Source organism: Labrus mixtus, chromosome 23 (assembly GCF_963584025.1).
Source record: "Labrus mixtus chromosome 23, fLabMix1.1, whole genome shotgun sequence".
In the NCBI taxonomy this organism is placed as follows: Eukaryota; Metazoa; Chordata; class Actinopteri; order Labriformes; family Labridae; genus Labrus; species Labrus mixtus.
In genome coordinates, this window is record NC_083634.1 from 8,140,741 (window position 1) to 8,284,919 (window position 144,179).

Here is a 144,179-nt window from a genome sequence, read left to right on the forward strand (position 1 = left end):
CAAAACATAAAGGAAGAGGTAAATATTTTGAGACGTGTGCTCTGAAGCTATAGCAAATTTGCTAACACTCTTAATGTACATTTTATGTGAATTTATTTCACTCAGGAATTTCCTTTGTTTTTTTTGTGGGTGGGGGAGAGGGAAACAAGGCAATGGTGTTTCAGCCCTTCTCAGAACTTGTTTTAATTTTGTGCTCTCAGTCGTCCCGTGGGCGTATGAGTCACTCTTTCTTTTTTTTTTGAAACATCTCGTTTTCAAAACACCTCGTTTTTCCCCTGATTAGGTCTTTGAAACGCGGTCGAGAGCTTTTTTTTTTTCCTGGCATCGTTTTAGACCACTCATCCACTCGAGAGCCAGATCGATGCTACACACATCTATGATAATCATTTTCAGTGATGATTTTTGAGCCTTGATCTCGAAAAATGACGATAGTAAACATCGTCTCCAAATCCTCTACGAGCTCCATTCCTCATCACGTGTGGTTTCTTCCCTGGGACATGGAGTTATTCATGTTATTTTCTTGTGAGCCTTGATTCATACAATAGATTTCAAACTGGCTGGTGCATATGAGGCAGTTTTGAGTTTTTTATACTGAATCTAGGTTGGATGAGATTGATATTTCCAATATCAAATTGACTGTGTATCATAGAAGTGGTCAAACATATACACTCTAAAAAATCACTGGGTCAAAGTCACCTCATTCAACTCTATATCAACACTTTGTTTTACTTGGTACTCACCAAATATTTGGATGGATGGAGGATATTTTGACTGTTTCTTACTATTTGGGTTGCTGACCCAAAACAACTTTAGTTAAAAGTCATCTTTGCAGACTGTACTCTAGCTGAAACACACAAAATCTGTGACTGTAGTAGGATTAACATTTAAGCTTCTTTTGTCAAGTATTCAAGTCCGAATCACACATTTCAGTGGAGACAAATAATCCAACAGTGACATAAAAGATAACTCTGACTCAGGGTCGACACCATCAGTGATTTTTCTCTGTGCAAATTACAACCCTGTTTCTCATGAATCATCACATATGTGATAATGGTTATTATTTGAGATATTTTCTTTATTCTAAGGATATTCTTTTCACTTAAAGACTAATTTCCTGAGATGAAAACATTGCTTTTTTTGTTATTGTTATAATCACAACTCGCACCACACACATTCACATAGATCTGAGAAATACTCGACCTTAATATATTCAATGTATACAGTAAATATCATCTTTAAATGTGCAAGAATACGTGAAACTTAAAGATGAAGCTTCTTCAACTGGCCACAGTATATGTATACGTTCTCCCTCTTTGTGCTGTGCTCCTGTAAAAAGCCTTTTGAGAGGGTTTGATTTGAATTTGACGATAGAGGGCGCTAGTAAGCAAGGATAAAGCCACTGCTGGAATTCAGACAGCCGTCTGAGAAAGCTGCAGCTGCTGAGACTGGCTGCTTCTTTTCCTCTCTCCCCCTCCCTCCCTCCCTCCCTCCCTCTCCCCAACTCCGTCTCTCACTCCTTCACTCACTCATTACACTCGTTCACTGTATAATCTCAGACACAGCGCCGCACTGTCCCTATATTAAAAAACAAGGAGAGCCATCCACATTTCCATGAGAGAGAGGAGGGTGTCCTCACGCACGCGCGTTAAAAAAATCATATAAAACACAGAGTTGCTTCTTTTTCTCTTACACAGCAAATGCACATACTTGACGTTGTATCAGAATCCGTGCAACAACAAAAAAAGGAACGGAAAGGTGCAGATTTGCTTTTTGACGCGCGCCCTCAGGAGAATTTACGCATGACTCTTGCCAGAATGACCGCCGGCATCACATGAAGGTTCAACATTTTTCTCCCATCACAAGTACATGCAGGCAGCTGTGGGGACACACACGCACTCTGCACACTAATCTCTCACAGACATGGAGTTGGGTTTGCGCAGTGGCCGACTAAGTCTAAGACACCCTTTTTTCTTTTTTAGATCATTATTGCTCTTTACGCAAATGAATTCATAACAACAGTTGTCAGATTCCTCAATGCTGAGTGGACTGATCAGCGCTGCACAGACAGGCGAAAGACACCGAGCACGCTGCGCGCGGAGAGCACAGCCACTGGCGACCACACGCATTCATATTAGTAACCACAGGGAAACCACAGCACTGCGCACACAGCCAAGCACCGTCCCGCCTCGCCTCGCCTGTCCTGTACTGCTGGACTCAGATTGTCGACTATTTCATGTTCTGAAATATTATAACTTAACCTAAGAGTGCGCAAAAGTTATGCTTGGATTTGCTTCTTTTTTTTTTTTTTTTTGTCACATAAGGGATTTCTTGCGGCAATGCCATCACCCCTGCACCCACTCCATCCAATTATAATGCAATAACGTCATATAGCATACAATCTCTACAAAACTGTAAATACGCGAAAATATTTTTTGAATCGCATATCTTGCCGTGTCGCCCAAAGACAGGAGCATAAGTATGGAAAAAAGAAGAAGAAGGGTTCATTTGCTCAGAAAGTGTAAAATGCCATCTCAGGAAAAACGCCGATTAAAAAACGACAACATTATAAAGCTTCTTCCTCCACTGTCCTCCTTTCCGTCAAATATTGACGGTGTCTGAACCCGACGCTCAAGACAAAGTCCGACCCTGTTTACGTGCGCTGCCGAGGGGGGGGGGGGGAGAGCAAACCGGAGGGGGTGGAGAACGAGGGAAGGAGAGAGAGAGAGAGGGGGGGAGAGAGAGAGAGAGGGAGAGAGAGGGAGACTGCAATATCATTTGAGAATCCCTCTCACAGTGCTGCAGATAGGGGCTGCCAACACATGCGGCGCGTCTGCAGGTGAGGGAACAGGCTCGAATGTGCTGGACACACTGAGGAATTCAACCAGCGCTTCCTGAAACTATAACGAAGGATTTACATTTTTCATTTTTCTCCATTGCTTTTTTCTTCTTTTTTTTTGAAGCACAGACTTGATTTTTTTTTTTTTTTTAGAATACGGTGGAGTTGTCTCGCAAAAAAAAAAAAAGGAAAGAACTATTCTGTCTGCTTGCTGACTTGGAAGGAAGAGAGCAAGAGTAGGCAAATCCGGACAGGTAATATACCTCATTTTAAGATCCTCACGAACGGAGAGTTGACAGACTCCGCGCTCACCGTGTGATGAGTTTGGAAAACTGCGCGGGCATTTAAATAATCATCTGTGGACATATCACCGGAAAGAGGAATATCGCAGCCTCGCCAAAAAAAAAAAGAGAGGAAATTCTACCCGCAAACTGTGAGTAAAAAACCACGGGATATGGACTGAATTCACTTCCCGGGTGTGATTTGATGATGCTCGGACTGTAACATTTTTGGCTTTTACGCGCATGAAATTCAAATATTTGTGGCACCGCCCGGAGTGCAGGGAGACTCTCTGGTGTGCTTCATGATATCACCGCGGCTCTTTTTTGCATTGCTAAAGCAAGGAAAAAGCAAGTAACATCCAGTGTCGGTGTTAAGAGAAGCAAGAGAAGAGACGTAAAGCCCCCTTCACTTGCTGCTTCACACTGCAGCAGGAGCGATGTAGGAAGTCGTCCGGAGGATGAAGTCTCACGCATCCCGCTCCAGAGGGCTTAGCTCTGAATGAAAACGATATTTCTTCATCAGATTCGGACTCTGCTGTAGTGATTAATTTTTGTTTTTTTTTATACATTTTTCTTTTTTTATTGTAAGTGGACATTTTTACAGGGAGAACAATGAGGACTACTGGTGCAGTGGACTATTTGTACTATTGCATGCTCATCTTGCAGTTTGTGCATCAGCCCGCTGCAAAGCAGGTGCTCCGGTACCGTTTGGCTGAGGAGGGACCCGCCGATGTCAGAGTGGGGAACGTAGCCGGCGACTTGGGCATCCTTTCCGGTTCCGGCGACGTGACATTCACGCTTGAATCAGGCTCTGATTTTTTCAAAATAGACAACATCACAGGTGAGCTCACCACCAATGAGAGGCGCATAGACCGCGAAAAACTACAGCAGTGCCAAATGATATTCGATGAAAACGAGTGTTTCATAGATTTCGAAGTGTCTGTCATTGGACCGGCTCAGAGCTGGGTTGACCTCTTTGAGGGAAAAGTCATCATATTAGACATAAATGACAACACTCCGTCTTTTCCCTCCCCGGTCCTGACACTGTCTGTGGAGGAAAACAGACCCATTGGAACCCTTTATCTGCTTCCCACAGCCACAGACAGAGATTTTGGAAGAAATGGAATAGAGAGATATGAGCTTATCCAGGACAATGGGGAAAACTCAAGGCGCCTGGGCTCTTCTGGGGATTCGTTCTCCGGGAAGAGGAGGTTTGAGGAAGGCGCGAGCAGGAGCAGTGTCTTTGAGCTGCAAGTTGCTGACACGACTGATGGAGAGAAGCAGCCTCAACTCATCATTAAAGGGGCCCTCGATAGGGAACAGAGAGACTCGTATGAGCTTACGCTGCGCGTGAGGGATGGAGGTGATCCCCCTCGCTCTTCCCAGGCCATTCTTAGGGTAATGATCACTGATGTGAACGACAACAGCCCTCGGTTTGAGAAAAGCGTGTATGAGGCTGACCTACCGGAAAACAGCTCCCCCGGTGCCCCCATACTTCAGCTGAAAGCGGCTGATGCAGACGTGGGGGTTAATGGTCAAATAGAGTATGTGTTCGGGGCAGCCACAGAGTCAGTAAGGCGGCTCCTGAGGTTGGATGAGAGCACAGGGTGGCTGAGTGTCTTGCACCGCATTGACCGTGAAGAAGTGAGCCAACTGAGGTTCACAGTAATGGCCCGTGACCGAGGCCAGCCACCGAAAATGGACAAGGCCACTGTGGTGTTGAACATCAAGGACGAGAATGACAACGTTCCTGCTATAGAGATCAGGAAAATTGGACGCATATTCCTGAAAGACGGGATCGCAAACGTGGCCGAGGATGTGGTGGTGGACACGCCCATTGCCTTGGTTCAGGTGTCGGACAGGGACCAGGGGGAGAACGGTATCGTCACCTGCACCGTGGTGGGGGACGTTCCCTTTCAGCTCAAACCGGCCAGCGAAATGGAGGGGGAGCAGAACAAAAAGAAGTATTTCCTCCACACGTCTGCGCCGCTGGATTATGAGGCCACACAGGAGTACAACGTGGTCATCGTGGCTGTGGACTCCGGGAGCCCGAGTCTGGCAAGTAACAACTCTCTCATCGTCAAGGTGGGCGACACTAATGACAACCCTCCCATCTTCAGCCAGAATGTGGTGGAAGTGTCGTTTCTAGAAAACAATCCCCCTGGCGAGAGAGTGACGACAGTGGCAGCCATAGATGCAGATAGTGGGAAGAACGCTGAAATAGCCTATTCTCTGGACTCGTCGGTAAACGGGCTTTTCTCTATCGACGCGGACAGCGGTGACATCCGGGTAAACACCATTCTGGATAGGGAGCAGACTGAGCGCTACGAATTCAAAGTGATAGCCAAAGATAAGGGCATAAACACCCTTCAGGGCTCCGCAACAGTGGTCGTCCTTGTGGCCGATAAGAATGACAACGCGCCGAAGTTCATGCAGGACGTGTTCACCTTCTATGTCAAAGAAAACCTTGAGCCAAACAGCCCAGTTGGCATGGTTACAGTCATCGACGCAGATAAAGGCCAAAATGCTGAGATGAGTCTTTTCATCGAGGAGGAGGAGGACTTTTCAATCGAGAACGACACTGGGACTATTTTTTCCACGCTGTCTTTCGACCGAGAGATGAGAACTACGTACACCTTCTGTGTCAAGGCCGTGGACGGCGGTGACCCTCAGAAATCCGCCACCGCCACAGTGTCACTCTTTGTCATGGACGAAAACGACAACGCACCAACTGTCACTTTCCCACCAAACAACTCTTACACCCTCCTTCCTCCCTCGAGTAACATCAGAACTGTAGTCAGGACTGTCCTGGCCACTGATACCGACACCGGCCCCAATGCAGACTTGAGCTACAGCATCATTGGGGGAAACCCTTTTAGGCTGTTTGAGATAGATGGGGGCACTGGGGTCATCTCAGTGGTGGGGAAGCTGGAGCAAAAGCACTATGGCCTCCACAGACTAGTAATCCAGGTGAATGACAGTGGCCAGCCTTCCCAGAGCACCACCGCATTAGTTCATGTGTACGTCAACGAGACTCTTTCCAATTCCACAGTGGTGGAGGCCCAGGTGGCTCGGAGCCTGAGCACTTCCCTGAACACAAACATTGCTGGCGACCCCAACTACGACCTCAGCAAGCAGCGGTTGAGCATCGTCATCGGCGTAGTCTCCGGCATCATGACAGTGATCCTCATCATTCTTGTTGTCGTCATGGCCCGTTACTGCCGCCCCAAGAATAAGAATGGCTACGAGGCCGGGAAGAAGGACCACGAGGACTTCTTCACGCCCCAGCAGCACGACAAGTCCAAAAAGCCCAAGAAAGACAAGAAGAAACAGAAGTCTAAACAGCCCCTCTACAGCAGTATTGTCACCGTGGAGGCCTCCAAACCAAACGGGCAGCGGTACGACAGCGTCAACGAGAAGCTGTCGGACAGTCCCGGCATGGGTCGATACCGCTCGGTCAACGGAGGGCCGGGGAGCCCGGACCTGGCCCGGCACTACAAGTCCAGTTCACCACTTCCTACTGTGCAGCTTCACCCGCAGTCGCCGACAGCTGGCAAAAAGCACCAGGCCGTTCAGGACCTGCCCCCTGCCAATACCTTTGTTGGCACCGGAGATAACATTTCCCTTGGATCTGACCACTGCTCTGAATACAGCAGTCAAACGATCAACAAGTACAACAAACAGGTAAGAAGACACATCTCCATGTTGTTTTCTACCCCCTCTTTCCACCACTCTTAAATGTCTTCTGTTTCTTCCTCTTAGTGTTCTCTCCACCATAATGCTTTCTGACAGGGCTAGTCTCAGTAGTCTTGTTGCCTTTATGGTGCTAATGTGTGTCAAGTTAGCGGTATTGATCTGTTTTGGTTTGGAGTGCCATTCACATGTAATATTGAAAGGAAAGAGAAAGGTTCAGCTCAGCTTAGGGGGGGTGGGGGGGGGGAGTAACTGTTACCACTCGACCAAACACGGAAAACTTTTTTTTTTTTTTTTCGCTTTTATCACACCGTGTGTTGAGACTGCCTTTTCCATCGTGGGTGTCAAAACTACTAACCTTGGCAAATATGTGTCGAAGTGCTGTAGACAGCTGACATGCGGGTTTGGTTTGCAGATATTCGATCCCCGAGGGGAGTGAAGCAGGGGCCGGCTACACTCCCCGCCCTTTAGCCATGTCAAAAACCCTGCCCTGCCCTTTTTTTTTTTTCCTGTGACAAGGCCGCCTTGTCTTCTTGTGAAAGCATAGGGGGAAAAAACAAAACAAAAGAGAGAAAGGTAGATGTGGAGTGAGTGCCGCACAAATATGGCTTTGTTAAGTTTGTGAGTCAGTCCTACCGTCTGGGTTTTAGTAGGAACATCTGGCCAGGAGGGTCATATTAACATTCTTTTGCACTTCAGCGTCTGCATCAATTCACTGACCCAGCAGTGGAATTGGACATTTTTGACACCGCCTCCCTCTTTTAACCCTTCCTCATATATTATTTTTCTGCCACCTTCTTACCTTGCTTATCGTCTCATCCGTCCCCCTAGCTATTCTTACCTTACCTCTTTTAGCTTCTTCAGTGCTGGAAACAGTGTAGGTGGCGTGATGTGATATTCAAATTCCAGGAAATGTGTGTGCTTTCATCACTTTGGGTTTTGTGTTTTTTTTTTTTTGCTTTTTTTTTGTCGTTGCAAGAAACAAAGTAAATGCATAATGAATTTGGCTGATTTGCGTTTCCAGGAGAAAGAACACTATTGTTTTATGTGTTTTCTATGGTAGTCTAATGAATTATTGATCTTTCTTTTTTACCTGGTGTCAGCTTTACTCCTTAAGAATTCTTGGGGGGAGGGGGGGGGGGGGGGCTGTTTTCTCTCAGAACAGAGCTTCTTTTTTCATTTTTGTTGTCCTCTTTCCTTCACCTTATTTTCTATTCTATGCCCAGCGTAAACCTTTCTACCCCCAAACTCTTCTCTGCCCCTGTGCTGTGTACTTTATCCTTGCTTTGCCTTACACCCACCCCTTCTGCCTCTTTTTTCTTTTCTCTCTCTTCATTTTCCGGCCCTCCACAACATCATACTCCTTACAGTGCTGCTCTCTCGCTCTCTCTCCTTACCTTTTTTCTTTTTCTTCCAGTGGTTTCTTTTTAAATCTCCACTCTCATCTCTCTATGTCCCTCTCCCTCTTTTGCTACTTCTCCTCTCAAATCATTTCACCCCCCCCCCCCCCCTCCCATTTTTACTTCTATCCCCTCTCTTCTCCTGGCTCTGTCTCTAACAGCTTCTAATATGGTGTATTCACTGAGCTGCTTCCCAGAGTGTGAGGAGTGCTGTTGCTTTCGGATGTCTCCTGCATAATTAAAAGGGCACTCTATTTGCTGCTGCGGCAGCAGCATGTATTGTGTGTCACTACGCTCCACTTATATAATTATTTATTTACTCTCTGCATTAATGCTGCGGTAACTTTTATGAACTGTGCTTTTGTTAGAACACGCCGACAAAACTATAGCGCACAAAGAGCATTTCCTTGTGATTCTTTGGGCACTTAACCTCTATTAGAATAGTAAAGAAAGTGTTGAGTGGTCCACTGGGTAATATCACCCAATGTTTATTGTGCAGTTTAGCCTGTTTTGAATTAAATAAACAAAAGCTAGCAGGTAATCAAAATGCCTTTTGTATCCCATGGGCTCGGTAAACCACTCACTCTTGATAAATTCAGTTGCGGTAGATACAGAGTGTATTTTAATGGCAGCACAAGAGAGCTAATTGAGGAGAAGGTGTGCGTTCATGTGCTCAAATTACGGCGTTAAACATGCACCTCTATATTAGATTAAGTAGCGAAGCGGTCACGCTCTTGATTTTTAGGAACGCTGCATCTAAAAATATTCCTTTTTTTGGCACCAAGAGCCACTGGAGCTAAAGACATAATAAAACACTCAGGGATACTTATGCGCCTCGGAACGATGTGCGCACGTTTTTAGAGTAGAGGTTGAAAAATAATGGACAGAATTAACTTTGTTGTAAGATTTGTCTGAGACAGAGAGGTGCTATTTTTCTTTTATCTGAGAGCTTTAATTGTTTTTTTCGTTTCAGCTATTATCACGTTTGGCTGCGACTCAGTAGAACCTGTTAAAGCTGTAAATGGTTATGATTTATCACAAGTGATGACAAGCGACACACACAACAACATGCACACACACGCCCTCCCACAGAAACCCTCGTCTTTCACCACTCCCTCTCTCTCTCTCTCTCTCTCTCTCTCTCTCTCTCTCTCTCTCTCTCCTTTTTTTTGTCATTCAGTGGGAAGAGATAGAGACGGGCACAAGAAAGACGGCCCTGTTTGCGGCTCGGAGAAAGGCCTCCACTGTTTCACAGGGGACGAGGGAAGAGAGAAAGAGAGAGAGAAAGAGAGAGAGAGAGGGAGGGACTAGTGCTGACCGTTTGTCTGTAATCTCGGAGGTATCAGGTTCCGTCTCTTTCTTTCCTCGCCAAGCTAATCTTACAATAAGTGCAAAGGCAACCTGCACGGGCAGGTAACCAGGCAACTGGGAGGAGTGTATCAGTGAGGGAGGCTTTCTTTTTAGTCCATCGGACATTTAAACAGTCATTAAGCTGAGCTAAACTGGGAGGGAGAAGCTAGGAGGGGGAAAATACATCTCTCCCTTTAACCCCATTGATTAAGTTATTCATGTTCCCGCCATATGTGTGGCTGTACTCCTAAAATAACCTGTGTCCAATCCTTACATCTGGAAGCTGATGAGTAGTGGTGTGCACTTAACAGAACACTTAACTTTATTACTTCTGGCAGCAGCTCCTGCTCCAGCCAGTGCCAGAAAATAACGCTGTCCAACCGTAATGTAGCGAAGAATGAATTCACTTAGCCATCGAATTAGCACAAGCCATCAGCTTTTGTTTTATCATTGCACTTCAAAGCGGCACTCTTGCCCAGGTGGATCACTTTTAATCAGGGGTGAGCCACAGCAGCTTGAATGCAACGCTCAGCTAGTGTAGCCCCTCAGGGCAAAGGGAGAAAAAAAAAAAAAAAAAACAGTTGAGGAATTTATACCCGGTTATCATCCTGCCTCAGGGCTGATGCAGCTAGCATAACTGGACATTGCCCTTAACCCAGCCAAGAGGGTTCACCTCCCACGCTCTGGCCAGCTGTTCCTCCCGCGCCTCCTCATCGCTGCAGCCTCTCCAGCACAAGAGACGCTCCCGATTTGCATAGGGCAGAAACCCCTCCCAGGCGCACTTGCATAGGACAAACAATATCATGCAAATGGAGGTCACATGAATGGTGTTTGTAGCCAAAGCATAGGATGTGATTGCCCTTCAGGCTCCATGCAAAACAGGAAACCAATATGGAAATGCAGCACTTTGCCTCTGGCCTCATTTGTTTTCCGAGCAGCAAAATGTAACGTCCTTAAACACCTGCAGGAAGCCACATCTGACCTTAATGAAACCTGCGGTGATTAAACACTTTTGTATGAACGCATAAGGATTAAGCAATCACGCTACCAATCGTCCAAACCTTTTCTGTGTGTGTTTTTTTTTTTTTTACCTCCGGGAGTCATCAGGGTTCCAAACTCCCCTGATGGCTCTGGCATGATTTTATCTGTGAATCTGTTGTGGCAGTCAGTCCCCTCATTGAGCTCAATGAGGTAATTACTTGATAAGAGGTTCCACAGGAGCTTAAACATGTTTGGTCATCCCTCCCTCCCTCCCTCCCTCCCTTCCCCTCCCCTCCCCTCTCTGATTGCTGATACAGGTCAGCCTATTTTCAGACCAAGCAGACGAGGTAGAAAACAGCTCATTATCACATAAGAAGAACAAAATATGAAAAGTCTGCCTCTGAAATGAGGGGCCAAAGGTGACGAAAAAGAGGTGAAGGAAAAGCAATCTGGAAATTTTCTATTAAAGTGAAGAAATGAGATTACGTGCAATGAGCTGGTTTGTTTATTGCCAAATTATTATTAGCGTCCTCGTCCTTTGTGGGGTGCTGCGTACCGCCGACTGTGGCTAATTTTATCAAAATTGTTTTGGATCTATTACGGCTTAATTCAATCTATGGCTGCTCCTCGGCGCTTTTGTTGTTTATGTTCCGAGAGGGAAAATGGGAGAGTAAAGAGTGCCCGGTAATACTCATGAAATTGCAGCGGGCAGCGTTTTCTGCTATAATTTGGTTTGGTGATTTGAATGCAGTCGCTCTAAGGCAATTACTAATCTGAGGATTAGACGTACCTGATACGCCGGCAGAAATGGAGGGAGGCGGGGGGGGGGGGGGGGGGGGGGGTCAGAGGGAGATTTCTATAGCTGGTTGCTACAGTTTCTGCTGTGTGACTCTGCAAGGGCTTTTCTATACCTGCTGTATAGGGGGAAACCGTAAATGTGTTGGTGCACATCTTTCTTTTCCTTTCCTTTTTGATCTCCTTTGTTTTTCTACATACAACCAAATAAATACTTGTGATTGTCAGCATATGATGCCAAGATATTAAGAAAGATGAAAGGAAAGGGGTGGGGGGGGCAAAACAGTGAAGAAATTTAAGCCGCATGCCACCTTGATTGCTTTCCACGCTGCTGATTGTAAGTGGCAGTGTCAGGGATGCCACCTCGTTCTCGCCGTTTCGTCTTTCAATTTGATGTCGTCGAGAATGGAATTTCATTTCATACTCGGCAGCGATCGCATTAGATAGGGCTCACCAGGATAAAGCCGATTCATTTTCGCAGATTTGCCTTTCCTGTGGCACTATCAATCACGGCACCCCCTCGCCCATATTGCAGACTTTGTTTTTTTCACGGGCGATTGTTAAAGAGGGGAGTCTGTACAGTAAATTGACTTTTACAAGGCTCCCAAGTTCCCTGTGATATGCCACGCTAAAGCCTCGTTGTTTTCTCACATAGCTGTCCCCCTGTATCGACTTGTAGGAGCTCCATGGAACTGAACTAAATGAGAACATCAGTTAGCTCAAGTGCTGCGCAATCCCCTTCAGGAATAGTTCTGTGGATCAGAAACACAGAATCAGAAGTGAGGCTTGCCTGTTTGGGAGACTAACATGCTGAACAATTGTGTTTTGTTTAGTCTAAACACTGCAGCTCATCAAGTTCCAACCATGTCTGGCAGTCATTACTGTAAGTGTGTGTTCTCTTTGTGGTTGCTGTGCAGGAAAAAAGTTGTTGGCCTTTGACTGACCTTTCCTCTTGATGCAGATTGAAACAGGTGATCCAGGGATCTTTGAGCTGATCCAATCAATTGATTATATTGGACGTACAGTATTTAGCGCAAAGAGTTAGCAATAGAATGTACATATATGTCAGTGAATCTTAGAGCTGCTCAACTTGTCCAACATGAGTCTGGTTTCGCTCAAGGTTTCTGCCTCTTAAAGGACGTTCAAACTCAGAGGTCAAACTTCAAAGGTCTTTATCTCAGTAGAATGCCAAATGGAGTAGCAAGACATTCAGCCAGTGTCACAGATTACTGAAGTAGATCCTGAAGTATGGACTATTTCAAAAATAGACGTTGAATCATGAGTAGAGAATCGTTTTGAATCGAAAATAGATTCTGAATACAATCGTGACCCCAAGAATCAAAATCGTGAGACACCCAAAGATTACCAGGTCAAATTGGCGCTATACAAATAAAGATTGGTTCATTGACGTATAGTCCCACACTTTTGTAATATTTTTTAAGGAGACCCAACAATGATCCATCAAGGAGCGAGCGCTCGGGAATAGTGCCAAAGAAAAACTTGTTTTTAACGGGCAGAAACCATTGAGCAGAACCAGCCTGATTGGTGGACAGCCATCTACTGCAATCACAACAAAACATCTGTAACCACACATAGACTTAGTCTAGGTCGCATTTTTTGTCATATAATTAACCCAACAATCATCCACCAATGGCAAGCAGTTGGCAACAATGTCATCAGAAACCTCCCTATGAACAGGCAGAAAGCTCAGGCAGAACCAGACTAATTGGTAGACAGTCATATGGGATAACTTATAGGGTCTGTTCAGGTTCTTCAGTTTCATTTAGTTTGTATGCGGTTTCCATTATATGAAATTTTAAGGCCAATAAAGCTAATAAAACCAGAGATTAAATTGTAGGTTTACACATGTTTTACCTCCCTGTTTTTGGCTCCCCCGCCACTGTGGAGGGAACGTCATGATGAATCACCTGCTGTCAGTCTCGCTCACACAGGTCTAAGGTGTCAAGGGAACTGCCAGCAAGGGTCCGTGGCTCGCCCCTTAAGCCCGGACGGCGATTTAAACCCCATCCAGCATCGGTAGCGTTGTCACACACACACGGCCTTCATGAGCCATGAAAACCAGACATGTTGATCCATAATTTAGCCCTAAGTGCAACCTTTTGCTCCGGCAAGCCAGCTGTAAGGCCCGGCAGTGTGAAGTGAACTTGTTTATTAACCGGGGCTGACAGGTGAAGAAAAAGACGATGTGACTGACATGTCTTGCCGAGGGGGGGGGGTGGGGGGGGAACAGAGGGTGAGACGGTGGACTTTGTAAGGACGGCGTTCAGGCAGGTGGTGTCTTTGTGCCCCTACACAGGTGTTGACAGGAGGGGGGGGGGGGGGGGGGGATTTAACAAGTTCAGCAGTGTAATCGAAGCGTAACTAATAGGTACAACCTTCACCCGGGGTTCAGGTGCACATTGATTTTTTTTTTTTTAAGACTCTGACGGACATGCACCTGTTCAACCCTCTCCCCATCCTCTTCTGGCGCTGACCTTACTTTTTGTATTAAGAAACGTATGAAATATTAAGACGCGCTGAGATCCCCCGACTGCATAAGACACATTAAGAATCGTCCTGGATAAATAATGCATCTGAAACCTTCGTGTTTCTTTTGTTCAAAGGATATGGCTTTTTCATTAACAGGCTTAGAGTCATACATATTTGCTAAGCAGCAGATCTAATGGATCTGACTTGACTCGGGGAAGGGGAAGGGATAGGACAGCTTGACTGCTTCTATTAGCCCTGTTTTGGTGCGGCTCCCACCATGTGGCCCCCAAATGAGATTATATGTGTATGAAACAGGAGGTAGAGCACTCACCGACCATCCATCAAAGCCTGGGGGGACCGGTGTGAAAGTTTGTGCATGTGTACTCAGTGGGTACACACACTGTGTGGATGTGTAAGGGTGTGATAAACTGTGTGGGTGTACAGTAAGAATGTGTGTGTGTGTGTGTGTGTGTGTGTGTGTGTGTCCTGTGAGGGCTGGTGAGGAGAGCAAACGCGGGCCTCCGCAGTTCACCCTCTCCATCACCGAGGACACGCGCGGCGACATGCCTGAGAGGGTTTCAATATCCTGTGTGTGCGTGTTCATGAGTGTGTGTTGCTGTGTTTACCCAGTTCATTATAATTGTATGTGTGTCTGGTTATTACATACACACTGCACATACGGCGGCAGATGGAGCCTGAAGGCTGGAGCAATACTTTATCTTCAACGGTTAAAAAAAACCCCACAACAAACTCCAGTAGTCTACGTGTATGATGCCACACTCTTTTTTTTGCCTTTTTTTTTAAGTGCCTGTAAGCAAGGCACCAGGAGCCCCAATACAACTCTTTTGGATTTAACTTTAACCCTACTCTGCCCCATGGTCAAATATTTTCCCATCCCCTGCAAGTATGGGAAAAGAACTTGCTGAGGCAAGAGGAGCTTTCATATCGATGAGGCTATACCTGGCAGGGAGCAGGCTATTTATTAGCAAGTGTGATAACTCTCACACCAGAGAATCCGCCTGCCCGCTGGAGGACGAAGGTCACGCGGCAGCTGGAGTTACGAGCAGCCTTGCTAAGGCAGCTGGTATCAAATAAACTGAAATGTGAAAGTATGCCCTTTTTCAAAAGTGCACTTTTCTTGAACTTGATTCTGCTCTCTCTTTTGGCGTGCTACATAAAGAGATGGAGGATTCAATTAATACAAGAATACGGTGGGATCCTTGACATAGTTTGTGATAGCCATGAGGTAGATGATGACAAATTGGCACCTCTTATTCACTCACTTTCTATGTATTATTTCTTCTTCTCAATTTAAAAATGTAGCAAAGGACATTGAGCCATTCCATCATGAATGGTAGGGCGCAAGTAGCTTTTACAATTCAGTCATTTATCAAGCAGAAATGGCAACTATTAGCTTGTCTTAGCTAGCCCGGAGACCAAGACTTACATTCAAATTCGTGTTTTTAAGATTATTATCCAGACTGATTTGGGCGAATCCAATCGCTAACGTTTAGCGGGTTTATTAAACTGTCTGGCAGTAGTGAGAAGCAGCATTTAAAAATGGCTGCCATATTTCTTCTTGTGTTACAGGAATATTCAAATACAACATTAATAAGTCACCATTTGCAACAATTTGAAATGACAGCTGGTGCTGATACAGGTTGACAAACGTGACTCCTAAGGCGGCAACTTTTTGAACGTTTACTTTTTCATCATGTACTGAAGAGGTTTTGTGAAGAGTTTTAAATGGCTGCCATTGATGTGGAACTTTTAAATCAGAATGAAACACACTGGATGGTAGCCATGTTATGTGAAAATGGTAAATGCTGGCTTAAAAGTTAAAGTGAAGCCCAACACCAGTGCATTGAGCAGAAATGTGAGCCATATGAATGTATGAATTTAATGTTGGAACTAGCTTCCTATCCTCATAAGCAATCCTAACGTCCCGGGTTTTGTTGCACTACCAATTTAGTCTGAATCCATTGGGGCCACTTCTGGGCTCCTTACATAGTTAGATCTTTGATTTCAGCAGTATAGCTTAGGATTTTGAAGGCTGAAAAGGCTGTTTTGTTTATCCTACTCTTATTTTTTTATCATGTATACATTATCTCACTTCTGTTGACTATATTAATCAATCATTCAAATGGTGATTAGTTTCAAACATGAGTACCAACAAGGCAGATACCTGCTTGATTAAATACGAGTGGCAGAAATGACCCCTTCAGAGACAAAAAAAAAACACAAAACAGTAGATAAAAAAACTCAAAGCATCAAATGTTTTGTTCCATAGCAACAGAGCTCTGTACAATTTTGTCAGGATAAACTGTACACAGTCTGATCCTCGTATGCTGCATAGTCCCATAGGCCAGTCCTGTTGCCAACAAAATGTCGGACAAATTCTGCGGTGGATTGAGGAGCTTCAGACATTTAATATGGTTTCAGGTATTGATTTGCGGCACCTTGCCCTATAGCCTGTTTATTATCTAGCTTTGGTTTCACCTTTTACTCCTTTTTTTTTCTCTGCAGTTTCTCAGGAGATAGAGTCCTCCTCGCTCTCTCTTCCGAGCAACAATGTTCCGGGTAGCTACAACAAATATTCCATCAAACTGGCCACTGGCAAAGAATAGCCATTTTGTGCTTGTGAACGAGAGGGGTCAACTCAGGTGCCTGAATAATAGCAGGTTCTGAGCTGGGGCCTTTTTTGCTGAGTCTGGTGGCGTTATTGAGGGGGAGAGGAACACGAGGGATGTAATCAAGACTGAAAGACTGGTCTTTGACATGGTTCATTTACTCCAAGCTGGTCCAATGCAACACTTGGGACACAACAGCCAATTGTAAGTTACAGAGTGAATTCAGTGGCGAGAAGTGCCTTGAGGGGGAGCTAGCCCACAGAGGCGAGGAAAATGGGGAATGTTGTTGCTCTTTTTCTAGGTTGATGAGGTCTGGGATTGGGGGAAGGCAAAGGGTATCAATCAATTTGACATTCCTGGAGGCGGTAAAATGATTAGAATAACGGTAAACAAAGGCGCTTAAACACGAGCAGGTTTTTTTTTCATCTTTTTACTTCAACTTTATTTCAAACCCAGCCTCGGCTTAATAAGTTTCACTCAACGTCAGACACATCACATTTAATCCGTTCCATGATGATATATTAATAACAGACTTCTGCAGGAGAAGGCAAACTGCTGGGAACATAAGTGCACAAAAGGAAGCCGATCACACGGCAAGGCGCACTTATATGAACTGGTGACATGAGGGGAGCTCATAGCGACTTTGACAAGAAAGCTAAGTGCCTACATGGGTGACATTTACGAGAGGGGGTCGTGGAGATCCCCAGCCAGACTTAGCCCGGGAAAAGACTCTTACTTTCTGTTTAATCGCCATCAAGATTCTGCTGGCGCTGCGGGCAAATGTTTGAGGAGCGCAGATTACCGTCCCCTGTGAAGACCGTCGCGGGGCAATCGTTTGATGTCAACGCAAAAGTGCTTAACATACAAAACTATTCTTGCTTTCCCTTTCCGCCCCCCCTTTCCAAGGCGCATTTGAACGATTTATGTCAGGGTGTGTGCCTGCTCCCTTGAATGTCTTTGAATAAGCTTTTCTTTGCAGAGGCAGCCCTCTTCTCGCAGTGAATTGGGGACATGACATGACAATCGAAGGGCCTTGTAATTTATGTTTAAAATGCCGGCGCTATCTGTGCCAGCGTGAATCTGTTTGAACAAGCCGGCGCTCTGGCGAGGGTCCTCCGTCGCTGTTCAAACCGTATGCCTGTGTTTGCTCAGGAATCCTTGGTGGGCTATCCATTGTTACTATGGCAATATACCTCCGCAGTGCCCCCCACCACCACCACCACCTACTGCAACTTCCCATGGCCATATGCCTGGAGTTTTTTTAAAAGGTTCTCTCTGCTCTCTCATCTTGCTTGTACCCGGTAATTCAGACGCATCACTGCCAAAAGTTGAGCTCGGGGGGGGGGGGGGGGGGGGGATGTGCCCCCTCAGAGAAGAAGTCAGCATTCTAGCAGCATTGGCCTGAAGTTGGATGAGGCGTGGGAACGCCATGTTCCACTAAACTCTTTTGATAAAGCCACCTGGGCAAGCAGGGAGTATTTCAAAGATGAAGGTCCCTGAACACTAAATTGGCAGCAGTTGCTTCGGCACAATGGGCTCATCTCTTCCCTGTGTCACGGCTCCTCAGGGACCCCTAATTTACAGCCCATCCCACTTTTGAGGTCTTGATTCACGAGATCAAATTAGACGGAGAGGGAACATCAGTGGCTGCCGAACACTTTGCTCTTTAACTCAAGGCTAGGGTTTTTCCGCCGACTTTTTCCCCTCGCGCTCGCCATTGTGAAAACCAGCCCGTTGAGATTTGAAATGAAATACTCGCGGCGCATTTCTCGAACAAGGGGAGAAGAATGAGCTTGATGTGGCTAAACAAAAAGCATTTAATAAGATCTGAGTCACTCATTCAGCCCTTTCGAGCAAAGGAACGGGCGCGCAAGGTCAAGTCTATTATTGACGCGATGCACCGCGCTGGAATCTAGTGCTTTCAAACATTCCAGAGTATCAAATAGCCATGAATCTTAAAGACGGATGAAACAAGTCCTCTATATTTCATCCCATATCTGAGGCGCAACGAAGGCTGAATAGCAATGAATTCATTCAGACAGATTAAAGGGAACTAGTGTCAAGGATCAAACAGGAGGAATGTTAAATACTGTATGTATTCCCATGCACACTTTTTGCATTCAGATGCATACGTGTGTGTAGATTGGAAGGCAGTGAAATGTAAAGGAAGAAAAATCGTGTCGTCTGAGGAATTCAGGCGACTCGTCAGCTTCAAAGCTTGAATGACAGGAATGAACTCCGAGATGTGTGTGTTTGTGTGTGTGTGTGTGTGTGCGCAAATCAAACTAGGAGTGCGACTCCTCACTATAATCACTCTTGGCACACATGTAGCCCAATGAAGTGCGACTACGTCTACGCGTCTGATTGTAACCTATTGCAGGATTGCCCCCCCCCCCCCCCCGAGTCCGCCTGCGGGTGTTTTTAACACGTTTTGCTGTGTGCATTTACACACCTCGAACAATAAACACTCCCTTTTCTTTTTCGTTTTCCTTTTGTAACCCTTGCACTGTCACGACTCTCTCAGGTGAGTGGGAACAGGTGGGGTTTAAGTGTCACTCTCAGGGATATAAATCGTTCAAATGCAAATTCAAGTCAAACAGGAAATATTCGGCTTCCATATTTGACGCCGTGAAGCACAGGTAGAATCATCTACCGCACCGACCGGCAGCCTTTAGGAACACACCGTGACTCATGTTTGATTGCAAGCCTCGGCGTCTCTTTAGACTCTGTGTCAAAGCTCACAATGAACACTGTGGGCAGTGAAGGGTGTGTGTGTTTTTTTTTTTTTTTTTTGGCGCAAAGGAAGGGAAGCGGTGTCAGCGCAATGTGTGTGACTTTTATTTTCAAAGACGTCGACACTTTGCTCCCGACTTGTTTCACCTGCCCGCCTGCCTGTAGTGGCCTGCTCTGTTTTCACGACGTGTGAGGTCTTGCCGGTTTCTTTTATTTACAGCCAGAAAGGTGTGAAAAGGTTAAGACTGAGTCAGAGGAAAAGGAAAGGGGGGGGGGGGGGGAACAAAAATGATGCAGCTGGCAACCCCCTCAAACTCCACTTTTGAACTGACAAGGTGACGGTGCACAATCTCAACATCCATCTCGTTGTGTGTCGCCTGAGCCACCGTCGCATCTTCAGGCGTTCATGTGATTTTTCAACACAGGCCGAGATATGCCACATGGATATTGCGAGGTGTCGGCAAGGATGAGAAAAAAAACACCAGTCCCTCCCACAGTTGTGTGTTAGTTTCCCACACTGTGTGATGCATTATGGGGGGGGGGGGAGAAGAAAATGGACGACACTTGCCTCACGTGTTTACATCGCGTCGGCACGATGACAACAACAATCGCACAGGCAGGCTCGAGCGGGAGGTTTTTTTTTTTTTGTGCTCGCGCCGCAAAAAGGGAGTGACAGGTTTGAAAAATTGGCAAACAGTGTTTTGCTGGAAGGCTTCCTCAGGGCTCGGGTACCTTTGGAATCATGTGCGAATGCAGAGGAGTGTGAATGAAAAATAGCTGTGTGATCCTGCCATGTTGCTTCTGTCAAGAATGCGTGATTTTTTATTTTTTTTTTCTCTTCCACACTCCCCTCCCCTCCCCTCCCCTCGCCTCCCCTCCTCGCTTGTCATCCTCATCATCTGCCCCTCAAAGCTCGCGCTCCTCTCTTTCTGCTTCTCATCATCTCTGTTTTAACACTCCATCCTCTCACCAACAAGACCCTCCTTCCTCTCTTTCGCTTTCTCATTCTCTCACTCCCATCCATTCCCCCCCCCCCCCCCCCCCCTTCTCTGTTCTTTCCAGCTTAGCCGATGTGGTTATTTAAGGCTTAGAATCCATAAAACCCGCCTTAGGTGTGTTTGCTTTTGTTACTTTCCCAAAATGCTGCATTCACTGCCACATTGTCGGCTGTTGATCCTCGTTCAGCCCCTGCCCGTCAGAAGAGAGTTTCATGTGGTTTGGGGGGGGGGTGGCGGCGATTTAAGCCATAGGTGGGGCCGTGTGATCCCATCAGCAGGTTTTAAGTAGTAGAGCTACCACTTAGCAGGGAAGTCGAGCAGACATTCTCGGAATACCTGTCCCTGATTTCCTCTCGGCCCACCAGAAGGAGAACTGTCAGGAAAACCCAAGCCTGCAGGGCTGCGGGGCTCGAGCTCTTTTCACAGCAAAACGTGCACCTCCTGCAAGCGAAAACAAGGAAAAGTGTCACACTCTGGCGCAGGTTTTTTTAATGCGTTTGCGTTCTGTTTTGAACACAGTCGACGTAAGCTACTTAACAACACAACAAGCTTGCGACTGAGCGCATGTAAGAAGTGAGAGTTTCTGAAACAATTAGCTATTCCTGTCGCTTTAAAACAGCAAGATCATTTCCCCTCTTTGGTGTTACTGCGACACAAAACCAGGAGCAGTCACGCAGCGTGATCCCTCCCGCACAACATCTGTCCCAGATTGCTCTATCCTTCCTAATTAAACCTTGTTTACCTCAGCATTCTTAAAGCAGACTACTGACTAATTATAAGGTACAATTATAAGGCTCCTCACAGCCCTGTTTGAATCTCGCACACTGATGAGAGCGCCGCTCCAAGGGCCCCGGCGCGCGGAACGAGACAGGGAACCCTAACAAAGAGTCTTTGCCCTTCAGCGTCCCCTCTTTGTGTCCGTGTTGCCGCCGCCGTCGTGATGCCGCGTCTTCACCAGAACAATCTGTGGTGTTTCTGTAGGAAAAAAAAAAACCTCTTAATTAATGACTGGGAAGGCTCTGAACAATGCTTTCACGTTGTTTTCAGAAGGCGGAAATAAAAAGGAGAAGAAAGAAGGGGGGGGGGGGAGGAGGATCTAGAACTTGGGGCAATTTCCAATCATACATTTTTAATGTTTATTCCGCTGTTTCTTAATTAAATCCATGCATCTGAATAGAGTTAAAAAGCCGAGTGTCAGAAGTGGGTTGCAGGGTGGGGAGTAGACACATTTATAATGCATCATTTCCCAGGGAATGTCCATGAGGGAATTTAATGGAGACTTTTCTGGAAGAGTCGCGCGACTTTTTAGCACAGTTATATATTCGCCCTCTGAGTTTTATTGCAGCATAAGGCCCGGTGGTTATGTGTGTGCGTGTGTGTGTGTGTGTGTGTGCGCACAATGCATTCCCCCAATCCCTTCACGTGTGAAATATATTGGATGGTTATCTGAAGCGAGGGTCAGCTCCGAAAAGACACATTTTAACGATTTTTAAACCAGGTTTAACAGACTCCCTGCCCACCCACACTCACACACACACACACACACACACACACACAAACACACTCGCACACACAGGAACGGAATTATCCTGGGCAGCAGCCTGATTCAATTAGTAGGAGGTGAGGAGCAGAGAGATGAGGGTCACACTTGCCATTCCAGTCCAAATGGAGATGCTTCCTGGGAGACTCGGCTTGTCTCTAAATTTGGTCGGCTCCTGGGTCATTGTTTCATCACAGCCCCAGAATGGCTCCGGGGGCTCACCGTGTGCACTCTATAACTCAGGATATCTATACATCTATAATGAAGATTACCATTTTTTAAGCTCCTGTGCCCTCGTCAATGCTGTTGGTTTTTTTTTTAAGCGTCGCATCGCTGCAGTCACAGCCCGTGGATCCCCTGCAGCTACTCAGCGAATGTGTTGATTTCTTTGCAGAAGCATATTAGTGAGGCTGGATTTTTTTTGAAAATACAGAGCGACTTGTGCGCTTGCATATTACAACCCTGACATATTGTTTGCATCAGAAGATGAAGACGTAAGGAATAACGTCTGCCACCCACGCTGCTCCCGCTCCTGTTACTGAACTTTTACAATGAGCATGCGTAATAAGAAGAGCATTACTTATGGATTTCCTGTAATGGTTGTGACTGACAATGGCCGCTCCTCCTCATCGAGGTGTGATGGACAGAGGGGATCATTGATGGAGAAACAGCAGGCCTTTGGTTTTTGAGTTGATTCAAACATGTGCCAGGTCCGTTCTCTAATAGTGTTCATAAAGACCACCTGGTTCTACAGCAGCCCGCCTTACCCCCCTCCCTGTCTAGCCGGGTGTTCTTGTTTCATCAACCTCACTTGCTAATCATGGAAAAACTCTCTCTCTCTGCATCAGGTCTTGATAAACAAAACACTTGACTATTAATTTAGATATGGGCAAGTGTCTGATAAAGTAAAGGCTGCTAGAGTACTTCATGTCATATCAGTCTCAGGTGGAACTCAGGGTCCTGAGGGGTTTTATTGAATGAGTCCTTCTTGGGTGTAACAACCTGCCCAGTGCACATTATACCACTTAATGCACAGCTTCTTACCGAGCACATTTAACAACACAGTCTCTAGAGCCCTGTTTCCACTAAGTGGTCTGGTTCAGTTCGGTTCCACCGTCAAAAGTTGGGCAATGGTACCAAAATAAGAGATCCGTACCGTCCTACTTTTTTGGTCCCCTTCTGTTCTTGTTGTTCTTCTTGAACGTTTTTAACTTAATTAATAGCTGGCTACACTGTGCTATGATGTCCCACTATTACATAGCTGGCACGGCTATCTCCATCTGACTTACACTCCGCTTACCAAATAAGTTCAGGGTTTACCGTACCAAACTGTACCAAACTGTACTGAACCAAACCAGACTTCTTGGTGGAAACGGGGCTTTAACCTCTCAAAAGTTGGGAATGGTACCAAAATAACTCATTCGTCCCGACCTACTTTTTTGGTACCCTTCTGGTGCCAAGCGTACACTAAGGTTTGGAGCAGCGGTAATAAAGGACAAACAGAAAACGTGCCATGTTTAAATATCCTGTGGATTTGGAGAGAGTCATTTCAAGGCTGTTTCTGTTTTTTTTGCGACTATTGTCACCCCGTAGCTCCGCCCCATTGACAACCTTTAAGAGACAACCTTTCTAGGAACCATTCGGTTTTGTTTACTGTGTCACATTCTTCTTATTTGTTGAATTTATCGGCTGTGGAAATGAAAGAAATCAGGATTTACCGTACCAAATTGTACTTAACCAAACCAGACCGCTTGGTGGAAATGGGGCTTAAATGCCTTGCAAAGGATTCTATTGATCTGTGAAGCATCTCTTCTGCCAAACAAGTACGTAGTCCCTTTTTGAGGTTCTATGGTTGTATGGTGTGTATGTGACATCGGTAAACTCTGTAGCCTTATTCAAATATTTTAAATGGCGAAGTATCGCAGCACTTTTTCTGACTGAAAACTGTCAAAGTCTTGCAACATTTATTTGTTTGTTTGCATTTGCATTCGCCCATATTTTTTGCCTTTACACCATCTTGCTTTTTCTCCTGTGTACTTCTTTTTCCTCGTTATGTCACACTAAATTGATGGTTGTTACATCACCAAGACTTCTTTCTGCAGATTGATGTGAATACAGCTAGACCTTCAGAATCTGTCACCAAAACAGAAACTGTCTTTTATCAATAACAACAGCCAGTTACATAGAAATAATAGACTGAAAAAAAAGCCACAGTTGACCAATGAGTGTTGAGTATTTAACAACAGCCATGTAAAAAAAAGTTGCTAAGTGCCCTATTATTGAACTGTACCTTTAAGAGCTTTTTTCTTTTCCTAACACTTTGTTCGCAGTGAAACATTCCTGACCTTTTAGAACACCAACCGTCCAAAAAACAAGCTTCTACTTTTTTTTTCTTTTTCTTTTCTTTTTTTTTGTAGCGCAGCTTTCATGTTTTCTGAGTGAATCTGGCTTTAATAAACATCAACTCGGGCCAGCAGCAACTCCAGGAGGGCCGGCTGTCTGCGTTAACAGTAGTTTAGCTCAACTCTTACAAGACGAGAAAAAGTGGGAAAGATCAGCCGGAGACAGCGAAGACGCACCAGCAAGAAAGAGCAGCAGAGGCAGCAGCGGTGGGGTGCCTCTATTGTACGCGGTGATGGACAAGTGTAGAGGAAAGGGCTTGTGAAACATTTGAAAAGCTTTGTCGCCTGTTCAGAACTCTATATTTAGATTTCAGATTTTTGGACAAAAATCTTTTTTTAAACAGTTTTTTCCCCGTTGCTTCATTTGAAAATATTTATGGTACAAACCCCCTAACCCTAACCCTACCATATTCAAGCTCTGTGTACTTTCAAGAGCCCAGCCCTCCACTGCTGTCATATCAAAGAGCTGACACAAAAACCTTTTGAACACCTAAGGTAGCTTGCATTGGTCTTTTCTGCTAAGGATTTAGAGGAAACAAAGACATCAACAAAACCCTTAGGAGTTTTATGACTCATCCTTTCCACGGCCTCATTTGCTTTTTTTTCCCTTTTTTTTTTTTTGTGAAATAGCAAAAAACCTCGCAGTTTGAAACATTTGCGGATATATGGGCGAGAGTCTCCCAGAGTTAACATTGTCTGAAGTCAGAACAGGTTCTTTTTTTTTGTTGTTACGGCAACTCGTCTCTGAATCAAATTGCGTGTGAGGTGTCTTCCCCTCAGGGGAGAAAGAAAGAGAGAGAGAGAGAGAGAGAGAGAGAGAGAGAAGCAGGGAGCTAAACAAAAACAAGTCCTTCTCATTTTTTTTATTCCTCTCAGTGATCGCTAATTACAGACTGACAAGGCTCTTGTTGAAAAAGTACAAAAGGAGGGGAGAAGAAACAGAAAAAAACATTAAATACTCAGTAATTACATTTATTGTGATAACTTGAAACAATCACACTCCTCTCTCTCGCCCTCCAGGGACTTTAGTGTGTGTGTGTGTGTGTGTGTGTGTGTGTGTGGACATAAATTAATCTCTTTTATTGTGTTAAATAAACAAGGATATCTGAGTAATATGCGTCAGGTCTTTGAAATCATAAAATCATGTAAGAAGTAAGAGCGTCGAGCCGCTGATGGGAGTTCGGAGTGATTTCTCTTGAACGTACATTAACATTTTGTGGAAAGACGTGCGATTAAGTGTGACGCGTTGTAAACTCGGAGGCTTTCATGTTGACAGGAGGTGGTTGCTAACGAGGGCAATGTGCACACCAACTAGGCCAAAGTTGTTGCCAAGGTTGAAGCGTGCTCCTCCACTTTGCTCCAACAATAAAAAAAAGAAATTAAAAAAAAAAAAGATCCACTCCCAGTTCGCACGCTTCAGCATACTTAGCTAAACCAGAAAAAGGAAAACCGGATGACTCAAAATCTTTTGTCTTTATTTCCTCTGCGGCTCAGCGCAGATTATTGTTGGAATCAATCTTGGAACCGTTCGGATTAAAATGTAATGATTGAGTGAAGGAAGCGCGGCTGAGAAATATGCTGGCATGGAGATAAAAAACATTGCGAGGTATCTTCACAGGAAATCAATTCTTTAGGAGATGAAAAGAGAAAACAGAGTGCACCTGCTTGCTACTGTTTGTGTAGTTTTGTTTTGTTTGAGAGGGTGTGTCCGCCCTGTTTGTGTGTGACTGCTTTAAGCTGTCAAAGAGGAATTTCACAGTGACTTCTGTTCCTGTCGTGTGGTGAGAAAGTATGTAGCCTACTAGCCAAGAACAATAACAAGTTCTCCCTCTTCTACAAAAGTGGTAAAGGAAATGTAAACATTTCTAAAAAGCAGTGTACCACTAACCCTGGAAAGATGTGATACGTTTGCTATCATTGTTATGTGGTGTTGTATAGTATAGCTAAAGGAATCCTAATGTAAAATCAAACAGAGCACCTTGAAACAAGCTTGTTAGCGCTAGCTTATTGCGGCCCCTTGTAGCATCATGTTGTGTCTCCGGGAAACACTGTTTTTTCTCTGTATTTATTTGTTTCTTTGCCTAAAAACAACAACCTCAAAATATTTGATGGATGATGAAAGCACTGGTTTCTGATGCTTTGCTAGCTTTTGCTAATGTGACATTCTTAGCTAACAACACATCATGTTTTGCTAGCTACGAAAATACTAATACTCTTAAATAGTAGTTACCTGTGTTAGACACTACATATATTTTCTGTTAAGGCTGTTGTCTATTTGAAGAAGAAGAAAAACATTATTTTCCTAGAAGCAAAAAAAAAATTAGGTCAGCAGATATGTTCGTCGACTGACATGCTCCAAGAAACCCCAAAACCACATCTGAGGCTGTATTGGGAACAACTCAATATGCACACAGTTAGCATCGACATCTTCCCTCATATCACCTCCCTCAACCTAGCTCCTGGCAAAAAGGTAGTGTGTGTGTGTGTGTGTGTGTGTGTGTGTGTGTGTGTGTGTGTGTGTGTGTGTGTGTGTGTGTGTGTGTCCTACGTCTATGGCATGCAACTCTAAGAGCGCTCCTTTCATGAGTGCAACAAAGTCACAGCACTCTGCAAAGTTATTCCACTTCAGAGCCACGGTATACTTCTTGTGACTAGAATCAGAGTTGAAAGCTGAGGAGACGGAGCAGGCAAGGCTGCTCATATCACAGTGTTTTTTTTTTTTAAATTCCAGCCTTAGCCTTTATAATGGGTGCTTCAAAAAAAAAAAAAAGTACAGTCATAGAAGAAGTATGAGTCACTGGTAATAAATAAAGCTTCTAAATTGAGACTCCCAATATCCTTGAAATAATCTTTAAACCTATAAAATCATAAAACACAACTTCATGTCTGATTTGAAGGCATTTATTAAAAAAAGAAACGCTTCAGATAATTCCATAAAATACTCTATCTGACTCCTAAGATACATCTAGAATAAGAATAACCTTGCATTTATTGCCAGTTTATTGCCTTCCCACATAAATCTTGCTGACACCGACACTGGAAAGAAAAACTGGCTTTTATGAACTCATGCTGAACCCCTCCACAGCAGACGGATCCTGTCTACGTTTACCTTAAACATCTATGAGGCCACCATGACACCAGACTACCTGTTTTTTTTTTCTTCTTCTTCTTCTTCGTCGATTTATGTGATTCTACGAGGAGATTTTGGCTTCTGTATACAGCAATAATTCAGCTCATGTCTGGGGCTCAGAGGAGCACTGTGTTGCTCACGTTCTTAGACCCCTGGATCATTAAAATGCCTCTGGCAATGCACTCCTCATGTAAGCTGTTTCTTGTCTTGCACTTAGCTCCAACATCTCATTTTGGCAGGGCACGGTTGGATCACCTCAGAAAAAGTCCAAATAAGGTGTTCCCCCCCCACAAAAACCTTTTTTTTTTTTCTCCCTCCGCTCGCTTTTTCCTGCCTCGCATTTTTCTAAATCTGAATGCTCTATTAAAAACAAAGCCAAACAAGGAGCTGTAAGCAGGGAAACAAACTTAGGAAATTCATTAGTCAGGGCGTTGTTTTCACAAATTAAACATTAACTTTCTTTTCTTCTTGTTGTTTTTTTTTTTCTTTCTCCCCCCTCTGCGCCTCGCATGAGGCACGCTTGCTCGGGTGTTGTTTGTAGCGGTTTCATTCGCCTGGGATAATGAGAAAATTCTGCATATCAATATTAGCCGAAGAAATCTCGTATTCATACGAGGGTGAGGTTGGTTAATTTCAAAATTCTACCACAGGGGTTTACAGTCTCTCTATCAAATAACAGCAAAAGAGAAGAAAGAAATTGAGGTTTTGGTTGCTTTCTTTTTTGCTTTCTTTCTTGGTAAATAAATTGAAATAAGATTGTTGTAGATTTTCAGAGGGCAGGTAGTGTCTTACCTTTGGACACAAGTAGCTACAGTACAAATTGGTGTTTGTTATCTTCAAAAGAGGTCATTGGACTAAAATGTAAGGTTGGTGTATTATACATTTTAAAGCTCTTTCTTCACTCCACAATCGTAAAAAATGGCAGTTTGGAAATTGGCTCCTGGCATAGAAAATATGACGCTGTATTTACCTCTCGAGTGGAATTTATGGATGCTTTTGTGGTGGCATTAAAAGTTGTGGAATCCACTGAAAAAGTTAGCAATGGAGCACCTGTTGCTATATATAACGTCCCATGTACAGGCTGTTCTGGGTTCAAGTCCAAACCTCAGTATTGCATACAAGTCTGCCCCACTATTTGCTGCCTCTCCGTCCAATCAACAAAGGCACAACATGGACAATAAAATAATTTTTACCATTTTTTATTTCCAAGTGAACCTTGATAGTGTGGTAGGATTTCAAATCTAATTCTCCCATTAAAGAAGGCTGACATGGGACCAATTAGATCCAGAGCACATACAGATGTGTGTACTCACTTACTTGTGTACCTGTTTTGTAAGCGCCAATCTGAACCATTTATAAAACAAGAACATGTTGCACTTAGAGGTTGCTGATACATCTAACAACCTTGAATGATTAATGGAACATGCAGTACTACCAGATCATACTGTGATGTTCTACTATTATCGTGTTAAAAGGGGGAGGGGGAGTATTGATGTTCACTGGGCTGCCACTCATCACCTGAGGAGTGGTTTGGGTTGCCTTGTGGACAAACATAGCACGGGTTATTGATCGCATTCATATATCTTTAAGCATCAATATAGATCCTGCTTGGATGTTGGATTTGAAAGTTCAAAGGATGATCAGCTGCACTGGAAAGGTGGTGGTTTCCCTGTAGAATACGCTTAAACAAACACACATGAAACCACTTCTGTTTGCATGTCCTCAAACCTCGCTCTGGTACCATTAGCGGCCGAGCCACCAGCACCGGCCATCTCGTGCAAAACACATAAATTGGAGCCCATCGGTCAGCACTCATTTTCACTTCATTACTGGAGGTAACAGAATACATTAAGTTACCTCTGCATGCGGAAAATGTGTTCGCCTCAGCATTTTAATCCGAAGAAGGCCCCCTTTTTTTTTTTTTTTTAATGAGAGGGATTTTATACTACGGTGCATTATTCAATTAGGAGGCGGAGGAAAGAAAAGGTCTGCTGTAAAAAAAAGACCCTGTGGAGGGAATGCTCGCCAGATGGATGCAGGATCAGAGAAGGTTGAAAAAAAGAAAGGGAGAAAAAGGAAAGGGAAAAAAGGAGAATGGTAGAGATGGCATAGTGGAGGAAGAAAAAAAAGAGAAACAGAGGGATAGAAAGGAGAGAATGAGCAACGCAATACATGAGGCAGGTTGCATGAATACATTCAGTCCTCGGCTGGCTTAATAATGTGAGCCCACCTACACACACACACACACACACACACACACACTACAGACACAGCCTTAGCCTTGCCAGTGGCGGCAGCACCAACCTGCATACGAAAGCAGAATGAGGATATAATATTTTGGCTGGATTGGCATAGCATGCATTACCACTGATGACAGTCGTTGAATTGCAAATGTCCTCAACAGCATGTTCTTGCTTCGGTGGATTATTAGCCCAGTTATTTAGCATTTTACTCAATTTCACTGTGCAAATATTGAAAACTAGCATATTTTCTCGGTTTTGTTTTTGTTGTCACAGACAAATATTTAGCGCCTGAACGATGGAGGAAATTGAATCATTGAACACAAGAGATGTTGTTTTATTTTTCTGTGCACAGAAGTATTTGTACAAAGTGTGAGGAGCAGCATGTTAAAAAATAAATAAATAAATAAATAAAACAGGCAGGTGCACAAACAAACTGTTGCTGGTTTCTTCTCTTTCTGACACCATGTGAGGCAATGAGCTCAGTTTCTCAGGGTCCCCGAACAAATGAGCACTGATTGGGCCTGATGTTTTTCAAAATGCTTCAGTGCTTTCTCTCTCCCTCTGCAACACACAAAAGGAGGTACACACATACAGCTAGAGTTCTGTGAGATTACCGGATTGACCCTGACCTCACGCAGTCGGAGTGGGCAAAAAATAAATAAAAAAAATAGCTGAAATGAGCCATATTTAACTCAAAATAAGAGCTGCCAGTTGGTGTCTGCTGCTCGGCGAGATTCGGTGGTGATTTTGCTTTTCCAAACAATAACCTGGAATCAGAGAGGAAAAAAGGCTGGGACACAAGCTCTTTGTAATATAGCAATAAGTAAGGTTCTTTTACCTGCTCTTTTGTAACATAACAAAGAGTATGGTCTTTTTACCTGCTCTTTTGTAAAGTTTCTAGAGATAACCCTTGTGATGAGTTGACGCTATACAAATAAAAATTGATTGATTGATTGATGATTGATTGAATCTCGCTGGGCGGCCAAAGCGGGATAAAAAAAAAAAAAAATACAAATGCCAATTTATATGTTGGAGAGAAAGCGAGGGGAAAAAAAACAGGCTGGGATTGCACACAAAGTCGTTGAAAATCCTCGGAGGCTGCTAGGGGCCGTCATGTGCCGAGCGGCAAATTGATCATGACATAGCACCGTGGAAAAAAAAGAACCCAGAACGTACAAGCGTGTCAAAGGCACAAAAGATGAGGCAGCGGATGCAGGGCCCAGGAGAAAGGGAACACACACAGACCGCGTCATTTTGAACATCTTTGCTGAAAAGCGGCAGCGGAGCTAATGCGTTGCTGTCTTTATATTGACACACACACACATGTGCGCTCATTCAAATAATCTAAAGAGGCTGATGTACCCTATAGATAGAGAACCCCCCCCCCCCTTGCAGAGTCGTGACACCTCCACCGTCATGTTCCCACCTTCTATTCCTTTTTCCATTTGCCATAGAGTTGAATTTGGGTTCATAGTTAAACCCTGGGCTGTGCACACGGAATCAGATCCACACACTTTGAAACCATCCATTTTACTGAATTGCTATATTTTCTGGGTTAAACACACCCTTCCTTTGAAGTGAATTTTCCCTGTCCCAGAGCATGCAAGTATTATGCTCACAACCTTGAAATATTAAAAGCAGAGTGCTGAAAAGATATCTTTGTGAACCCTCTCTTTGGCTTTTATGGCATTTCTTCTTTTTTTTTGGACTGTGACAGGCTGGATGGTGACCATCTGGATAAACTTTGAAGGATTTAGTGATATATCTAAATGGCCAAGGAGAGTAAATCTACCAATGAAGTACTAGGTGGGAGGTCAGATGGGCGACTGGCTTAACCCAAACAATCTGGCGTTCTGAGCTTAAAGACACTGCAGAAACATGCCTGCCTGAATTTTGAATTTGAATCTAAAATATCAACCAGGAAATGTTTTATTTGACAAGCAGCTTTTATGTCAGTTGAGTTTCCTTGGTGAGGAAACACAGGGTTTTAATGTCAAATCTAGCTTTTGAATACAAGTTTTAGAAGTGGATAAGTGGGTCCTTGATGGGAGGGATTGCTTTTTAAAGACTGTGATGTCAAACAATGCTGATTATTTCTAATGCTCCAATTGGAGTCTAGCGTTTACTTTTTAAGAAAAGTGTCCTTCAGTAATTGGAAATGTGACTAAGTATATTCTGAATGGATTACAATTTGTGGTCTCAATTTGCTTCAACAATCACAAGTTTTCAAACCACATGGATGCAACTCACCTTCATGCAAAGCCTCACATTATCAGTGGGCTTCTTAAGAGTGTATTGCAAGCCCAGTTGCGCGTCGTCCTTGCTAACTCATTGTCTGCCTTGCTTTTGAAGTGATGCTTACCCTCAGTCTGCCCTTTGACCCGCCTGACCTGGCCTCCCTTGAACTCGTAACTGAATGCATTCCCTACAGAGCAGCCTACACATTACATGGGAAATGCAGACCAGGTTGAATGAACAGAGGAAAGAAAAGTGACCACCACTTCGACTCCTAGGGCTGATAATGCATTGTCAAAGACGTTTGCTGGCGTTTGACGACTTTGCAGAAGAACCTTCCTGCTGACGTTGCCTTCCTTGAAAATTCAAAAGAATGCATTCCTACACACATGGGAATTACAGAATGAATGAAAGAAAAGGGATACATAGAAGTTATCACCCTCTAATTCAGTTTATGAAGGAGTCGGCGGTGGATCCTGAGGCTCGACCAGCTGAGAACCACTGATTGTTCCTCCAAGGTGCTATCAAGTATTTGATGTCTTTGGTCTTGGGCAAGGACCTCCTGACATGGTACAGTTGAATTCACAAGAACAGGTATGCTTGCAAATTAAAAAGCTAAAACTATTGTGTGGGGAAGGGTAAGAGCCTCCTTTGCCTGGCACATTCAGCTATTGACCACAGAATTATGTTGGAATATATCCGTCTCTATTCATGAGATACCCTCGCCCTGCTCCCAGCAAGTGATTTGGTTAACCACAGAGCAGCTCGTGGTGATTCTCTATGACTCATGCCTACATCTTTTTTTTCCCCCTCATCGCAGTGGGGGAGCTTACCACTTTGTCTTTTATATTCCCAACAACAATGGGAAGTGCCGTTGAGCTTTATTCCTCTTTTGACATCAATACCGTTTTAGAACTACGCTGTTGAGGCGCAGCCGAGCTGGCCTCTCTCCGCCTGAGGCTAGAGACAATGCGAGTAGCATACCTCAACATCGTTACCCAGCTAAAGAACCTTCGCCCTGGTCCCTTCTTGTCTCCCGTCCCCTGCTCTCCTATACTCTCCAGGCCAATTACCGATTCCCTTTCGAGATGCAATGACATTGAGTTTTGACAGCGGAGGGTGTTTTTGTTGTCATTGAACTTTTTACTTTCTCTTTCACCCCTCTTTTTTCTCTCCCTTTGTCTATTTTTGAAGGTCTTTAATCTCGACTCAAAGACAGGTGGGGTGGTTGAGCGGGGCACTAAATAAAAGCCTGTGGAACTGTAGTTGCCTCTTTGACCTTAGGTTCTCCTTCCTCGAGAGCGGGGGCCTCGTTACCGGCAGCAGGATGTCACCTCGGTGCGATGCCAGATCAAACGGGCTTGTGATGTGCATGCCTGTGCGCGCGCACACATCTGTGCGCATCAGCCTGAATCCTATTAGAACACCTGATAGTGTCAAAAAAAAAAACTGACAGGAGAAAAGAGATAAAACCCTCAACATGGACATGTTCTAACAAACTTTTCAGGCCTCAAACTTCTCTGAGAGAGCTAAAGTTTTAGCTGAGGGATCGTATTCCCCTCGGTTGTCATTCTTATTCGGCTTGTCTCCAGATAACCATCTGCAATTTACACCCTAAAGGTCAAAGTCTGCATGAGGAAGACTGAAGCTAATCCATCCACCGAGAATAACTCTTTCTCAATGACACTTTGTGAGGAGTATGCCGACATCCTGCGCTCGAAGAAGATCTAATATTTGAAACACGCTGTGTTATTGAAAATGAGATTTTCAATCTTGGATAGAAAAAAAGCAACGGCAGACAATCAAACCAGTTTCAAAACTATTTATAATATTCTTCCTGGGTAGCTCGCCTTGTACTTTTCATGCCTGAAGCTATCTCCCCCCTGTTTGTTCGGTGTTCACTCTGCGGCCCCCTCGTTCAATCTTTTTCTCAATCTGGTGTTTCTGTCTACCGGTGCGGGGAACAGGTCAAGGGCAGGAAAATGATAACATTCACTCATTCTCTGGTCAAATTAGGAGCGGAGCAACCTGCGCCCCAAACAGGCGCGCACACACACAAACACAAACGCGATGATGGATGAAAGGCCTCATGCCAAGGCTGTAAACACGATTCATTGCTCCTTTTTTGGGGTGTTAGTCCTGCACAACCAAGACATGGATGTTCACATGTTCTCTCAGCTGTACTTGTATTTCAGAAAATGTTGTCTTTTTGTCAACACATTCCTTTATAATGCCGGATGGATTCCACCTCTGGCACTTCACTAGCAACAAAAACCTACTACACTGTTTGAATGTCAACAACAAGAAAGAAGCGGGGAGCATTCAACACACTGCCTCCAGTCAGTCACGGCAGGTGGAAAGCAGGTTCAAGGAGGTGTGTTTGTACCCAGACAATTCGCAGCGCATTCACACACACACGCACGCACTCTGACACAGATGTCTAATGCCTCTGATAGTATTAGCTTTTGTTTACGCATGCAGACACATACTTCAAGTGAAGTGACGAGGCATCTCTTTGTTGATGAATGTTCTTTTTCCGTCTCTTAAACTGGCATACATCAGTCTTCACAGAGGGGCGAAGCTGAGTGGGAGGGAACAAGAAAGACAGAGAAAGATGGAGAGAGAGAAAATAGGAATGAAAGGAATGAAGAAGGAGGGGGACGGAGAAGTAGTAAACGGGAGGTGAAGATGGAGGTGAAGAGTCAGAGGAAGAAAGAGATGAAGAAAAAAAAGGGAGAAGAAGTTTAAGGCCTGTTTCATTTGTTATGTTTATGTAGTCTGTGTATGGAACCAAGACTAAGTGTAAGCCAAAAAAAATCTGTTGGTTCTATATTTACTCAAGCATACCATATAGATTTGAGATAACAGCTAGCATTAGCATGCTAACATTCTCGCAGACTAAATAGTACGATCCTGAAAGAAGTACAGTGTTGAACAGTTTGAACATCTGAGCTAGAAAGCATGCTAACAAGTGCTAATTAGCCCGCCTTCTGACCGTGAGTAACGAGAATGTCATTAGCTTCTTTGAGATAATTGCTAATGTCAGGATGCTAACTTTCTCACAGTGAAAATGCAACCAAACTTTTTTTTTTTTTTTTGCAGGATTGCTGTTTAAGTATTACCATTTAAGTTTTTTTGGGGGATGCTAACACTTGTTAATTCGCCCTAAAGATTTTTAACTGTGGCTAACAAGAGTGCAATGTAGGCTACTAAGGCACAGCAATTCTTTGATGTAAATGCTAACGTCAAGATGCTAAAATTCTTACAGTGAAAATGCTACCAAACTGACTTTTTTTAGGTAGCAGGTAGCCTATGCTCTTCAAGTGTTATACCATTTTAGTTAGCATCTAGTTTAGCATGCATTCACTTGCTAATTACCCTGAAGAATTACAAGTGAGGCTTGAGAGAACTAGCTGTCAAGGTACAAGGCCACAACCAACATATTTGCAAACTCAAATTTGAACTTCATGTGATTCAGAGGAAGATATTTTTTTAATGGATTCCAAAGGGGCCTTGAATATTTCTTTCAAGTTTTACAGCAACCCTACGAACGGCTTTCGAGAATTTTTCTTTGACAAACCAAAAATGTCAACACCACTTACAATTCCTCTCATTGTAAATAGGTATTGCCCATTTTTATGGCAATCTGTCGAGAGGGAAAGTGGAAGCTTAAAAGTTGAGTTTGTGACCACCCAGACTGGACACACACACACACACACACACAAACTCATAAGACATCAGTCTCTAAGCTCTCTAAGCTCCTTTTGTGTTTGCCTTCTTCCATATCCTCTCTTCATCTGTTTTCAATCCCTTCCATCTCATTTTTTTTTCTTCCTACTTTCGCCTTTTTGTGTATCACCTTTTTTTTTAAGCCTCTCCTCCCATCTTCAACACACCAAACACACTCAAATACATGGAAAAAATGTATTTTTTTATTCCTTCTCCTCATTCTTCTCTGTTCTCTGTGTGGCTTTATGTTTACACAGTACAGAAGACGGCTGTTTTTGTCCCTGGGCATGATGCTAAAATCTGACCTATTTTTTTTTAGCTGAAAGGAGGCATTTTTTGTGTTACTAAGGCCAGTCTTGCGAAGAAAATTGTATAAAATCCTCACCACATCATCTATTGTGAATCCCTCTGAGAGAATTATTCAAGATGTCTGACCAAGTATATGCGGATAAATGTTCCCATCATTACAAAGTGAAACCCACTGCTAGTGTATTTGAGATGACAACGCCAGGCTATTTTATTCTCATGTGCCTAAAGTTTTCACATTTTTTACACAGTTGCCACATTTTTTAAACTCTCTACACTTTGCTGCCACCATGTCCCTCAAGCTTCTTTCTCCCAATTACTGTTGTCGGTGACCATGGGTATAGGCTCATGGCTCACCCATTGGGTGCTGTCCAACAGATTTGATCCTCGGCTCTGACCATGGCCATCTGTGTCTGCTGGCCTTGTAATGAGAGAAAACGCCCGCTGGTCTCTACTCCAATCCCCGGCCTCGGCCCCTGTGCACGAGCTCTGGTCAACAGTAATTTGGTATCAGCCTTTCATACGTTCGACCTCGTAGCCCGGTCTCTGCTCACACTTGCATAACCTTGCGGATGATGGAAACCGGATAAAAGGATAAATATATATTTGGAAACAGAAAATGAGCCAAGCACAAACAAGTACAATTTCGCTGTCTGTCTGCTCAGTAAGGCTAAAGAGATATGGGAAACATTCTGCTCATCCCCTGAGCTAATCCCTTTAGACAAACGTCCAATCCTTCAAAGCATGGTGCTCATTGCAACACTAGCCAATGTGCTGCTTTGTCAAATCATGTCTGTTTAAAGTCCTATATTTAAATAATGTATTTTTTTCCCTCCTTTTGTTAAATCTCTTAGTATTTATTTATTCACTCTCTTTTCCCCAGGGTTTTTTCTTTGAACCTGTTTTGGGGCCAAATAACAAAAAGTCAGATGATGTGTTTGATTGGTTTAAAAGGTCACAGTCTGCATGGGGTGGAAAGCATTCATGGATATACATCCAATCAACTGCAAATGCAAAAACCTGAAACCTTTTTTTGGAAGGGAAATACAAATAATCTTATTTTCATAAGCTATGAGTCGGATAAGACTCCTCCGAAAAAAATACCTATGACTCCATACACAAGTAATTTCAACTAGTTCAATAACTTCACAAAATGTATTGAAAACATGACTTCAACATAATTGAGATGCATTTTTAAGAGATTAAGAAATGAATACTACTGCTACCTTTAGCAGCTAGCCTAGCCTAAAGACCAGAAACTCGGAGCATTAGCTTGCATTGGTCTGTTAGCAAAGTTGGCAAACCCCAGCTATCAGACAGAGACATAAAGGTTGCTAATTGACTTGAAATAACTTCTTCTTATATATTAATATATTTTTTTGTCTGACTTATAAAGCGCTGGAATCATCCAGTAATGTACTTGTCATCAAGTGAGGACATTTCTTTCACAAGCCAGTGATAATTAGCTTACAAGTTAGCTTAAGAGATTCTGGTATCAACTGTGTCACCTTTGATAGCATAGCTAACAGATTACAACTTTCTACACACTAATTATGCCAAGCTCTACTTAGCTTAGCTAAGCTAATTTGTGCCCTTGTTTTTTTTTTATCTGACAAAGAATGGTCAACACACTTTTAATTTAACAAAACAAGAAAGCAAAGGTTGGCAAAGATTGTATTTCCCATTTAATAGGACTTTATCTTTGAAAATTTAGAAAACTGTCTCTTTATATTGTGTTTGAAAATACTGGAAAACATTTCTAGCAATACCTGAGGAATGCTCTGTGTTATGTAGCAGTTCATAATGTGGTCTTTAAATATACCTGTGTGTGTGTGTGTGTGTGTGTGTGTGTGTGTGTGTGTGTGTGTGTGTGTGTGTGTGTGTGTGGCTCTAAATCCCATAGTGGGAGCCTCCCCGTAATAATGATGCTATTAAACCATTCGCTTAAGCTGACTTTGCTTTCCTTTTTTTCCCTCACCCTTTATTCCCCCGCCTTCCTCCCTTAATCTCTTCGCATCATTTCTTCTCTATTTACACCCCCTGCCCCTTCCAACGCTCAGTTGACCGACCCCCCCCCCCCAACCTTCATCAGCACCAACCTCTCCACCCATTCCCTGCGTCCCCCCCCCCCCCTCCATCGCTGCATTATTAGTGCGTATAGCTCTCTCTTGGCTCTGCAGAAGCCATTAGCTGAGATTAGCAGCAGAGGAGCTGGGTCTCTCTCTCTCTCTCTCTCTCTCTCTCTCTTTCTCTCTCTCTCCCTCACTTTATTTCTTCTTTTTTTTCATGCTAGCCATAGCTGCCACGCTCGCTGAATGATTACCATCCATTATAGGGCCTTATTGTGCTGACAGAGGCAACTTCAGGCCCTGGCCCCAGTCGTAAAGAAAGAGAGTGAAAAAAAAGAAAAGAGAGCGACTCATAATCTTATACACACTCCCTGTAAGTGTAATGTGTGTGTGTTAGAGAGAGAGAGAGAGAGATAATGTGACTGTGGAGAAAGGAGGGAGGCTAAAAGGATGAGGAGGAGATAAGGCGTAAGAGAACCGGGATGTTAGCATAGGGGATTTGGAAGCAGGAATTGCGGGGATGAATGCGGCACGAGGGGGGAGACATTTCTGCAGTACATGGTGGGGATATTGCTTATTTTTGGCGGAGTTTGATAGACGCTACATCAAGGCACGACATGGCCACACGCACACCTGTCACACTCCCCCCATAGGGGAGCGGTGTTAACCTTCTCAAGGGGGCCCGCTGCTGTATGATCCCTCAGTCAGGAAAAGGTATCCACTCTTTCCTGCGGGCTGCACCTTTGGCTGCACACAAACGACAACCCTGTGAAAAGAAACCACAGAGAGGGTGACAAATCAGCTGTCATTTTTTATTTAGAATATATATATATATAAAAAAAGACAAGAGGATATAAAAAAACTTCCAACAAAACAAAACAGGCTCATTTCCTGGCTGCCGGCTCAGGTTGTTAGAGAGACAGAGAGCGATAGAAAAACACAGCGAGAGGAATTTTGTCTCTTGACTGGAACAAGACGGGGACGGAATATCAATCATTTCTCTCGTTTTCTACCCCTCTGCCTCGTCTTTGTCACAACTTCCCTCCATGTCCAAAAGCAAAGGGAAGGGATGCTCCCTGTTTTTTTTAGGCTCATCAGGTTTTCCAGTGACTAATGCACAGCTGGCATACAAAAAAAATGCTTTCTGGAGAGTTACCTTTTTAGAAAAAAGGATGTGTTGATGCTAAACACATCCCACCCCACATGGGGGGGGGGGGGGGGGGGGGGGGGGGGGTGCTAAACCGTACAAATCTCTGTGATTTTATATAATGTTGCAGAGGGATTTCTCACAACTCTCAACACCCTTCCTTTCTCTATCTATCTATCTATCTCCGTCTTGTGCTGCTTCGTCTTCTGCGGTTTTGCCGAGCTGCATTCCAATGAGCTTCTTGCCCAAAATGCCCTGTCAATATTCCTGACTGATCTTTACGGCAAGATACTGTAAAAAAAATAAAAAAGCCGACAAATAAGAAGCGGCACTGGAGTTTTACCAGGGTTTATATCTGTATTAGGATTTGTAGATTGTTGGGTTTTTTTGGGGGTTTTTTTTAAGAGAAAATTAATGATAAAGATGGGGAGGGATGTGTGGGGACAAAAAAAAAAAAACCCAGCATCCCGCCATCCGTCACCTCATGGTCATGACCGCGTCTGTCGCACAGCCCTGGCTCCTTTTACAAGGTCTGGATTAGCATATCCGTACGATGCGCGCTCCACCCCTCTCACTGAAGCCACCAGCTGTGTTTTTGTGTGCGTTCGCATATAAGCTGTCAGGTTATGTAACTTGCATGTGCGCCGCCTCCTTCCTGCATTGGTAAACATATACTTCCTATATTTGTACCCATACATTAGCACCTATGCTACCACCTATGATTGCATCCCCCTTTTACAGCCGCATCACTCTCAATCCCATCTCTCTCTCTCTCTCTCTCTTCCTTGAGCCTCTTCTTTATTTGTAATCTATTTTCTCTCTCCCTTTACTCAACCTTCTCCTTTTTTTTTCTCTCTCTCTCGCCAATACCCCCGCTATCTCTTCCACTTCTGCCTTTCTTCACTACTTTCAATCTCTCCCCGCTCAGCCATGCTATTCTCTTTTTTTGTTTTCCATCTCGTCTCACTTACTCTCTCTCTTTCTCTCTCTCTCTCTCTCAGTCTCTGTCTGTCTGTTTCTCTCTCTCTTTCTCTCTCTCTCTCTCTCGACCTGTGTTTCTCACCAGTCAATAATGAAAATTGCTTGCTACCTTGAATGGATTATGGGTGTGCGCAGGGGCCCTAGGTAGTTTGTTTGAAGGCGCAGCGGTGTCAAATGAAAAGGCCCGGGCCATTTTCTACCTGCCACAGGCCCTCTGCCTCCATCACAAACAAACACACACACACAGGTGCACGCACACACATGATGGAAATAAACACACACTTGCACACACACACACACACACACACACACACACACACACACACACACACACACACACACACACACACACGTGATCAATGACAATGGATCAAGCATTACCAGCCCTTGCCTATACTTTCTCTCTCTCTCCTCTACCTTTCCTTCTCTCTTTCTCTCCTCCCTTCCTTCCACTCCCTGCTCTCCCTCCGGTCATGTATTATGAATGTTGCTTAATTACGCAGCCCAGAATTCTTCATACGGGCTGGCACATTTATTTGTTTGCTTTGTATCTCTTTGCCTTCCTCTTGTATGCAAAATCCTTCTGTGATAGAGTTGTTTATTCTTTGGCTCTTGCCTCGCCGAGATCAAACAACGAGCAGATTGAACGGGGACGCCGGCGCCATTGATGGTCAATCCTCGCGTTGATACACGCCGAGAGGCGGGATGAAGTGGTAAAACATGTTAGCCGGGGTAAGGGGGGTGGGGGGGGGAGGCAATCCAATGCACATATGCTCAGTCTAAAAATAAGTTTTTGTTTTCCCGTTAGCCTGCCTCCTTCATTATGCTGCCCAGTTTGCCGCAAGAACCTGATCTGTATAAGAACCAACCGCCTCAGTTTCTCCTTATGTATGATTCCATGTTCCTCTTATTCCCTTATTATCACAGTAATTGCTTCTAGTGCGTGACTCATGACAACTATTGAGTGGACCCATGCGTGGGAGTTTATTTTGAAATTCGGTCAGGCTAGTGAGTGACAGCATGCTGTGCGTCGTTATTGAAAAAAAAACAAAAAAAAAAAAAAAACAGAATGACATAAAGCTCTGCATATTGCATCTTCCTCCAGCAAAGTGTAAAGTGGCTGCATCTGTTTGACAAATATGTTAAGACGTCGTCGTTTCAACATTGATGTGGAGGAGCCGGAGAGACAGAGGGAGTGTGATTTTCTCGACCGGCCGCAATCTCCAAACCCGGGCTTCCTGTTTTTAATGTCACATCCATTTAAACGCCACGTCCTTCTGATGCCGAGCGTGCGGATGTGAGCTGGGGTTCTGTGAGTGTGTGTTGGTCTATGCGTGGTTGTAAGCTTTTATTAATGTATGTGGGATGGCGTGTGGGCATGTTTCCGGGCTGTCCAAGCAATTTTTTTTTTTTAGGACACAGGAGGATAAAGGCAAAAGGAAAGCAGGCCTGTGTGAGGCCACCGAGGAAAAAAACAAAAATCGACGCATTACTACAGCTTTACCACCTTGTGGGAGTTGAACTTGCTCAATTTCCATTCTTTGACTTCAATTGTGAATTTAAATGTATGGCAAAACGGTCCCGCTCCATGGTCCAAAGTCTACACAGCCAATCAGCATTCCAGCAGTGCTGCGCAGAGTAAATTTGCGTGGGATAAAGTGAAGCCTCCTAATCTCTGGGAACACACTATATCAAACCACCTCTTTTTCTTATGCTTACAGTAACAGTTTGAGCTAGTGGGAGGGATACCCATGTGTTCAAATTATCAGGTTTTGGTTGTATTTTGTGCGTCTCTGCCTCGTCCTTTCCTGCATCATTCATTTTGCAAAACTGGAAAAAAAAAAAAAAAAAAAAATCCTCTTAAAGAAAAAAGCAATGGTGCTGTCTGACTGTGAATGCAAGAGAAGCTTTGGGGCTAAGATTTCACAGCCGCTAATAAGCATTCAGCCTCATCTCCTCCTCTGCCTTGTGGTGACTTGGCTGCTAATGTGTGACTGACAAGCCTCGGCTTCTGCGTTGATTGGGGCAGTGATTTTTTTTTTTTTTTCTTTTCAGGTTGGCTAAACACACGACTGACAGACAGATCTGGGCTGCGTGTGGGATTTGGGTGTGTCTTGAATTTGCGCCACTGATCTCACACGCGCTCATATCAAAGTTTCATTCGGTCTTGGCTGCACAAAAAAAAAAAAAGAAGGTGCACCCTTTGTTCTTTCATTTCGATTCTGGCGTCCGCTGGCTCGCATTCTGAGGTTTTCGGTTGAGACTGTTAACTCTGAGGAAGATGCTGTGGATTTTTGGCCATTTTTCTCTGTGTGATGGCCTTGGTTGGCCGGCTCCAGCAGGGGGGGGCGGGGGGAGAGAGCATTGGTTTTTATTTTGCCAGATTGCTGGGCTGCCTCTCTTGTTTGCCATGCTTAAATTAGCCCAGCAGGGACCTGGGGTTGCCAGAGTTGGGTACAATTTTAACCAAACAACCAACCCTGTCTCTGCCTCACTCCCCTCCACAGACTCCCAACCCCCAACAACCGATCAATACGTATTAGCGCTAAGCCGGCTAGCAAACAGTAAGGTCACAAGGTCGCGTATTAGAGTGCGGTGCAGGTCAGGGCTCAGCATGGTCATTGCTAATAATCACTGGTCCCAAAGCGGCCCACGCAGACACCACTGTTGCTTAGTGCCTTACAAAGCATGGTGAGTGTAAATGCTACTCAGTATCTTAAGCAGCTAAAAGCCCCGGTGATCGTTTCAAATCCATTCTCAAGCTCCTGTGTTAACTTCCCGAATAGAAACGACAGCGATTGATCACATCGCGTGTCACATTCTACAATTACAAAACAGCGCCAAAACAACGACGACCCCCGCCTTGTACATTTCACTCACAACATCTGGTTTTCAGTGTTATCACAAATGTGAACATGGTAAAACCAGGCGCCCTATTGTTAAGCCGTCTAATGCCATGTGGTACAGACGGGTTAATCAAAGATCTTGCCGGGAATGAGGCATTGTTAATCCAGGTTGCTATACTGTATCTAGGGTAAACCCCAGAGAATCCAACATGCACTTCCGACCCGCACAACACACACTTAATGCGCCTACACAGATGTCCTTCAGTGTGTAATTACACACACACACACACACACACACACACACACACACACACACAAAAAGGCATACACTGGCAGTGAACAAACACATTCTGCGCTGTGCGACGAAATATTTGATTTTGCAACAAAAAAAAAAAAAACACACAAACTGGTGTAAGAAACGACTCCAATTAGCCACGGTTTCCCAACTCATTGTGTCTCCGGCATCCATGGCAATATCATGTTTCCCCCTAAACGAGCCATTTGTCCAAAACCAAAGAGAACCGGCGCTCAAGCGACCATGGCGACACCATGTCCTTAGCTTTTCCTAAATGAGCGATTTGTCCGAGACCAAAGAGAATCTGCGCCCCAACAAATGACTGCCGTCGCTTCCGATTTAGCAGTGCAACTCTTTCAAACCCCTGAATGTTGTTTTATTCATGTAGATTTGAGCGGACTTCTTGCTCTCTCTCTCTCTCTCTCTCTCTCTCTCTCTCTCTGCCTCTCTTACATCCACCGCCATATTCCTCTCCCTCCCACCTCCAGCCTTCTTGGCGGCCCATCTCCACCCCCCATATCTCCCTGTGCTCCCAGTGACTCCTGGCGATTGCGCTATAAGGACTTCAGCGAGGGCTCAAATTAATTTCGACTTGTTAATTCCCTTTGAAAAAAAAAAGAAAAAGAAGGGTGAGGAGAAGAAGAAGAAGAAGAAGGAGAATTAAAGAAGCAAGCCAGGTCGCTGTTTGAGTTTCTAATTGCCAAGGCCTAGAATGTGACCTACAGATGTGAAATTCCCTACTTGATGAAATATTAACGAGATCGTAGGGCTCGGCGGAGAGCAGCCGCGCTGGAAAGCACTGTATAGAGAGAGAGGTAGAAAGATGGTGGCATTGCAACTCAACACGGCTGAGGGTTGATGGGGTCGTGTTGAGGAATGTGGGAATGAAATGGAACTCATTAGCGGAGAGACAGAGGGAGAGATGACGGGGACCTTTATTCTTGTGTGTGTGTGTGTGTGTGTGTGTGCCTACCCCAAAGAGAAGCTCCTCCAAGGTCTTACATGGACTTAAAAAAAACTGTAATGTGAAACATACCACTCACCGCTTATCTGTGGATTTACGACCCGCCGAGCCATTCGTCTTTCTCCTCCTTGTTAGTGTAACGTCTCGGCTCCGAAGTGTTGCGATAAGCAGAGCGGGAGATGTGAGAATTAGGGAGTGGATCGAGTGTGATGGATGACTTTTGGGGTGGGTAATATTCTTGACAGATGGATGAGAAATGAAAAGTTGTTGGAGCTGAAAAGAAGAAAAAAAACAAAAAACAAATGGTGATGATCACATCTGGATGGGATGATACCTGGCACACATTGGTTGTGGGGGAAAAAAAAAATAAATGCAATGACTCCTTGATGACAGCTCGTCAACTGGTGTAAAAAAAAAAAAAAAAAAAACACACACCATCAGCATTGTGATATAGGAACATGTACTTAAGCTAGACATAGTGGCTGTTTGTCAGCTGCTGGAGCTGGCTGTAGAAGTTCCAGTAATTCTGAAAATGTATCAAATGCATCTTGGGAAAATGGCGGGACTCGTCGCACCGAATGTTCTTTAATTTTACGCTTTTTTCTGGGGCATAGCCAAGTGGTCCACCATACTACAAAAGCAGCACGTGGAGATTTAAAGCACCTGGAATAGTATGCAAAGATGCACTTTTGCTTACCTTGCCTTATAGTTCTGTTTTGTTAAATCCATGACTCGCCACTTGCTATTTGATGCGTTATACTTGGCTTATTGATCCGTCATTAACGCCTGACTTTCTTTTCAATCTGGCCGAAAATGACGACTAAATGAGTGGTGATGAAGGAAGGGAGCATTGGGGAGTGTAGCAGGGGAGGCGAAGTATGTACATTGGGAATACCATTGGGAATAACAGGCACTGCAGCCTAAATATTGTGTATGTCAATGTCCCAAATTCATAATAATGTGGTTCTGCACACACACACACACACACCCATTTACTTGTTAGTCTAGCAATGTGTGCCAGGCGTCTTCCTTTTTCTTTCTTCGTTTAGAGGCCTGATTATTGTTCCAAGCTGCATCCCCCATCCAAACTCTCCACCATGACCTCCACCTCCCACTTTACACAGGGGGGTTAAATTAGCCAGCCTGATGAGGGCCATCATTAGTGCGGCGGGGTGCTGCGCTACGCCGTTAGCATTTGGCTTTCCGGCTCTGTGTGTCACTGAATTGGGGGGGTTGAAAACCTGTCCGTTAGAACCTAGGTACTGCACAGCGGCAGGGTTTTTTTTTTTTTGTTATTTTTTTGGAGGCGGCCCAGTCTGAGGCAAATCCTGGCCATTGTTCTTAGATCAAAGAGAGAGAGAGAAAATGGCAATGTAATACGAGCTGAAATTAAATGGATGTTTTGTCTATTTTATGTGACAGCCTCGATTCTGGCCTCGAGTTTTGATGTTGGGGTTTGTGTGGTTTTTTTTTTGTTTTGTTTTTTTTTTCCTTTTGGAAGTGGTAACCGTTTGTTGCTGCTGTGGGAAGAGAAAGCGATGAAGGGAAAAACAAAAGAGAGGAGGGAGGGAGAGAAGGACAGAGGACGGCCTATTCATAGAAATCACAGACACACATATCTCTAGCCCCGACTTCATGCCTCCGTATTGATCTGGCATCATAGATTCTTTGATGATGCTGCATGTGATGCACTGCGCCGCTCCTGAACAGCCGTCACTATTATCCGTCACGCCGATGTCACTTTAAATCAATAGCCATCTCAGAGTCATTGACCTCCCCCCAGCCGCACACACACACACACACACACACACACACCAACCCTTCTTGGAGTCAGAGAGCAGAACAGTCACCGTGCAGACTGTGTGTGTGTGTGTGTGTGTGTGCAGTCTGATATGTCCTCACGGCGGCTATCTTTCTGCGCTAGCTTAGGTTACTTCAATAGCGGCCATTCTTTCTCTGTTCCCCTCCTCACAAAGCTCCTTGTCCTCTCATTTCTGTCCTCTGCTTGATTAGAAGTACAGACAGGAGGAGGTGGGGTGGGTTGGGGGGGTGGGGGGCATGCATACAGTTGGGTGCTTTCACCTGCACCATTAGAAGGAAAGAGGAGGTGTGGGGGGGGGGGGGGGGGGGTTGGATTTCAACAAGACACAGGATAAGTTCCATCTGCTTGCCCCGCGCACACCCACACTGCTCCCCTTCATCTTCTGCCTGCACTGGCCATCTCACTGACGATTCTTTTATTCCTTGGATACCAGCTGCCTGTAAGGTGATAGGTGTAACACACACACACACACACACACACACACACACACTTGTAGGTTGGGGATGGATGGCGCAGGCGGCATCGGCACACTGCTACACGACTTTATGGAGAACAGGCAGGCACAGGTGTCCAGTGATCATGCCTGTTTGACCTTTGTAACCTTTAATTCAGGTGCAAAAAAAAAGAAAAAAAAAAGAGGTAATGTTTTCTGCATTCCGCCTGTTTACTTAATGTCTTAACAAAGAGCTTCATTGTTGGCGATCTCCTATGTAACCTGATCGTGTTCTTTTTTAAATTCTCCTTCTCATTCAATAAGGGGGAACAGCTTGCAGCTTAGAGAGGACAAAAAACAAATTGAACTATGCATGAATTTTCCTTTGTGCTGCTTCTCCCAATGTCTTCCCAACCTTGTTTTGACTTTTTTTGGGGGGGGGTCAAAAACACCAGAGGGGTACAAACAAGCCCCCCCCCCCCCCCCCGACTGCTAGCAGAGCACTGGAGAGCCTTGACAAACGGGACCGGGAAACAACCTGACGCCGTTATCAAATTTTCCCCCATTAGTTGCCCAAAACGACAAGTCGACAACTGAGTATTGAGTAATCTAATTGGGCCGAAGCTGAAAATGAAACATTAAAAAAAAAAAGCACACGGTGGATCTTTCTGGACCTTCACAGGGAATAAGGATAACGCAGCGATGAGGAGAGTATCGGAGAGGAGAGACACTAAGTGCACTCGGAGAGGCGCCTTGGAGGAGAGGTCTATTTTACATGCGGATTAGTGTGCGTATCGCCGTCATCAGACAGCGATACAGGGCCTTGATAGATTGTCTATCTTTGATGCCTTCTGAGGCGTGCGCTGGGCCTTCTTCCTTTCGCCTATCTACAGTGCCACGGCTACCTCAAATGCACACCCACTGATCGAGCCCCTTTAGAGCCGCTGCGATGGGAGAGATTGGATTGTAAGATGTGTCTGCCTGCGTTGTCACTTTTTTCCCCAAGTAGATCATATGCCTTTCAAAGTCAATGCAAATATCTGCACAGGCACATGTGGGTATATGCAAACATGCTGTTTAGTGAGCACGCACTCAGCCGCCTTTAAACATCAGACCTCAAGTCAAGGTATGTAATGTTTGAATTCCACACACACAAAGCCTCTGAGGAAAGGCTTGTGTTGTGCACTTAAAGTACCTTACTCTGCATTCCTGCAGACAAAATGAATGACTTAAGCTGCCGCCTTTCCACATTCCCCCTCTCAAATGCTATTACATTTCTTTTTTTTTGTTATGTTTTCCACTTTTGCCCCCCCCCCCCCCCCCCCCCCGGTGAAAATACCACATGGGGATTGTCTGGGCCCGAGCCAAACACACATAAATTTCAATATTAATTTGGTCGGCACCTCACCAGCCTCCCCAGCTTTTCCTAATCTCCCGCCCGCATATCTTCATTATCTGAAAGTGTGCTTTCATCTTAATTCCATTTTCATCCATCAAATGTCGGGGAAGGTTTGACCTTGCGTGATCTCGGCGGAGATAGCGGAGGTAGGGAGGGAGTGGGGGGCGAGAGTGACGGAGGCAAAGATAGGGAGGGAGGGAAGTAAGGAGATAAGGGGGGGGGAGGGTGGGGGTGAGATGATGAACAAGGGGGTAGATGGAGGGATGGGGCGAAATGACAGGGGGGAAAAAAAAAATCTTTTCAACGGCAAGTTTTGAAGTCTGTTAAATGTGTGTGTGTGTGTGTGCGTGTGAAGGCTTTCCATTTCTCATAATTCTCATGTCGCACCAGCAGAGTGGAGCATGTTAGCGACCGCACACTTTCAACCCCACTTCCCTATCCGGCTCCTTTTTATTCATTATTTCCAACGCTTGCCTTTGGGGCTTTTTTTTTCCCATCCTCTCTTGTTACTGTCACTTTATTTATCCTGGCATGCGCGTTTAATTACTCATTTGTTATAATTGTCGCCCGTAATTGTTTGAATTGTAATTGTCCTATGCTGCTGTTGTAAGGAACAGGTGGTGGATGGGACCTGTAAGGGAGTGTCCGTGTGTGTGTGTGTGTGAGTGATATGATCGGGACAGTCAGTTTCATTACATCAAGGCAAGGACACACCACATGGCGGTGCTACTTGAATAAAACAAAAAGGGAGGTGTGGCCTCCTTGTGTGCATTTTGTAGAGCAGGTCCATGCCATTGTGTGCGCCTGTCCAGGGCATCTTTTGAACACTCCTTATCCCACTTGAATGATACATGCCTGCGTGATCGTGCCCAAATAGAAGGCCTCATTAGTGGATAAGCCGGATATGCTCTCTAACCTCCCCCATATCTAGCTCCCTCCTCTCCCTTTCGTCTGCTTGGATGGCAGCCCTGATCCCCCTAAATGCAGGTTATCTGTCATCAGCGACTCAGAATGGTAAATAAAGCATCGTTTATCAGCCTGTGTCTCTTTCTCCTTCAGTATCCCTGCACTATCAGTCTATCCCTGTATCCCTCGATGGCTACATTCATTTCTTTAGATATATAATTAGATTGCTTACAAATCTGTGTTTGCATGTGAACAGACATGAAGTAAAAAAAAAAGGTGAGCTGCTGTGGCTCATATCACAACTGCTCAGTTCTGGCATTTGGCCGCTTTGCGCCAACTTGAAGCGCAACTCGTTGATGCCATGTCATGTCATGCTTTGTGCTGACACCCAGACCCGTGTCACAACAAGCTAACGTTAGCCCCGGCCCCCGAGGCTCGTCACAAGCTGACAGTAGTAGGCCGTTGGTCACATGCGGTGCTGCTAGTACTGTGATGGATCCCCAAACACGACACTTACATCCCTCTACCCCTCCTGCCAATGCCAGAATCTGGGTACCTAAGCTGATGGCAGGGTGACATGTGAAATGACATGACAATGCCAAATACATGACACACACACACACACACACACATAAACCATTGACTGAAAGACAAAAGGCACTCACCATGCTTGAGTGGTCAGGGAGCTATTCTACTTGCTTTTCCCACAATGAGTGGTGTGCCATTCAGTTGTCAGTGTAAGAACAAGATCTGAAGAAGTCGGAAAAGTAGGAAACGCAATCTCATGATTTGCAGGCAGACTGTATGTAAGCAACACCAGTGTCAGGGTTTGGGTGACAGTCATTCCCAGTGTCTGCCAGCACTGGTGTCAGCAGCAGTAGCTCTAACATGGGTGACACAAGAGACGGCCTCCATTCATTTGTAATGAGAGGGTGTAACACAATTCACGGATGTTGCTCTGGAACATCGACAAAGATTGACCACAGCATAAGTGGACATGCATTCCATATTTTTTGCTGACAATGACAAGCCCCCCTTTATGAATTATGAAGCTTTCCTTGATCCCCTTGAACGTCTTTTCAAGCCCTGCTGCTACCAGCGTACATGTTCACTAGGCTTGCTATGTCGGTGTTCTTGCAGCTCAGCAGAACGTCACAGCAGCATGCCACGGAAGGACATTATTTTGTCGGCTTGAAGCTAATCCACTACAACTCAACACCAACATCCCTCAACTCATCTCTGCTCCCCCAGCCCATCAACTTCAGAAAAAAGGAAAAAGAAACACTTCTCCTTTGCCATTCAGAGCAGGTCAGGGGTTGGACTAAGCTTCTGAAGATGTTCAAAAGCATCCCCCTAGAATAGTATCTCTGTTACACCAGTGGCTTAATCCGCCACTTGAAGAGCAATTAAAAGTTTAGCCCAGACTTTAAGAAAGTAACCATGTGTGATCTCCCCCCCCCCCCCCCCCCCCCCCACACTCTATATTTTCTCTTCCTGCGGGTCCGTCTCTCCGGCTGTGTGCATGGGGTGCATGCTAATAGGAAAGTGCTAACTGGAACTACTCCAAAGGCATTCCAAACACATTGGGAAAAAGAAAAGACGAAAGCGGGATGTGGAGGAAAATAGATTCAGAAACGGAAGGATCGCCCTCTTTCTCATTTCTGTATCTTCTATTTCCCTTCCTTTGTTACCCAGTTCCCTTTATTATACTCTCCAACTTTGGCAGCTTTTTTCCCCCACTTCCTTTTTCTCAATCCAATGCTGTTCCCAACGCACAAGCTCTGAGCCCAAGATTGTTTCCCCAAGAGTTCCATTGGAGAACTTCGTTTGCCTAGCAACAACTTTTTATGGCACTGCCCCAACTGTGCAATGCTCAAAAGCATGAGAACTATCATATCTTTGGTTTCCTGCTGTCTTTTTTTTACATAGTGTTCTCTTAATGGGGCACATATATTTATACAGCTATTTCTTCTGCCAAAGACTCCAATAAAGGGTCAGTAAAGACTCAGAGAAGACCCTCAGTGGACAAGTACTGAAGGGCATTCGATTGATCGGTGTGCTGTCAGATCATAAAAGGACCACATGGTAAAGTGGGAAGGTAAAAGATGCCCTCATGATTTCAAAGATCCACAAGAGAGTGCTAATAGCATCGATACTTAACAAGACTGTGTGTGCTCTGTTGCCCGTAATGCCTACACCTTCTGTAATAAAAGTATTTTTCGAGGTGTTTGAAATTGTTATTATCTAGCTTGGTACCTTTGTGTATTCTATGACCTCACAGCTCATAAACACACATCAGTTTAACTGAATGTTGGCATTCAAATCTTTCTAATCTAATCGCACCTTCCATTATTATTTTCAAATCCATTATTGTGTACACAGTTAAGGTGTTGAACTCAGAGGCAGCTGGATACCCTTGTGCGCCTTGCTGCCTGAAAGGATGTGAAAAACTACTTTCTTTCAAAATCAGCAGAGTAGAACACGACCCCCCCAAAAAAAAACCTTTGCATCTCTGTTGACTCAGAAGATAATGTTGGGAAAAAAACATCAGACAATGAACTCGCGAGAGCCTCTTATCTCTGCTTTGTTTTTCTTCCTTTTTCTCCTGGAGTCTTGGGTGTTTATTGGAAATGTTACCCCGGTTTCCCCTCTTCATCCATGGTGACCTGGGAGGAATGTGCGCCGGGTAGTGAAGTTTGAAGAAGACGGGGGAAACCGGAGGAAGTGAAGAGAAGCACTGGAGCTTGACAGGGCCAAAGCTATCAGTCAGGCTAGAACATGATACCTGAGAGTCAGCAGGGGTTGCACTAACAAAAGCTGCAGCCAACCACTCCAGTAAAATCCCCTCAACTTACTCGGCCCAGACCAAAACCCACCTGAGAGCCCTTCTCAGTCACTTTTGTTCTGTTTGCTGAAACCAGGCAGCATCACTGCTCTGTGCCTAGCTTAGCCTGTTACATGGTAATTAAATGCAACTGAGCGTCAACCCAAACCCGAACCTGAATCCACCCTGATCAGATTCCGATTGATTTCCAGTCAGACATTCACCTTGAGGGCATTTGTCTCATTTATCCCTTCAGTCTCGTGATCTTTTTAATTCACAGTTCTGGAATTACACCAAGCCTGACCAGCAGCTGCGATTGGGTTGAATCAATTTAAGATCCCAGCAAGTATGTCGTTTGGTGTTCCGTGGCTATTTGGCACTCTCTATACGTCTCAGGTGGCATATCACAGGTCTATGTCTGGCTGCCCATTAAAAATGAAACAAGGCTTCTTAATTACCGACAGGCACTTTTGGCAATCATGGCCATACTCGTGTGTCACTCCTTCGCTCACTCTCTCCGAGTCTTTCTGCGTTCAAACTGGCCTCTTTATCTACCTTTCCATCTCACTTACACATATTCTCTTCTTTCTACCTCCCTCTCTCTTTGCTTGACTGCAATAAGACACTGGCCCTGCAGTTTATGTTTGGTCCCCTTTCCCCCAAGTGTAGCCCAGCCACAATTACTTCCTGTGGTTCATGGTAGAGGGTCACTGCCATCCGCCAAAGGTATTTACAGCTGAAATTACACACACTGTGTTTTCCAAACCAGGCCTTTCCGACATCGCTCCATTATCACTGACCGTGTCCAACGGCTCTGGAAAGGGTTTAATTATGAATCCAGACATCCAGGGAACACAGGTTCTAAAGTCTTCCTCAATGGACAAGGAGATGCTGTAGAGTATAAACACAGTCTCAATTGGGTGTTCTGTATTATGTCGAATAAGTATTGAGCACCATTTGGCATGCCAATTGGAGCAGAGTTCAGATAATGACAGCATTTTAGGAATCACTTGACATTAAAGCTACTGTATAGCCTAAAGTAATGTGTCTTGACTGCGTTTTCAAATTGTGCCATTGATCTAAGCAACTCTGATGTTTCATGCAAAGGCAGAGCGTTCTACTTCAAATACAATGAAGATAAAAGAAGAAGCAAGGCTCAAACAGAGTGCTGCTGACAGCTGCACAGTTTAGTTTGCGGGAAGCAGGAAATGAAAATCAAATCCAGGAGGTCACACATTATTGACATGAGTGGCACCGTCCCTGTTTTTATTGGCTCCAGGTCCCCTTAAGTCAGGCAGCCCATGTGTTTCCCGTTTAGCGTCCAGGAAATCGGCCCGGCCAGGCTTCGGCCACGGGCTCCCCAATAAACCTGTGGCTTGTTTGCATTGTTCATTCTGTGGGATGACGGATTTGCTCAATCACCCGTGGCTGTCACAGCTGGCTTTCAATCACAGGCACACCCTCAAGAGGTTCTCCAGTGTTGGGAGCCCAAAAGGGGTCCCGGCATCTGGTAAAGATAAAGTAAAACTAGTGCTAACATGTAGTGAAAGCCATTCATTGAAAGCTCGTCCACTCTATGGCAGAGCACAGCATGGAGCTCAGCTTCTTACGTTATGATCGGATACTAAGGTGTGTAGTTGTCATTTTGATAGTTTACTTTGGTTATGGCTTTTTTATTGTCTCTTAATACAAGGCTTTGGAACCATCCATCACATTACAGACAGTCAATAAAAATAATTGACTCTCGAGTATTAGCTTTTAATTTAAAGTGCCTTTCTTTCAAATTAAATGGGACTGAGGTCATGACTCTTCAGTGTATGTGTGTGTTTGTGTTTCCTACTCAGCGGCTGTTAAATTGATTGGCAGCAGAGTGGACCTGGAGGGCAAGGGGTCATGGTAGGAGGTAGAGTGGACGGCATCAAAAGGACATGTACTCAGTCAGCCTCGACAAAAGGCACCAGGTCTGAACATGTCCAGTGTCTGGTAATAGAGGGCAAACTGTGGGGGATGGGCAGAAAGGGTAACACTTTCAGTGTTATGCCAACAGGCTGATTTTATCCCTTTCCGATGTAAAAAATCTCCCTCGCCATTGCTCATGCAGAAAAGTATCTTTCGATTGGCAAATCCCCCAGCTGTCAACTCCTTTGAGTTGTGTGTCTGGCACATAATGCTTTTAATTTCATCCCTGTGGTTCAGCCATGAAACAAGGCACCAAAATCTTCTTCCCTTTGAATATGAGAAGTCAGGATAAAAGACATTGCTTGCCATTGTGAGACAGTCCAGACACACACCTAGACATGCAAACACATATAAGGGGGGAAAAAAACGACTTAGAAAGTCTTGCTTCTTATTTTATTCATTTATTTAAAAGACACAGAATGAAGGGAGCGAAGGTCGCTGTGCAGACGGTGGTTGCTGCAGATTCTAATCCAAAGCCTCCGGCGATCACCGCATGAACTCCATTTCTGGTCTGCAAACAAATTAGCTTTTTTTTTTCCCTCTCGTCTATCTCGCTCTCCCTCCAGTGAAAATAAGGGAAATTCAGGTGTACAAAAAATCTATTTGTTCATTTAACTTTTTTTTTTTCCCTTTCTCTTCCCGTCAGCGTCTTTTCTCTCTCCCAAACTCAATTTTCCCCTCGGTGCCTGCTTTGCTGGAGTGTTTCTTTTCTTTGGTCTCGGTCTCGCCAGCAATTCATTAGGCAACAGTCGTTTAATTTGTATCATTAGAAGAAAAAAAAAAGAGGGAGTGTGCTTCTCCAGGAGTATGGCACTCCACTAAAACTGATCAAGACAAAGTACTTTATTGTGTAACGACATGCAAGCTAGGGGACTTGTTAAAAACGCACCTCGCACCAAACAAGTGTATCAGAGAAATGGAGTCAAAACAAACAAACAAACAAAACCCAAATAAAAACTATAAAAAAAACCATGTTTCATATCTTAGCATTCAAGTGTTATTACACTTATAGAGAGCAGCTCTCCTTCTGGGCCTCGATATTAATTATGCAACAAATGTTTGACTATCCAAGTGAAATTTGCATGAATATTTATACCAATTCATTTGTTGAGTGTTGATTGTAATTACATGGAAACATGATTTATTGCCAAGATTGTTGTGTTAGCCAGCCAGCCAGAGAAAAGAGGAGCGGGGCGGAAATATATAAATAAATGCAAATTTGTTTTCCACGCATGCGAAAAGGAAGCCCATTTTTTTTTTTTACTTCCCATTGGCTTGTGGTGAAATTTCATTATCAAAGAAGAGAATCCTTCACAGTTTGTGCCTGGCAGAGGCTGAGAGGCGCTTACAGAAAGTGTCTAAAGATGATAGAATAACAAAAGAGGCTCACATAGAAAAGGTGACCTATCAGTGGATGCTGAGGATGTCCCTTATATCTCTGTGTGTGTGTCTATGTGTGTGTTTGTTTGTACTTCATTTACCACTCTTTTTCTCATGAACTCATATTCCAAATATCTGTCAACACATTACGAGCTTGACATGATTTTTTTTGGCATTAGCCTTTCAGATGAAATGTTAGACTGTAGACACAGTTTTTGATTACAGAGGCTGATTACAGATTTACTTCAGGTATGACAATTGGTGGACGAACGTAAGGAGGGAGAGCATTTTTGAGTAATGAGCCTATGTTCCGTTTAATATCCTCATGAACGAGGAAACAGGGAGGACGGGGGGGGGGGGGGGGGGGGGGGGACAAAGCAGACAAAATAAAAAGGACAACATTAGCAAGTGATGAGGTCTAGCAAAGAAGATGCGCCGCAACAGAGGCTGCTCGTATCTAATTAATGAATGGCATTAGCCATTTGTTATGCCATTTATTCTGGTAATGACCAAGCCTGATCTTTCATTCCTCGCCTCATGCTCATTCTCCCTCTTTCATCTCCCCTCTTTCGCCATACAAAAAAAAACTCAGACAGGGATTGAGAGACTTAAAGGGGAAGGAAAAGAAACGGACCGAGACAGTGAGAAAGAGGGCCTTTGCGTTTTAATGACATGCTCTGCAACTGCTTAACTCAGACCACTGCTCATTAATGTGTTAGAGCAGGCTACACATATTGGCCGTGTGAAATAACAGCTCATCCAGCAAACCCTTTTTTTTTTTTTTTTTAAATGTAATTCAGTCCATGTGCCCGGTTGTATCTTGGGTCATCTTTTGCCTTTTGTGCTTTCGCTTTGCAGCAACAAATCGGACCTCCTGCAAGGCCGAATTCTTGCTCACCTTGGCCTCTGTTTTTTTTAGTGCGCAAATAAACAGGAGAACGAGGCTGGTGTATTCTTCCTTCCTAGTTGTATTAAACACACAGGTTTGGCCAGCTGCAATGTCTGTTGGGTCCCCTGAGCTTCGAGGAAGCCTGTGAAAGGCTCCCTTTGTACAGCCTCCTCCACATCCCTATTACAAGGTCTAACTATTAAAGTATTTTCTGGGTGGAAGAAAGGCAGGACCTTGACTGTGGTAATGAAAACTCTTTTGTTGGCTATCGTGACAGTAGATTAGGTTAGACGTCTTATTTTTGGGGAGTAGGAATTGATTTTAAGGTTGCTTTTAGATGTAAGTTGGCCCCCAAGAATCTTTCAAATCTAGCTAGAACCCTTCGACTCCACCAGACTCCAACCTTACCCATGCCCCTTTTTTTCCCCCCTAACCTATCTCTTCCATCCTGACCCAAACCCCTCTTGAAAATCCTGAGGATCCAACCCCCAAGCTATGTCCTCAAACAATAATAAAACATAAGGTACCAGCAGTCCCTTTTATAGTGACCCCCGGCCGTTTGGTTTTTTCTTGTAGCCGTTTCGCCGAGTGACCTTCTCGGTGGTGAGCCAGCCCCAGGACCCTCACCAGCAGGGATCGCTGCAGAGCTGCTACGACAGCGGCCTGGACGAGTCGGAGACGCCCAGCAGCAAGAGCTCATCAGGGCCCCGCCTGGGCGCCCTTCCCCTGCCGGAGGACAGCTACGAGAGGACAACGCCGGATGGCAGTGTCGGTGAGGCAGAGCACATGGAAAATGGTAGGGGCAAACACTGAAAGGAGATTTAGAAGTCGTTAAGATGTAGGAAAAAACACACACTCACATAACGCCTAGAGCAAATCAAGTAACCATCCAAGTATAGAGAGTCTTACAAACAAACCAAAACAATGAGGCTCAAGACCTAATTACTATACTTGCAATCACAATTTCCTTTTAGTGTTTTTGTTCGGAGATTTTTTGGCAGTAGTTTGTATGTTCTGAGTTGTGTTAGGTGTGATGTGGTGTAGTAGCTGTTGCAACTTTTATCAGAGGTAAGGGCCCTTCCACATGTGAGCATCACGTGAAGACAAGGTCTGGGATTTACTATGAGTCCTGGGGTTCTGCTTCAGAAACAACAGGCCTATTTGATCAAAGGGACTACACCAGGGAGCTAACGAAACATATATATTCTTTAAGATCAACACCGTTCAGACTTGTCTTTTTCCTTTGGGTGTGCCGCTCTTTACTTTACGATTCTCATTAAATTCCATTATGTCGACCAGGCTTCAACCAGGATAGATATCTGCACCCTGGCAAGTACCGTATCTCTAAAGACAAAGCAATGATGGAGGAGCAGTGGGGGGTTAATACCCCGGTTGAGTTGTTTAGAACCTGAGCAGATACCTGTTGTAGCGCTTTGCAGCTCTTGTTTGGCTTGAGGCCCTTTACGGAGGAGTTCATTTTTCCCACAACCAGGGAGATGGAAGTGATGTTCTGTAGGTTGTAATGTGAAAAGACTGCAGTCTAGAGAGAGTGAGTGGGCGCAATGGAAAGCAATGGAGCCTGTTGTAAAGGCAGTCCCTTAGGTACAGAACTGTATCTCTTCCCTTTCTAAACCTTCTCACAGCTAGCATGAGCTACTTCCCTACCAGGGCTAAAATATCTGTGAGTGTTTGTGTGCGAGTGTGTGTGTGTGTGTGTGTGTGTGCATTTGGGTGTGCATTGAGAGATGGGGGTAATGGTCCCATTCATAGTCGAGGAGTCTGAGGCGACGCTTAACAAGGAGTAGCTGTCTTGAGAGTGCTAAGCCTAAGTGCAGAGGCTTCCCCGCTGCAGCTTAGGATAAGGATATTCAAATGGCTTAAAGATACACATCCTCTCTTTTTTTTTTCTTCTATGGAAGTTGTTCTGTGGATGATGTCTTCATGGAACAATTCTGTCAATATCCTGTCCAGTTGCATCCAGAAGCAGAAGATGAAGGCTTCACCTGGAGGGGTTATAGGGAGAGTGTAATGTCTTTTTTTATTGGTTTCAAATGACCCTAGACAGGATATGGAACGTCAGGTGAACCCCAATTGACGTGCACATCAAACCAGCAGTTGAAAAAGGTGCCAATGCGAGCTTTTGAAGGGTGACAATTGAAGGGATTTAAAACACTTCTAATGGGAGCAGTTTGGGCTACCTTGTGGATTTTTGAGATCTCTGATTACAGCTTTAGGCAACCATTCACTCGCTAAGGTAGGTAACAAGGAGGCTCATTTGAATTTGGTGTGATTTTAGTGTAATACGACAGGGCTGGCCGATAGCAATCGAGTTAGATCAAAACACGGAGCAGCCTGTCAATCAAATCGAAATTGAGAATGAAAACAGCATAAAATACCAACAGAAATAAATCCCAAAGATGGAATATTTAAAATCCCCCCCAAAAAAGGAGCACATTCACATCTGAAAAAAGTGGTCCAATTTAAATACTTTCAATCAGCTATCCGTCCCAAAACACATAGTCACACACTCTTCCGCCACTTTTCAGATCAGCTCAGTGCACACATGTTGTCAATTCTCCGTTTCCACGGTTTCAGAGGTTTTCTGTTGCAAAGTAAACTGGTGCTTTAGACGAGATTTGTTGGAGAAACAGAGTCAAGGTCAATTCATGAATCAGTCTCCATCCAAGAGAAACAACATGCTCCACTGCTGCGCTGCTATCTTTAGTGAGATCAGTTTGAACTGGTGTGTGTGTGTGTGTGTGTGTGTGTGTGTGTGTAGATGGAAGGGCAGCCTCACAAGTGAGATTGAAAGTAAGTGAGAGCATGTGAAGATTTGGCTGGTTGTTGTTTTTTCTTTTTTAGCCCAAGATTTTCTTTTGTAAATCTCTCTTGTACCTCGAAAATTCACATCGTTTCAGCGTGTTTGTACAGTCCTAAACGGGTTAACAGTTTGTACTGTGAGAATAAGAGGAGATGTAGTTTGGATTTAAGCAGGCAGCAGGGTGGCCTTGTGGTCTGAGAGCCTGTAATTGGTGTAGGTGTTGTCTTGCAATCACATAAAAACAAACAAAAAAAACAGCTCTAAGTTTCCTTTTAAAGTGCCCTTGAGGAAGACGCTGTGCCTTCCTGGTTTGCTCACTTATGCTAGGTCACTCTGGGTAAGGGCATGAGCTAAATACGGGAGTGTAAAGCAAACGCAATCATCTAAGGTTAGGGCAAATATTGGCAAACTGCTTCAGCCTCTTGAGGGGATGCTAACTACTGTCATTAGCACTCCCCCTCCTGTTGTTGCCAGAGCACACACAGACACCATCAGTGCTCTATAGGAAGCCCCTAGACCTTTAAGAAAATTAGGGACTTAGTGAGCAAAAAGAGGGAGAACAAAAGTTTAACAGATGGATTGCGTTGGTGTTCAGCGCTGGAATGGGCATCATTAGCAACAGGTAATTGCAGCCTTTTTGCGCGCATGATGTGACTGCGATTCGTGGCGGGAGCACCAGAAAGGATTTTAGATTCTAATTCATGTAGGCTACAGGCAAGAATAAATAACGGTTTGAGTTTATTTTAGAATATGACAAATCTTAAGCTTAAAAAAAAAAAAAAAAAAAAAAAAAAATTCCAGTTTGGAAACTTTGACTCATGGATTTGGCTTTTTTTCCCTTCTTACTTCATCATGATCCATCATGTTTTGATCGCTTGTGTTTTGTGTAATGTTTAAATGGCCACAAAGGCAAATGGTTCCATTCAGCTCCGACTCGCTTGTTGTCAATCGATGTTCGCACAATGTGCTTGAACAATCGTCCCGCACGGCAGCTGCTCCTCTGTCTCGCATGCATGGATGCACGCATGCAACTTCTACTCCCCAATACACACACACACACACACACAATCACAAATACCCAGGCATTGGTACTAACCAAAGCCAGACAAACACAAATGCGAATACAACAAACACACAGTCTGTTTTTTTTTTTTCACTCCAAAGTCTTCATCCTTTCTTTCCTTCCACCCTGCACAGCTGTGCCAAGGGACCCTGTTTACTTCTCCCCTCATCTCCTTCATCAAGGTCAGGCTTCCAACTTTATTATTTTCTATCCGTTGACTCCTTTCCATGGGGATTGTCAAAACAACAAAAAAAAGGGAGAGAGAAAAACTCTCAAGCCAAGGCAGTTTTCTTCCAGAAGTGAATGAAAACAGGGAGCGTTGAGGTCACCGCGGGCACATGAACACATTCTTGACCCGCTCCATGCTGCACGAATGATCAGACAAGACTCCTCTGCAATTTCATCTTCATAGGCTTCTCTTTCAGACGGCCAAAAGCTCGCCATGTCAGGAGCCTTACGAGTTCTGAAGCAGCTCTGAATTTGCTCAGTTGGACGAAAAAACTCGATTGTTAGTCTCCTTTTTCAGGCCAAGAGCGTACATACATTCTTCAGTAATTCTTGAACAGCCTGGTAGTGCTTTATAGTTCTCAGCAAAAGGCACTTGGCACATCCCATGAAGTCTTGATGTTTTTGATGCACAGCTGGGCCTCTCACTTATTCATAAGCTTACCCGGGTGCTCATCAGATATTCATACACTCTGAGTGTTTGGAGTCAAACACCCGATTAGGCTGTAACGGATGTCAAAGAGCCCTTCCAGATAGAAATGCGCTGTTTTTTTTTTCCGGTGGGTCAGAGACTTTTTTTACTCTAATATTGATCTCCACAATGCCAGAGGGAGGGCGGCGAATGTTTCAATTCTTAGCCGTGTTAGTTCAAGTACACCTCAAAAATAACACGCTTCCACATCGGCCCTTTGATCGTGTGAGGTGTCTGAGGTGTGCAAAGGGTTTTCATGTGAAACCTCCATGCGATTGTCGAACAGCTCGCGGCGCCGAAGATGTAATATCATTGTTGAGAACGTCAGTGTGGATAAGTTGAGCTTGTTGCCATGGGTCACGCTGCCAATGATGTATCCTATTTGATCCACGGCGTGAATCATTATTACATAGGGGCTTTTTTTTTTTTAGAGAAAAAAATGCTAATGTGTAGCTTTAACCTCCTTGTACACGTCTGAGTTGATACAATGGTATGTTGCTGTGCAGCCCGGGGCTGCTGCTGCTGTACACAGGTAAACAAAGATAATATATTCTTTGTGGACATAAGTGTGTCAAGTAAAATGAATTGTGTTCGACTGGAAAACAACAGGAAGTAGAGGAGCCAGAGGAATCTGCTTATTATGATCCCAGTTGAAGGAGCAATTTGTCCATTTTGGAAAAAACAAGGATACATTTTAAGTCTGTGGACAGTCTTAATGTCTTCTGAACTAATTCCTACCATAGAAATAGTCCTTATAAATGTTTACTATGTGGATTATCTGGGGCTAAGGATTCCTAGACAGGGCTTTACACCCTCCTGCAGGGATTAAAAGATAATTCTCAAGGGTTGCACGATCATTTAAAGGGTAAAAAAGCAGGAACAAGTCTTCATCTTCTGTAAACAATGTGAATTTCTTATCATTTTTTCCTCTAAATTCTCTTGATACGTCCAGATAATATCTGACAGTGTCAATCGGACAACAATTTTAAACAAGTTTTAAAGGGGACTTGCTTGGAAAGGGACTATTTTGCCACATTACATTTGCTTACAAGTGCCTTGTACGATTAGTGTACCCAACTTTTTATCTACCACTACATCCCTGAGTGCCTCTCACCGAGGCTGACGTCTGATTTTCTTTGGTGCCAGATTGCCAAGACGGATGAATAGTGCAAATTTATTGTTGCCTCTGAGAGAGTAATAGCACGTCCTACTGGCTGCTAACGTTAGCATGCCTCCCACGTTTCTGTGCTTTGGCTGCCAGACAACCAGCCCCCCCCCCCCCCCCCCCCCCACACACACACACACACACACACACAAACACACAGACATAAATACACACACCAGAATCAATCTCCACACTGTCTCTCCTGTTGAGAAACTTGGGGTTCAACTGCTGGATTAGCAAGATCATCATTTAGCAGCTTAGAATGGAGATGCAGATGTTGCACAACACAGCAGGTATTTGTGTGTTTCTGCTAACATACACACAAGACACAAGTGTAAAAAAAACTCTTAACACTGAGGCATCACTGAAGAACAGCTCTGTGAAGAACCACCTCACTAGATCACTTCATCGTTGTTGTTTCTCTCTATTTATGAAGCTTCTCTTTTTTTTTTTTGCCTGTTGGAATCCCGCTTAGTTTGGTTAATAATGTGCGCATATGTGTGTGTGTGTATGTTTGTTTGTGTGTGACTCTGTTCATTAAGAGCGCCCAATTGTAGGGCCAGATGGCAAAGCGAGTTTGTTTAATTAAAACCATTCATATTTCAAGAGCTGAGAGGCAGCAGACACTGGTCTTAGGTCTGATTTCCCTCAACTCGTCGGAGGGATGGGAGTGTGTTTCTGTGTTTGTGCATGCCACCCAGCGCAGAGCAGCGTAGTGAAAAATCACCCAGCGGAAGACACGTTGGGCCATCAATCGGCGTGTTACACATGCACAGACTTCCCCAAGGTGAAAGTCCATGTGCGAATGTGAAGCGGAGAAATTTAGCGGCGAAAATAAAGAAGTCTTTTTGCTCCCAAATAAAACGGGTGTGTAAAGAATTTGCATGCTTACATATTGCGCGAGCGAGTGTGCCCGCAGTCTCGTTCATTTCCATCTGTCCCTCTTCCCCCACGCCACTGGTTTCTTCTCGTGATATCCTGAGGTGCCGACAGCAAAGGGAGACAGAGAGAACGAGGGGGACCTGCTGATGGGGTGTGTGTGGGGGGGTGGGGGGGGGGAGTAAAGAGAGGGATGCATGGCATGGCAGGGTTGGAGTAAATGAGTCACACTGCGTGGGAGCCCGAGAGAGATCAGGAGATAGAGAGAAAATTTATATTAAAAAAAAAAAAACGATACAGGAGAGGGATACAGAATGAGAAACAGAAGGATGGCAAGTAAAGTGAGGGATGGGGCTACATGCATGGTGAAGTTCGCCAGCAGGGGAGTGGCGCTTGACAGAGAGATGATTGATCACAGCTTAGCTGGAGCAGGCAGGTATTCAAATCACACCCCTAGTGTCACAACCACAGTGCGTGTCTTCCTCTGTGTCTCTCCACATGGGAACACATGGACTGTAAAGCCCACCCAGTGCAGTCTTAACTCCTGTAACATACTGTTCTGACGCACGTTAGACTGGGAAACAACATGGAGTAGGGGTGAACAAGAGGAATCTGCAGATTTGAACTGTTTCCTGTTGAAGAAACAATTCACCCAATTTGCAGACTTTTTTTTGTTGTTGTTGTTGTTGTTGTTGAATGAATTAGAATCTGGGCACGCTCAAACTCGGGTTTGAAGACCATTGAGGTTTTCCGACATCACTCAGTTTTCAATTCTTTTTTTAAAATTCCTATCAAGCGGATACTCTGTATAACCTAAAGACCTCTCCCTGGACAGTTTCTACTTCATATCAACTACTTTCTACTGCAGAAATGGTCCCGAAGAAAAACGGTTTACTCGGTGGATTATCTAGAGCTGCAGGGGGGCTCGGAACCCGCCCATAGGGGTCAAAAGCTAAATCTCATGGGGTCAGAATATGATTTGCAGGGTGGATGAGCAGGGAAAACATAACAACTCGGCAAAACATCATACATTTCTTAGGGAATATGAAGTCTACAAGCCTCTGAAAACAACAATATTTGGGGTTTAATTTATTTATAACCCTAAAGGATATGGAATTACATGATTGGAGCAATTTTTGTGGTTGCAATCTTCCAATGTTTTAGCCCAGAATATGTAAGGGAAGCAATTCAAGGAGAGTTTTGTTGAGACTGAAACAACTGAGCTGAATAATCTGAGTTTAAAAAACCCCCCAAAAAAACAAGGGAATGGAACTGTTCAAAACAGATGTAATGTTTTCTAATACTTAAGTAGCTAGAAGTAACAGAGGAGACTGCCAAAAAAATAAACTAGAACTGATGTACGGAAGTGTTGAGCAGACACATACACACACACACACACACACACAAACCAGTTTTTGTGAAAGTCCGAAGTGAGGATAATGGAATTGTTTGCTGTGGTGTTTTGTGCAGCTAGAGGCGGCCTTGACACCCACTCCTGACAGAGATTAAAAAAAAACAGCCATTCAGGAGGCTTACAAACACTGACACAGACAGAAAAGCATCACACAGCCACGATAGCCATTTGCTCCAGGGAGTAAAAAAAAAAAAAGGGGCTGCACTCTTATATTGCACTCAACGTGTGTATGTACAGAATATGAGCCATTCTTACACACAATAAAAGGCAGCGGATGTGTTAGAAAGGGAATTATTGTAAAGTACTAGCGATAATACCCCCGCTCTGGTAAGGCAGCTGTATTGTTTTGGGAGGTAAACGTGTCGATATTCGCATCTAAGCTACTTCTATATTGTCTTCTGCAATCTGGATGCACATTGGATACAAAAAAAAAGGAGAAAAACAAGAAGGAGAGCAGAATGCTTTTTCATGGCGACTGCGAAGACATGACTGCGTTTTCAATGAGGGCCTTCAGTCATACACGCCGCCATGTGCATTTTGTGCCTTTTTAAGTGCAACGGAGCGTCGACTAGCAATTTGGCACATCTCCAAATGGCACGGACGTTTTGAAATGTTCAGAGTAAAACCACTTTCTCCAGCAGCTGTTAATTTGGAATGCAGCAAGCTCTACTTTTTTTTTTTTTTGTTTTACCTTCCTTACCTTACTTCTCTCAAGATATCATCACTCTTTGGCTCGGGGTATGTGTGTCAGGTGTAGGAACCGGCAGGGCGGTCTTCAATGAAGACAATTAAACACCTCCAAGGCACTAAGCCAAAGCCTCCCGCCCTTCTTCCCTCTGTTCGCCCCCTTCCTTTTCCTTTCCCAGGCACTCTGTCTTCTGCTTGTTTTCCCTCCTCCTCCGGCGCCTCCTGTTCTCACTTCTCCACCTTACTTTCCTTCCCTTTTTTTTTCTCACAAGAATCAGTTAGTATTCCGTGTGTGATTATAAAAGAAGATCAGGGGAACAGGTTGCGCGGAGATACAATTTGCCGATGCATGCTGGAGCATCAGGTGTGCAGCACTGGGACACAGTGGGTGCCTTGTATCTGCCAGTGTGAGGTCCATAGCAAGGGAAGGGCTTGCTGCAAGGGATGCCAATTGACCTTATTCTAATGGCAGCCATTTTCACATGATGTCACAATCACTAAGGCTTGGATTGTCAATTCCTTCCAAAAGATTAATTAGCTACCATCAGACAGTTGCCAATTTTTTAGCACTCAACTAACATCAACCCAGTTCTACCTTTAGCTGGAAAGTAGTTGACTACTGGAATCAGTGTTTGAGAATACAATATGAGACACAATTCTTAGCTAACAGTAATGTCCGCCCATGCTGCCTGCTAAAGTGAGCTGCTGTCTGGTTACAGCTAAAAGTTTGTCAAACATGTTGTTTCACTTTCATACATGGCTAGATGTCCCTCTGAATGTTCACCTACGAGAAGCTATGAAATGACAGCAGTTGCCACATCCCATACAGTAATAGGGTAACTCTTAGCTAACGGGGAGGTTAGCTAGAGATGGTTGGAAAGCTGGTGTCTGGTAGTATAGTAGCTAAAATGCTATCATATGTGTTATTTTACCTTTAAACATGACCACTTGTCACTGTGGTTTTTGGATTCTAATCAGTGATCATTGGCAGAGTGGAGAGATTCTTTATATTTATATGAAGCATTAAGGTAAAGAAGCTTAACACTAGACAGGTCTTGAATGCTAAAGTAAGATGTTGTAGAGTGGCAGCTAATAGTTAGCAAACATGTTATTTCACTTTATTATATGGCAAGAAGTCCCACTGGATTTTCACCTATGTGAAGCTTTGAATTCATACCAGATGTTACGTCCCCTACATTTGTAGGAAAACTTTTAGCTAACATGAAGGTTAGCTAGAAATGGTTGAATGCTAACAGTAGTAGTTGTCTCCTAGTAGCTAATGGGCTATCAGTTGTGTGATATTACCTTTAAATATGACCAGATATCATTCTCTTTCTTTGGAATTTATTGTCTTTCAATGATCATTATTGAATGCCATAGTTAGCTGTTGTCTGGTTGCAGCTAATAATTTAGTGAATATATAGCCTAACTTTTCCCTTAAAAAAGGACAAGGTGTCTTTCTGGATTTTCATTGGTCACTTTTTTTTATATTGCTGGTCTACAGGAAAGCAGTGAAATGCTAACAATCGTATATATTTACATCATTTCTCATTTCTCATCCGGTTTCTCACCTTAAGTGGGACAACATGGGAAAAATGGCCGCCAAATGTTAATTTATTCATTTGTATACACCCATCTGTGTGAATGTATATATGCATGTGCATATGTTGCACCATGCCAACTTCACACCAGGATTATATCTGAGAAGAAAACTGAGAGAGCCAAAGAATGAAGGCACTCTTTTTATTTTCTCACCTCGGGGAATTGGATATAAGAAGTGCAACAAAAACAATTCTGCAAACAAAACAAGCACATTTCAGGTGTTTGCACATTCTGCAGGCCGACACCAAGCTGGGGCCGCTCATGCATTCATTCATGTTTTTTTGCCAACACCGTCTCTCACTACCCCCTCCTCATACCTCCTCACAGCTAAGACACAAACACAAATGCATGCATAATAACTCTTGCTCAACACTTTCCTTCCGCACGTCTGAAGAACTCGCTGGCAATTACGCTCTGCACACAAGGAATCCTGCGCTGATTACAAAACACATATCACTTAAATGCGATTGCAAACATTTCCAAGAAAGGTGAACATGTTCTGCCAGAACCAACTGAACCAACCGGTACCAGATGTAACCCCCTTTTCCAGCCAATGAATATGTCTTCATTTCTAGGGAGAGGTTTGCCAAATTTGGTAAGACATCCTGCAGCTGCAGTCGAAACACAAGCAGTGACACTCTTTTTGACCTTTAAGGTGCAGGAATTGCAAATTGTGTACATTTTTTCTGGCTGTGTTTGTGCCTGAGCTGACGTATGCATGTCCTATCCTTCCCTCTGTTTATCTTACACATTATGTATGTGCTGCATCTGGCCGGGTAGCATCTTGACCTTTGACTATTCCGATACATATTGCGCCTTTCCGCCCACTACTTTGTCACTAACTGGAGGGGGGGGGGGGACTTTCTGTCTGGGGTTTCCCACGTGTGTGTGTTTACAGGAACAGCTTGCTGTGCCACATCTCCAGCAGGCATGGCTTTAAACTGGCATTCCTTCTGGGAAAGGATTTTTGTCAGGAAGCTCGCCGCCGTGCCAACAGCGTCGTCTGCTCCCACTAATTGATCCCAATTAGGTCGTATTATTTAGGAATTTGACATCATGTTTGTCTTTTAATCGGGGTGGTTTGATGACTCAGAGACATGGTTAATGCTGTGAAAACTGTCAAAACGGAGCAAACAAACGGTTGCTTGCTGCAGGCGATAACCAGCGCGTGTGTTGCAATGGTGTCAGTGTGTTGCGTTTCCTCTGCTTGGGGTTAAAGTAAGATACAGAGTGAAACCTCCCTGCAGCCCAAAGCCACAGACCTGAAAAAGAAGTTACTTGACTTATGTATGTACTTACGTATAAATCAACAGTTAAAAACATCTAATCTGAAATCAGGTGATTGCAGTGTGTTATACAAAATGTACTAACTGTTTCATAAAGTGCATGATAGAGGTCAGAGTCTTAGCTTGACCAAGTGCTCCACAGGAGGTGGTATTCGATCAATACTAACTGCTGCACCAATCTGTGTATTCAGGCATGCATGTGTAGCGTCTCTACATGTGTGCACATTTCTGCACATGTGAGTCCGAGTGGTGATGCATCATCCTCTCAACCGTGCAACAAGACGAAACACGGCCCACCAGAACTTATTTTAACTCCCCCCCCCCCATATTTCTCTCTCCCTCATCTGCTCTCCGCTCCCCGCCTTGTAAAAATAGACGAAAGCTTGTAACAATGGAAGAGGAGGGTTTATCCCCCCCCCCCCCCCCTTCTCTCTCCCCTCCCTTTTCTCTCTTTGAGGACGCAGTTAATGTGTCTCATATGGACGCAGGGTGCAATGGGAGGGAAGAAAGGGGCGGGGGTGTTTAAATGAAAAGCTAACACGGTTTATAAAAGTAGAGCGATCCAAGAGGTCCCTGTTTGGTACAGGCTTTGACCTTTGCCCTTCTGAGGGGTGGGGTGGGGATGGGGAGCGGGGGTTTATGAGATTCAACACATATCACCAAAGAGAGAGACACAAAAGCCTCCTGTTGCAGCTGTATGCATGCGTGCACACTCCATTCACCTGGAGGGACAATATCCTCCTTAGTTCCCCTAGCTGAGGAATTTCATTATTTCCTCTTTTTTGTGTCCATGCTTGAGCTCGTGGACACAATCATCCAGGGTCACGTGTGCATTAGAAAAAGAAAAAAAATCCCCCTCCCGGAGCAGATGTAATTTATTATTTTCGATTTCAGTAGCAAAAAAAAAAAAGAGAGAGAGAGAGACGCTCATTATTTTTTTTCTTACCCTGAACAATCCTTCTGCCGTTCTCTCAGAAGTCCTCAGAGAACAGAGGGTTTGTTTTTTTTGTGCTTTTTTTTTTTTAGTCGGAGCCGTCGGAGCCGTCGGAGAGCGCTCTGAATGACACTTAATGCATTTTATGAGAGACGTTTCCTTTTTCCTTTTTTCTTTTTTACTTGTCCATTTAGTCCATCGAACCGGTTTCCCTGGCGACTGCCCGGCACGAAACCCACATAACGGTCAGCATTAGCGCCATACATGTTTTATGAAGGCCGAGAGCTCAGCCTACTTAACACAAACACTCGCTGAACCGTTCGCACAGCCGTGAAATTGCCGTGTGTGTATTGTGTGTGTGTGTGTGTGTGTGTGTGTGTGTGTGTGTGTGTGTGTGTGTGTGTGTGCATTACGAGGAGGAAATTGTGTATGTAGCCGTTGTATGTATATGTGTGTGTGCTGCTAATATTTGCACTCTCCCTGCTTCTCTCCTGTGAGTGGAGGCTACTTGCTTATGCATTGATGACCCATTTAAGGGCTTTTTGCTATTGTGCTCTCTTTTATCACACAATGGAGAACAATACATACAAATAGAACCTTGCCGAAAGACTTCCACTTTTCAAAATAAAATACCCTCTGGCTCGTTCTTTTTCAAAAATCACTTATTTCGGCCCTATTTTCCTCTGGATCAACTTTTTTTCAAAGCAGGAAAAAATTAAGAAATAACTTTGTTACAGTTTAGGGATTCTTTCAAAGACACCTTACGCCATCCTCAAACCCCCCCAGCCCCCACTCAAATGAATATTAGCACCCACTAATAGAATCACCATGTCATCTTGAGCCTATACCATGACAAATTTCCCCCGACTGTTTTTTAAACATTGCACTCCGCTCTTCTTTCTCTGCATGTTTTTTTTTTGTAAAATCTTTTCACCTGGTCTTGAAGATGAGGAAGCGTGCAATCCCGTCCAAACATGCATCCCGCCTCTTCCACAGGTGTGGATGTTTTTCTTTTACCTTTCTCACCTTAAGGTCACAAAACAAGAGGGGAAAAATGCACCCCCTTTTCTTTTGTGTGCCATTCAGCGTACAGCAGCTGTCTTTTTCAAGCCTTTTTAAATGCAGCGATCACCTCACAAAGCTTCATCTCAGCTTAAACACATCGCTCACGACTGCAGGCCAGAACTTCCTGTGAGGGATGGGGGGAGAGCCAAAGTGGTCAGTCAAAAGCGTCCGTTTAAAACACGATAGGAAAAAAAGCCAAAACATATCAGCGGTCACAATCAAAGCAAGGTAACGTGACACTGCAGCCGAACAATGGGAGGCAAATGTGGTGTTGATTTAATGAGGGAAGAGCCAGGTGAGTTGTTTTTCTTTCCCTGGGGTTTCTTAACAAAAAAAGATTAACTCTTTGAACACACGCAATAGGGGCACACCCGTTTTCGCACGTTTGTGGCAAAGCCCGAGACTCTTTGTCTGTTTCCTGCTCTTTTGTTTGCAAGTCCCCACCTGCAGACTAATGGCTACCTTGCAGGCTAAAACAATAGCATTTATCTTGTCTGTGGCTCAAGCTTAGCCTCAGGCAGTCACTTTAGCAGAGGTTGTGGAACTAGTCACAAAAGTGCCTCCACAGGGCAAACAGGATTAGATTTAAGAGGAGGGGAAATACGAATGAGCGATGGTCAACAACCGCTAAGAGCTGGAGTTGTTTAAAAGTTGAAGACCTTCTCCTTTCACTTTGCTTTGTTTTTTTCCTCTTTTTTTGGGGGGGATTTTCTTTCGTGACTTTCTTTTTCTTTTTTTTTTTTTTTTTACACATTGTCAGAGCATCAAGCAACCCTTCAAATCTGATCAGGCACAAGGAGAGAGAACGAGAAAGGGAAGCAGGAAGAGACTGACATGATGACAAAAGACGCCCCCATGCATGCGCCCCCGTTCACCGACGGACTGTCAAAACAGAGCATCCTAATCCGCGTGATGCGCGTGCGAGTCCACTCACAATGCCCGCAAAATGTGCAGAATTCAAACACATGTAAAAAGCTCTCCCTATCTCTTTAAATAAATGCCCTGAGATCAGCTATTGGCAGCCTCGGCGAATGCTGCATCGCCTGCAACTCAGCTGCGAGAGAATGGGTTTGTGCAATTGTCGGAGGGACGCTTCTGGGAAGAGGCTTACCTCTGGCAAATCAAGAGCTTGTATACATAGGCAAGAAGGGATCCTTTGTGCTGCAGGGGAGCTAGTGAATACTGCATCTGAAATACAGGGAAAAAAAACTGTCTGTTTGGACCGTTTTAAAATAAACACCAGTCTCTTTGGTTGAACAAGGCTACTGTATCCTTCACTGCATGAGCACAGAGGGCTGTAGGATGCAGAGAGGCACCGTTTAGCCTGCCTCCCACACACAATGTAAGGCTCGGATTTGAAAATCTTCTGGAAGTGACAGATTGGGTTCACACACTGCGCAGAGAAACAAGTTACAGTCATTATCCAGTTATAGCTGTTATGAGGAAGTCGTTCTCAAACTGCTCTTTTAGTTGTCTCATAGCGGGACTGCCACACACACACACACACACACATATCTGGGGTGTGAAGTTAATCACAAGTGAGTTTATCTGACCTTTGGATCCAGCGTTTCTTCTCTGCTTGAGGCTAGTTGCTTGAAGCTGCATTGGCCACTGCTAACATATTGTACGACAATGTCACCACTCACTGGCAAGTTGCACTGTGTGTGTAAAAGTAAATATATCAGGAGTGCTACACACAGACACGCATCTTGTGAGGGTGTGAAGTTAAATAGAGGTGACCTAAACTTGTTGGAGTCCAGCTCCTCTTGCTTTAGCCGCTTATTAGCGACTGCTAGCGTAACATACCCCTGTCTCTCAGTGAAATGTCTTTGGGAAACCGTACTTTGAGGAAATAGGTGCTAGATTTTTAACTTCAAATACGTTTGAAACAAATCCACAAACACAAATGTAGCCTATAATCAGGGGGTGTGGGTCTAGTCAGAACTTTTAGCTTATATCTGCCGCCGATTAGCTTTTTGTAACATCATTTACCACTGCAACTGTATCAAATCTTAATCTCTGAAGGTTTTGTCTCTGTTCAGTTACATAGTGTGTAAATAGGTGTTAAGTTTTTTCACAAGAAGACAGTCAAACACACATGAACACAAGAAGACAGTTAGCTAACCGAGGCCACTTCTGACCGTAGCTTGAGGCTAACACAAGGCGTCATCAGGCCCTAACTTAACACACAAATATCTGCAGAAATCTGTTGTTGGTTGAAATGCGTTATAAGTAAATGTGTTCCAGGTTTTGGCAGTCATATCAGTGCCATCACATATACACACACACACAATCAGACGGTGTGAAGTTAAAGAAGAGGTAGTTAAAGTGACCTCTGCAAGTAACGCTTCATCTCAGTTTGAGGCTAGCTGCTTTTAGCAACGTGACATATCCCCCCCCCAAAAAAAACAACAACTTGGCAGTCATTTTAGAGAGTTTTAAACTTCTAGAGCTCAGGGGAATCAGGTCGACTAGTTTGATTTTAACTCACAGTAAGAAAAGAGATAGAGGGAGTGATGAATGATGGTTCCATCACCCCACACATTGGGAATCTGAAGTCACGCCAGGGCAGCATAAATCATCTTAATCCCTGAGCGATTGCAGCCGGCGCAAGGACACACACACGCACACACACGCATATGCATACATACACACATATATAACACACACGCACACACACTTCACCTTGTTCCAGAGCATCCCAAATCACAATTCAAATCACTCATCTATATTAAAAAAAAAAAAGGAAGAAACAAACGGGCTGGTCTTCTTTAATAGCTCAGCAAGGTTTAATCTTAATCAAAAGCAACCACAGATTATCAGCAGCAGGAACAGATGGTTTAGGAGTGAAAATTACATTTTTCCAGACATTTCTTGATTATTTGCTCTTTTTTTTGCCGACCCTCCCTCCCTGCTGTTATTATGATTATTGCTACCCCTGCTTTTGGTGATTTCATTTTGGTCTTAAACACGCATTATCTGGGCTTAAGACTCGCTGACCAATTCCACAAAACTGCTCCAGTGGGGACCTTTCAATAGCGTCAAAAATCTTAATCCACCTCGACACATACATGTAGTAATCCCCCTACCCACACACACACACACTCCCTCCTTTCTACTCTTGAAAAGACCATAGCTGTCAACACTCATGTGCTCTGGCTGAACTCCGCGCGAGGACAAAGCAATTTGTTTCCAAAGCATCAGAGGAGGAGCAAGCACAGAGGGGAGGAGGAGGAGGAGGAGGAGGGGGGTCTTTTTGAGAAGGCTGCAGAGGGGTGAAAGTGTGTACAGTGTATAAACAGACTTTTGCAGAGAGAGACTGCGAGAATAAAGACGGCAAGTTCCCTTTTATTGTGCTTTCGGGCTTTGATGGAAAGCCTGCGAGCCAAAGAGTTTATCCGCTGACAAAGGTGATGATGGGAGAGAGGAGGGAGCGAGAGACAGAGAGAGCGAATGTGGGAGTGCGGCGACGCAATTGTGTTCTGTGCAAGGTGTTATGCAACCCGGAGCAGACTCTCCTCCTTTTTCTTGTGATTAATTGTGCAAGGGTGTGTGTGTGTGCGTGCGTCTGTGTGTGTGCGTCCTTACACTCAGGCGGGAGATTGTGTCGGTTTAATCTGAAGGGCTGATGATGTGAGTAGGGCAAAAACTAATGAGAAACAAAGAATGCACAGTAAGGATCCGGAGAGCAGAGAGCATCGGATGGAATGTCTGATACGCGCAAAAAATGAAGCCTTTTTCCTCTGCAGCGAGACTCAAGAAATCAATTGAATTATTAGTTTGAACTGTGCTTTTCATACACTGTGTTTGAGATTCATTCAGGGAGCAGGCTCAGGCTAATTCTGTGCACATTAACATCGGACCCAACCTGCAGAGGAAGAGCGTTGGAAACAAAAGTTATACGTGTGATACGTCTGGTGCAGAAATAGGCCAAAAAAAAAAACCCTCAGCAGTTCCCGCAATTGCTAGCATGAAATCACTTGTTTATGTTGTAGCGAAAAAATGAGGCCACAGACTAATGTGTTCCCTTGAAGAAGAAGAAGAAGAAGAAAAAAAAAAAAAAAAAAAAAGGCAGCAGGAATGCAAGAATAATCCAACGCGAGCTGTTTCAAATCAGGCAAAAGGTAAATGTTCACAGCCCACTCAGCGGCACCAGGGCTCGGATCTTAGAGTGTGATGTGTGTGTGTGTGTGTTTGTGTGTGTGTGTTTGTGTGTGTGTGTGTGTTTATGCGTGTTCGGACTGTAAAGGTCCACTGGACAGGGCTCTCTTTACTCACCCTGACAGGCAGAAGGCTGTAAAAAATTGCACCATATTTCCTCTCAAGTCTCTTCTGATACCGAGAAGCAATGTTTTCACAGCTGCCTCACTTTCGCTCTTCTGCAGTTTTCCCACTGTGTGTGTGTGTGTGTGTGTGTGTGTGTGTGTGTGTGTGTGATGTGTGTGTGAACATTCTCGTCTTTTCTTATTTTTACCCAACGTAAGCAGAAAGGAAAGACAAAAAGCAGGTGCCAACTGTTTTAGGAGCATGAGAGACAGAGAACATAGTCATCTTCTATGTTCCACAAACTTCTCCCCCTTTTGCCCCCCTTCTCCTCCCTCCCTCTCCCCAGACATCTCGTTGTAATCATCTGTTTAGGCAAAAACCCTCGATAAGACTCCCAGAGTAATCAGCTCACCTCTCAGGGAAATGTTGTCTTTGGGTGCTTGTTTAATTGAAAAAATACGACTCGACAGCCGTCCGCAGCTTGTGAAACATGGACGCAGCCTCCTCTGCATCCAATTTGAATCCAGTCATCTATGATGACAGCGATGCGTCGACAGGAAGGAGTGTGTGTGGGGCAACTGCGACTAATAATAGAAATGTAACTCTGACGATCTCTGGTAGCAATGTTATGTTGCCAAGATTGATGTTCAGCAATGTAAAAAAAAAAAAGTTTCAGCATATTGAGGCGTGTGCTTATATAAGAGCGTATGGATGATCCAATTGAGTCAGCAGCGTACATCTATATAAACACACAGGAAGGAGCTCTCTTGGACCAAAAAAAAAGTGCAAGTTTGAGGTTATCTTTGGATTTGGATGAAACATGAAGTCATAACTTCACTATTAAAGTATCAATGAACTCATTAAAACTACATTTCTCAGGAAAGTTCAAACTCTGGTTGACATCATCATGATGATAAATCACTATAGTGATAGAAGCCATGTTTGAGAAACATTTATTTTTTTGTGTACTTGTGATTGTGAAGTTTGACCTGTGTCCCATCTGTTAACATGGAGGCAGACTTTTAGGGCTTTCACACTTGCAGAAAACGCCTGAAAAAGTGCCGGAAGAAACTGTATGTGTGAACGCAAAACAGCCACATTTTTTTTTGCTCACACTTCACCCAGAGTTCATTCTGCCAAACCCCTAGTATTAATCCGGGGAATTCAGATGGTCAATAGGTGGAGCTCTGAATGTTACTCCCAGGGAGTTGTTATGTTGACCATCTGTTTATACAGTCTATGTTCCTACTTTACATGCCAAGACAAATAAGGGCATTTTAATGGTTTAAAAAGAGAATGATTTTACGTTCTTCTTGCTATACAGTATAAATGTAAGTGAGGGATAACATGGTCAAACTTAACCTAAGGACCTCATTATTAATCCCTTTATCTTTCTGGTTAGGAAACCTTGGCCCAAAGTAAAAACATAAAAACAAGCTGCTAATACTTATTATTTGTTTTTTGTTTTTTCCGCTTCCTTCCATTTGACTTCACTCCCAACTTCTGCTTCTTTTCCTGTTTGGAAAAACACAGGCAGACGTTTGTTCCGCCGCTCTAGTTGCTCAGCAGCCAATGCACCCCATGTTCCAGCAGCTAGTACGATGTGAAATATCGATCTGGATGTAGCAGACAACCTTGGCCGTCGGAGGGCAAGGGAGGTATTTGTGGTGTACATTGCTTGACCTAAAGCTGTCTCATTCCTGTATGAATAAAACAAACCGCTTCCCGACGAAAATTATTAATGATGTATTGTGTTTCTCCGAGCCAGAGGAAAAAAACACACACACACTCGTCCCGATGTAGATGTTTGTGAGCTTGTTAATTGTGTTTCCCTTTTTGAGAGGGAGGATGGTTGATTCTGCAGGCGAAGCCTTTTGCACCTGCTCACAACCGCTGATGCCGCAAATGAAAATCAAAAGGGAGTACCGGTAGCTGGAGAGCCCTTCTCTAATAATAGAAGTTCTGGTCTGGGAGCAAGGCAGAGTGTGAAAAGAGGTGTTTGCATAATGGGGAAAGGGAGTGTGTCATTGTCTGTCTGAAACCCAGGGAAGGAAATAAACTCTTTTGCTTCACTCTATTTTTTCCCCCCCATTTTCTTTACAATTTACGAACGTGCTCACATAGACTTTATCGCACTCGGCTCAACTGTCAAGCCATACGCTGTGACAACAGCAGCAGGACACAAAGCCACTGAGTGACTGCTGGGAGTCTAAAGGGCTTAGAACCCGGAGTGTGTAAATGTCAACCTTTCCTGAATATGTTTCTAACTTAGGCTGTCAAACTGTGGCCTTACTCACCTCATGTAAGGCCAGTGGATTAACACTCAACTGTCAGAGCTTTGTGACCACTGGATAGCCGTGGCTATTTTGCTTGGTTTTGCCGATTTTTCTTATTTTATTTAAATAAATTCTACTATAATTCGTATTGCTGAGAATGGGGACAACACAAAATTAAATTGCAGATATAAAATCCCAGTTTATACACACATTCAAGTGCTTTTCCTATCCGATAACTATTTGGAGGAATTACTAAATCTCTAGTGGAGTAATGGCTTCCGAAAGAGAGAGTGAAGTCAAACTCCCTCTGGGTTTGTTGTTGTGAACTCTGTGTTCACACAAATGGGATAAGCACTTCCTTCAACTTCTTCATGTTTTGTTCAGAGGCTCAAACATGTTTCATAGATTTTTTTTCTATGTGATCCACTCCCTGTCCAACCATTAGGCCAGTCTCCATGAGGATGAGGAGAGATGGCCACGCCCACTCAGGGACGCCGTGTCTCAGGGTATAATGACTGAGTGTCATCGCAATTAGTTAGTGGCGATTCTAGAGTCCGTTGGGGTCCTAGGCAAAAATCAATGGGGGGGGGGGGGGGGGCCTCCAACCAGCGTTCAGCAGGGCAACGAGGGTGAGTGCAAAGCATTTTCCGCCCCTGCTTTTGGGCCGCCTTCTGGTCTGGAGCCCTTGCCTGTTGACAAACAGCGCCTCTGGCAATAGTACAACTGAAGGAGAAACAAGAGACCTACCAAGCCTTGAAAAAACAAACGGATAAATAACTGAATCTCATTTGAGATGCAGTTCGTCTCTTGATATTGATCGCAGAATCTTGTTTTCAGATGTTTGTGAAGACTGGTCTGCTGCTCTCTGCCTCATAGAAACTTGCTCGCGATACTGGATGGGAGGGTCGGGGGAAGTGTGGAGACAGGAGGGGAGGGCGGAGCTGAGGGATGAAGGAGGTGTGTCTGGAGAGAGCATTGTTTTGTTCTGAAAATCTGCTCTGAAAGTCGCATACTCGGTGTTTAACATCGTTCCAATACAGTGAATGAAACTGATCTATTGGACTCAATGAACTGAGTTTATAGTTTTAGCTAATTTTCAACTCGGTCCCTAGTTAGACTTTGGACAGCTGCAGTTCACTTCTACCATCCTTGTTCTACCATACCGACCCTTGTCTTGAAACATTTTGAATCTGGTATTAAATTGGTGTTAGTTGGTCATTTGTACCAGAGACGATGGCCCCTAATAGAGCAAGCTGATTACATATGTAGATGTTGTGTGTTAAAGTTACCGCATTCAACATGGTCCTCAGCATGCCATTTAGCATGCTCTCTGTCTCTGAAAAAACAGGTCAAACATCTGTTTAAACTGATCTTCACCTTCCTAAAAAGTGTTTATGGTAGGTTAAAAAAAAATATGTAAATGAGATTCCTGGTGGTTACATCACTGATGTAGCTATAGTGAGTTTAAAGAGGGCAGCGGTTTGTGCATCGCTGACAGGGTGCTGATGTACTGGCTGTGAAGCAAGTGCTGTCTGACAGTAAATGTCTCCCCCCTCCTCCATGTTTACAGTCATAAATGGATTATGGTCCATGGGCAGCTTCATGTTAGCCTGCACACATGTTTGCTCCCGGGTTCAAATGCTCTTCTGTGATGAGAAAGCGAGCACAATTCTAGCACCTTCGCGAGCGCCTCCGTAGCCTCTGGTTGGCGTCGCTAATCACGTTAGCATCGATCATGTGAGGGGGGGCCCGGCTTTGACCTTGCTGCATTGCATTCACTCTGAACTCAGACGGAGCTGCACTGTAACAAACGCCAAGCTGTGCCTCAGACAGAGCGGAGTTAAAGGCACAAGGCTAGAAGTGTCAATGCATTAAAAGAAGCGCTAATATGTGGACACTGAGCAGGAGCTGTCATTCAACAGACTGTTGGCGCAATAGGCTGTGGTTGTGACCGAGAGCTTACATGTTTTGTCCCATGTGTCAGTGTGATGTGTGTGGGCTGCTGCCGCAGATACCCCCTTGTAATGCGTTAATATGCATTGGAATTAAGCTCATGCCTCTGAAATGAAAACACCGGAATTAGCCGTCAAACTGAGAGCCAGCCTGAAGAGAAGTCGGAGAGAATGGATGGGGTGCAGAGGGGGATCTGGGGGTGGGGGTGGGGGGGGGGGGGGTTGGTAATATCATGAATGTAATGTTTCTTTTCATAAAGTCGGGGATGAGGTCGCCACAAATGATTCCCCTCGACGTAAGTCCGGGAAATGAAGCTTGCTCTTTTCAACGGGGATAATTAGCTCGGCTGACAGTCGATCCCCATTTGTGACACTGGATTTTTTTTTTTTTCTTTTCCTCCCTCTCTCTAGTTTGGGACTATAATCCCTCCTTTGGGGATATGCAAGTGACAGAAGTATTTTTTGTCCTTCAAGAATATTCAAGCAATTAGATAGGGTACAATAATACCCATCAACTCCTTGTAATTAGCAAGCATTTGAGATGATGCGAGAGAAACTGAGAGCCCTTTTGACCTCGACGGGGGCTGAGCAGCGATACGTTTTGTGTCTTGCGGTGTATTCGTATGTCTCCGGGTTTCGATATACACACCAGGGAGTCGAGTTAGGATGAGTAAGCAGTGTGCCTCCACCACAGCACACAGTGTACCTGCTGCACCACCCTTTCTCTAGACTTGCAAATTCAGCATTTAATGCTGGGCGCACACACAATCAAGAAGAACAATAGTGTGTGAGGTTTGTAAGTGAAACCCAGGCCTGTGTGTGCCTTTGAAAAAGTTCTCATCACGTCTGTTGTTGTTTTCAGCTGCCAACTTGTTGTTGACTGTCTGTGTCCAGCGATGGTTATCACAGCTGATGATGCCCTTCCCTGTCGGGCCGTGACCCCTTTACTCCCACTGAATTATCATCTGTCGGAGGCAGAAAGAGGAAAAGATGGGAGGGAGGGAGAGCGGAATGGTATTGAGAAACAGGGGACAGAGGGGAAGACTTGGCTGAGTGCCTCCGCGGTGTTTAATTGTCTTCATCGATGACCGCCCCACCTGCTCGCTTGACACACATTTCCCAGCCAACACATGTCACGCATAAACAAAATAACTCATGTGCCGCTGGTAAGATTTATAGGTAGCAGCCAAGCAAGGACAGCATTTGAATATGTTTGTAGGAGATTAGCTGGGACTACTGCAAGCGACCACAGAATTCAAAACTTCACCTTTACTTTCTGTCAAATTCCAGCCATAGCTTCTGACGAATCGGCAAACAAAGTCCATGTTGTGTCCTGTTAAAATCATCTATTTTTGCACAAATTAACTGCAGAGGAATGCAGGTCAGAAACCATCAGAAACACAGTATCATTAGCCCCTTTCACACATGCACCTCACTCGGGAAAATATTCCAAATTGTCCAGGTGAGCTGCATGTGTGAACGCAGTCGGCCAAATATTTCAACCCGACTTCGCACTTAATCTTCCCTGCCAACCCCCTAAATAAGAAGTCTGCTACAAGTGGGGTTAGCCCACGTCTGAACGCTGGTGGTAATAGTCAGGACATTTCAGCACAAGCTAGAGGGCGGGGGTTGACGACGTTTATATAAAATAACTTATGAGACACCAGTGGGATCGTCATACACGTAATGAGGCGCTGACTTCTGCCGTGTTCTTCTACACATCATGAAATACTTCCTGAGATCCCCCCCCCCCCTTCATACGACTGGTAAAAAAATAAATAAATGTGTGAAAGGTGTGAAAGGTGTCATTTCCAAACCTTTTCTCTCTTTTCTTTTTCCATCCAGAGAGTTTAGCTCACTTCTGACAGACAGTAGAAAAGTTTCAATTAGAAAGAATTGGAGGCATTACACCCCCCCCCCCCCCCCCCCCCCCGCCCTCCCCTTTCCCACCCTCCTGCTCTTCTTCTTCTCTCTTCATTGCAGACAATAGTTTGTAAAGGTCAGCGCTGTCTGTGGGGTTTATTTGAAGGTGTCTGAAGACCCATTTAAGGCTGACTTTAACTTCAAATGTGCTGACCGAGACGACGCTGATCTGCTTGAGCCACGGCGAGCATGCTGTTATTTCCTGCACTCTCCCAACCCGTCATTCTACATATCTTACATTCATTCCGTGCTTCACTCTTTAAGTCCCCTTCAGTGTTTAAGCGAGCTGAATTCCTTGTATGAATTTTAAAAAGGTGTATAGCCTGTGTATCTTATAAAGGTTTATTTGACTCTTGTCTGCTGACCGAACCATCTCTCTGCTTTCAAAGACTCGGGACTCTCCTCTTGCTGAAATATCTAGAGCGGGGTTTGGTATTCTGTTGGCGCTCAAGGTTTCTTGCTACCGTTCTACTACAGCGGCCAGATCTGCAAGGTCTCTGCATGTGTTAAAAGATGTGTTTTGCTCCAGTGAAGTGCTGAATTCAAGCCCCTTAACACACAGAGATATCTGCGAAGATCAACGGCAACTTGTGATGTTTTGCAATGTTGTCAGTTTGGACGGAGAGCTTGTCGAATCGCGTCGAAGCCTCGCGGTGCACGCCTGCGAGACATTTGATAGTATTGGGAGAGCCATATTTGCTTCTGTGTGGACATCTTGGAGGATGCGATGACAGAGAATTTGCATAGAAAGCTATTGTAAGGCACCGGAATAGACACTTTCTGTTTATATCTCACAGCAAGGTGTGACACTAATCGTTTCAGACCAGGATGCAGACGCCAAAGGGATGAAAAAGAGCCATAAAGGGGGATGGAAGAGGGGGGGGGGGGGGGGTCATGGGTTGGGTGTAATGGAAGGGAAAGAGTCAAAGAGCGAGAGTCGTAAAAAAAGGCCGGGAGGGATGCTGTTGGCCAAAGTAGGCCATTCCTGTGCATGTGTGTGTGTTTGCGGGGGCTTTGGTAAATAGATGTCAGGCCCTATCATCCTTGCCAGTGTAACGAGCCATGGCACTCTCGCTAGGTGAGGCCACGGGGGCACACAGGTTAGTATCTGTTACAGTGGCACACCAACACACACGAGCGCTGAAACGCAATGTGGCGCAATCTCCCTCTTCTTGCCCCCTCGCAGCCGTGCTTTGAAAGTCAGGACAGCTACACAGATTCGGCGTCTGGTTCTGAATCTAGGACTTCGCCGGCAGAATTCCTGTTATTAACAAATTCACCCCCCCCAAAAAAAAAGAAAGTACAGAACTCCCACATTTGTTCGCGTTTTGTCTTCCAACCTTAAGCCCCACTGGGGTTTTGATCAAGCACAGGCAAGAGCATGTCCTGCTAGCCCTCTCTAAGTGCAAACAGCCCTTTAAAAAAAAGAAAGAAAGGGAAATGAGAGCTGTACAGATGCTTCACATTCACTCGGAAGTGGTGTGTGTTTGTGTGGAGGACACTGCAAATGTCCTGCCCCACTTCTCTCTCCTCATTTCTTGGTGCGAGTACAGAGGGAGACTATGCTGTCCGTCCCTGTCTTTAAATAGCCCTTCCCTTGGGGCGCTGTTGGACCCATGCAAAGTCAACCCTTCTAACCCACCCACATCCTTACAGCCCATTTACCCTTCACAACTCAGGAGACACTTTTTTCCAAAAGTATCAGCCGTGTTAAACATTGCAAATATGATACCTGGGAGTGGTTAAATCTATACTAAAAAACAAAAAACCTGCTATCAGACCATCTTTCTTTTCTTTTTACAATATTTTCCTCGATGACATATCCCTTCACTTGTCTCCCAGCTCTCATCATCAAATCCTTCCGCCACTCAATCCCAAAACCCCCAAGCCCCCTATTCCCTACACCCCCATTTCTGCTCTCTCTCTCTCCCCCCCCCCCGGCCGTCTCCCTCCGCTCTCTCGTTACGGCACATCCAATTTGCAGGGAGTGAGTAAGAGAGGGACGATATGAATCTTATCTCGCCGCCGCTTTAATTATTCCATCTTCAAGGTGCGTTCCCTTTTTTGAGGGGGCCGGGGTTATTAAATAGTGTCCATTTTAATCAAGGCGCGCACTCACCCCAAATTGGGCGAGTAATTAAAGGTGGAATAATAAAATTGAATTGGAGAGTCTTCCACATTTATTCTGCAGTTCGGTTCAATTTGCGGGGTGCCAGTTGGTCCTCACTGACAGGCGGGATTCTCAAGAGACCAAACTGGATTAGTTTCTGAAGGATCTCTTTCTCTCATACATCCAGTCATCTCATGCACCTCCCTTTTTTTTCCCCCTCAAACTCTACTCCTTCCTCTGTCTGTCTTTTGAGACAAATGGGCCAGTAATGATACCCCTTCATCGCCTACTTTCCTTCTGGTCTGTTCTCTTCTCCACAGCGTCCCCAAGTCTTTTTTTTTTTTTTTTTTTTTTTCCCTTTCTGTTCTTTGCAATGAAGCATTACTGTCTCTGTCTTCCAGGCAGGCAGCGATAATTACCAGCAAAGTGAAGTAGACTGCAGTGCAGCAGCTTCACGTACCACAAAGGCACCTTTTATGGGATTCCAGTTGTCCCCTTTTACTGTGCACCTGTCGTATGGCACTCGCTCGCATTTGTGCAAATGTGTTTTGGTTTCCTTAGCAACGTTACAGATTACAGTGTCCAGTGGATCTGTTCTAGGTGTTGTCTGTGTGTTACTGTGAGACTGAAAACAATCTTGTGAATGAAATCTGTCAGTTGATATCGGCCCATCGGGCACACCATGTGCTGGCTTTTGCCAAAAAAACACGTTGACTAGCCCCTTTGTATCATACTGGGTAAGTGAAAGAAAACAACTTCAGGTCATAATAAACCCACTTACCTACTAACTGCCCCATCACTTGCACTGTGTCAAGGTTTGGGAATAGTGTCATCAACTGGTATGATGGTAAATGATAATCCATTAGAAAGATCAGTTGTATTAGGGCATTGTGGGAAATGGTTTCAAGTCAATTAGCAGGATCAGTAAAGAGCAATATTGGAAGGCGTTGGAAAGCACAAACTGTTTTTTCGAGCTTTTAGAGGCTTGAAATCTCTTCACAGCTGCTGTAGGTTGAATGGCAGGAACCATTTCAAGCACTTCAAGCTTCCTTTATTCTATTTACTGAAAAATTATTTGAACTCTTCTCGTGTTGCTTCAGGCAAGAATGTTCAAAATCTAAGGATCAAGGCTTCTAGCTGCCCTCTTTGTGACCCAAACTTTGAGTAAAAAGAACATCGCCAAGTCACCGTGTTAACAAACAACACATCGTCCCGCGACATCCGCACCCCCCTCGCTCCAAAGGTGCGCACCTACCGGAGCGTCGCGGCCATTATTTTCCCTCTCCCCTTCACCTCGAATACCTCTTTCTCAAGGTAGGTAACCATGCGCCCTATCAACTGCACTCCAAACAAACAGCTGCTGGATCAGTGAAGCTCCCTGGGATACGTCTCGGGGAGGGAGGCGGGGGGGGGGGAAATAATGGTAGGAGAGAATGAAAATGAGGGATGATGTGAGGAGAAGAATCGCTGAAAATGAAACGATGAAAAGGGACGTTAGGTAAGGGGAGGCAAGGAGGAAGGCTGGAGGTTGGGGAACCGGCATTCGAGGGAGTATAGTTTTGCATGCAAGTGTGTTTGAGTGTGTACATAGGTTTGTGTTTGTGAACTTTTTTTTGCGATACGCTTGGGGGATTTGGCTGCAGTGAGCTCATTAGTCTGTAGTGTCCTGTGTAGTTAATATATCTTCCAGGTAAACACAGTCTGCACACCTTGGAGTGATGAGGAGCATAAACATGTACAGGTCTTTGTGAGTTGTTTTCAATTTTTACTGTATCTATTTGCATATTGGACTCATAGCTGCATGCACATTAAGTTAGCAGTATCATTTGTGGATATTTGTCTGAGGCAAACAAGGAGAGGTTGGGTTTGGTTTGGTTTTTGTGTGTGTGTGTGTGTGTGTGTGTTTTGGGGGTAGTTAGAAATTTTTCCGAGCCAAAAGCACATGGGTGACTTTGACTCTCACTCGTGCTCTATTTCTGTTGGCGTCTTGGCAGGCATAACGTAGAGCCTCTGTAAGCAGGTAATTAATGGGAGTGAACACTGCAGCTAAGGATGGAGCGCGGAGGCAGGAGGGGCTAGTCTCAGAGAAATGGATGCAAATAAAAAAAATAAAAAAAAGAAATTCTCAGCAGCGGAGAGATTTTAAAGTCTGTTGAGGAGAAAAATGACGCCGACCCCCTTTGACTTGACGTCGTGGATGTGAAATCAAAATGGCGGCCGTGGCAAAGTCTTTTATCCCCAGTGAATGTGCAGTTTGCTGAGTCACAGCTTAGCTCTTTAGCAACGCTTTATGACTCATTTCACACATTCGAGTTTTTCCATCTGTTGAAAGCAGTGAAGAAAAGAATCGGGGGTGGGGGGGGGTCCAGTGGGGGGTGGTAGCGGGCGCTCCTTCTTGGTAATGCAGGTGGCCGAGCAATTGACCCGCGGCGCGAGACACAATGTTTAGGCGAGCTGCGTCATGGGAAGGACAAGCCATTTCAGCCTTAATGATGCGACAGCGCTCGCCGCCTGCGTCGGGTCCAAGTTGGAAACCCAGAGCTCACTTCTGTCCACACGCTGGCATCATTAGCCGGCTAGTGTCCACTTCCTGAGTCAAGGGTCACGATGACAATTCGCCAGTACCGTATTTAGGAACATTACCACCATCACTCACGGCCGTAATGAGGGAGCAGCAGATGGATGCCATTCTAGAAACCGCTTTTAATGACCGAACAGGGGATTGGGCTCCCGTCTCCAATTGGACCCTGCAGACTCTCACTCTTAAAGGGCAACTGCCAGATAACTGAGCCAAAATGGAGGCAGGAGGGCTCATTTCTACCCTTTTTCCCTCTCTTTCCCTTTTTTAGCTCAGTCTTGCACTGGCGATTATGTTCTCCCTTGTGCTGGTGGCAAAACAGTAGATGAGAGGGAGAGTATTATCCTCGTTTTTTTTCTTTCTATTTTCTGTCCGTCTGCGCAGGCTCAGAGGAGCTGGCTTTGGTTTTATCCAGTGTCGGCCATTCGGGAGTGCCTTGTCGCGTTGCCTTGTCTTCCCCAATCCCTTATTCCCCCACAATCCTCTGTTTGGTAAATGAATGCTTGTGATGGCCAATCAATATTGGCAGATTACGAATGGGATTTAGCATTACAAAGGTGGTCCCACAACATTGTAATCCCCCACCCCCATCCCTCCCTCACACTTTTGTTAGAGGCAGAAAATACAGCGTATAAATAGCTTTTTGTCAACATAGACGAGCTTTGGAGCTCTTTTTCTGTCTTTTTTTTTTTCTTGCTTTTGCCTCTTCTCCACCACATCGATCATTCATGCAGCCATTCTGTAGACTAATATTCCAAGTTTTAATTACCGCAAAGAGAGACGAAGATTTAGAGATTAATGTCAAAATGGGAATATTCTTCCTACTTGCTCACCACGGTGAGTTTTCAACCAAACTTCACAACAGCCAGAGGGATAGAAAATTGCGGTCTAGAAACTTTCTGTAAACCGTAACCCTCCGGGGGCGAAAGGGGGCGATGGGTTGCAGCAGGGAGGGAACAGAGTCAGGGTGCATCGCCGAGCCTCGTGGGGCTCTCTTGCTCTTACCTCATTTCCCCTGTTTGTAATTAGCGGCCCGCATTAGCAGTTAGCCGCTGCAGATGAGGGCCTTTCAGGATATCCAGGGGACCGCTGAGCGACTGCAGCAACAGGATACCATCCAGTCTTCCTCTGGTCCCAGAGGGCGAGCCAGGAAAAAAAACAGCTTAAGCAAACAGCCTCCCAGGTAGTGTCCTCATTAGCACATCATCGCCATTAACAGCATTTGTGCCAATGTTTTGATTGCTGTCATTATCATTAGCAGCTTGAGCAGTGCGGCTACCTACCAGGAAGGAGGTTGGCAGTGGGGTATGACAGGTGTTTTAAGCCCTTGTTCTCAGCCCAAAACCAACAGGTTGTTGTTTGTAAGGAAATCAAGCCAGGGCTTCCCGCTTGCTGTGTCGTTTATTACTTTGACAAAGGACAAAACACATCATCTTTTTATTTACAGGTTGCTTGCAGGTAGCCTAAAGTTTCACAGCAAACCCCAACACCTGTTGTGACTACACGACACCATGAAAGGACTTTAACCAGTTTGTTGAGATACTTCAATGCCCCGACACTTTTATTTAAAAAGAATAACCGCGTTAAGTAAAATCTCTAAGCAGCATGTACCAGTCTCTTAACTGCTTTCGCCTTGTCCACATTGGCTTGATTCATGAGGCCATCGAGCCTCGCCGCAGCAAATTGCTTTTTCTCCCATAATGCCCCGCTGTTAACTGTACGGCAATGTGGTCAGCGGGAAAAAAATCACACGCAGCCCCGATGTTCAAATATATCTAATGCGATTCAGACGAGCCACGTGTTACTGGCTTACCTCTCTCTCCATCCCCCCCCCCCGTCTTGAGTTTTAAATCTCGACTAAAACAATGTGTCTTCTAAACAATTATCTGCTGGCAACCATTATAGAATGTACATAAAGACACAAGTACCCTCTTGTGAAAGAAGGATTACAGTTTGTTCCAGAGGAGGATGAACGAGCATAGAGTGTCTGGTGGAGGTAAAGGCACAGTGGATTGAAAGTGTCGGAGGGAGGGAAGAGGAGACATTGGGAAGATGGGATGCCTGCAGCGGCGCAGAGGATTTGTATTACTTCCAGATTTTTTGGCCTCCTTGCAGTACGCATTCCCAGACTGCAATGATTGACAGCTTCGGCATCAGCGAGGGAACGCGCGCACCGGGGGAACGATGTGCTCGCACACACATTTGCAGGCTTGCATTCCCCTGCTAATGTCGTTTTTTTTTGGTTTTTTTTGTTGCTGACCCTGATGTGCTGTGTCCACGGTTGGCCAGAGACGTGAGCCACCTGGGAGAGGAGAAGATGACAGAGAGAGAGAGAGAGAGAGAGAGAGAGAGGAGGGAACGAGAGAATAGTAAGAAGGAAATGCAAGAAACTGTTAGAAGGGGAAAACAACCAGGTCTGTTACATGTTCCACCCTTCAGCCATTGCACACAGAGGGACTCAAAGCAGAGCGAGACTGCTGTAACAGAGAGAGCTGAGAAGTAAATCGGAAAAGGGAATGATGTGCTGTGGTACCCAGTGGCAGCTCATATGAGATCAACAGAGCAATGCAGACGCACAAGCAGTGTGAGATGGATCTTAGAGAGGAGCATTTGATATAAAAGCACAAGCAAACCGTAAAGGTGTTTGGTTACTTCAGCGGAAGGCCGATTCACTTTCACTCTCCTCCCTCTCCTTCTCATTATGTCATCTTAAATAATCACATAACTTACACGAGAGGTTCCTGTGGAATAGAACCAAGAGAGATAAAGGGGTGTGTCACAGATGGCAAGAATTCTCCAATTCTCATCTCTTGTCCTCCACTCTCATTTCAAATGGTCCTTTTGTCGCACGCCTTGGCATCTCCCATTCGGGGGCCTATGATCAGGTGGTGGCTCTAACAAGGATTCGACAGGGGGGGAGATTAAACGACTGCCACTGTCAGCCTGCCACACCCGCCTCGTTAAATTACAGCCGCTCACATGTGACATTAAGAAACCTGCCGGCGTTTCGACACATCAGCGGAGGAGAGAGACGTTGGCTGTGATGTCAGAAGGAATAAAGTCTTTCGACTACTTATTGACTTTTTTTCCAGACTCAGAAAAGCGACCGTGAAGACGATGAATTAGGGGATACGTGTGACATCTTCATAGAAGGTTGCCAAACCCTTTGAGCAAGTCTTTGCACATGTAAAAAAAAATAAGCAGTCTTATCTGTTTGTCTTTAGCAGCAAGAGTTACTGCTTACCCTCCCCTCATGATATAATGGTACCAATCTTGTCCCAGTTTTCCCACTTGATTGACATGGAAAAGTGCTTGTTCTACACAGATATGTAAATCAGACAGAAATGAATTGAACAGGACAATACAATGACAGATAAGTATACCCGTCAAATGAAGCACTTGACAACTTTGCAATGTTTGGATGCTACAATGCCCACATCAGCAAGCATCTGCTTCCCGAAACAAGACGAGTAAAGAACAATGATATGTTAAGTGCTTACCTGAGTCTCATTGTAGCCACCTCTTCTCAAGAGCACACGTCAACATTATTTTGTACAGTACACTCTGGTAGCTGTGGCTCTGGAAATAACTATTGGCATCATCCCAGGATAGCACCATCTTTACAGTCTAATCCTTCATTGAGGCCGTTGTCAAAGCCACAGGGGCAATATCGATTGTAATCTGAAAAGAGAAATCTATGGTTTTTACACACTCAATGGCTGACTCCCTGGTGCCTAACATTTGAGATGAATCGCTCTCCCCTTAAGGCCCATTATTCAGCCATTATTGGCAAGTACTTGTGCTCACTTAATTGGACAACTTGTCTGCAACTGCCAACCCCCTGGGCTGGCCAAGACAGAGCCTAAGCCAATCAGCCTAATTGATCCCAGCAAATGGTACAAGTCACCCCTCATGGTTGCTAATATTTGAATCGTTGGCGGAGAGTTTACAAGAAGTTTAGGTTCAATGTATAGTTGCTTGGTATAAAGAGCGCAATGGCAAGTTTTACACCCACAGAAGTCAAGAATCTATGTATTTGCATATTTGGCAACTCGCTCCCAAGGTACCAGTTCTTGCCAGATATTCTGACACGATCAGCCTACTGAGAAGGAAAAAAAACTTGTATAATTTATAAAATATTGGAAAAACTTCAGTTTGGAACATGTTAAACCAAAAGTGATCTACTCAGGAAAAGGAATTACTGCATTTGAAAGACAATTGGTGATGGATTTCTCAATCCCAAAGGGGAATCCAGGCCACCCAAGATGAAGTATTTTCTTTCTTGTCCAGACAGACGACAAAGGAGGAATCCTCCGAAGTGATTAAGTGTGGTCTCTGTCAGCAAACATCGTTCCATGTCAGTAGCCTCCAAAGCCGGATTGTTTGTAGAATTACGATGTTCAGATGTATTGCCAAAGACAGAGCTGTTATTTCCGACTTGTTACATTTTATGGGTGCAAAAAAAAAAAAGAGCCTAGAGTCATGGGTTACATGGGTAGACAATGGGGGTAGGACACTTACCCTGGAGTCAAACTTGGACTTCAACAGCTTTTTGTGTTTGTTGTTAAAGCGCTCACAGAGAGTAGTGATGCTCTATTCATCGGGCTGAGAAAGAGAAGAAAAGGCTTTGGCCTAAATAGAAATAAATAGCACACGGAATGAAATGCATTAAGGCAAGGGTATTCAGATCAAATGAGCTCATCTTCTTTTGGACATGTACGAGAGGTACAAGCAAACTGTTGTGCGATAAGGTTCTATCTAATGGGTACAGGGATAGAGGCAAGAGTGTGTCGCAAATGGGTTCAATCAGATGAACCAGAGTGCTAATGTTGTGCCTTTTGCATATACATCAGCAACAAAGTCAGAGAAAGGAAAAGAGGAGTCGAGAGAGAGAGAGAGAGAAAGATAGAGGAGCACTCAGCGGGCATTTTAAACACTTTGGTGTTAAGCAGACACATACTGATTCTGGTGCTATCACTCCAGCTGGAGCCAAAGACACATTTACATTCAGATGCTGATTAGAGACATAAAGAAGAATGTCGGGGAAAATCTGTCGAGTTTGAGATTTCTAATCACACGCTGCCCTTTTCCGAGCGTACTTTCTTCAAGCAGAGAAGTTTGCGATGGAGCCAAAGAGTACATTTGAGTTTGGGGTGCTTTTTTTCCCTTTCTTTCTGATCCAATCTAGTAACTCCAAAGTATATGGGGGGTGAAAGAAAGACACACAGAATTAAATAAATAACAGGGCATAGAGGAGTTGGGCTTGTGTGTGGACGCCTGCTGTCAGGTCCGTCTGTCAGTGTGAAATATTGCTGATCCCACCACACTTCCAGTAGGGTGGTGCTTGTAATGATTCAGTCCTTGCGGGGGTTCAAAATGTCATCTGTCTCACCTACCTCTGAGTGTACCAGTGTCCTCTAACAACAGACTTCTACAAACAGCCACTGAAAGGGATGAGGGCACAAGGAATTATTGATATTTACGGAAGTACCTATTGCTAATTTTGTAGTTAACCAGCTAGTATACGCACATTGAAAGCCGTATTTTCCTTCATGAATACTGAATTTCACCGGAAAAGTTAGCACAACTACTAACTTGACTTTATACTCTAGTAGAGAACTTAAAGCTTATGCTATCGTTAGCATTAAGCTAATTTGAAGGTACAATACCTACATTGAAAGCCGTATTTCCCATCATAAATACTGAATTGCACCAGAAAAGTTAGCACAACCACTAACTTGACTTTATACTGCACTAGAGAAATTAAAGCGTATGCTACTGTTAGCATTAAGCTAATTTGAAGGTACAATACCTACATTGATGGCTGCATTTCTTGTCATGAATGCTGACTGGAACCAGAAAGTTAGCATGACCACCAACTTGACTTTGCACTTCAGTTCTGCAGGATCCAAACCTTTGTTTAATCTTCATGGATGTGAGAACATTGCCCCATATTAGCAAAATGTTGACTTGGCAAAAGAAATTGACCACATTTCACACGTTAATTACCGGTGTCAGGGATCACAGTGATGCCTTGCCTTACCAATGAGCACCATTCCAAGTCTTTTCACCTGCACGCTTGACCTCCTTACGCACCCCTGCTGCTGCTCCTCCTCCTCCTCCTCAGCGAATCAATTACCTGCCCTGATGAGTGGAGACTCCCTGTCACCAGCTCCTCAGTCAATGGAAATCAATAAAAAACAATACCCATGTACATCCCTAAGCTCAAAGCCCATTTGTTTTTCCTGTTTACCAGTTGCTGTGGCTATTCTATCAAAATGCCATCAAAGGCAAAGGGGAAAACGTATGAGGATATGTAGAGGGAAGAGGGGTTGAAGAAATGTGCCACTATTTCAGTATAAGCTGGTAAAGGGTCAGTACACAGTTATCAAAGCCTTACATGTGTTTTCAGTTGTAGTCAATCTGTCAAGAATTACATTTAATAAATGGCAATGGACTTGAGCTTGTGTTCCTTTTCTCGTCTTCAGACTACTCAAAGTGCTCCCAACACCGCATGTCACACCAACCCATTCACACCCTTATAGCAACGGTTGCTATGTAAAGTGATTTACGCTTGGGGTTAAGTGTTTTGCCAAAGGACATATCGAACATGTTGCTGCAGAAGCTGGAGATCGATCCCCCAACCTTCCAGTTGAGAGACGACCGATTCTACTGTACCAACCGAGCCACAGTCGCCCCCGGCAACAGTCCCTATCTCAAAAAAGTATGAATGAAACAAGCTATGAATTCAACCATGACCTTTCAGGGGTCACCAAGTAGAATAATGGTGATCTTCAACTGATGCAACAAATGTCCCAGCTGCAATATAGTCTCATTTAGCATTCATATGCTGGCACTGAGCAATATGTATCCGGGTAATATGCTCCCAAGCTTGTTTGTGTCAGTAAATATGCGCTCACATTCAGGAAAAATGGCCTAATCCATACTCAGCTGTTAGTGGCTGATATGTTTGTTGTGTATTAAATATTTGGTGGGCTTCCCTGCATTGCTATGATATCCACAGCTCCCAATCGATTGTTGGAGATTTATCACCCAGAACGCGTCTGTGTTTGGAGTACAAAATCTCTGCATAGTGTCGAGGATTGTTTTGCACATTCGTATGTCATTGCACTCCCACACGTTCGAACGCACAAACAAAAGGAAGCTTTGTCTCAGGCAGTTTTAAGGATGCCACAATGTGCTCCATGGCACGCACAGAAAGGAGATAAAGAGTCAGATAAATGAGCCTGTTCCTGTATGTTCAGTAGCTTGCATCTGTAATGGCCTCAACACTGGGTAGCAATCCTTGTCTCCCTTTCTTTTTCTTTTCACCACGGACACCAAGGCCTTTCATGCCGCACAAAAACCCTCTCAAAAGCCCTCCATAGCATATTTATTTATCCTACGCTGCAACGCAGTCACTCCCAAAAAAATAAAAAATATATAGGACGAGCACAATCCAAGAATAGATGGCGTTTCATAGCCTGAGCTCATTCCTTTGATTCTTGCAAGAGGCTCCCTCGCTCAAAATCCAATGAAAATGTGATTTATCCTCCCCTTCCTTTTTCTAATTTATTTCACAAGCATCACACCAGACAACCTGTCTCGGAGCTTTAAGCAAGGTGCGGGGATGGAAACCAACTTGCACGGAATTTCCAGTGATGAGGGGGGGGATAAATAGTTCCGACACATCAATGGCTACAACTCCCTTGGTTTGTGGAAATGGCCGGACTGACCCGCAGAAACAAACCAAGCAGTCATTATCTCCTGAGACCAGAGTCAGCTCTCTTCTCTCTCCCCCCACCCCCTCCTGTTAGTCAGTGTCGGTTCCACATCAATTTAGTACGCTACCCCCGGCGCTCACATAGCATCCCTGTTTCTCCTGGACGGATTTGAAGACTAATCTCATACTTTAGGCCTAATACAATTAAATGGTATTGAACCGACGCGTAGTTCCATACATCAGTTCCCTATCCGGTGAGTGATGGAGCTCGCCGGTTGCCTCAGGCTTGGGAGAGACATATGAGCTGGGGTGAAAAGGTTATGATTGTGGCTTGGGGAAGGGCCAAGTGAGAACCGAGCAGTGCTTCACATGTAAGAAACCTATGACTACTACAGGACATGTATGTATTACATTCGTCTCCTGGTTCAATCAATCTGATATATTCACGTCTGCCCTTGTAATCTGAGCAGGACGGATTTATTTGATCAAACCATCTCAAACTCAAGGGAAATCCAGCTGCATTTTACCTTCCAAACGTAGCATGTTTACGGCCCTTTAGACCTGTTTTTCAGCGTTATCAATGCCAGCGCAAATACAGATGGCGATGCAAAGGGGAAACACAAGCAGGAGTAGCGTGCAATACGTGCCAAGGAAAGGCTACTTGACTGGTAAACAAACTACAGCGTGAGTTATTGTGCAAAATAAAATTGATTTGGTGTTGATTTGTCACACTGCCAACTGTGTTGTCAAGACGATAGAAAATAAATGTCAACATGAGTAAGGAGAGACACTATGCAGTGCTGATATAACGGATAAAATGAGCCTCACTCACAGCGAGAGGAAAGTGGAGTGTTTTATTAATGGAACAGAGTTTTTTTTTTTGTTTTTTTAAGGTTGTAGGCACATGGCGCTTAGATGAGGGTGTAATTTTTCTGTGTCCTTTCCACGCCCATGGTTGGAATAACACGGGCTTGCATTGACATTCCTGTACCAGATTCAGACATGAGCATTCGTTGCAGTTGTTTTTGAAAGACTTTAAAATGTGACTTCAAGAGACCTCAAAAAGTGTTTCAGGTGAGTCGCTTTTCAAGGTTTGTCCACAGGTCCGGCGGGTGATTTTCAGCTGTTGGCAACGCCGCGCACATACCCTCCATCACTTTGTGCCTGCTGTCAGCGTGAGGCTGCACACTGTGCCCTGACAAGACAGAGAACATTCATAAAGTTCCTGCAACGTCTCAGCAACCTTGACAGAATGTGGTGGGTTGTGTGTGTGTGTGTGTGTGTGTGTGGGTTATGTGTGTGTGTTTTCCCTGAAAACTTATCTCTAGAGGCAGGAGTTGAGGGGAGCTCCGCTGTTCGCTAGTAGCCAAAGAGCACCTGCCACATTCGCGGCGCAAAGACGTCAATAAATCTGGCCGCTAATGTACCGCAGAATCTTTTCCTCTCACTCTCTCTCGCTCGCTCTTCTCTTCGCTTCTAATATTAATGAACGTCAAGCTGAATGCCGCCACAGGCAAAGATAGAAACATGTTCTTTCCACTATGCTTACATGAACAAGGTTACAGCTTCTTCCTGATTCTGAGAGGGAATTGGACAAGAGAGTTGCACTTGGTTAGCAAAGGTTTTATTGCAGAGCCACAGGTGACTATTAGCCAAGTGATAGCTAAGAATTAAGGGATTTATCCATTCAGGATGGTTATTATTGAAGGATGAGCCCATGAACTTCCCAGCAAAAGACAAGCATTATGATTAAAAGCTGCAAAGAGGAGCAATAGTCCTTGTATTGGTTGAATTCTAATGAGAAAAAAAAATCAGGGGGGCAAAAGAAAAAAAGCATTTCCACTTCTTCCACCCAGTACCAGAAGATAGAAATGGGTTTACAGCACATGAAACCTTGAGGCTATTTATAGATTCCGCCTTTGCCTGCAACTCAGCAGTTGTAGCAATGAGAGAAACTCTCTCTTCTGTATTCTTCCCCCAAAAGAAATTGTGATAATGAGGCTTCACCAGCGACCATGCTCCCATTAATATTTGATGTATCCGAACACACACACACACACACACACACACACACACACACACACACACACACACACACACACACACAAATATATCCTCTTAAAAACACAACACATACAATCAAGTTAATTCTCAAAGTTGTCACATGTTAGATCTCGCCCCGGTGCGTCTTTCTTTGCGTACCGCGTCGGCCATTTCCACCGCTCTTTTGAGGAGGAACATCAAATCATGAGGGAGTGTGTGTGTGTGTGTGTGTCTTGATATACTTGGCCTATATCCTGTTGTGATAGTCACATGGCTTCTCGGAGACAGCAGTCATTTGTTACTGTCCTTTTAATCATGCTAATGCAACCTCTCCTTTGCTCTTTCGGCTCGCTGAAAAAAACCCGACCACACTCTCGCTCTCGCATTAAAGTAAAAGAGAAGAAAGAATGGAGTGCCCAAAGTCCCTTAAGGCATATGAATATCTTAAGTGGAGAATTCTATAACTCTGGATCTTTGCACGCCCGTGGGCACACTTTACACACGGCCGTACACATCTTCACATAAATTGACACACACGGTCTCGCACGCAAACATGAGACGGGTATGGAGAAGGGAGACGCTGCAGTATTGAATTAAATTAAGTGGTAATTTTGTAGCACCCAGAACGCCGCCACTGTCTCTCCCCCCACCCGCGCTCCCTTATTTTCTTTTTTTTTCTCGAGTGGTGCACTTTATTAGTATTCCGCGCTGACAATATTCCGCTTTCTTCTCCATCTCTCCTCCTCTCACCCATAGCCTCTCTCTCTGTCTCCTCCTGGGAGTTGAGCCCAGTGCATGTTAAGTGATAGGGCTTCAGAGTCTTACCGGCAGGGGTGCGGGTGCCACATAGTGCGCCGTGTAGGAGCCGTGTATTAGGGGGGGAGGGAGGGGAGAGTAGAGGGACCCTTTTAGTAAATCCACCCACCCGTGTAAAAATGATCAATCTCATGAATTTGCCAATAGGGAGTCATTGGGCGATCAGCAGAGACAGAGGCAGATAATGAGAGACGTGGGGGATGTAGAGGGGTGGGGGGGGAGGGTGATGGGAGACAGAAAGGTGGGGGCCGTAGGGACAACAAGGATGAGATATTCAAAGGTATTGAAGAAGAAAAAAAAAAGATTGAGCGAGCGTGCGAGAACGGATTAGTGAAGACAAAAGAGCAGGTGAGCCTTGATAGACAGAGTCGCCGTGAAAGAAAGATTTTGAACATCGTTGTCTTGCCCAGATAGGGAAGACAGGAGGGAGGAGAGAGAGGGAGAGAAATGGGCCGTGGCTTTTTCCCCCCTTTCACGCTTTGTGTCCTCCGTCTGAAAGCCAGCGGTCCGTTTTGGGGCGGCAGTGGAGCAAGGTACATGTTTGGGGTTCTTTTTGTCAAGCGTGAGCAGGTCCTGGTGAGGTAGTGACAAGAGAGGAGGGAGGGGCTGGATGGAAGAGAAAAAAAAAAGTGCCTGTCCTAAATTCAAGGGCCTGGTACAGCCTAGGGGTGATCCCTACACAAGCAGGCAGTGTGGTATGTAAATGTCATCGGAATCAACAGAGTGAGAGGCTGTCTTTCTCGGTTTGTGAGATGGAACATGACAGGCAGAGGGGCGCATTTCGCGGCTGCGGTGGAGCCACGCGTTGGCGGAAAATGAGTTTGCTTGCTCTTAAATTCAACTAAGGAACTCTAAAATTCCTACTCCCCCCCCCCCGCTTGATTCAAACTGGACTGATTGTAGTTGTTTGTCTGTAGGGGACTTAGAGGCTGACAGTTTTACAGGACTCCCGTGGGTCATGGGAATCCCGTGGATTTCCCGAGGGACGGGAATCTGTTTCACTACTAATCACAGGATTGGGACAGTGTGGAGAAGGAAGCAAAGAAAGCATGAAAAGGTACCTTGAAACAGAAGTAGCCTAACTCAGGCGAATAGGTACCTTAAAATGTGCACTAAAAGGTACCTTCAAACACATACTTAAAGCTCCAGTGAGGAGTTTTTAGCTCCCGCGACCCCCAAACGGAAAAAAGTGGTAAAGACAAGACGGATGGAAAGCCAACACTTAAAATCTAACCCAAATGTAGGTCCTTAACTTCTAAATTAGTCAAATATTAATGCCACAATGACGTCTGCTTTCAATGGGCAACACTTTGTTGTTTCCTAATGATAACGACTTTAACACAACAACAAGAAAACATTTGTGACGCAACAATATAAGCAGTGTACCTCTGTAAGGCTCTGCCCAGCAAATGTTTTTCTTCCAAATTCTGTTGGAAATTCTTCCATAAAACAGTGTGTGCTGTTCAAGGAACAAATTAATTAGCACATTTTTGAAACAAGACGTTCGAAAAATCACATAAAACATGTTGATATCTTCCTTTATTTGGCATATTTGCCAATAAATGAAGTACTGACTCCTATTTTGAAAGCACGTCTCACTATCTGGTCAAGTGTGTTATTCACAGAGGCAAAGCTGTGTCGCCCGTGACAAATCGCGCTGCAGCTTTCTGTATATTCAACACGGCACGGCACGCTTTAAATGTGCATAAAAAGGCACGAAAACACAAACAGAGTCGCTCTTAAATGCACCGCCCGTGTCCACTAACAGCACCTCCCCTCGCCCTGAAACAAGCTGACATTGTTCAGCTGCATTCTGTGTGTGTGTGTGTGCAGCGTGTGTGACCTTAAAGAAGGGAGGTTTGGAGAATCGCAGCATAAGGAGAAGAAAGTGAATAATTCTTTAAAGTGTAGCCTGGGGTACATTAGCATGTGCGCTAGCTATAGCGTCACCACATGTTTTCTTTTTCCTCCTTCTTCTTCATCTTCTTCCTACAGCGCTTTTAGCACACCCGGTTTGTCAGAGGGAGGCATCATCCTTTATCGGCACATTTCATGTTTCCCAGAGGACTCTGTGAAGCGGGTGATATTATTGAGGAGCGCTGAGCCTTATTAAATTCCCAAGCATATTACCAGTCTCTCACTCTCTCGCTCTCTCTCTCTCTCTTGTACAAACTTGCAATCTCTCTCTCTGTACCACTCACTGATTATGTTTCTCTCTCCTCTCTCTCTTAATTTGGCCGCACACTCCACTGTAGCCCGACTATCCCCCCCCCCTCCCATTCGTCTCTCCAGAGCAAACAAAGGAAGCGAATACATATTATTGCTTTTTTTTCTCTCTCTCTCCCTCTCTCAAGTGACGCTCATCAGGTATTAACACAGCATGCCCTTTCATAGCTGCCAGCAGACCCTCATGCGACTCGCTCGCTCGCTCAGTCAGTTGCTGTATATGTTACACTCTAGCCTCAAGTGTTCCGTCCTATTCTTGGGGAATTCTTTTCATCCAAAAGGACAGAGATAGTGCTAATCTTTCAACCAGTGGACTGGATAGAAAGCAAATACTCTGTCAGCGTTGCTAGGATTAAGTTGGGAGTCATCAAAAGGTTTTTTTTTTTTTTTTTTTTTGTTCTCGCTCCATGCATATAATATAATTTTACAACTTCTGTCTCGAATGCGTTCTGCACGATACAAGGTTTAATGGCTTGCAGGCCTGTGTCTGGGTCTCCACACATGACAAGAGAACATGGAGAGTATATGTTCTGTGAGGCCGGTAATGAGGGTGAAATGACCACTTCTTGAGTCGACATGGTCGTTGCTTTTATTAGGAGCTCTTCTTCTTCTTTCCCCCATAGACTAGACTTGAGTCCAAGGGAATGCGTGCGTCTGCGTTGCACGAGGCGTATTTATCAAACACTGCTTTTGCCATTTTCATTGGATTCTGACACGGGTCGGTGATGCCTCTGTCTCCCTCGCTGCAGGGGAAGCCTATTTACATATGACCTTGCATGCAGCGATTGGTGGAACGGAGTTTTTATTTTGCGGGAATGATGTGCTTTTATCTCGGATGTGACAGTTGAATATGAATATGAAAATATGAAAAGAGCAGCTGAGTCAGATCGGGTCGTGATATTCCCGAGGATTAGACATAATGTGTTTACTATAGCTTGGCTGCCAAACATACTGTATATGATTTCAATGGACTAGTACGGCTCTGTTTGTGTGGGCTGCTGCTTATTTAAATGTACATACATGTCACTTATTTCTACTTATAGCACATGTTGTTCTCACTGCATAAATACCAACCTGCGGCTAGATCCCACGGCAGCGTCTCGATCTTTTATTACGACGAGTGACAGAAATAATTCAGTTTCCACGTGCATCCACACTTGCAAACTGAAGGTGTGCATCCTGGGGTAGCAGATATACTGTGCAGGTCCTGAAAGGAATCTCCCTACCATGGGTTCATCCCTTATACAGCAAATAACTGTATTCATTCAGAGAGAAGGAGAAAGACACATAAGCTTTAGGAACTTCATCTTTGTTTCATGTCAGTCTGTGCAAGACAGGGGGGCCATAGAGACCGCTTAATGCTATGAAAATTTGATGCAGAACATATCTAGTCGGCGCTGCATTTTTAATGGAGACCACGCACATGCAGGAATTATCATCAGAGCGCTCCATCTAGACCCCCCAAAAAACAAGTCATGTATGGTACCCAAATTACTTTGCACCCCCTAGGCCGAGGTTAGCCAGTGTCTGGATGTGCTCAATCATTCATAAAAAATTAAAAAAAAGTTCCATTTGTCTCTAAAACATTGTGTCTGAGAACCGACAGCATCACTAATTACACAAATACTCCATCACCGGTCAGACTTTTGGTGTCTGGTGTTTTTCTATTCTCTGGTAGGAAAATGAGTCTGGCCTTTTGGGGCTCTTGTTGCCCTAATCTGCAGTCCGGCCGCACTTTTTCCCACCGGTGATTGATATTTTTGAGACATCAGTGGGACAAAAACAGTTTTGAGTTCTGACGCTCATGAAAGACCCATCAGCTTGGTCGTCGATCAATGTGAATAAATATTTCCCACAACCCAGAAGCATTAGAATCAAGGACGGGGAGCGAAAAAAAAAAAGAGGCAGACAGAGGAAAGAGGAAAAATCAATTGGTCGAAAGCTTTGCTAAAATAGGGGTGGAGGCGGGGTGGTGGAGGTAGAAAGGGGTAGAAAATGGAAAGGGAAGGGGGGTAGGCCTGTCAAGCTGGGTGAATAATGAGGCCTGTTTTCAGTGCTTCAAAGGCAAAGGAGAGGAGGAACAGTGAAGTTATGTTACGTTCGTGGTGTCATCTGATGTCAAATTAATTTGAGTATCACTTGAGTGTGAAATGATGTAAGGAATTCTGGGGTGAACTCAAGGCTTTTGAACTTGTCAAGAATGTATAATTGCCAAGAGCCTCTTTAAGGTGTATTCACGGATATTTGCAAAATCAATGCCAAGGTAGAGCCGATTGGAAATAATGCTTTTAACACAGGCTGTCCTTGTTCGGCTCTGTCTATGTGCTGGAACACTTCCATCAAACATAAAAAAAGCCCTTTGGTGTAGGTATTGTTTGCAACAAGCTAACAGATTAGCTTTTTTTTTTTTTTAGCTTTTGAACATAGCAAACATCTATTACCAGAAAAAGTGCTTACATTTAGCAAACGTGCTGGCTGTTAATCCCTTTATATAGTCCGCAGTTGAATTTAAAGAAAACTGAAACATACTAGCTAACTTATGTTACTACTAGCTTGAATGTTGTGACGCCTCCTCATATGCCCATGTGTGTGTTCGCGAGATTAAGAAGTATCTCTAAATTGGCAGATATGCGATATATTGTTCCCACTCTTAATGCATGCAGCCCCCAACGGTATCATTTTCAGAGTGCTTCTCATCAGTGCTTTCTGTTGCTAGGTTACCAGAAGTTAAATCGTGAGACTCCCGTTTCTCTCTTTGGTGTGCGCTTAACAAGGAAACATAGAACAATGTAAGGGAATTGTTGAATAAGCAGCAGCTTAAGTTCTGGAAATTGTTCTCTCGTAAAGACGACTTTGAACAGTTTCTCCTCCGCCGTTGTTGATATCAGAAGACCCGCCCCTTCTTGATTTTGTTTGGCCAGTGAGGGAGAAGTGATACTGACAAGAACGGTGGCGTTCTAAAATCTGAAATATTTTCAACTGAGTGGTGTGAGTGCAACAAAGCAAATAGCTGACATTGGGAGTGTGTTTGCGCTAACGCCAAAGTATATTGATTTTTTAATAGAAAATGGGCGCTGCCAGAGCAAAATAATATATATACATTAGTGGAAAAATGCCCTTGAAATACTTTTGTTTTGTAAGCTGCATTTAAAAAAAAAAAAACTGTTAACATTCCTTAAGACTGAGTGAAAAAGACTCATTGTCCAACGTTTTTATAGTCTTCCAACAACTTCCAATAGATGCTGCTAAAGAGTCCACTTTCTTAAAGTTTACCTTTGACGTACACTTGATCGAAACTGAGACCCTTTATTCTGTGGTGATGGACGAAGTGTATAAAATGTTATGAGACCAGAGGTTTATATCAATGTCATGGTATATGGCCTGGAGATATACAGTATGACTCTTGCTAGGGCTCTGTCATTGGTCTGACGATGTTCTCATTTTAGTTATGGCACTTATGTCCTATTCAACCATTTTCAGTCAACATAAGAGGGGCTGAGTATCTATATTCTCAAGTTTCTACCAACCTGTCCAAACGCAAGCCACCCACGATATGAATCTCTGTTTCCCTGTCTATCTCCCTCACTCGCCATTCCCCTCGTTATTTTGATAGGGGATCCATTTGGCTTAAATTGACTCATTTTGTCAGGGGGAATCGGAGCAGGGAAACTGAAGAGGGAGAAACGGGCAAGGCTGCCGCTTTGATCCCTCCGACAGGCAGCGTGAAAAGTGCATTTCATAAAGGATGTTCGCCTGTGATGAGCCCGCCAGAGTGACAAATTGGGCCCCTGGTGCTTTAAATAATACACTGTGTATGACTCCAGCTATGTGTGCTGTAGTTCCATACTGCAAAACTGGCCTGTTAAGAAGGGTGTGTGTTGTGGGTTGAAAGAGGGGCATAGTTACTGACTCCAATCCAAGGCCGGATTCCCTTTGAATCTTGTCTCTTTCTTGTTCAACCGTGTAATACATTCAAACGTCAACATGAAACCTGCTTCCCAGCCTTTACTTGCATTTAAATTGACTTTTTTTTCCCAAGACTTCAGGAACAGGAAACAGGTTTTGAGTGATGACTGAAACAGAGCCTTGTTCTTGTGTCCCTGTGGCATTTGTTGCTGGGAACAGAATCATGCACTGATGAATGTTTTAAGATGTGGTGTGCCACTGTCGCTGACACCCCCTTAGCTGGAGAAGCAGGGCATGGAGGAGCAGAGTGAAACTGTTTAGACGGGCTTTTTGCTTCTTCACGCTGTATAACTTCACCCAACATTCAAAGCCTCTTAGGAATGGGGAGAAGACATGGGAAGGGCAAACGCAGTCAAGATGCCCTGGAGTTGACACATGCGCGCTATAAGGTTAACAAAGAAATTTATGCACATGAATAATATCGTGAAGAGCAGTGAATTGGTGAAAGGTGCCCAAAAGTATTGGGTTCCAACAGTTGTTTTTCATCAGAAACCATCTACATCCGATCAGGCTCCCATACAGCCTCCCATACCCTTCCCCTTCCTCGCTTTTATGCATGCAAACCTTTACAGAGGAATCATCAGGGAAAATCTGGAGGTGGCGTGACCTCCAGTCTAGTCCCGAGTCAAAGATAAATAAGGAAGGTTGACAGCACAGTGCCTCTCTGCTGCAGCAAATCCAATATACCGCTCCGGGAAAAAGGGACCAAACTGTGGCCTATCTGCCAGATAGTCTATAATCCAGGACACCTTGGCGTTATCAGGCTGTATCGCTCTGAGCTCCTGCCTGAGCAAGAGTGGCTGGATAGTGTTTAAGGCACTCAAGAAATCAAAGATCACGATTCTCGCTGAGTTTCCAAGCCTCTCCTGCTGGGATCCTTCCCAGTTTATGGTGCCATTTTTTCAGAATTCAGCACATTTTTTTTTTTTTTTGCACATATGATCTAGTACACACGTTGTGGTGATCTGGATTGCTTCGAAAGATGTCTCTTGTGTAGGATGCGGCCTTCGAGCTTGTCAAAGACGCCTTTGGTCGTGTTTTTTTTTAACGTTCCAACACTGATTGGACAAGAAGATACATTAAAGAGGTGCTGGAGAAAGTATTTGCTGACTGGCACATCCTTTGAGCACTTTCATCAAGAGGATGAGCTGTGCAGGGGGGTCCATTTGATGTAGTTTGTTGAAACCTTCCTACTTGGGTGAGCTATGCGTCCTGAAGGAACCGTTCTTTAAAACCTGTATTATCATCAAGGGAGTGTCCAGAGCAGTTTCCAGTGGTGGCATGCCCTGGTCATTATATCGTTTAACTTTGGATTAATCGATTCATTTTGAATTTTTGTTGTGTTGTAAAATAACTGTCCAACCAAATGAATGAAAAGGTCAAATTGAAAGGAAAATGACACATTCCTCACCTGAACAGGACTTTGGTCTGCTCAGAGTTGTACGAGTAGTTTTGTGAACCTGCTGAAAACATAAAACTAATCCCTCTGGAAATCACAAAACCAGGATAATTTGCCTTTTTTTTTGGTCCACCCTCGGAGTGGAGCTTACTGTGCCTGTTTATGAGCCTGCGCACCAACAAAAACTGAAAGCCTGTCCCTTGAGGTCAGCGTAATTACCCCCACCACCATTTCCACCACTAGCTTCCCATTAAGGTCGTGACTCACCGTGCCCAGCTCGCTCTGGCCCTAGAATGTGCTAGCAGCTGAGAGCTAATTGCTACACTCAGGATGACAAGCGTGGTAGATGGTGGGTGTTGTTTGGCTGAGTCACAACTAACTAGCTTACCTGCTGCTGCTAACTACTTATCACAAGTGGAAGCTTGGTTTTAGACATCAAGTGCTAAGAGAGTACATTTACATCTTTTATGCTGTGGCATCTGACATGTTTTTATTTCTACTTGGGAAACACAAAATGCACGATTGCACCACTGATTGCCACACATGAAATTCTGATGCAAATGTGCTGCCTCGGTTAGACTTGTAAACGCCAAGTGTTGTAATATTTCCTGCTAAAGCTTCATATTTCACGTGCTGCTCAGGGCTGAACACGTGCTAAAAATGGGGGCTATGTTCTTTGCAGCCGCCATTTATTTCGACTGTATCAGATGAGAAATCCACCATCCGAGCCCCAGCAGTTATTCTAACCTACCCGAAGTCGTCTTCCAAAACATTACACCTCAAACAATCATACCTCTTACGCTCTATGCGGTGCTATACAGTGATTTAAAAGTATTCTCTTATTAGTACGATCGGTAAAAAAGCACAAATCACAGACTTTTTTTCCTCTCCTTTTTTATTTTATTTTAGGGAGGGTTTAATCGAAATTGTATTTTGACAAATAACCATTTAATGGTGTAAAACAGGCTATTGTGTGAGTGTGCCTGGGAGTGTGCGATAAGAGTAACAGTGGAGGGGAAGCAATGACACTTCTTTTTCTAAAGACTGGAGAGAGAGTGACATAGACAGAGAGAGAGAGAGATGGTTTGTGTGTGTGTGAGAGAGAGAGAGAGAGAATTCAGAGAAATAATACACAATAAAAAACATTTGAAAAAAAGAAAACTGATTTAACCCCTTGCTCTCAGAAGCTCACAGTAGCTCAGTAAGCCCTACCATTTTCTACACACACTCTACCCCTTCATCTGTATTCTGTGTTTGTCTTATCAAATAATACTGTGTGCTTTTTCTTCTTGTCTGTGGCTGGGAATGTTGAGCATCGACGCACACACATGCTGCACACACACACACACACACACACACACACACACGCTGCATGGTTAATGTAAAGCTTGCAGTGTCAGTGTGGTGTGAAAAAGAGCTGAGGCTGCCATATTGTTTTTTATCGGCGGCTAGCAGTGTTGCATGTGTGCACCATAGCAGAGCAGCTAATGCTAATCCTTACGGGTCTTCGGGAGCATTTTTTTGTGTAAGCTTTAGCGTGCCATGCTGGAGAAAAACAGCACATATTAAAAAAAAAAAAAAAAATGCAGGAAGGGTACTTTGTTTCAAACTGTAGAGTCTGTGATATTTCAGACATGAATGAATTACATGCACAAAGGTGTGAGTTTTACCTGGCAAGGTTGATTATAAGTGTTGTGCTTAAAGGATAAAAGAAAAAGCCTGATGAGGAAATCCCTTTGTTTCCAGATTTGCTGTTTTTTTTTTTGTTTTTTTTAGAACATATTTAGGAGTCTTTTTGAGTTGTTTTAGTCATCTTTTATGTGCGTCTGTGGCAGGAAGCCAGAAGCTGTCATTCTTATTAGCAGAGTGGATGAGTCACTCCGCTTTTCAGCTCTCCGAATCGTCCCGCTGTTGTGCCACTTATAGATGAGGTCAGGGGGGGTCACAAGTGCTCTCAGGACATGGCCTTTGGTGTCTCGCATTTGGAGAAAATATGCTTCCAGTAAACACAACAACCACCTGCTGTACAGAAAGACCCCCCCCCCCCTCCCCAACATGGGCGCGTGCACATATACTCGCATGCCCTGCGAGCGCCGAGTGCATGCAAGATGAATGAGGGAGCATGACACGCGGGGAGCGTTTTTATTTATGGGGCTTGAGTGCTGAGCGTTGAGACGGGGCGAGAGAGAGAGAGAGAGAGAGAGCGGTAGAGACCTGGAGCGAGAGAGGGGAGGGAGAGTGCAAGCCGCATTTGATAATTGGCTGAGAGATCGTCACCAGAATGAAATTATGCTAGTTAATCTCCCCGCAATTAATTACCTCAGGAGCAGGCCACAGTACATTCATTATTCCAGAAAAGAATATTGACCCTGCCGGAGGAGGAAGGCGGCCGTATCATGCCCCTAGCTGTAATGCTAGTTAGCATATGTGGTTGTCAAATGAGGGATGACAGACATGTGATGTCATACAGCCTTAAAAATGGCTCTTATGAGTCCGAGTAAGTCGTACTTTTTTTACGCAGTCTTTGTTCCACACAGAGGTCGGACGTCTGGAAAAAAACGAGGCAAAAGGACACGGCAGCTCATTACAAAACTCCTGTGTCTTTTCTTCTCGCTCACTCAACCTTTCTTTTTTTTTTGTCTGTGCCCCGTCCTGATACTCTCCAGGCATGGTGGGGGGGGGGGGGGGGGGGGGTTCTAGATTATTCCCTCAGTTGCCCTTGCCAGGCAGTAAATACTTCAAGGAGCTCAGAAGGCAGAGAATGGATCACCTGCTGCCGCTTTCAACAGCATTCCTGCAGCTGGGCCCGTAAGCAGGACCGCTGAAGCAAAAGGTTATGCGGGAGGGATGCTGGCATAGTGAAAGGTCAAAGCGGGGTCAAACAGGCTTACCATTGAGGTTTGATTCATGTTAAAGGATGGAGGATAAATGGACATTTCTTGTCTAATAATAGGGGACAGAAATCAGCTTTCAGTATGATTTATCATGAAATAACATCTTAACTGGACTAACGGGGGGGTTCTGACTTTACAAGTCAGAGGTGTTTGTTAAACTTGTCGTGCAACTGAGGAAAAAAAAAAAAAAACTCCTCCGCCGCTGACGTTAATGCCATCAATTACTGCCGTTGCTAGCGGTGCACGCCATGACTTGCGCTTTCAAAAAGGTCATTGCTCCCCAGGACGCCCCATCCTTTTGTTCTCATCCCCCCCCCCCCCCGCACCCGCATCACTGCGTTTCTTCCTCTCTCTTCCATCCTCCCTTAATTGTCTGGCAAACATCTCAGCGAGAGAAAGACAAATATCGCTTTTTCCTGTGGATATTGTTCCGTCTGAACTCGCTGTCACGGCGTTAATAATTTAGCACCTATTCCTTTTTTTTTTTTTCTTCTTTCTTGCTGCTCCTTCCTCACAGGAACACATCCTCCCTTCACCTTTTATTTTATTTTTTCTCACCCGTCTCAGGCCGTTTCTCTTTCTTCTTCTTCGTTTTTTTTTTTTCTCCCCCCCTCTGTATTTCCTTCCGTTTCCTTCCCCACAGCCACCTTTGGTCGTGCGAGACAGACGTCTGCCTGTCAGTAATTCACGCTGAGGACCACTGAGACGCTGGGCGATGGGGAAGGTGGCCAAAAAGAGAGAGTTGCACTCTTACACCATAACGAGATGACATGTTTCAGCTAATTAAGCGGGAACCCTATTAGAGGCGAGAATGAGCAGAAACAGGAAACACAACGGGCGGCCGGACGAGGGAACTCTCTCTTTGGTTGTAGAGCGTCATCTCTCCGCATCAACTTCTCATTTGACCCTTTCTCCTCTTGCACTTTTTGTCCCGAGTACTTCCCACGGCTGGATAAACATTTCATTTTCTCCTCCCTCGGCCGCTCACAGTGGTCCGTGTGACACCTGGCGCCGTCGTCGTCGTCACGCTGATTGCTGCGCCGTGCGAGACAGTTCTGTCCGTATGGAGGAGGCCTTTGATGAGGGGCGCGAGGAGATCACGAGCCTATATCATCCGAAGCTGAACTCGGTGTTCTCACACAAGGCGCCCTATTCGTGCCTTTTGGCCTGAACCTTCGAACCTTGTCTTGATTTAGATTCCAAATTGGAAGCATGTGGACTGCATGGTGTAAATGACATTTGGAGGTTCGAGTGTTTTATTTAATGAATTATTTAGTGAGTGCGTTGGAGGCGAATTAGATTGGGTTACTTGAATGCAACTCATTGTTAGAGGGATCATTTCAAGCCGTAAAAAGGCTAAATAAAGGTCTTTGGCTTGATAAGTGAATTTGTGAGAGCGCGCGGAACTGTTCCAGTACAGTGCGTCTTCTGTTGTCAAACTTCCTCCCTCGCTCCTCCCGTCCTTCCCGCTCCTCTGACTGTCTTGGCTAATGTCCTCAATTCTTCCTCCTTCTCCTCCTGTCTCCCCTACTCTCCTCTCCTCTCTACTGCTCTCTTTGGCAGTGTGTTTGGCCTGTGACGGCCCAGAGGCAGCCATGCTGTCTTCTCCGCTCAATCTGCTGTTTCCCTTCTCGCGGGCCCTGACCCTGCTATACTCAGCACACACACACACACACACACACACACTCACTCTCCCGTCTTGTCTTTTTCACTCTCCATCCCTCCCTCCCCTCTCTTCATCATCATCATCATCATCATCTGCCTGCTCGCCCATCCTCCTCCCTCTCCGCCGTGACCCCTATCTGCTGTCCAGCCAGCTGCAATGTCCGTCAAAGGCCCAGCGTGGACACGAATACACACACACACACAAACACACAAAAAAAAAGAAAATTGCATGCAGGCACATCACCTCTGTTTTGTCCTCTTCCCACTCGGCTCATCTTCCAACCTCCCCTTCATCACTCGCTCCGTCTTCCTCCCAATGCCTCAAAGGGGGGGGGGGGGGCAAAAGGCCACAGAGCTTCAGTCTGTGTAGCAGAAAATATGGAGAGGCCAAGAAGAGAAGACTGACCTCGAAAGTGTAGGGTGACGTAGATGAATGCATGCCGACAAGTGGACTATGCTGACAATGCTGCGACAACAAAAACACGGCGTGCACGACACAGACAAACACTGCAAAACTGTAATTGCCCAGAAATGCCCACGCTAACAGACATTAGCGCGCATATGCCCGCGAGAGATGACAGTCTAACCCTCTTGCTTTCTTCCTACCGCTGCAACATCTTAGCGAGTGCTAAAGACGCCGCAACAAATTGCTACTGTATCCCCGGCAGTGGAGGTTCTTTGAAATATCCCACAGTGTAAGCTAGTCAGCTGATAGGGAGGCTGACTAAAGCCAGCTAAGAAAAGCAGCGGCTCAACCAGTGCAGCCAGTGGCCCACTTTCAGCCTGCTTTTCTTGCACAAATGAAGAAAGCATTCAGCATAGCCATGAGTATAAGGCACAAATATCTCCGAGCACTGCTTTATAATGGCGTCTTGCTGGGTAATCATCACTTCAGCATTGCACGACTTTCAGCCTTGTTCGCCATATTCACATGGCAGCCATTTTCTTTCTCTGATTGTGCATTCGGGGCTGGAATTCAAACGTCATTGTAATGCAGATGCTAACGCTAAATAAACGAAGGACAACTGACAGATGTACAACATTTCACGCTTTAGGAGTGACGAAAGACTGGAACAGAAAACCGACAGTGAACATCTCGAGGGGTCCATGTATGAAGTTGCAGCATATTTGATAGCTCATTTGCTGTTCTAAGACAAAAGCTAAGTCTAGCTTTTAACCACTTCATAGCTTACATTAAGGGTTATGCTACATTATAGAAAAAGGCTTATATAAATGGGCAGATACCGAGCTAATGGTAGTGCTAGCCAGCTAACAAGTTGTTTTAGCTGTGTTAGCGAGGCATTGGTTATCTTAAAGCAACTTTAGCTCAAAATATGTCGAATGCTGACATTCAGCTGTGGGGAACTTGTTACAGTAGCAACTTGTTTGATGTTGTTACCTAACAAGTTGCTCAACATGTTGTTTTCACTTGAAAAATGACAGCAATTGATCTTTTCTTCCAGTTGCTGATGGAATGTGAAATGGTCAATTGATGAAGGACCTAGAATTCACAATTTATCCTCCATACCTCGAGTTTCAAATCAAAGGAAAGTCCCTTCTCTGTGATTATGGTGGATGTAATTACCGCTCAAGAATGCGGCTCTTCTATTATGCACCCCCCTCCTTACTCACCTGCCAAATTTCCCAAATACCACCCTGCTCTTAATTCTTCTGGAATTCTCTTGGAAGTAAAGAGACAGTGGCTTGAATTGTGGGGGCCAATATGAGATGAAAGGGTGGTGGCCCCTCCTGCTTTGCTGAAATCCCCCTTCAAGTTCCAAGTGACAGAGATAGCAACATGCTACCCATAGCACCCTTGCCATATGTATGCCACTGTTCTCTGGTCATGCATCCCCAAATAAAAGAAGGCCTCGAGGCCCCTCAGGGACCTAACCTAGGACGACGAGGCCTCTCTGTTAAGCTTTCAGTGTTGCACGGAGGCTTTTTTAACACAGCAGAGTGACCCACTTGTATTGTGTTATGCAGTGGTTGATGGTGTGGGCTCGCGGGGTGTTTGTGAATATGTAACAAAAGCCTTGCTACAGTGCTGCGTGTGCTGTAAGGGCTTTTTCTTTGAAGATATCTTTTCTACGTCCTGATTCCTGAATTGGGTCTTGAAAGGGCCCATGGATATGTTTGGGAGCAATGTTGCATGTCTTCATTGAAACACTTGAAGGAGAAAAAAAAAGAATTACAATTGATTACTCTTGAGCTACATTTTAACGCATTTGCTTTTATCCTGCTGACTTAAAATCTTAGATTTAGAGTAAAGTTTAGATCAAATGAGTCAGCAGGGGGTTCATTAAGAATTAGAAATAGTGACGTGTTCTTTCTATTCTTGCTGGAATAAATAATAATCTGATTGATGTTGAGTGAACGTTAGAATTAATTCGCAAATCCCCACAGCTATTCCCAAGACAACAAATAGAAGTCCGTGCTGAAGAGGACTCAAGCGTACTTATTTGTCCAGCGCTACAGGACACATGGATTTAAGTGGTTTTAAAGTACTTATATTGATGGCCCAACCTCAGGGGGGAGGTGACACTTCTGAAGAAGGGAAGAGAGCATTTTTTGCTTTGATATAGCAGCCCAATTCATTAGCTCAGTGGGAAACGTCTTCATTTTTAGCGAGCCTGCCGAGTCAATGAAGCATGGCTAGGAAATAATCAGCCTCCTTTTCAGCGCACACAACTCCACAGAGCGCCGGGTAACTACCTCAGCAGCAGCTTTAGGTTGGCTGCTTCCACACGAGAGCTGGCGGAAGCAAGAAGGTCCCCCCCTGTTTTTTTTTCTTTTTTAAGGAGGCAATTTGAAGTGCCTCCAGGAGCAGGACGCGGGGGCCTCGTGAGAGTTGTTTGCATTGTGGGTAACCTGATGGCTCAATCTTAGGTGTAAATTAGGAAGGCAATCAGTACCTGGTTGTCTCTGTGATGGCTGTGTTTGGCAAGCTAAGGCACAGATTCATATGCCATGATCCATACCCACTGCTATTATAGCCACCCCATTAGCTCGCATGCTAACTCTTTCTAATTGCAATTCCATCTCCATAGTTTGTTTGATTTTCTGGCCTTATTCTCATTCATTTAAGCTTTTTTCATCCCATTAAACGAGAATTCTTAGTGTTGTTTTGGATCACTAATAACAGAAAGTTCTTTGATTTTTCTTTTCAAGTGGTAGCAGCTCCCCAAGGCATTGGCTTTACATTGACTTCTAATTATAATTTGATGCTTTATGAAGGTAATTTGCAACTTGATAAAAGGATTCTAATACACACACAGAAGAAATAGGAGGTTGAGGCAGTACAGGAATGGCACTCTCATGGAATGTTTCGCATTCACAGTGGAGCGAGTGACTCATTGGTAGATTTAAAGAGTCAAATCAGTAGGACTGGCATTCTGTTTCCCTGTCTCCTCTTTCTTTGCTGTCCTTGTCTCAGCCTTGCATTGTGTCCTCAGTCATATATCTGCTTTGCATAACACTGTTTTTGTGTCACTGTTGTGCGTTTTAGTCATACTCAATGCTGCTCAAGAGTTCCTCATAAACAGCAGACATATATATATACATATTCATTATGGCATAAGTGCAAAACATAAAGAGTGATTTCTGTTCTACTTTTTTCTTTCACAGGAGAAAAAGAGCATTAAAAGTAAGCCATGGACCAAACTCTTGTTTTACTTTTTTTTATATGATGGGCAAAAGGCATGCTTGGCTTGGTTTGCACTCACCCTCGCTTTGCTTGATTTTGGTTTTCCCATAATTCGCATCAAATCATGAATAAATTACATCTAACATAGCATCTCTATAACATTTGGCACTCTTCAAAACACTGGCACTGTGTTTCGAACGTCCAAGCATTCTGTCAGGGCTTTTAGATTACGCTTCGTGCTCACAGTTTTTTCGTCTCATATTGAGCCAGCTAGTCAGCTTTGTGTTTTTTTTTTTTTTTTTGTGTATTTGGGCTAATTATCTTTCACATATATTGCACTGGAATAAACTCACGCACTGTCTTGACTGTAGACATAGACAGTAGGTTATTTGCCAAACCTGTCGTCCTGTTGCAGCATTGTAAGCACATAATTCCCTTTGCACAACAACACAGAAGATGTAGCTAATGGCCAGCTCCTTGCTAGGTAATTGGTTAAGACCTCTATTAGTGGATTTAAGAGGATATCGGGCTGCTTTAGCCACACAAAGCTATTAAGCTACTTAGATTACAATGTGATTGCCGTCTGTCAATCACCGGATAAGAACACAGGGTGCTGTCGGTGCCACCAGCTCACAGACATACTGACTCATGCACACAGAGCAGGCCTAATTATGCATCATACATTTTAGATCAGGGTAAACTAAAAAACACAAACTGACCTCGTCCCCAGCCCCTTCATTGCTGCTGCCCACCCCCCCCCCCTCCCTTCCCCTCTTAGCACAAACACGTTTTGAAGCATGACATTATTTGAACTCTGATTCACGCCACTGTTTTTCAGTTGGAGGCTGTTGTCGTAGCCAGTGGAGTCTTCTTTTCATTGTTGTTTTTCTGTTGCCGTTTCTGTCATGTGATTTTGGGTGCTGCATGAAAACATGCAACTTCCTCTGCACAGGCTTAGTTCTATCCTATATCCACCAGTGATAACGTTTGAAACGTAAGCTTTAGCAGTGACAAGGTGCCTGGTAACCATTTTGAACCAGTTTCTGTTGTTTTTCACCCTCTCCATTTAACATTCAGATGCGATGATGACCTCATTAGGGAAAAAACACAGACTCACGCATCTAATAGAGGAATCATAGCCAAATCATGAGACACATACCACAACAAACACTTAGTGCAAGGAAATGTTTCTAGTCAAAAGTAATAGTTTATCATTATATATCCCACTTTGGTAGAACAAACTGTATCATTTACTTTATTTTCTCCTTCTTCTTTCTCTAGACTCTCGGCCCTTGCCTGACGTAGCCATGACTGGCAAGTGCACCCGGGAATGCGACGAGTACGGCCACTCGGACTCCTGCTGGATGCCTGTGCGCACGTCGCCTGAGCGACGGCCATCTAAGTCAACCACCACCCCACAACAACCAAAGCTTTCCACTTTCATGAGCGGCAACAGCAGCGGCAGCAGCAGCAGCAGCAGCGCTGACCAGCCTGGCAGCCAAGAGACCCTCGCCATGGCCGCAATGGCCAACGGAGACCCCACAGCGGCTCACATGATGGGCGACCGCAATCGCAACTTGCTCAATAAGAAGATGGCCTCCTCCTCCTCCTCCTACGAGGCCTTCGGATCGCCTTCCTACGGTTCACCAGGAAGTGGGGAGGAGACACTGGGCCACCCCACCGAGGAGATCCCTCTAGCACCAACCGGAGAGTACAAGCCCACGTCCTGTGGTACTCTGACGCGACGGGAGGTGTACCTGTGAGCTTGTATCCCCTGTGCCAGAACATTTGCATTGGAACACACCAAGCATACATGCTTATCCATAAAATTACTACTCTAAAAAACTTTTAGCCACTCTTGTTCCTCACAAGGTAGGACTAAACTTTCTCCAAGACATTTGCGACTGGTCCTTAATGAAAGGACGGGATATTAAAACGTACCATTTTGGAAGTGCTAATTCTGATCTCGACCTGGAACAATTTGGAGGAGGAGGACAAGCTGTTGATGACATTGATTGGACTTGGGATGTTCTACTGGCAATGGGCTCTTAGGACACAATCTGCTGCCTGACAGTCAATCTGTAAAATAATCAACCCATTTTACATACACAGTACATGCATGCATTACCCATATGACCCCCCCCCCCCCCCCAATGAAGGCCCCATGTCTGAAGAAGACATTGTACAAAAAGAGACAACTTTTTTTCTAGAAACAAAGCTGTACATGTGGACTATTTTGACTTCAAAGTGTGTGTTGGTTATGCCTTTTTTTTTATTCCTGAACATCGCAGTGCTCTTGCAGTGATGTTCATTTGCTGCAACAATATTTGGGACACATTGGTCTCCATCACACTGAGCTGTCTGTGGATTCTGTCAACTTGACTGTTTGTGAAAAGTTTACCAAAACTTATTGAAATCTCAAAAGGACAGTAAAGACTAAGCTTTAAGTACTCAGCTAATACAAAAAAAAACACTTTTTAAAAGGGAGCCAATGGAAATTTGCTGCAACAACTTCTTTCTTCAGACCCGCAACACAACTGGTGTACTATGAACACAAGATGACTGATTTTGTCTGACCGGTGTGTGGTTCGTCACAGATAAAATGTCACTCATTGTACATTAACATTGAACCACAGCAACAAAGCTAACTGCTCTCATTCCCTTTTGTCTTGCAACCTTTCCTCAGTCTCTCGTTCTTTGTCTTTGATTGGCAAGGTTGAGACCAAAACCCATCTTTTATGAACTGCATAATCATAGAGCCGCTGGCTGGAAAAAGCATGTGTGTACATGGTTGTGCATATCTCAATCACATTGGTAGAATGCTCCAGTTTATATCAAGTTGTACCCTGTTTTTTTCCCAATCACACACTCACACAGAAGCAGTAAAGCAAATTCATTCAACTGAGGCTGTTCTGACGGAAAATCCTTGGTAAGCACAGTGTGTGGCATGCCGAGATTACATTTCTTGAGGTGCAACTGAAATTGTATGTGTGTATGGGCCAGATATGCAGTATATAGTGTGTGTATAGGCTATATTTAGTGTATACTGTAGATGTACACCGATAATAGGCTAAGGTTGGTGTAAACATGGCCTAGCTTGTCCTAAAACAGCTGCAAGGACAGCTTTTTACTGTTCTTTATTTCTGTTGTGTGATAGACTGAGCAATAAATATCATAATGTACATGTGACCAACAAGCATCTACTTCTTTTTCACTTCTTCTCAAGCCTTCAAGGTGACATTACCGCACACACATGGATGTTGAAAACTCAAGTCGATGTTGCTTTCCATTGTACATTGGTGATGGTGTCTTTGAGCACGAATGTAAGAATCAGCTCATCGGAGAACAATCAAAAAAAAGGCAACATCTGTACTGTCGAGCAGATTACCGGGAACATTTTTTTTTTAGGTTGCAGGCTGAGCAAAATGGCGTCAAAATGAAACCAAAGCTTCGCAAACAGGATGAAGCATTCCCCCTTACACATCATTCACAGATAATAGCTTTCTGGGAGACCGTTGCTTTAACATTACATGAAGTTTTTATTTTATTTTATTGAAGGATTGAGACTGAACAATAAGATTGTGACGTCTCAACATTAGCCTACCATGCATTACATCCTCACAGCTAACGCTAACAAACGATGTTGAGATGCTGTGCCTCCCTGTCCCACAAGTGATGTTTCTTTCCGCAGCTGCAGAGGGCACAAATCTCATAACTGTAATAAAACAAAAGAATATCAGATGCAATGGAACTTTTTTGTATGTTAGCAAAAACCCCTTTGGTTCGACCGGAGCTGCTTTTTTCTGCACTCTGGCAATCTATAGTCTGTAAGTACTACTCGTTGTTGGAAAGAAAGTGCTCCTATACTTATCAACTGTATACATAAATATTTACTTTTTACTGCACGTTTAATGGGAACTTACTTCACTTACTGAGAAGGAAGAAAAAAACTGTAAAACAAAATGTACAAAAAAATGTTTTCCCTGTAAACATGGAAATCCACCTTGTTGCTTGCCTTTGTTATACCTGAAGAGACATGTAGTACAACTTAGTACATCCGTTTACACCATTCCATTGATTCTTTTTTTTAAAAGATATTTTTCTTACATAATCAAATATCATCATTGTCTCTGATATCACAACACAAACCCAACTTTATATCACCACCATATTTTTTATTATCTTGTACTTTTTATTTTACTTTATGAGGTACATGTTGATTTCTTACACTATAAAATCAAAACCGTTGAAATTATCATGACAATGTACTATGTGTTTTTTTTTTCTTTATCTGGTGCCACTTTGTATATTTAGAGTGCTTCTGACAAAAAACGAAACTTAAAAAAAAAAACCCATAAAAAATACTAGAGTGAATGCAAATATGCAATTGTGCCTTTTTATACCAATTGGTATGATTCAATGTCGGTTTTGGAATGGTGCATAAACAATTACATTGCTTTTCAAAAGTAGATGGGGTGGCATTTAAGAATGGACTGAAATACATTTGCATAGCTTAAGAGGAAATCCCATGATGTCAAAGGCTTCTCGGAGGAAAAACAGTCAAATGTCAGTGAGCCTGAAAGTCTTATGGCTATTGTTCACTGGGATCAATTATCTTGTTGAAATATCCATTCATAGCATAGTGCATTACTGAATGAGTACAGGTACATTCAAAAGTTGCTTGTTGGTAGTAATAATAATGATATAATGGACTTTTTTGTCGTGTTTCACTCATGTACATGTATGACATCAGAGGTCAAGTGACCTTTGTGCATGAAACAGGCCCTAGGACTGAATATAGAAGCATAGAAAGACAGAGAGCGGGGTGAAAGAGTAAAAAAAAAATATGCTTGGAGACATTTGACTGCTGAGACTTGTGGGAGCCTGGAGATAAAAATGCTAATGTGACGGTTTACTCAGAGTTGGAAAGTGGGAGAGGGGATGGGGGGGGGGGGGGGGGGGGGGGCGGGTGGGAAAAAAAGCTGTAAGGGAGAGTAGCTGACAGAACACATACCTCAGGATGTGTGGAGCAACACAACACTCGTACGCAGAAAATTCACAATATGCATATCAGAGTATGTGATGAAACCCTGTCCTACAAATAACGATGTTTGCTATGGTATTGCAAGGTGATGCTTTGAATTTCCAGATCTGATGGGAGTGAAAGAAATACTCTATAGTGTGCACATCAGACAAAAAGAGGAGGCATGAGAAAATATGCCATCAATTGGCAACTACACTGAATATAGTGTACCCACTCGTTTTTTTATCCACTGAGGCAACTGCTTTAACAAACAAACATTTGACCGAAAAAAAGTGGCATACAAAACACCTGTAATCAAAAATGTTTCTTTGCCCGAGGTGTGTGCTCAGTCCGTGCTCTCCGCTCTTCATATAGCCTTCACAGTGTAATGAGATTTGTAATATTAACCATTACTATTTGTCCTGCGACTTGGATGTTGATATAGAAATTGAGGAACCAATTTATCATCGTTTAATATGAGTCACTATGCACGCAGCTTAGCTGAACATGGCAAAGTGTATTGAACGCAAGTCCACTTCTATTTATGAGATATTTTACATAATTTAATTTGCTTTTGTACAGGTTTGTGTAAATAAATTGCTTGTCATTTTTGTCTCTGCAGAAATTAAAATATAACATGGTAAAACAAATTCTGTCTTTACGGTCTCTTTGCTTTCATTATTTTTTAATGTGTCGTTTTTTTTTCCCGTTTTTTATTGGAGAATAAATGTTGAAAGAGCCTTTTATTCGTCGCTACAAGAATTACAACAATGCCTCTATTAAACCAGTCATGTTTAACAGGTATAATTATTTGTTTTAAAGTCTCTAGCAGTAAATCATACTCGTAAATTTGAAAATGGAGTATGTAAGTAAGTCATTCCAGCTATTTAATGGAGCGTTAATCACAGTGTGCCTACCAAACCATGTTATAATGTTATTTCTCGGTTTTATATTTTACAGTTTCAGATAAAATGTAATGTCAAGTAATAAAGGCCTACTTATCATATTGTACTTTTTCTTGTCCTTATAACTATTATTCACAACTGAAAAGTAAGGAGATAGAACTAACAACCAGACAAATCATTATTTAATGACGTAAGATTACACTAATTTGTTAGCCTGCTATCATGTATGCACAGCAGACGCCGCCCACTGTTAGCATTAACTTGAAGTTGTTTTTACGCCCACTTGACGACCCAATATTTTCTCTAATTTTAAGCTCTGCTTTAGTCTCCACCAATTTATAAAAACTCAGAAGGAAGCAGCTATATTTTTCTGCAGTTTGTTATGCTAGGCAGTGAGAGTACATTGAGTTTAACCGACCTTTTTTGATAGCTGAATGAAGAAGTTGACAAAGGAAAATCAAAGCAAAGTCCTCTTAATTATTTGATCGTTTTCTGTGAGCTTATTGCCACGAGCAAAAGGTTTATACCATGGGCTGTAAATATTAATGGACGAAGCCTGAGTGACGTCAGCCACCTGTTACAGCAGGGGGCTTCGGAGGCTCATCGGCAGCAGCCGCCAAGCTGGAAATCCTGATTCAGCCTAACTTTCAGTCAGACTAACGACAAGCTTAGAGCCGGAGCTGAGGTGGGTTTTAAGCTTCTTGACAAAACGTTACAACGCGCCCACCTGTCAATCATGTCAGCTACGCTTTTGTTTTTGTACCAGGCTGTTAACATGTTTATTTATGCTGTTTAATCGGCTTTATTACCTGTTGTGTGTATGTAACTTCTGGTGTGTATGTAACTTCTGCCAGCCTCAAGTGGACACTCCAAGAACTGCAGGATTTTGCACTTCCGCATTGGCTTAATTTATTAAAGACTGGAGGTTGCTGATAGGTTTCATTGTAACTTCATCAAATCATATTGTAAACATTTGGGATACATTTAAAATGCTTTGTAATAAGTTAAAGGGACAAAATGTACGTACAATGTATTAGCTTGGAAGTGCATTTCAAAGTAGGGAATAAATCCTGTGCATGACATAAATATGGAACATCTTTGTCTAACACTCATCCAGAATCTGGCGCTGTAATCATGTAAAAGCTGCACTTATAAATACATTGGCTGAGTTTATGTGCATATAATTATATGTTTTTTTGTAAATGTGTGTTTCCTATCTGGCCTGTATGCCTGGGTGATGTATGTGGTGATTACGGTCTAGGTGATTAGAGATCCATTCCACTTTTTTTCCCTACGCTCTGATTAACGACAAGCGGCAGCCTCTTCAACGCCCTCAAATCACTAATGGCATCTTATTAGAAAAAGACAATGTGCTGTAAAAATGCATTTATAAAGTTCAAGAATTTGAAATGTTCTCCTACAAAATAGGAATATTTGAGGACATTCAATGACAGGGCAGTGTTGTGTCATATCATTACCCAAATGATTAAGTTCAGAAAAACATTGTTTTTCCGCAAGACTAAGAAGTTTTGCTTGTGTGCGATTTCAATTGGAAATTCAAAATGTGACCATATTTTCCCACCCGTATGTTTGTCTTCAAAAGACGCCACTTCTAAGAAATACTAGGTTTGAATCATGTTTATATGCAAATAGACTCGCTCATTTTCTTGTCTTCTCTGAAGCATTTTGAATTGCCTGGCATGGAATAATCAGTGGGTAGTATTTTTTTTTTCTGTCGAGAGAGGGGGAAATTAAGACAAATTAGAATGAATTTGAATGTAATTAATGTTTAGGCAATGCATACCAATTATTAGTTGTGGGTTTTTTTTATGAATAAAACAGTGACTGAATACTATGAATTTCATACATAAGTGTCAGAGCCTGCAGGCAAAGATAAACTCGATTTCTCTGCAATGGGAACATTGACTTCTACATTTCTTTTCTATTTTTATTTACTCTTTTTTGTTATCTGCGTCAATGTCTCACATTGACTGTGTGTAAATATGGACAGTATGTCTCCTTCTCTTTCTGTTGTGTAAAAGTGAAGCCAAAAACCCTAAGAAATTACAAAAGGTATCTGGCAGGTGGAGCTCACATCAGGCTGCTTTTGCTAACCAAAGCACACATTTAAATTACCAATAAAATGGCTTTGACACCTAACTGCCAATTTCGACATAGACTGTGCGCGCAGCGGTCCGTCAGTACCACCCACTGTGGGGCATTATACTGCCATTCTAGTCAAAGCTCCTGTCTCTACAGCAACACGCTCCGTCTCTGGAGGGTCCCAGCAGCAGCACTATACGCTCTGCTCCGTTCCAAATAGGCTCCAAGTCTAATTTTGAGTAAAGCCCGCTTCAAGCACGCGTGAAGCTTAACATAGTAGATCGACCTGGACATGAAGTTAGACAAGAAAAAGCACCATCCGGTCAATTTCAAAATAAAACACTACATACAGACTTCTGATTCTATTTCCCATCACTTTATCATCATAACGTCAAAACAGGCACCCACTAAACAACAAATCAACCTCAGAAAGACAAAGTAACATGTTGTTTGGACGTTTTTGTCTTGATCTTGTTGTTCTCCTGTGATGTGCGTACAGCTGCTCATGGCTGCGCTCAAGCTCCAGAAGCGGGCCAAGTGGGGGCAGGGCCAGCGCCGTCCAACTGGCGATGACAAAACGCAACAATGTCAAAATTGGCGGTAAGGTCAACTGTCAACTTGGGGAAAGATTCTTGTAAGTTTGAAGCAGAAACTCACAGTTGACTTCATTGTTAGTTTTCGTTGTGTCCTCTATCCTGCTAATCCTGTGACTAAGGCTGCAGGAGCCGCATTTGTCCACAGAGCTGTCAATCAAAGAGTTACATCTGCTCTTTTTTGCATGAAATAACTGATTATGATAACTAAGACAAAAGTAAGTGTGATAATAACCAACTATCAAGATTGAATCTTGGTTTTAGAGATACTTTGACCCATCACCCTTTGATAAACAAGAAGGAGGAGGAGCTTATAAGCTATACTTCAGCCAGTCAGTAGGGGGAGCTCTAAATCATTCGGCTTGATTTGGCTGACCATTTTCTATTCCGACTTTGATCTCTAATAGTATATTCCAAAAACTGTTATTTATTGGTATTTATTGCAAAACAAACTCTATTAAGTCCTGTGGGCATCAGGTCAAACATGAACATGTGTGTTTTTCTGATTGTTTCACAGCAGTGTAAGCAACTGATGAGCTTTTATGACTTTTTCATTGATATTAACAAGCAACACCCCCTGACACCAATTATCAGCAATGATAGCTGACATTGCCCTTGACAAACAGGCTCTGCTTACATATAAAAATGTCCGGCCATGCACCGACCTCCCACACAGGGTTTTTTTTTTTTTTTTTTTTTTTTGAAAAAGAGACGTTGGTGTAACCTGGATGATAATCGGATATTCAGCTGAATCTGAGGTTCTTTCCGCAGAGGTGCCGTGTTCAACCAGGCCTATGAGGGGAGATAGTGTGGGACGGACAGGCAGATAAAACTGCAGGCACAGGAGAGCAGGAAGGGGAACAGTCTTATAGTACGCTATAGGGCAAGAGAGAGATATAGAGAATATCAAATGTAATACTCCCCAAGCTCAAATATATACAGCTAATTAATGAAATCATTGATCACTTCTCCCACATCAAACATGAGCTATGCGATTTTAATATAAATCTCATTCCCATTTATGCTCACTGGTGCGAAATAACGACTCAAAAATCACATCAGCAGAGGCAATTCGACCATAAACCTTAGAGGAAGCTATTTGATAACCACAATTTATGACTTTTTTATTGTCTTTGAATTTTATTTTTCTTGCGCAAAGGCAGGAAATGGCATCCAAGGGATAGCAGTTAAGGCTTTGTTAAATTGATTTCTATTTCATATTTATTTTACGGAACGCACCGAGGGGATGGAGGGCTAACTTTTTTTTTATGTGTTGTGGATGGAACAAATAAACAAGTTCATAAGGAAACTCCTGCAATAACTTAAGATTCAATTGTGATCGCATCAATTCGATCAGCGCCGGCCATCACACCCCTAAGGATCATGTCATTACACTTAATTTGATCGCGTGGAAACACACACACACTCACACACACACACACACACACACACACACACAAAAACACAGTATAAGTGAAACTCTGCCTCGTCCCTTCATAAAACTTAATCTGGTAAAGACAGTGTTTTTGGATGGGAATCCATTTACTTGAGTGAATTTGTTATAATAGCTTTGTGGCGTTGTAATTTGGAATATGGTGGATTTATAGACTTAAAGAGGAAGTGAAGATGAGAAATAAAGGCTTAAAGTTTTGAGGCCGGATGTAACAATTATAATGCTTTCCTTTTAAACCTTTTTGGGATGATTAAATTACAACCCCCCCCCCCCCCACACACACACACACACACACACACACACAGACCATTTTTCTAAAAATAAAAATGTAAGCTGGTCTATGGCACTTTGTTATTGAGATAAATCTTAACATCCGTATCAACATAACATGTTTTTTTTTCTGGGTTTTTCCATTTTAACAAGAATGTTTTAAAAAAAACAAAAAACATTTTCAATGGGCATCTTTGAACACCAAGTGGACCACATGAATTTGTTTCTCACAGCCAGAGGGCCAAATTGTAAGAAATGATAGGATACTCTCAGCTAGAAAATACAGTGACAAATAATTTAACTAAAGGAATAAATATTCAGCCTTTATCAAAATGTATGATACCAACATTTATATTATCAAAGTCAAATGTATTAATAGTAATAATAGTAATGCCCAATTAAATTAGCTAAACACAGTGTTAAAGCCAATTCGTAAACTAAGTCTTCAATGGTTAGTAACGTATATTTCGATAACATCTCTATTATTTTCTTACTTTTTCCAAAAAGAAAACGTATTCCAGTTTTGATTATTATCATAGAAACATTTTTCTGTTTCCTGTTCTAATGCATTTGGTGTATGTGCGCTGTTGTCTTATTGGCAACTCAGGTTCAGGTTCAAGCCATTGTGGCAGATTTTGTCATGTTGTGTGCATCTTTAGAATTTTTTTCATTTGAGAAGTTGACTAGCGGGCGGCCGTGGGTGAGGAACTGGGCGTTTGATAAATGGTAAATGGACTTGAGCTTGTTGAACTTTTTCTAGTCTTCTGACTACTCAAAGCGTTTTTACACCGCATGTCACACCTACACATTTACACCCATTCACACACTGATGGCATAGGTTGCTATGTAAAGTGACCATCAGAAGTAACTGAGCCCATTCAGACACATTAAGAGACGACCGATTCTACCAACTGAGCCACAGCTGTATGTGGCCCCCGGGCCGCCACTTGCCCACCCCTAGTTTACTTGAATCAAGTTTTTCTTTGTTTAGCTTAATTTATGTCTCCTTGAGTAGCTTAAAGGGGACTTAGCCCAATATTTTGCTATAATAGTGTACAATAGTGTCTATGTTAGATACTTTATTCTGGTTTGGCCAGTATGCATAACAACGGTCTGTTATCTCTCTATAGTTGACTTTTGTTGAGAAGAACAAACCGTTATGAAGAGCAGGCAGATTCTAGGGACAGCGCTTTATTCACTGACTCAGGAGGACTAAGTATTCATGTCAATCCATGGAAAGAAGGCTGGTTAATTTGACGTTGGTCTGCTTAACTGTGGGAAAAAAAGAAAGGCGATAATAACAATAGAGAAGCGGTTACAAGATGCAAGGACTGCAGAATGACAGATAAATGTAGAAAACTGAAGATGGAAAATTAACTAGACACGTAATGGTATGTGGTATTGGATACAGCGGTTATTACAGACTGGTGAATGGAATAGTAATGTCAACAGACTCCGACACGGATTCATGTAATGTTCCCCTTGTCTCACTTCACCCCCTGTGTAAATGTTCTGTTTATTGTGACTAATAAAAAGCTAGTTGAGCTCATTTATGAAGGCTATGGAGTTAACTGTGGCTGTGGACACAGCTCTATCAAGTGAACAGAAAATAAATAAAATAGTTTCAAATTAATCTTTTGTGTCAAATCACTGACTTCTTAAGCAGGTAGACATGTTAAAAAGCAGGAAAATATAGTAAAGTGGGTTGGACTCACAGAGGACCTTTCAAGCACCCAGTCAAGGATCTATTCTGCTTTATCAACCTGCCTGCTTTACTTTGTACCTTACTTAAAAACAATTGGAATGGGATTCAAATGTATCTAAGCCGCAACAAATTCCATAAAAAAACCACACAGTCTAGACATTACATAAGGATGTGAATGATACAGCTGGATAAATTCAGGCTGGCAATTCCAGTGCTATATCTAAACTGTAATGTAGTCACCCGCCACTGGCTGGGGATGTAGTTCTGGTTAATGGCATCTGCCGTACTGCCATAATGCTCTACTACCCAGATATAAACAATCACAGTGTACGGATAGCATCTCACAGGAGCGGCAGGGCTTTGCGGTACTTTCATCTATGAAGATAAAGCAGTATAAAGTCAGTGTCAGGTTAAACTGGCATATGAACCACGCGACCAAAGCAATGCGTAACCACTTTTAACCTGCAAGGAAGACCGGGAGCTAGGGTTGCTAACACTGCTAACGTTAGCCAAACCCTGCAAAACAATTTGACATAGTTAACATGCTGACTCTGCGATACCATGTAGCGCAGTGTTAAATGAATTGTGCTCAATTTTGACAGTTTTCTGACTGTGTCCCTAACTTAAGACTCGTATTTAAAAGATGTATGAATATCCACAATTAAACAAAGCTTGAGTTCAAGCTAACATTAGTTGCAACTTTCTATACAGCTGACTTTTACCCTCTGACTTTGGCTGTCTTGCTGGCAGTTTAACAATGTCAGAGATCACCAGGTGAGACGGCAAATGACATTATAATTTAGTCCTATGTGTTATGTTTTGGGCGGCTGTCGCCAAGTTTTTGGTCTCTCAACCGGAAGGTTGGGGGTTTGATCCCCAGCTCCTGCAGCCACATGTCCAATGTGTCTTTGGGCAAGACAATTTTTTTTACCGATTACAAGTGTTGTAAGGGAAATACAGTTGCTTCAATATATACAGTAGTTTCTGCTACTTGGGTTTTTTGTGCCTTTTCTTGGCAGGATAGAAATGGCCGTTTCAGTTGGAATAATTTTAACATGTTTAAACCACAGAAGCCTCCCATAAAACCTGCAGCATGAGCACATCTCAGCAGTTTTCCTCTAAAGTTCCATCAGGCACTGTTCCTGAGCTCATCTGTCTTGCACTGTTGAACATTTTTCACTTGCAAAGTAGGACACAGAAGGAACCGGACATGCAGAGAGGAGGAGTGAGTGATATCTTTCCAGCATGCGCAGGTCACTTGTTATTACCCACAAGCCTCTTGCTGACCCCTGCTGTCACATGATAGATTCCACCACAATGATCTGCAGCCCTGAACAGCGCCCAAGCCCGTGGTCACCCGGCAAAAGATGAGGTACTGAATGCTACTTGTTGTGAGGCCAAAATATCTGCAGTGGAGCAGGCAAATGTACCCACACTCATTAATCACACATCAGTTGTGAGTTGAACGCACACAAATTTATATGTGCTAGATTTATGTGGCAGAAGCAATTTGACAAAAATCCATACAAGCCTTAGTAGTCGGAGCCGGGTCGTGATTAATGAGATCTACTTACATAGGAGAAAGTGTGCGGGTGAGAAGAAAAGGCGAGACGGGGCTGGGGGAGGTTGAGAAATGACAAATAGATGGCAGTAGACTGTGGGGGAAAGGGATTGAGGATAAGGTGACTACTTGATCGACTATCCAACACACCCCGCCCCCAGACCCCTAACATCCAGACTTTATGTTCCAAAAAGTGAGCCCCGAAAAATGACTAATACAGTGATTTATTTGAAGCTGAAGTCTAACTTTTAAAATGTTCTTTGGTTATGGAACTTTTTGAAACGAAAATTACCATTTGAAAGACCATTCTACACAGTTTACAAGTCAAAAACATTAACTGTGACTTCATGGTGAGAATTTTCACCAAAAGCACCTTAGCCTTTGACTTTTAGAAGTTAAGGCCCTCTATGGAAGGTTCTCAAGTATTGTGGCAAGTGAATACCTCAACATGACTACTTCTAGTCAAATATATTCATGTTTTAGTAACACATGAAAACATTTGAGCTTTCTGATCCCCCTTTTTTTTTTTTTGTTTTATATTTTAATATGAATTCAAAATATACATTCAAGGTTACCAGACAAAGTAGATTATCCCATATGAAAGATCAAACCTGAAAGGAATTTCTTTCAACCATTCTTCTTAAAAGTATGACCTCTGGAAGAAGGGTTGTATGGCTGATTAAAGTAGGTATCCTCTATAGAGCTAGATGTTAGCATTCTGCATTAAAAAAGAAATATTTTGTTGAAGTCATATCAGGTCAACTCAATTCATACAGCGAATTTCATATGACAAGACTCAATATGAAAGGGTTTCCTTATAATTGAACTTTTGATGTTGTAGATGTTGCACTTTGGCGCCGGTCTCTCAGACCAACACAAGCTATCTTAGCACAACCGCTCCTCTAACTCTTGAAGTCTTCTCATCCATTCGTATATATTTCATGTATTTCTTTCTGCAATGAACGTGAAAAAGCCATTAAGTCAGACAGCATTCAATGCACATACTAACAATCACTTTAGATCTCGTGCTTGTTAGTTTTTGGGAAAGTCCAAAACATTGAATTTCTCAATCCCGTGATGAGGATCATATATGAGATATGAATCATGTGAGTGACTTCATGCCAAACCAACACGGGTTGTATTGTCTCACTGCTTTCACATCTCATCTTTGGCCTTTTTACCCGTCGGCAGCGCCCCATTCATGTTCTGGTTTAAACGTAACCGTTGTGGAAATCCCCCGCTTCTCAAATTGAATGTTTGAATGTTTACCACAGCTGACTTTAACTTCTCTGGACAGTGATTCTCTGTCCCTGTGCTTCCTGTGCATCTTCTTCTACACGCACTTTGATTTTAATGCTTTCATTTTAATGCTTTCATTTTAATGCTTTAATGCATTGAGAAAAGCCAGAGGGGAAGAGTGCAAGCGCGTGGAGGGAGAGTTGGTTTTCCTCCTCGTCTCATGCTGTTAACATGCAGAGGGCACCCGCCATGAAAAAGCAACGGATTTCTTATTTCTGAGAGAATGATCTCAGTGATCTCATTATTTCCCATGTGGGTTAATGTATAATGAACGGAGCAGCTGTGTGTGAGGGCCAGAACGCACACATATGCGAGTACACTCTTGTATGTCTTGAGAGCCCTCTAGCCAAAGAATTAACCCCTTGTTAAGCTGCCTCTGCTGTTGTCTGTTTCTCTCCGTTTCTCTCTGTGATGCCAGATCACAAATATAGGGGTTGACTCAGCAGTGATTGCATTGACCTCGCAGTCGTAGGTGCATGTCTGCGAGTGTGTGTTGAATCCCTGACTCACCCAGTGGCTCAAGGCCAGAGTGCAGCGCAGCTATATTCCATTTTGACACTTTGATAGACACCGGCCATTTCCATCCCACTGTGCCCCGCCAGCTCTGCCACTCTGCTGCACTTCTCATTACTGTTAGACCAAAAGAAATCACCAAGTAGGCATACAGCTTGTGGAAATGGAAGGAGTGTAATTCCCAACAGCTATACAGTATGGGGCTTTTTTAATTACTAGTTAGCTGGATGTGAAACTACAAGCTATTTCTCCAGTTAAATCATTCACAAAGCCAAGAAAAAGACATCAATCAGACATGAGAGAAATACCTACGACGCCCATTGAGTTGGGACTTTTGATTTTGTAACTTCATCTTCCTAAACATATGGTTTGTTTTTGGGTCTTAAAAATGCCAAGGAAAATACATTTTACATCAACTATTCCATGAAAAATTGGCAAAATCCATTTTTTTTACGAGGATTGAAAGTTACACGGCAACTTCTAAACACACCTTGTGTTAAGAGCGTTTGTGAAGTATTTAATTTAAGATCACACAAATCATTTTAGAAATTCATGGTCCCAAAAACCAACAGCAAATTAATTAAGAATAGTCCTGTACAAGAAAGAATAAACAAATGTTCTTTGTAGGTTTTTTTTTTATCCCAATAAAGGGCCTTTTTACCCTTCTATCCCTGGTTTTCTTCATGTTCCAGGCTAACTAAAGGGTCATTTATGACCACCTGGAAACATACATTTTGGTGATCTCCAGTGATTTTACTGCCCACTTCAACCACTTGGAGTAATTAACATGGTGCATTAGTGTTCTCCAGTATCCTGTTACATCACTGATGAGTTCTGTTAAAAAGCACAAAAATATGAATGTAGTTTTAACCCACTGTTTCAATCCAGGTTTTGAAAGCCAACATTTAAGTACTTGTGCAACAAAGACTTGTGTAAATCAGTGTGATGAAAGGTACAACAGAAAACTCAAAGTACTTGGTCTTTTTCGATTCTCTGATCTTTTTGAAATTTTCAAAATCCAAAACAAAAAACGCCAACCAGAATTTACATTTTTAGACAGGGGGTGGGATTTAGCTCATAATTGTTGTGAAAGATGACATTTTCAAACATCAAAAGCTATTTTTTTTTTAGTTTCTCAGAGTGGTGTTACTGTAAAATGTCCACCCCGTTAACGTTGTAAGCTGGGTGGATTGTCAAGCTTGCTTTGGCAAGGTAATAATAACAGAATTCCATTGACCTCCATTGTAGGGAAGAAACATTGGTACCTAAACTGATCTTAGTGCAAAAAAGGGGCAATATGATTTATAACGGGGTACGTTTTTCTGCGTACGTAAAAGGTGTCGCAGAATCATGGAGATGTCAATCAAACCCGTTTGCCCACACTGTCCTGAGAGAAGGTCTGTTTAGTCCATCAGTGAATGCAGTGGAGAATTTAAATGTGAGAGGTTCAGTCTTCAGTCATTTACCATTAAAAAACGTTTTTTTACAACAGCCACATTTGTTTTTATTCTACACTAAAATGTATTTTATAAAATTATTCTATAGCGAGAACCAAATTCTTTTTGATAATGCCTTTAAAACATTACAGTTATTCAGTCTGCGTTCAATAGTAGAGCAATGCACTTTTTTATTCCTGTCCCAGTCCACATCATTGACTTCATGCTAACATATACAGCATCTGACATGAACATGTGTACATACATAAACAAATGCATTCACTCCAAACCATTCAACTATTGATCTCGCCGTGATCTTTTAAACCAACCGCTGGTCCAACACTCTGCTGCCTATTTACATAGCCATTAGCATACCAAAGTAACACTGCCCATGACACTTCCAAATGAATAATTCAAGAGAGGTATATTTACATAAGGTGCAGAACCTGAAATCTCTACGGGCATGGGAGTGACTTCAGGACAGAACTTTTGTTTTGTGGATGACTTTCGCATCAGCCGCTCTGTCTGCTCGTCCCCTCCCCCCCAGCTAATTAATTAGCTAATTTCAGCCTCTGCCAAGATCAATGGATTCGGCTATCCGTGCAGGCTAATACACAATTCACAGAATGAGGGGTCGGGAGAAGAAACTGAGATCTGTGGGCCAATTCTCCAGGGAGCGTGGCCTCTCACTTGCTGCTTATTTGGCTCCATGCATCCCTGCTACAGCCAACACACCAGCAAACAAAATAGTCCTGTGATGTATATAAAATATCTGTTTATGCATGCATTATTCTGACAAGGATGGAGCTTTGTCTTTGATGTTTCATGGTAGATAGGGCTCCTTGTGTGCACATTGTGCATGCATGTCTTTGCATAATTATCCCACATATCTGACTGTACTGAGCCACTGCAAAGTTGTGGGGGGGGGGGGGAAATACAATCAGTCGAGCATGTACCCATGCATGTTTTATTTACTCATTTGCATGAATATGATGGCTCAGTGAAAGGGGTGTCTTTTTTGTTGTTGAAGTATTTAGGTTAGAAGCTGAGCATGAGACGAATAGCACCAGAAGAATAGCGGCATTTGCATGCGCAACATCAAAGGATCTTAGGATGTGACGGTCACAGCTTGGCTGCTTGTTAGTGATTGATGCATTGGGGTTGCAGGACTTGTATGTGTTAGAAATGGGAAGCGCTACATGCTACATTTTTACACTGTGAACTTAATTTCACACTCATGACGGGAGCTTTAATTTTAGGTCAAATGGTCAGATTTTGAATATCATCATCAGTCAAGATTTGGATTTGGACTGGTCAACTTTTTAAGTTTCAATTCAATATGATATAATATGCATAACGGACATGATTGTAATAGAGATAATATTGCCAAAGACTGAAGTAATGAAATCATTGAAGTGATAATTAAAATACACATAAAAGGTCAAATTTATGGATGTGTCTCTGTTTGTTTATTTAAACATGTGTGTCTGTGTGTGTGTGTGTCTTTGTGAACTTGCAGATCTATCTTACAGTGGACTCTGGCATCATTGCACGTCCATCAACCGAGGACCACCTAGCTAACAGTTTCTACTGTTCCACTGGACGCCCATAGGTGACATGTGATACATTTTGGCACATTTTGGTGTTTCTCTCTGTCTGATATGTGTTGTCCTTTAATTCGGGTTGTGTCGTTACTATTTCTGGATAACATTCACTACCAGAGCCTATGTGGGGCATGAGGTGTGAACCACGTGGTCCCTATGGACACCTTGTTTACTTCCTAACTCTCCCTCTTTTGCAGCACCCAGTTGGATGAAGACAGCAGCAGGGGGAAGCTGGAAGCCACTATCCCAAGAGAAGCCATGTGTCTGGACCCTGCGCTTAAACCTCAGCAGCCTGCTTCCCTCCCTCAAGGAGAAAGTGTGTGTGTGTGTGTGTGTGTTGTGCAGGAGAAGTTAATTAGCCAATTGCACATACTGTATGCACACAAACACACACACAAACAGGAAGGCATACAAATCCACTCTGGCATGCATGGTAATGCAACACACACATGCAAACAAGCACGATAAATCCGCACGGATTTGAGGACGCTAAGCAGCAGGAACCCCAGGGGGCAGGCTGTCTTGACTAAACAAAACAGATGTTTGTGTGCACAATGTCATCCTAATGTCAGCAGCCACGCTCCTATCCCCTTTTATTAATCACACCATTCTCCTACGCGGCTTCAATTTATGTTTTTTTGATTTAACGTTTCTATCTATTGGGGGCATGTGTGATAAAATGTGTGATAAAAACCACATGGGATGTTCAGGATTTACGCTGTCAGGTTTCATCATCTACTACAAAAAGCCTGTTCAGCCTTCAACAACCTCAGCCTGTGTGCCCTTGAGCAAGACCTTTAACCCCTCCCTCTGATGTAGTATTACCAAGGTTGTGTGTGTCAGAAATCACTCACTATTCACTAGAACACTGTCAGTTATCCATTTGGTAGTGCTGTCTGAATCTTTAAATATTACACCCTTTACAGTACACTTCCACAATCCCACAATCAGGGGCGTGTCCAGAAATGTCCGACTGGGGTGGCCCAACTGGGGCACTGACTTATGAAGAGGTGGCCTGAAGTTTGTGGGTAAACACACATGGATTCATTTAATTTATTTACCCTTCCTATATACACTAATTATATATACTTGTAAGTAACTCAAGATAATGTCAGCATACACATCTTTTTAGCTTAATCGTTTGTGGACACAAAAATAAGATTAATGTCCGAATTCACAATTCAAAGTACTTAAAAAATTGCATGCAAACCTCTTCACAGTCCTGCCTGCAAATATTTTTCTTTATTTGGCTATGTTTGGGTACCAAAGCATTTCTAGTAAGTTCCGGCAAGTCAGAAATTCAGAGTCTGCGTTTGCTTAATTGTTAATAGTTTCATGTCTTTCCAAAACACCTTTATTATGAAATGAATGAGCAAAGTACTTGACATATAAAGAAAATGACTTGCCTTTTGTTGAAACACAGCCTTACGAGTTGGATTAAAACCTGCTTCTGATGTACAAAAAGCCAGTAGTAGTATAGGATTTTGGGTGGCACCCAGGGTGGGGAATCAGATTTCAGAAGGGGCCCCACCCATTGCCACCCCTCTTGACACACCCCTGCCCACAAAGCATCTTCAAAGTAGGGAACCACTTGTACCGAAAGAAAAGAAAAAAGCTTAAGTGGAGATTTAGATCTTAAATATAGAATTCATAGTGATGACCTTAGAACATATTGGAATTGACATATCAGTGAAGAAACAAATACACAATAAATATGTTTTTGAACATGACTTTGAGGGTGACTTTGTTTCACACTAGTATTTGACATTTTATGTCCTCAATTATTTATATCCAGCAAATAGTGTCAACATTTTTGCCGTTTCCGAGTCGTTTTTTACAATTTGAGGATGATTCCAGATTACAGGGAGAACTAGTGACTTAAGTGTATAGTAAGTGAATTATTTTGGACACAGCCCAAGAGTACAAAACCATGCTTAAGTTTAATTATACTTGCCTGAAATTGAAGCATAGCAGTGATAGAATGATGTCAAAACCTTTCCTCTATAAATACCATTGGCTTTATAGCGTTCTTCCTTAATGTCTTTGAAGAAGGATGGGGGTGAGGTTGGTATGCATGATTGGGTTGAGTGAGACTGCATTGACTTCAAAAACTGTGCCTGTTAATACCAAAGTGCTGTGGTAGCACTGGAAATAGCTGAGGAAAATATTTTATTCATGTGTCGATTTTGCAACTCAGAAAATAACCAGGCTCTCTCTGGTGTGCAAAGTGTGACTGCCATATTACCTGGCAATACAAGTGTGCACAGCGTTTCTCTCATGCAGGGGAAAAGCAATAGCTGCAGGGTGTTATAGGATCAGGCCTTAAAAGACCAGTGATACTGGACTAAAAAACTCGTGCTTACTTGCAAGTACATTTTTAAGCTACAAAGCAACACATAGAGCCGGATATTGATTTTCTACAATATCGGCTACAATTAATAAAAAGCAGACGACAACATTTCTTTTTTGTGTTGTTATGAAACACACATATGAAGCCAGTTCTGTCTTAATTTTTAAATTTTTTTAGAGATAGGAGTGAGAAATCTGGTGGAGAGAGTGAGGAAGGACATGCAGGAAAGAAGTCACAGGACCACCTGCCTTCGTACATGGGGCAAGCGCACCATTCTACTAGGCTACTGGCGCCCCCACATGTATAATAAAATAAAAGTTCTAAATATATTATTTGAAAAATACGGACATCTCTGTACTCCTCTACCAACTTTGCATTGCATAACTTTGCCCTTGTGGCCATATTTGGAATTGCAGAATTCATATGACCTGTGGGCTAAAATAAGTATTTCCCAAACACTTTTATTACAAAAGCCACAGTCCCCGATCCAGAGGAACCTACATGACAAGAGAGCTCAGGAGCTCCCAGGAAAATATGTGGTTAGTAGATTTACAGACTCAATCTGAAGAGCTGGGGGTTCGATCCCCAACTCCTATAGTCAGATGTAGATGTGTCCTTGAGTACCAAATTGCTCCTGCTGCATAACCAGCTGGCAGCCTCTGCCATCAGTGTATGAGAATGTGGTGTGAATGGGTCTATGTGACATACAAGCTCAAGTCTATTCACCATTTACAAGTCTCGGTTTATTTCATTTTGGGAGCTAAAGTTACTTTTGTCAAAGTTAAGAAACATCGATGTAACTCCCGGTGCTACTCTCAAGACCTAGGTTTACCCTTCACTAGGTGTTAAACTTGTGACCCTCTGAACGTCCTCATCCCCTGTCAGACCACTGTCTCCTCTGCGTAAGTCTCCTGCATAAACTCAGTCCCCCCCCCCCCGTGTCATTTATTGACTCTGCTGACTTACTGCAGCAGTGCGAGGAACTTGTTTATCCATGGAAGTGATAGCAGCCCGAGTGATGCCTCCAACCTGGCACATGAGATTAGTGTCAGTTCTTGCCGCTGCCACGCCAATCAGTTCAGCGGAGACAGAGGGATGGCAGCCCACCCACCAACTCACATGCAAACACTATGCAGACACACACAGATCCACCTCCCCCCCCCCCCCCTCCTCCTCCACTGAGTAGCATGATGATGGCACAGCGCTGGTGCACTGGTGACAGTTTTTTCTCGTGAGTCAACATGAGGAGCACAATGGAGAGGGTTTAGCCTGAGGGTTGAGGGGGACAGACACAAGAAGTGGGGGGTGGGGGGGTGGATTGTACACAGTGCACACTGCAGATGTGTCCCTCACCCATCTGCTGTGCTTTAAGAGCCCAACTTTTCCTGTTAACACACCGTCAGTTGGGTGTAATGAGATCAGTAATTCAGAGCACTGCTATGTGGAGCATAAGGGTAGAAGAACAGCTGGCACATGTTGCTTACAGTGTTCATATTTCATAATCATTTGATGTAAACAATGTTGTTTCCTTTGGGCGTTCCTTTGAGTGTTAACATGTTCCATCCATTCAGACAACAATGTTACTTATATGGAAATTCCACCCCAATCTTTAACCTGACAATGACAAGCACAGGAAGCATTGTAAATATTTAAAATATTGGTTCAATGAAAGGTTAAGAAAGGTTGCGCAAGTTTACCATGCTTTCATGATCTGAATCTTTTCCTTCAAATTGATCCCATTGACTATTGGTTATGTCCGTCCAATGGCCATATTACAATTTAGTGTTGTTTTTTGATCAAACTGGACAGTAGTGTATGGATAAAAGGTGACATATACAGGCTAATTGTCGTACAAAACTTTTCTGTATATTGAACTCAAAGTCATATGAATTGGATATTTATGCTAGCTTAATAACTAGCCTAGCAGTCTTACGCTCCTTCAGTTTCCTGTTGTTCTTATTGGTTTCCTCTTGGAAATTTAAAAGGAACTGAGATTGACTGACTAAACTATATGTGTTCATTTCACAAGATGTTGAATAAAGTTTCTTTTACTTACTTCCAACTGGGTCATTTTTAGTTTTCAAGTTTGCGGTTTTACCCCGTGTCTGGTCCATATGCTAACAACAGCTAAGCTAACCAACTGCTGGCCAAAACTTCATTTTGTTGATAAATGCTCAATTTCAAGAAATACTTTTTTTTTCCAAATTCCAAACTACCTTTTGTACCTTTATGAAGTTATCTCTCTGAGAAAGAACAAAAAGGATGCCTTCATTATCTGTGCGATTCTCCTCCACTCCCTGAAGGTCAGTGTATGTCTGTTATTGACGGTGTAAAAGTATCCGTTTGGACTGAATTTCTTCCATTGAGCGATTGAGCCGAGAGTGGAAACTCTGGGCCTTCTGTATTGTTCGCTGTCAGCTGTTTTTGCACAAATTAACAGTTTATTTGTCATCCCCGTGACACCTCTGATCACGGGGAAAGGTCGGCAGTCTATCAAATTACATTATATCTCTCCTCTGCCCTGTATTGACACAAGTGGCCTGATAAAAGGTGGGGGCTGGTGTCTTGTTTGCAATGCATCTCAGAATGGAGTGCAGGCAAAATATCTGCATTTTTCACTGGACACTGGATGCAGACAGAACGTCAGTGAAGATATGAAGTAATGATAAAATGACACCCAGAGGTGTGATGGTGTGTAAAAAACAATAAAGAATGAAGGGACCAATCCGGTGTGTTTTTGTCCATCTGAAAGGCCGTTTGGCTTAAATTGATATGCTTTAGCTGTAAAGAAGCTCACTTCCTGGAAACAGTCCAATGCCATTTGTACACATTGCTGTCACTTCTCGTCCCTTTTGCGCCAAACTGTCAACTATGCTTCGCTTCTCGCCATTTCCCATGTGCCACCTTTCTTGTATTTGCAATATTTGGCAGCCCCTTCCTTGTCTCCTGTTTTTTTCCTCCCCCGGCTACTCCTCCCCTCAAGTCCTCTCCCCAATTCGCCTGGCCCGACACAGCGATGATAATGAGCGCTCGTTGGTATTCCCGGGGCGCCTACTCCTCTACCATGCCACACACCGCTCTGCCTTGCTTCCTCTCTGACATTTGTGTTTTCAATTAAGGCCCCCTTCTTATGAGGCCTGACCCCCCCCCCCCCCCCCCCCCCCCCCCCACACACATACACACACACACACACAATTCCACCTCCACATTCACAAAGAAAATCTCAACAAGAAGACACATTAACCGGAAGAACCCTTTGGGAATTTTTCCAAAATGTCGTGAGAAACAGGCAGATGATGCTGGCAGTGGATACTGCGCCTTTAAAGCAGTGTGAAGCTCTCCTGCTGAAACACATTTTAAATGGCACATCTTCTGCAAAATGACTCTGACATTCGCACCCATTGGGGTAAATGCAGGCTGCAAGCTCCCTGTCGATTTTCCATTTGGTATTTTTCTCCCTTTTTTTCACGCAGTTCAGGCTCGATCTGCTCTGCGTTTTTTTTTCCCCCCCGTCTCTTTACATAATGTTGTGTGTGGCGGGGAGGAGTGTGTAAATGTTTGTTTTGGGGCTTGGCAGTGGTCGATCCTCTTCCACTGTCAGCTTGAGGGCTAAGAAATATTTCCTCAGGAGTTCTGTAATCTACTCCGAGTCCTGCCGCGTGTGTGACAGGCTCTTGCCGCCCGCCCTCCCTCCCTCCCTCCCTTCCTCCCCCCGTCCCCCGTTGTCGCTCACTTATCCGGCAGAAGATGTGTGTGCTTACATGTGTGCCTCCCCGCTACACATGTATCTCTCCTCCTCTTCCCCCGTCGCACGCTGCGCAGAGGTGGAGCGATCACGGGGTGTGGAAGGGAGAAGAAAAGGGAGGAGAGAGGGCTTGGCTGACTATTTGACTTTACCGTCTTGTCCCCCCCTTGTCTTCAGGCATAAAGGGGGGAGGAGGGGGAGAAGGAGGGGGAGGATGGGGGTTGTAGGGTTGAGCCTGCAATTAAGATTCTGCTCAGCCAGCCTACTCCAATGGCTCAATGGGGCGAGAATAAGCAAGCCCCAGTGGTGATAAATGGCCCACATCGCTGTCCACGTCCTTCCAATGTAACCTGGGCATTAATTACACCAATTGGTATTGCACAGTCATCAATATCCATCTGTGCACCAGCCTATATGCAAGAGAGTGTGCATGTGAAGTGGTTGGATGCATTGCTTTGACCAAGCAGACAGTGTAATGCAATGATTTCATCTTTCAAGCAAACTTTACCCGATAAATTGCGTTTAACTTTTTTAAAAGGGTGCAAGCGTTCAATACATATATATGCACAATGAGTTTGCACCATTACAATTTGCTCTGCAGACACTTCCCTCCCATTTGCTTCATCTTCAGCACCTAGCCAACATGATTATAGTTTGGTTATTTTGCAACTCGTCTAGACGGGCCCTTGGATGCATCACCGCTTGTGTGTGTTTGTGTGTGTGTCTGTGTTTGCATTAACCTCCCTGTGGTTTTTGAGACACAAAGTTTCCAAACAGGAAGGGAAAAAAAAGCCACTGTACGAGGATGAAACTTTCCAGGAAGCTTGGTTGATCAAGATTGATTGCTCTTGTCGAGTATTTCTGAGCACTGTATTCTCAGCTGTCAATCAAAAAGAAAACAGAAAAAAAAGGTGATAAATCTGAAAACGCTATAGGAGCGGTTAATGGTTTTTGATGCTTTTAGCAAACAAAATGTATAATCAGTGGCTTCACTGCATGCTAAACCTGCAGGAGGTTTTGGATTCTGTCATTAAATAAGTGTGTCTGAAACTTTGGCAAAATAAATGAATGTGAACAAAATGGACAGAAATGCCAGAAAAAGGCTTAGAACACAGACAAACACTCATTTGTGTGTAATGTTTGAGTAGGCAATTCATTTTAGAAGCATTTTTTTTCCAAACTTATCTTTAAATCCCAACAACAAACCAAAGGAATCAAAACTCTAACCGTAAAAAACCCATTCATAGACAGTCATACACTGCCGACGAAGCAGCAGGAGCAACTTGGGGTTAAGTTAGCCCAAGGACACATCGGACATCGTTGCTGCAAGAGATGAACCCCCCCCCCCACCCCCAACCTTCTGGTTGAGAGACGACCGACTGAGCCACAGCCGCCCGTGTTATGCTCTATAAAGCTAAGAGTTATAACCAGCTCCAACAAAGACACAAGAGAGAATGAAGAAAAGTGATCCAGACATGCATAGCAGAACTTTCTGTTCTTCATCTACCCTGCGATATTAATCATCTCAGAACCCTACAAACGTTTATTATTATTTCATGACCCATAACAGGCTCTAGACTGCCTAGATATTCAAAAATTCCTTGACATATCGTTGCTTAACTTAGAACAGCTTCAAGATAAAATGTTACAAATAAGAATGAGTGTATCAATACATGTAACTATGGAAGCCCTAAGCAGACATCAATACATTTTATTTCAATCCGTTTCCCAGGGAACGAGTACATTTCAGCTGTTTGTTCAAGATCTTGACTCATTCATTGATTATGGATACTATACATCATGGTGCACTGAGGTTCAAAACAAGTCATAGGGCCCTGACTCATTGTATATTGTATGATCGAGTTGGCTGGCCTGCATTGTCAATGTATAGACAAAACCATTGGCATGTCGTTATTCATAAGGCCGTACTTAATCTGCTAACCTCACACTTGGGTTGTGGTTTTGTTTTGCTCTGACGCACCATGTCTGTGTTGCAGGTCTGCCACACCCTCCTGCTCCACATTGCCACACCTCTCGAGAGCTCTCCAAACATCACCTCCTGAAGCTGATGTGCTAATCAGAGGAGCTGCAGATGAAATACCTCCAAGGCAGTGCTTCTGGCGCTCTCATTCTTCCCTGACTTCAAGTTGATGGTGCTGCTTGTATGTCTGTAGTCACCAAACGCTGTCTTTTCCATGATATCGAGTTCATTTCGGGAGATCCTGAGAAAACAACTGAAATGAACTTATGAGGGAAACAACTTGGTTGTTAATCCAAGAAAATAATGTCGAGATCATGTGAAAAAAAAATGTCTTTATCACAAGAAAACTGAATGAAAAAGTTGTACATAGAATGAAGGACTTGTAAGAGTATTATCAGATAGATGTATTCAAACTTTAACGTGATCATTTGTACTTCTTCCATCACTGCAAATGATCTCAGAATTGTTCTATTCAGCACCTGCATTATAGTAAGGATATAGAGGAAGGTGAAAAGAGTGCAACCGGCTAAAGTGACTTTGGTATATATGAAACTCAGACCATCTGGCCTGTCACTTAACCCGCACCTTTATGTTTGCTCCTTGTCCCTCGAACCTTTACTGTAACAGCTCTGTCGTCCTTCCTTAATTAGCGCAGGTAGATTTCAAGATGGATTTACGGTTGGCGTTGGGACTTCTGGGGCCAGCTACGACTGACTGGAAACTTTTGAGAAGCATATGGTGGGCAAGGCCGATGCCATTCTAAAGTCTGCGGAGTTGTTTACTTGCAGAGGGCGAACTGGTCTGATCCCTTTTCGCCTTTGATTGGAATCATGAGTCAGATAGAAATTAAGTTGTTATTGAAAGTCTGTCTCCTCTAATTTTATTAGCTGGTGTTGCTCCCTTCGGAGTAGGTTTCTGTTACATCCCTTGTAAATCAAACTGTGATTTCAAAACCAAATGTCTCCCATTGGACAATTTATTTCTGGGATTGTAATTAAACTCAAAATGTCAGCTTCATGCTTTGACTGTTGCACTGTGGTTGCATTTGTAGTGATTTGGGAATAGAGGAAGTGAGGTATTTATAACCAATTGGTTTTGGTGATTGGATTCTGCAAACATAGAGGCAATTTGGTGCATATGAATATGAGCTGATTTTTCTCAGACGTGAAAGTAATTACATCATGGAACTTGCTTTTAACAGCTTTAAGACAAATTTCCATAGTTCCTTTTTTCTTTTAATTGATTGATATCTTCAATCCATGCCTGTTTTACTGTGTTTTGTGAGCCAGTGTGATAACATTCATGTGTAGTTGCAAGACACAGCGAGCTAATCAGCAAGCTCGTGAGGTGGCAGCGCAGAGAAAATGTGTGTGTGCTACATCATGCATTTTGCATTGAGCCAAGGGACCATTTGTCAAGATTTATGCTTGACAGAACTGCACACAAAAGCAGGAGCTCAACAAACCCGCTAATCGACCTTAGTAAGGTTTCGGAGTTATGAGTCTTCAAGATCAAAGAAAAAAACAAAAATCCACTGACATCATCAAATTGCATGGGCTGGGTTGGCAAAAAGAAACTTTGGGAAAAGTCATTAAACAAAGGAGGACACGAAGGGCAGGTGTTTTTTCAAAAGTACTGTTTTAATAAAACAAAACGTTATTGGATTAATCTAAAATGTGTAAAATCCTTTGTCCACATAAAACTTTATTAAATTGCCACTACCAAATCACTAGCTAAATTCAGTATGTTGATGCAGCTTTTAGAAAACCGTACAAATGGTTGTGGTTTTTATTTTAAAATGGGAAAAATGTAGTAATACAGGTGTTTTTCTAGTATTAGTAGTTCTAGTTCTAATTCTAGTAAGTATTAAGTTTGGTTGCTACTATAGGTTTAACCAAAACCAAACAATCTGTTGTAAGGCATTTGTAAAATGTTAGCCAATTCACACACTGATGTGACCATGTAAAGTGACCATGAAGTAACTAATCCCATTCATACACATTCAAACTCAGCTGACGAAGCAGCGCAAGCAATTTGGGCAATTTGCTTGGGCAAGAAACTTAACCCCAAATTGCTTGCGCTGCTTAACCCCCAAAATTCCAGTTGCGAGACAACCGACTCTACCAACTGAGCCAGGGCCGCCCAAATAGTCATCTAGAGACAGTATTAGTTCAATCATAGAATGTGCCAGTTTAAAACTAATAACCCTTACATACTGTCCCGGTCAAATTGGACCCATTTTGACATTTGACAGCAGTACAAACGCCCTAAAGGTCATTGTTTCAGCCTGCAATTTGATGACTTTTCCTAAAGTGACCAAAAATACATAAAAATCTAATTTTAATTTAATTTTATATTTATGAACAGGTGCTACACATTTGACCTTTACCAAATATAAATCGGAAAATGCACTGCAAAACACAAATCGAATCAATATTTGTCTATATATTCCACATTTGTATTTATTATTTCTTGTCATGAATATCTAATTACATTACTTATTTTCAGCCATGTTGAGCTGACAAGTCCAGATCATAATCTTATAGCAAGATTTAAAAATCCTGATTTAACTGTATATGTAACACATATAAGTATTTGCCAATTGGGCACGCAAAACTTACTTGTGAGTGTTTTATGAAAGTCACTAACTTTTTTAGAAAGTACATCTTATTTCAAGACACTCAACAAGGACATTGTCCTGTCCCATTAGCAAGAAAATGTACTCTTCTTATAACTCGAAATACAGACCTTATTTTCTTGCTTAGGTTAGAGTTTTTTGCAGGGTTTGAGAGATTTGAGAGAATCTTGAAGCTAGGAAACTGTACATGCCATGTCTGAGTGTGTCTTTTATGGGACAGTAGGGACAGGAGTTCAAGGGGTGACCTTGACAGTGTCATGAGAACACATGTGCCAAGGTTAGAAACATGTTGGACTGTGAAGACTCATGGGGGAATCTGGAAACAGTGAAAGAGGTAACAAAAAAAAGCACAGGTTTGATCATATAGAGGAAGAGGAAAATATCCTTTATTAATCCCACAAGAGGAAAGTCAATTGTACACTGTTATTGAACATGCTACACACAAATAGGCTGAAATACTGAAATGTATTATGCACATAAGGAAAATAAGTCATACAGAGGTCAGAGGGTGACTTTAAACAGTAGTGAAGTCGTGACTGGGTTTATGACAGCAAGACACCATTGATCTTCTCTTCCAACACAGGGAAATAGATATCAAGTCATTAGTGTGTAAAAGTGATTTTGAGGAGGATGTTTTGATGTTTTTTTTAAATTAATTTTATCTTATTCAATCAGGAAATCCCACTGAGACTCTCAACTCTTGGGCTCAAGAAATGCTAGAAATAATGATGTTGTATAAAGTTTTGCCCAACCACCACCCCAAATGGCAAAAGTAGTCATAGCTGGCATTCATACAGAGTGTTTGGCTTGTTTATTTCAGTATGAAGTATTTAGTCCTACCCTGAAGGAATTTATTTAGTTTACCCTTGGTTGAACCCAGGAAAAGTTTCAGAAATAATCAAGAAGCCAAACCAAAAAGTGATCCTGATAAAGAAGTCACGACCTGAATACTTTCTCATCTCTTCAAGCCTCACCAAAATAATGTGAAGGAAGTGTGAATGTCAGAATTTCATTTTGTAAGGTAAAAGTCATCGTTGGGAGATGGCCCCTCCAGATCCGCCATCAGGCAGGTGTGATGGGAAAAGGCTTTACAAAAAAAAACCAAGCTGCTCTCACACAGGATGTACTGGTGCTAATAGTCTTGTTTTTCAGCTGAGTCCAAGTAGCTGATGGTCCCTCATTAGAAAGCACTCAACTAAGAGCTTAGATCATCCTTTTATAGAGAATTTTCTACTTTGCTTTTTGGGAGTTTTTGAGAGCCAGAACTTAGCATGAAAGTAAGCCTGTAAGTCTGCTCCTCAATATGACCTTCAAAAACATAAACAAGAAAAGCACATAACACTTTAGACTTTCATACTTATAAATACATCCAAAAAACCCTCACTGTTCTCTTTCTCTAGGTCCCCTCAGAGGTCACTGAAATAAGGCCTGTGGACACAAATATCTCCTTCTGTCTGAGCAGTAGTGGACAGTTTGTCTTCCAAACTATATTTGTGAGATCTCATTATTTTCATTTCCTGTCCTGTCACTTAGTATTAAGTTTCTCCCATTCAGCACCACACAGGAATAGCTCCAGTCTTGATATGAAGCCAGGGTCCTCTGAAAGGGATGCATTTCAATAACAAAGGGATATATCACTAAGGATTGGCAGTTTAGTACCATAAAATATCATTGATTTTGCTCAAATGCTTCAATATTTTACTCCGCTTGGATGTTCTCGGCTGAACTGGAATGGAAATCAACATAAAATGGGCCAATTATTACAAGCGGGATGGCTCTGTCTTTTAGTCCCACCCTCATAATATTGCAAATGAAATTACAAACCGTTGTGTTTTTTCAGCACCATGAAAAATGGAAATGCGCTGTTAATTCATGCATGAAAGCACTGTTGGTGCTGTTGAAAAATTCCACTGATTCCAGACGCCTGAATCCACCATGGTATTATTCATTAAGACAAGTGAAACGTTGGGAGTCTGCAAGTGTATCTCAAAACAGAGCCAACCATATGTTTAGTGTCAATATGACTTCACGGTTGCCCATGTGGAAAATAGCTGCGGGCAACAGAATGCACACTTGAACAGCGCTGTTTAGATAAATAATCTCGAACTGTGAAATGCGAAATAGGAAACGAGTTCCATGTCTCGAAATAATTTCTATCCAGCACTTTTTTAATTGTGACAGAGAGGGATGTAAATGGTTGATTACGAAGAAGTCAGGTCTGTTTTTCGGGCGAGGGAAGAGTCGTCTGATTGTTTCCAATGCCCTTGGTGATTCTCCAAGGACTGGCCTGGCATGAAATTGGCAGAAGCAGGGACCGGAGCAAGGAGAGAAGAAGAAAGCAGGAAAATAATGTGCAAGCGAGAACAGATATAACTGTGGGTAAAATGTCCAAGAGTAAAGGAATGGTGTGCAAGAGAGCTGAAATGATGAAAAGACCCTGAAAAAGGAGGAGGATAATTTGTGGTCTGCTGGGTTTCCTCCCAGCCATATACACTCCAGAAACTTTGAGGTAAAAAAAAAAAGAAGAAAAAAAAAAAACCTCAAAGTTCAACACAAATGACCAGGAGCCTTTAGAAGGAGTCAGACACGGTAAAACTTCTCATTAGTGGGAGGATTTGTACCAAACATACACCGCATACTCTTTTGTAAGATTAAAAGTGTGTTGAATGCATATAGTTGAAAGTGTGTTGAATATTAATACCGTTTATCCCAGTACTCTTTTGTAAGATTAAAAGTGTGTTGAATATTAATACCGTTTATCCCAGTTCTTCAACGGAGCTCCGACTAAATCAGAGATAATACTGCTGTGATACCATTTAAAACTTGTTTTCAAAGTTTGGTCAGCTTTCTTTCTTTAGTTATAAGAATGTGCTCAACAAGTTCAAAGAGCACCTACCCAAGTTTTAAAAGAACTAAGGTGTGAAATGTGTTCTGATTATCTGGTGGCGCAAAGTCAAGTCTGAGGAGAGGACTAAGAAGATATCATAGTTGTAGTTTGTCAAAGTGTCATACATGTTGCTAAGGCTATTGGTAGAAAAATACAAATTGATTACAATAAGTACATAAGAAACTGAGGGATTGGAGATATGGAAACTTTGAGTTTATAAGGTAAAACTTAACACAGGAGGAAAGTGTGTGAACGTACTGATACTCACTGATGATCTTTTGGTTAGGTATAAGCCAATGTCAAATAAATTAAGCCAATGCCAATGCAAAACGCAAAATATACAAAACCTTGAGTGTCCACATGAGGGTATTTGCAAAAGCCCCCAATGACCCATTGGTACCTATGATAAAATGTCCTGAATAACAGCAGAAATAAACATGTTTTACGCCTGGTCCAAATGACAAATTTGGGTATCAATAGATAATGGGGGGCTGATTTTTTTTAATAAGTCTTCTATTCTGATTTTAATTAGGCTTGAGGCTGTTTGCCAGGAGGCTAAAAAGCCCCAGGCCATTGTCTTTGCCTTTTGCTACTGTATGTGGACTGAAATATCATGTTTTACACAGACTGTAGTTTGAGCCAGTTACATGTGTCTTCCCTAGGGTTTTAATTAAACACCCATTTGATCACCAGGCCATTCATGTTTCCTTTTTTTTTTTTCTTTTTTAGGTAACAATGCAACAAAATGTCAAAAAATGTGGTGGTTTATTTTGTATTCCTTTACATTGGGGGTCTTGTGATAAGATTTTGTTGAAGTCTTCCAAACGAAAGCAATAAAAGACATAGATGGGACTAGAATGTCGATTAGGGTTACGCTTCAAAAATTCTGGACCAAACATTTCCCAAAAACCTTTTGACAGCTCCTTTCATTAGCCATTCCCTTTTCAAACCTTACCTTATCATATCATTACCTTGGACTATTGATTTCACCTCCTAATAAATTGCTTAAGCTATGCTGTTAGCTTGTCTAACACATCTTGGTTTTTGTTTCTTGCCTTATCTGACATCCTTGTAACTGTTCACACCAGCCAGTTTTGCAATCTCCAAGTCGTAGCTCGTTCATTTGGGTTGTCTCCATTTGAGTACCAATCATGAAGGTAATTATCAAGAATCAATTCTGTTGGACCTTTAAAGCACAACCGATCCCTGCTGACAAGGATCAACCTTTCTTTCTGTTCCCCTTCCCGGGAGACCCCATGCCACTGTTGTGCTCGTGTTCCACATGCCCCCCCCCCCCCCCCCCTCCCCCCTCGTGGCCCCCTGCTGCTTTT

At 43.5% G+C, this 144,179-nt stretch overlaps 1 protein-coding gene across 6 annotated transcripts; it reads left to right on the plus strand.

Moving 5' to 3' along the window:
* The first annotated feature begins 2,714 nt into the window (after positions 1-2,714).
* On the plus strand, positions 2,715-116,807 carry pcdh7b (protocadherin 7b). 6 transcript variants are annotated; one of them, XM_061031578.1, is made up of 4 exons: positions 2,717-6,801; positions 56,263-56,482; positions 110,764-110,782; positions 112,064-112,202. In XM_061031578.1, exons 1-3 carry the CDS (start codon positions 3,730-3,732, stop codon positions 110,778-110,780), a joined length of 3,309 nt encoding a protein of 1,102 aa, XP_060887561.1. In that variant the 5' UTR covers positions 2,717-3,729; the 3' UTR covers positions 110,781-110,782; positions 112,064-112,202. The 6 variants fall into 6 exon arrangements, with proteins under 6 accessions (XP_060887563.1, XP_060887561.1, XP_060887562.1 ...); XM_061031579.1 differs by having other exon boundaries at positions 56,263-56,458; XM_061031577.1 differs by lacking the exon at positions 56,263-56,482 and having other exon boundaries at positions 2,719-6,801; positions 112,064-116,807.
* Positions 116,808-144,179: the final 27,372 nt, after the last annotated feature.

What these genes read in the sequence shown, in the direction of transcription:
- pcdh7b (XM_061031575.1), top strand. Translation starts at nt 3,730, where the DNA reads ATGAGGACTACTGGTGCAGTGGACTATTTGTACTATTGCATGCTCATC. An exon ending in TCAACAAGTACAACAAACAG is followed by an intron (nt 6,802 to 56,262) that starts GTAAGAAGACAC and finishes TTTTTCTTGTAG; the next exon opens with CCGTTTCGCCGAGTGACCTT. An exon ending in GGCAGAGCACATGGAAAATG is followed by an intron (nt 56,483 to 112,063) that starts GTAGGGGCAAAC and finishes TTCTTTCTCTAG; the next exon opens with ACTCTCGGCCCTTGCCTGAC.